The sequence below is a fragment of the Falco cherrug genome, chromosome 12, assembly GCF_023634085.1.
Source record: "Falco cherrug isolate bFalChe1 chromosome 12, bFalChe1.pri, whole genome shotgun sequence".
In the NCBI taxonomy this organism is placed as follows: Eukaryota; Metazoa; Chordata; class Aves; order Falconiformes; family Falconidae; genus Falco; species Falco cherrug.
In genome coordinates this window covers 6,700,997-6,840,806 of record NC_073708.1, presented here as the reverse complement: position 1 = coordinate 6,840,806, position 139,810 = coordinate 6,700,997, and the positions used below count along the sequence as shown (strand labels likewise).

Here is a 139,810-nt window from a genome sequence, read left to right as displayed (position 1 = left end):
ATACAGAAAGCAAGTATTTCTCATTTCAACACCCTTGATCAGACCAGTTCCACCCAATGTCACAACACCTCAGCACACACAAATTTTTATGTTCATGGTGAATTATTTTTCCTAGCTCTGGCCTAAACAGAGGGATGGGGATAAAAAAAAAAAAAAAAAAAGAAAGAAAGAGGATTTCCCCTTTTATTCCAGATTTTCTTCAGTCCCTGTCCAGGCCCTGGCAACCTAAATACTCATAACATTGGCATCTCTTTTCACATAGATGTTCATGTGATCAATTGCCAGAAGTAATCACTCATCTCCTGTTGCCTGATGCAAGAGGACAAGATTTGGTCCTAGCCCAAAGATTCAGATGAAAATCCGGTGTCACCAGGTGCAGTGACTGCTGGATGCCAAAACCAGGCTGCTTTTTCAGTTTTGCACATGAATTCAAAAGCAAGTCCAAAGAAAGTAGCTGAGCAAGCTCCAAGAGTGTCTCTAGGCAGAAGGGTGCACGGTGGTTTCTCCCTAGATGATGTGGTCATCATGATCTGCGCTGGCAAATAGCATCATCATGCTTGTACCTGCTCCAAAAATCAGGCTGAACTGAGAGTGGGAGTGGTGCTTGCTGTTGAAGAGAAGCAGGGAAACCAAGTCCAGAGGCTGCTCAGCAGTGACTGCACCTCTCCGTTAAAACTTTGGGGCTATATCTGCAGCCCGTTCAAATTAAAGATCTTTAATACATACCAATCAAGAGCCTCCTGTGAGTCCCCTAAATGGCTGAGCAGTGCCTCCCCAAAAGGGAGAGACGCCAGCGCAGAGGTGCAAGGCCAACCTTCCCACCCACCGTGCCAAGCTGCAGCATCTCCACACTGTCCCCTTCCTCCCGCACCCCAGCTGGCTGGCCCTGGGGTCACTTCAGGCAGGACAACTGGACCCCCAGCGAGGTTTCTCCCAGCCAGGGATTCAGGTTCCCTTCTTCCTAGGCTGTGAGTTAATTCAGAAATGCTGTGCTCTGGCATGGGGCATGGGTGCAGTGGCTGCAGAGCCCCCGGTGAGGGACACTGCTGGGTGACACAGAGGACGTGGGGCACAGCCAAGAGCGGATACACCCACGGCAGCTCCGGAGGAGCCAAAGCTCCCCCTTTCCATCAGCTCTCCGACGGCTGTGACAGGTCAGCACAAGACCAGGATGGAGCAGGACATGGTCCAGCACAGCAGCATCACAGGTAAATGATTCCTCCCAAGCACCCATCAGCTGTCCCCCCACCCCTGGTTCATGATCTCTCCGGGAGCGTCTCTTTCTGCGCGTGCACATGTCACCCAAGCACGGCAAGGCCATGGATTTGGCAGGAGCTTATCAGTTGCCTGCCATTACGTCAATGCTACAGCTAAATCATTTTTCAATTCCTCAACTACAAACCAATAAATAAATGATTCTTATTCTACTTGACTTATTGAACAATGTGCCCCCCTCCCTTTTTTTTTTCCAGTCCCGCTCTCTGCAGCAGTAGTTCTGCAGGGAAGGATATGCTGCCACAGGGTGCTCAGCAACCCTAAAAATTACCTTGAAAATTACATAGCAACTCGACCAAGGGGCAAAACCAGTTCTGGAAGGCCAGTCTGGACTGCTCCACCACCAAATTAGCGCTGATTATACATGTGAGTGTGCACTGCGCAGGCTTGGCATGCCACCCTGCTCTGCCTGCAGCATCCCTGTCCCTGTGACAGGCACATCGTGCCACATCTCTTTTCACCCCTTTGCACCAGCATGTGCTAAGCTGGAAGGAGGCAGGATGCAAAGAGACAGGTAGAGAACCCAGCTGAGCCTCATCTCTCCTGTTAAGCTTTAACCTCTGGGAGCTCGTCTACAGCTTAACCCTCCCGCAGCTCTATGCATGGGCAGGCTCCGCCACAGGGCTGGTCCCCTGGGGGTCACTTTTAGGCCTGCAAAACCTCCGTTGTAAAAGAGATTTGCAGACACTGGGAGCTTAAAACTGTTTTTATTTCCCCCTTTCGCCTCTTCAGGGGACGCAGCCGTACAATGAGCTGAACAAAGGAGCTTGGCCTCAGCCTGTGGGATGCAGACCCAAGAGCCTGCAATGAAAAAGCTTGAAGAATACAGCTTGCAAGTGTGTTCCCTGCACAGGGAGGGGGCTAAGCCCTAAGCAGACCTCCTGCTGGGCTCTGCCTGCTTTGGCTGGGCTGCCTGGTTATGCTCAGGCTGAGGAGAGGGCTTTGCAGATCCCTCGTGAGGCCACTCAAGAGTTGAGGATCCTCTTGGAGCCAGAGCAAAGGCAGCAGCATGGTTTGACACAAGGGATGGAAACAGCTTCCCCAGATCACATTGAGGTCTGCTCCATCCTCTGCCCCAGCAGCCCAGGGACCACTCAGGCATCTCTGGGAAGCAGTTTTGGGTTATGGTGATCTCCGCAAAGGAGCCTCTTCCCACAATTACAGCTCGAGCTGAATGAAGCCACTGTTCTCTTTATGTTAACACAGCTGAGCTCCTGCTCAGAGCAGCAGAAAGGAAGCCAAGCCATTTCCCTGGTCAGAGCCTGTGTCTGCAGAGGGGAGCCATGGAGCACACAGGTTCCTCCTCAGAGGGAGAGTAAAGTCCAGTTGTTGTTTCTGCTCCTGGGGCCAGGGAGGGGCACCTGTGCTGGGGCAAGCACCAGGTAAAGCCAGACAAGTTACTGGGACTGTTTGGCCAGAGGGATGGACTGAAAACCCAGTGCAACACCCTGAAAGACAGGCTCCCTCCAGCAGCTTGGTCAACGGGAGAAAAGCACATGCACACAGAGAGAGAAATGAAGAGCTGTGCAGGGACCTTTAGCTCCAGGCCAGTCTCTCACATGTGTTTTTCTAAACTCTCAACCTCTATAATTATGATCCCAGGACTTTCTCCATGGGAAGACGGCTGCCATCTGTGACATCTGCAAGTTGTGAGAAGAATAAAGCCCTTCAGGTCATGTGCATGCCAGTGGCATCCTGGCTTGTACCAGAAACAGCGTGGCCAGCAGGAGCGGGGCTGTGACTGGCCCCCCACACCCGGCACTGGGGAGGCGGCACCTCGAACCCTGGGGTCAGTGTCGGGCCCCTCACGACAAGAGGGACATTGAGGGGCTGGAGCGTGTCCAGAACCGGGCAGGGGCTGGGGAAGGGGCCAGGGCACCAGGCTGGGGGGGGCGGCTGGGGGAGCTGGGGGGGTTCAGCCTGGAGAGGAGGGGGCTCAGGGGGGACCTGATCGCTCCCTACAGCTGCCTGACAGGAGGGTGTAGCCAGGTGGGGGTCGGTCTCTTCTCCCATTTAACGAGTACCAGGACAACAGAAAACAGCCTCAAGCTGTGCCAGAGCAGGTTTAGATGGGGTATTAGGAAAAATGTCTGCACTGAAAGGGTGGTCAGGCACTGGAACAGGCTGCCCAGGGAGGTGGCAGAGTCACCACCCCTGGAGATATCTAAAAGATGTGCAGATGTGGCACCTGGGGACATGGGTTAGTGGTAGGCTTGGCAGTCCTGGGTTAACAATTGGACTTGATGATCTTAAAGGTCTTTTCCAATCTAAACAATCCTGTTTCTGTGTTAGAGAGTGGTCTACTCCAGTCCTGCAGGAGCTGCTGCAACAGCAGCCATAAACACCAGTCCTCCCTTCCAGAGGCAATATGTTTTGATTTCTCTCCCGATTGTGTTTGGAAGCTTTTCAGAGAAACAGCTGGCTGATGAAACCCAATCCAATGGAATAAGAAGTTGAAATAATCCCAGGCAGCTTCCAGAAGGCAAGGGATGAGTACGAAATCAGTCCCGTGTGAGCAGCCCATGTGTTTGAATGTGGCCGGCACCTACAACGATACACACTGGCTGGCCCCAGCTCAGTTCTGGTTATGAAAAGACTGTTAGGATGAAACAATGTAGCTCTGCTCTTGGGTGCTAATAAGGGGGAGATCCTCAACCTTGTGAATCCTATAATACAGACCTACTTTCTGTTAACAGGGCATATGAAACTGGGAAGCAACTGGGAAAAAGCCTTTTGTAATGGTAGGGCTGAATGCAAAACCACAAAGGGCTGCTGCACATGCAGAACTCAGCCTGCCCATGCACATCATACAGTCCACAGCAGAACCAGCTGGCCCAGTTAGAAAGTGGCAACTTTATGGTCTAAATAAAGACAGTAGGAAAAAAAACCAAACAAACAACAAATTGGAAAAGGCAGATTAGAAATTATTATAAAACTGGAAGCTGTTTGCAGTGGCTAGTGATGGGTTTATTAGCAAGGTTTTAAATGTATTAGTCAGTTCAATAGCAGTATCAAACCCTTCCATACACTGGTTACCAGGATATACTGGGGGTGGGGGGTTATGAGTCCTCAAGACTACAAGGGAACCTTTACCTTGCATACCCTTATGCCCACACTGACTGAGAGTATTCAAAATCTCCTCTAAAGGAAAACAGCCACACTGCTTAAACTCAGGATGTAAGATGGCAAGCAGCATTTTACCATTGCCTTGCTGCCTTCCACGCCGCACTTGCACCACCTCTGCGAGCAAAAGAGGCTCAGAAGTTGCGCCTGTGGGATGAGAGCAGGACTAGCACGAAAGGTCAGGAGAGAGGGGGCACGGAGGGGCCCTGGAGGGGAAAGCATCACAGGCCACCTGGATTTACCCCGTCACGCTCCCTTAGTGCCTCACATGCCGATCCCCCTCCCCAAATTATCTCTGCACCAAGCGGCGCTCAACAGCCAGCTGGCACCTCCCAGGGCTCCTGCCCAGACACTGGCTTTGAGAGGCGCTGAAGATGATCAGACGCACTGAAACTCACGTCAAACCCGCACTGCTGCTGACTGCCTCGCTCAGTCGGAGCCAGCCACCCTTTTCTTCTTAGGCACAGCCTCTGCCCCATCTCTGTGCCTCTCCACAGCTTTCCTTATCTGCCAGGCTGGAGCTGGCTCCAGAGGGACATTACACAGGGCTGCAGCAGGGCAGGAAAGTCAAGAATTGACTTTGAAGCTCTCCCCACCCCCCACCTTTGTAGAAGGCAGCTCATGGCACAGCCATGTTATTTGTCAGTGCTCCTCACGCTCATTGTCTCTTGACAGGTCAGAAGCACATCGCCTCCCTCCTCCCCTCGCCCCCCCGCCTGCTGGCAAACAGCTTTGATCAGGGGTGCCTGGTTGCTCCCCCCGCTGACATCCCTCCATCATTCCTCTCCCCTCCATTGCTCCCCCCTGCTGACATCCCTCCATCATTCCTCTCCCCTCCCTCCACCTTGAGGCTGAAACCCTCGCTGTGGGAGAGGTGCAGAGGGCTCAGATCCCCTTCCCATATCTGGCAGGCAGAAGACGCCGCTCCCCAGAGGCCCGCCATGGGCTGGGGGCACCTGGTGCCATTTTTGCACAGTCTCTGTCCATGGCTCACAGCAGCCAGCTCCCGGCAGGGCCAAGGCATGCCGGCACAGAGGCTCACAGCACAGCATCATAGAGCCTTCTAGGTTAGAAAAGACCTTTAGGATCATCAAATCCAGCCATCCAAGAGCTGCCTTCTGATCACAAGTGTGGCAAGGGGGGATCCTGAAAGGAGCAGGGAGGGTGCCAGGCATGCAGATTCATTCCCCTGACATTGCACAGCTGGGTATCACAGCGTGCCAGCCTGCAGGCAGTGCCTGGAGATGGGAATTGCCAGGTCTCTTTAGCCTGGAATGTTTCCGGGAGCTCATGGGGGCTGCTGAGGTGCCACTAGGTTTTTGGAGAAGGCCTTGAACAGAGTACCAGCTGCTGCGAAGAAGTTCAAGCAAAATCAAGGTGATTCACAACGTGCATTTTTTGCAATTACTGCCCAAAGACAGGGCGCACAGACTGAGCCGGCCGAGAACAACATTCCCAGGCGGCTCGGGCTTTGGTGCGTGACCTAAGGAAGCATGGCCTCTGCGCAAACATGTCCTCCACCAGGACGGGCCAGGCCAGGCCAGGCCATGGGGCTTGCTCATGGTGCCAGCCGGAGCAGCTCTCCCAGCGCCAGCTGCCCCCCGTCCCGGAGCCCCTCTGCCCCAAAGGTGTGCACCGAGACACAGAGCTCGCCCGGGAATGGCAGGGAAGATGGCAGCAAGCGGCCTTTGTGCAGCAGGGAGCAGCCGGAGGGCCTGGCGGGGCAGCCCGGGGTTTGCGGGTGTGGGAGTGGGGCAGCCCGCGGGCCCGCTCGCCGCCTCCCGCCGCCGCCCCCTGGGGGGCTCCGTAAGAGCCGCTTAAGGTGGCGAGAGCGGCTGGGGAAGGGCCGGGCGGCGGCGGCCGCAGGCAGGGCGGTGCGAGGGGGCAGGCGCAGCCCGCCCGGCCCCACACAGCTCGCGGGCGGGACGCGGGGCCGAGCCCCGGGGCGGCGGGGCCTGAGACGCGCCCGCCCGCCCCCTCCCCGCCCCAGCCCCCGCCGAACGGCCGCGCCGCGGGTCGCCGCCCGCCACCCGGCAGGTTGTAAAGTCATTAACTCCCTCAGCCATGCCGGGCCGCGCTCCGGCGGCGGCTGCTCCTGCTACCGCCGCTGGTGGGCCGCCGCGCCGCCTCGCCGCCTCCTCCGCGGCGGCTGCAGCAGCAGCGCGGCATGGCCGCCGCTCCCCGCTGCCTCCGCCTCCTCCTCCTGCTCCTCAGCGCCGCCGCCGCCCCCCTCGGCGCTAAGGTAAGCGGCGGCGGGTGGGCCCGCGGCGGCGGAGCCTCCCCTCTCCCCCCCCTTCCCTCCCTTCAGGGCGCCGCGGTGGGGCCGGGGCCAGAAGGGGCGCCCCGAGCCGGCGGGGCCGGTCGCTGCCCCCCCGGGCCTGCACCGGGGCAGGGCGGCCCGGCCCAGGGAGCGGGTGGTCGCCTCAGGGGAGTGGCGGCCCCTCGCCCCCCTGGCCCTGCAGGGTTCTGGTTCCTGCAGGGGGTAGCCAGGACGTGGGGGTCCCCCCGCTGTCGCCCCCCCCCCCCCTTCAGTCGTGAGGTGCTGGAGTGGGGGGTTTTGCCCAGCGTCCCACACGTGTGCCCCGAGGACCAGGCGCTGTGCCCGCTCCCCGGCGGCCTGGCACGACAAAAGGCCGGGGGGTGGGGGGTGAGGGTGCCTGGGGGGGCTGCCCGGCATCACCAGAAGGGCCGTGGGGGAGCAGGGCCTTTCCTGGCTGGGGGTTCGCCCCAGTGTGCCCCCCACGTCCATCCCTACCAGAGGGCTGACCCCAGTTTAGGACTGAAAACAAACAGATTTCCTTCTTCCCTCTCCCTCCCGCCACCCCAGGCGTGGGTTTGGGCAGCTGCTTTCTCCACGAGCTGTGGGGTGCCCCACACTCCCCTCATCTCTGCTTGAAGAGATGAAGATATCTCCACAAAGGCCCTCCACAGCCTGGCCCTCCTCACGGCACTTGTTCCGCAGCAGCACCAAAGCCCCTCCGCCAGCCCCCTTTCCTTTCCCAAGGCCTGGAATGGGAGAATCACCCCCCATATTGTGGCAGGGGAGGCAGAAATCCCAGCTCGCAGGGCACCGGCTGTGCCCCTGCCTTCACGGGTCACTGTGTGCTTTGTGGCTCCGTGCTCTGTTTCCCCGAGGGGAACCCAGCCGGATTTCTTTGAGGCTAAAGAGATTCTGCCCTGCTAAAGGAAGAGGGGTTTGGGTTGTGTTTCCCACCCCAGATTCCCCGTGGCTGGGGTGAAGAAATCTCACATGAGCCATCTTAAACACTGAGAAGACCAGACACCACAGATTTATGGCAGATGACCCAGGTTTGAGGAGCAGCAGCAGCTCCTGTTCTGGGGTTGTCTTAAGTTTAAAGCTCAAGTGTCCCATTTTCACTTGGTTTTTACCTTCACGTGCTTCTGCTGCCTGTTCTGTTTACCCCTTAACTGTAGGGATAAGTCGGAGAGAAGCTTCAGGTAGAGCAAGCCAGGTCAGGCTAAACGGATGTGAAGTCCTTTGCATAGGGCTGACCTGGATGGACTCCTTCATCAACATGTGTACACAAGCCCTGGCTGCTGGCGGTTCTCCCTACCCCTAGCAACTGTGTTTATACAGTGCCTAAGTCGAGGGCATCCGGGGCTGGGAGGAGGGCTGCTCAGCCCTCCCCAGGACAAAGCTACACCAGCACTGTTGCCAGGTCTGCCCTGAGGACTCCCGCGCTCCAGGAGATCCCTGCAGAGCACTCTGATCAAGGATTGAGTAGTGCAAGTTGTGTTGCTCCTATTGATTGGTATCTCTGGTGTAAGACAGTGCACAGAATGGTCATTGGGGGATTAACCTGCAGTTCCTCTTACTGTCCCGTTTTCTATATACAACACGATTATACAAAGTGTCATAGAAAGCCTCAGTACTTAGAAGGGGTAAGCAAATACCTTCCTACGTGGGACTAACTGCATTCAGTGCCTCTGAAAAACCTGATGGTAGACACGCCTGTCATGCACACTGCCTGTTACTCCCTTCTACCCCTTCACAGATTTCCATCCTTTCAACCAGCTTGCCTTCAAGTGTTAATCCCACTTGAAGGGAATGACCTAACTGGCTTGGATGAAGTGTTTTGTAATGACATACAGCACTTGCCTGTGAGCTTTCTGTCACAGCAGGATGATGAACAGTGCTTGATAGTTCTCCACTGGCTTCTGTTCACTGGTTTTCTAATTTGCTTCTCATCTGCACCTCATTATATATTCAGATTTCTGTTACTTATCTGCTGCAATATCACATATTTAGCAAACTACCACTTCTCCTCAGATTAATGTTCTTCCTGATCCCATAAAAATTATTCTGCATTGCTCATTTTACCTCAGGATACCTTCCCCTCACAGAAAACTCCTCAAATACCTTGTTTTGACTTTTCCAAGGAAAATTTGGGGGTTTGTCTGCTTCCAGCATTGAATCTGTCATACAAACTATCTAGACTACCCAAACAGGATAAAACAATGACAGGGTGAGAAATAGCTTTACACAAACACCAATTCTTTTGTAAAACATCGGGACATCATTGCAAATGCTACTGTTTTTTTTCAGGGCTGTGGTAAAGTCTGTCACCACAGCTTTAGTTAGAGAATGACATGGGGTGTCCAAACCAGGGGAGCTGAGCATGGTCATTCATTTCCAGATAACAATCTGACATCCATTCCAGGCATTAAGACATCTGAACCTACTTAGTATTTCAGTAAGTAGTATGGAAAGAAGCCCTTAAGCAAAGGGATTGTGGAAATTTTTGGTAGAGGACATGCAGTTAATGGCCTCGGAAAAGATCTGTAAAGAATTTATTTCATTTTCAGCTGCCATTTCTAGTAGTCTTACAAGCTCAGAGAGGGTCGAGCAGAACAGTTTATAACAGCTACTGTGCCCTTCAGTGGTGGGCCAGCCCTTAAGGCATGCCAGGCTGCAACAAGAGCCTCCCCTACCCCCAACCCCCACAAGCTCCTCTATTAAGGGAACTAGACAGGCATGTTTGTGGTCTCTCTTCCCAGACAGCTTTTTTCCAGAACCCAGGCTCTAATGAATCTCAAGATTAGGCACAACAATAAGCAACGCAGGAGGCTGAGCCACTGACACGGTAATTGCAGTTATTCCCAGGTTTCTGGGAAACCCAGCATAGCTCAGAGCTGATCCAGAGCATGACAGCGAGTCAGCGGAGAATTTATTTTATCCCTTTCAGCTCTTCAGAAAGACCGCCTGGAAATCCGATAGGATGTCAGTCCAGGCCCCCCCCTTCTTCGCAGGGCTGAAGCATTTTGTTTGTGGCAGCCTTTGTTTGGCAGGGGGGAGAGGGGAGGCAGCTGCTGGGTCTTGGGTTAGACAGAAAAAGCTTTCAGTGATGCTGGCTTAGAGACTGATTTTTCTGTCATTCATATTGACAGATCTGGAGACAGATATTTTATCCTTGAAAAGTTCCCTGCAGGTTGGGGTTCAAAGCTCTGGCCCCTCCAACGAGGGGAGGGCAACCCTCACCTACTCAGTGGTAGAGGCACAGGAATAACCTGGTTAGCTTCAGAGAGGAAGAGCTGCAGCTACATAATCACCCTGTGCCAAGCCACAGATGCCTCGGGGGAGATTCTTGTGGAGAGCACCTGGCTGAACTGGAGTATGGTCTATTCTAAGGATGTAAATTTTAGGCCTCATATTCCTCATCACCTAAGGAATTGTGCCTGATCCTCTTACCTCCTTTAAGTAGAGCCCTCATCCAAGCCCAGGCAGAACCAGCATTATAAAGTCTGGGCCTATGTGCATTTCTAGCCTGCCCTGTTTCTGTGATTCTGCAGCAGAGCACAAATAAGAGCAGCTCCAGCAGCGCCTATAACCAGGAAAGTGTAAAATAGTTTTTGTAAAGCCCCTTTGATTTCCTCTGCAAGGAGGGGGCAGGGAAGATTCACTCGGTCAGAAGATAACTCTTGAGATTTGCAGAGGGGCTTGGTAAAAACTAGGAGCTAATCTAATCTGGAGCCTTTCCTACAGTCCTTATTATCTGGAAAATGCAAGTATCTCAAATTAAAAACAAGAACCATTTGTATGTCATGGTTAATGCAGATTTATTTCTGACAATATAATAAATTCAGCACAGATTGGAATCAGATGCCCCAGCTCTAGATACCTGAAGTTCCCCCTCCACGTCGCCAGGCCTAGGACTTGGATGCAGTCATGCTTTAAGTCTCACTGGCCAAGGGGACGGCTCAGCGTTGTCCTTGCTTACACAAGAAAATAAATGCTCCTAGGCAAGGACTGGCAAGGGAGCTTGGTCATGGAAAACCTGAGCGCCAAATCAATCTACTTAAAAAGTGATTGATTCCTTCAGTGCAGAGAGGAAGCAGGAACAGGGCTTATGGATATAGGGGAACACATTTTATGTTTTTTAAAAAAAAGTCTCTTTGACTAGCACCCTTCAATAAATCCTCATTTGGGCTCCTGTCATTCCTGAAAGTCACAGTGCAGAGAGGCACGGATCCTGTTCTAATCATAAGAAAGAGACGCACAAAGGCAGAGATGCTGATCTTCCCCAGACCTCAGCTCTGCCATCACATGCCAAGTCTCCTTACGTCCAGGCAAAACTCCCTAGAGCAGTAACCCTGAAAAGGAGCCTGCAACTTTCTACCATTCCAAACACACACAGTCTTTTCCATGTCCAGGGGTAGGTCGGTAGAACAGGCTATTTCACTCCCCTTCACCCGTTTCCCTTCTGCCCAGTCTCAGCTATTTGAATTGTAAGATCTCTGGAGCAGAACTATCTTGTGGGTTACATATACACAGATTTTTATTGCTACCTGGGGAAAAAGCTATGTAAATACTGCAGCTTTTGGTCCACATGCCTTCCCTCCAGGCAGTCCATGTGCCTGGTGTAACTAATTACTCTGTCTGATAAGACACCAGCTTTGATTATTACCCCAGCCATGCAAGAATCTGCATTGTGCTGAGCTCTCCGAACAGGCACTGGATAAATCATTGTCATGCCCCTTCCCCACAGTTGTGAAGAGCTCTGTCTCCACAGGCCTTGAGATGCTTATCACAGAGAAGCACAGAAGGGGTCACAGAAGATTTTAGTGGAAAATACGTACAATAAGAGGCCTTTGGTTTCTTTCCTTTGTAAATGCAGAAGCTGCATAGCCAGCATTTCCATTTACAGTCTGATAATTATACAGGCAGACAAAAATTCTAACAAGAAATAGGATGATCTTGGAAGAAGAGGAGGAGGTATTTTTGAAAACATGTCTGTTTATTTTAAATTTTGTTTTTCACTTGAGCAACTGAGCTGCTGGCTGCAGCATTTTCTCCCTGTCAGGCAAGTCAGCTCCAGCCAGAACCTAAAGTACAACAAAAAGTTTTGTTGTATTGTTTTCAAAATTAACTACTGTAATCACTAGAGAGTAAAGCACCAGGTAACATGGTGCTTTTTTGCAGCAGGGTAGGTTACTTTCAACATGGCCTGGCTATCACCAAGAAGAGGCATTATGTGCATTTCAACCACACTGATTTACAAGTTAAAAACATTTGCATAAAACCAGCTGCATCTCCTTTGCCCAGTGGATGTTCTTTTGGCAGATGCTGTAGAAACAACAAGTTCTCAGGCAGGAATTACACAAGATTAAGAACGCTTTGGCTTTATTACACCACCGTGAAAAAGCATAAAGCCAAGGGACAGTCAACCAAAAAAGTGAACAGAGCACATTTAGTGATGAGCAATCCCTGCTGAGTTTTCTCTCAGATCCATCAGTTAGGCTTTGCAGACCAGTTCTTTGCAACAGGACTATCAGCCACTGCCACAAACTAGCATGTTTTGCTAATAATAGCACGGATAAAACTTCCCTGAGCCCTTACTTTAACATAGCAGACTTCACACACATAAAAATTACTTATTTTCTTCTACTAGAACTGAAGCGCTGTCAGCATATCTAGCTTCTAGTCACTGTCCTGTGTTAAACTCATTGCTGCATTCAATGCTACTCACAGCTGTATTTCAGTAAACAGCAAGTTAGTTCCTGCACTGGCTAGTTTGCCAAAGTCCCTGGGAGCTTTCAGGCCATTGGACACTAAATGGGAAAATATTGAAAGAAAAAACCCAACAACCCAGCTAAAACACAGAATCCCTTACCTGCTGGGAATTGTGGAGGCACAGCCGACAGCAGCCTGCTGCAGTGACCACATTGGGGCCAGAAGAGCTCAGGTTTGTCAAATTTAAAGGCTCAGCCCCAGCAAGGCATGCTGGGAGAGGGAGCAATCCTCCTTGGAGCATAGTGGGATGCATGGGGAGAGGGGACAACAACAACTGCAGGAGGCTCTGGTTCTGAAGCACCCTTGAAAATTACTTTTGTGAGGATTGGAGAGTGAGGAGCTTGGATCTGAGCTGATCTGGTCACAAAGAAAAGTTTATTCGTTGAAATGCAGTTCCAGTGAAGTGACAGATGTGTACCCCCAGCTTCCCTGCAGGCAGGCCTCCGAACGGCCAAGCGCTGCAGCTTTTCCTCTTCTCTCCTCACCGTGTGTCCGTCCCAGGCAGGGATGGCAATGAGCTGTGAGCTGCTGCCCTGTCCGACCCAGGCTGGGAGCAATGCTGTGGGGTCAGGCTGCAGCCGGCGCTACTGTCACACATGTCCAACCCAACAGCCCTTCTCTGTCATGAGATCCCAGAGGCACCCTTCTTCCCATGCATAACCCAGTCTTGGAGAGAATTTTGAATTTTGAGTCATAGGGGCCTTATCCTGCCACAGTTGTCCTAGAGCTGCCCATTTAGAAGGCATCCAGGTGACATGGTCCTTGGGGGAGCTGCCTTTGGAAGGCCTTTCTCTGCCTGGGGTGGGGAGGAGCCAGGTTCTCCAGCTAACCATGCTCTGTTTCTGTCAGGACAGTAGTGAGGCAGCAGATGGAGCTGGCCCCTGGGATGAAGAAGTCACCAAGTGGTGGGGAGAGTGGAGCTCCTGGTCCACCTGCTCCCGGTCCTGCGGGGGAGGTGTGATGTCCCGGGAGAGGCACTGTTTGCGACAGAGGTGAGTTGTGTCCCAGCCTGAGCCCTTGGCCAGATCTTAAGTGGCAGAGGGCAAACGAGGTGTCCCCAGCCTGCGTTTTGGGGCCGAACCTTCAGGGTTTGCAGGGTCAGCGGTTCCCTTTTCTGTGGCCCTTTGGAAAGGAAGGTGGCTGTTGCCCACAGGTTTGGCGGTGAGCAAGCGGTGGTGGTGGTGGTGAGGGCTGACGAGGGAGGAGCATGCTGCAGGGGGCAGGCGACAGGGCCCCTCAACATGTCACCCACTCAGCCGGGCTCATCTGATGGGGAGCAAGGGGTTGGTCCTCTCTTGGGGTCTGTAGGAGTCTTGAAGGTGACAGGGTCATGGGCTGGAGAAGGCTAGCTCTGCTCCTCTTCCCCTTTCCTTCACAAACCCTCACTTAACTGTCGCTGCTCTGACCAACCTAACCCTGATTTGTAGCCAGTTCCTGTGCTACGGATGTGGGTACCTATTCCCAGACACCTTACGGGGACTTGATTTACGCCTGGCAGCAGCCAGCTCAGCTACGTCTCAGCAATTTCTCCTCTTTATTCCCTGCAGAGCTTGCAAGTTTTTTTCCCTCTGTCATTTATTTGGCTGTCACCTGACAGCATCTCCATTTGTCCCCTACAGCTACATTTGTCCCCTACAGCTGCTACAGTCCTGGTATCAGTTGGACTGGCTTTGTGGGCGTGGGGAGAGCTGGGGAACTTCAGCTGCCTGAACTCCCACTGTCCCCTCCAGGTCACCTTGCCACCAAGCCCTCCTCCTCCTCCTCTAGCACCTCACTAACCAGCTACTCCAGGCTCCTGAAATGTTAATGAGAGCCGGCATCCTGCAGCACAGCAAGCCCACGGGGGCTGCCCACCCCACACTGCCCCCCACACTTGGCCTCTTTCTCTTCTGCGTGAATGCACTCCTGAGCGGAGGAGGCTCAAGCCAGGGCCCCCAACCTGCTCTCTTTCCTGCAGAAGAAAAACTTCTTTTATGTGGGCTGGTTGACAGCGTGGTGAGGGTTCAGATGTGCAGTGGTACCTTCCGTCTGGATGTGGCCTCCCTGCTAACTGGGCTTGCCAATGTCTCTGCTACTCCTCCTCCCCAGCATCCTGTGGCCATCATGGGAAAGCAGTGGGAAATGGAGGGTGGGAGGGAGCCCTTTTTCTCTCCATCTGGCATCTGCTGTACCCTTGACTCCACAGCCGGAGAGGGGAGGGCTTTGCTGTGGCGTTTTACTCCAGGGATCAAGTCTGAATTTTTTAAAAAAAGTCCAATGTAAAATCCAGCCAAAAGGGTTTGGAGCTTTAAGGAGAACAGCTTAAGTGTGAGCCAGGTATGCCCATGAAACAACTTCTGCCTGAGTCTGCTGGCAGCCACTGCTTCAGCTGAAAGAGGTGGCAGTTTTCAAGCCTTTTGGTGAAAATTTAGGCTTTGCCTCCATCATGTAGAGCATTGCTCTGGACGGGAGCTGCAGTACCTATAGCCAGTCCAGACTGAATATGTCTGCGGGGTTCTTCATTACACAGTGCATCCTAAGTTCCCAATACTGTTAACACATTGTCTGTTGCTCATCATTACACAGGCCACATTCCCTTAATCTATGGTCTTGGCCATTCTCCCTCTGTCTATGGCCAGAGCTAAAGCATCAAGTGTTGAGAAATTCCCATGGTTTTGGTCCATTGTCTGCAGCAAGCCTTTCCTGCTAATCTGTTAAGGTGGCCAGTCTCCTCCATGTCTCCTCCATGAGAGGTGCCATCTGTCTGCCTACTGCACAGTGAATCCCAAAGTCAACTCCCCTGGTCACTGCAAATCCTGGGCGCTTCCATGGGAGTGATGGATCATCAGTGTCTGTTGTCCTTTTGTCACATCAACCCTTTTGGAGCTCAGAAATGAAGGGGGACAGAGGTGGTGATGCTGGAATTGGTCCCTGCCTGCTCAACCTGCCCTGAAATGAGAACGGCCTGAAATCACAGTCCACCTAAAAGCACTGAAAATGCGTTTCAGAGATGTTGGCTAGTGTAGATTCAGAAAGTTCTGCTCTGATAAAATGCCTGCCCTGCTTCTCCCCCTTAAGGCAGGCCTGGCTTCTTGGTCATCTCAGTACCTTAGTACTTCACCGACCTCCAACTCATTCTTTCTGCTTTGCAGGCTCCATATGCCCCAGGGAACAAACACCACCATGTGTGTTGGTCAAGCCAGACACTACCAACTGTGCCAGCAGCAGGTGAGAACCACTTCCAGTACTGACTGCTCCTCACTGGGTGATGTGGGACTCAGGGGGTCACACCTGGAGCTGCAAGAGCACCAGCACTCAGGGCGTGACTGGTCCATAGGAGTGCAGACAAGGGGTATGATCTGCTCCTGGCATGGTTGATGGTGTGCCTTTGAAGACATGGGAGATGGGCTCTACTCTCTGAGACTGAGAGGTGGGGGAAAAGGATATAAAAATGTTTTTTTTCTGGGGTGGAACCAGGGACAAAGTTTTTCCAGTACGCTTTTCCCTTTGCTGGAAGGAATTTTTGTGGGACTGTTAAATACAGCTGTCTGAGAGGCCCCCGACAATGGAGGCCTGGCCTTTCTACCTGTGTTACAGCACCTCAGAGTCCATCACCGATTCCTTCCAGGGTGGGCAATGCATTTTCATTCTCCAAGGATGCAGCAGGGACAAGCAGCTGTCACAGTCATGGCTGTGACACAGGGAGCTTTTGATCACATTTATTCCCTCCATAGCCCTGCCCAGCCAACACAGCAAGCTTCAAACAGCAGCAGTGCTCCAGTTTCAATGCCAAAGCCTTTGGGAAGCGCTACTACCACTGGATGCCTCTCTATCCAGGTGGGTTTTCACAGCTTCACACAAGGGATCAGGGTGAGAAAACACCCACAGGATCTTCTCAGACACAGGAGAAGGGGAAGGTCCCAGGGGACAAGGGATGGATGCTCCTGGCTGGTCTGGAAGTGCTTCCCTATGCTCCCTGCTTTGGAGAAATCGTTCCCTGTCTCTTCACAGAACTGCTCCACCCAGCCAGGCCTCCTCTCTCACCACATTGCTCCTGTTTTGGATCCTACATCAGCAAGCATTGGTGGGCAGACAGGACACAGGCTTCTCTGAGTTGTCTTGGCTAACCAGCAGTCATCTTGGCAGAGTGGGTGTTCACGCTCTTTGTGCCTTCTACCATTTTGGCTGCCTCTCTCACCCAGCATGCTTCCCACTGGGTTGGTGGTGGGTTGTTCTGAACAGGATGCCCATCCATTTCCTGCACAGGCGAGACAGATTATTGCTTCACTTGGGTTGCCAGTTGTCCCTTGAGGCCCAGATTGAGCTCACCTAATATACTACCCTCTTTCTGGACCCATCTGGTTTTATCTTTCCATTAGCTGCCAAGGGGACATAGAGCATCTGCACCTCTAGCTTCAGTTGCTCAGCTGAATGGGGTGTAGCTGGCCACAGCCCCACGCAGTCAGTGCCTCTCTTACAGGTCTTGCTTGCTCTTGTACGTTTATGTGTGGCCTGGGATCTGCTGACACAGATTCCCATGTCTGGCTCAGGGGATGGCATCGCAAAGGGGAGAGGGTACGGCAAGGAAGAGGGTTTGCCAGCAGGAAGTATTTCTGCTAGGCATGGTCCCCAGCTGCAGCCTCATACCATGACCCCTTTACTACTACAAACTAGCCTTGGGGGTCTCACATCAAGCAACAAGAGCATCCAATGTGACATCAAACCATCAGTATGGATAAGAGGAAAGTCCCCTTCCTCGCTGTCCTTCTCTGAGCACTTTGATCTGCCTGGTGACTTTCCGCCTCTGTCCATTTAGATGACTACACCAGTATCTCCAACAAGCCATGTGACCTCCAATGCACCACCCGGAGTGGAGAGAGGCAGCTGATGGCCCGAGCACAGGATGGTACCTCCTGCAAGGACAGGACCTATCAAGGGGTCTGCATCAATGGGAAGTGTGAGGTGAGGCTGTGGGAGGAAGCAGTACAGAAACTGGGAGCGTAAGTGCGTGACTGGACCTCCTGGGCATTACAAGGCCAGGAGTCCCAGCAAGGAATTGAAACTGAGGCCTGGCATGGGGTGATTACATTCAGTCTTGAATGCCTGTAGGCTAGAGGAGAGCAGAGAGGTTCACACAGAGGGAATTGTATACATCCACATGTTCCCACTGAGTGGCAGCAGTTTCCTCCCAGCACAGAGAAGACTAGGATTCCACATTTGTTTATGGTCATCCAATTTAAAGAAAAAATTAAGAAATCTTAGATCTCATTTTTCACCTCATATGGCAGGATGAAGGGTGGGTGTATCTAGTTTTACAAAGAGGTGCCTTACAGCCTCAGAAAGGCCTGCCTTTGATGCAGCATCTCCTGGAGAGTGATGTTGTATGTCATCGTTTCAGTGAGAACGATTGGCCCAAATACGGAGACAGGAGGAACCAAAACATCTTACCTGAGTCTTACTCCATTCACCTACACGCCCAAGCTCCTGCCCCAGGTTCAGGGGCACAGTGTAGGTGGTCACAAGTCACACAGGTGGATTTCTGCTGCTGTTGAATTCATTTCTTACTCTACTCCAAGCTAACCTACATTCCCCTCCCCAGCCTCATCAAGAGAGCATGGTAGCATTTCCTTGAAAAGACCCTGACCTGTGGAGATAAGCTGGTCTCAGAAAACACTCTCTTGTTTTATTCTTTGCAGCCGGTTGGGTGCGATGGGAGCCTGTACTCACCCCGGACGATGGACAGATGCAGGGTGTGTGGAGGGGACGGCAGCACTTGCCACCGTGTCTCGGGCAGCTTCCGAAAGGCACTCTCACAGATAGGTACTCCCTGCTACCACAGTCTGGAGACTTCACCTGCTACTTCTTACCACCAGCTGGCATGAAGGGTGACTGGCTTGAATGCGGGTAGGAGTTTCCCAGCTGCTTGGTGGAAAAGACTGAAGAGTGCCACCCCTGCTTAAATGCCTGTATTTTGCCCTTTTCACTTAATCATCACAGGAGATTGGTTTGATGTGCTGTATATTAGGCTGGTAAGGTTTCCCTTCACGGTTTTATGATGGGAAGCAGCTGGGGATCTATTTGTTCCTATTGATTTTGGCATCTTGCTCACCTCAGATAATGTGAAGAGATCAATGAATCTTCTTTTATTTGTGCTATGTGGTCATTTGAAACTTAAGCTCCTGTGATGAGGGTCACAGTGTTTGTTTCAGCCTGCACTTAGTCTCCTGCTTTCCCCAGTCCTGTGGTTGGCGCAGCTGAGGGACAGTGCCTCTGAAACTGGGCTTAAGTTCATCCCTTGCAACCTCATGGCCCATTTTTCCACCCACAGAAGGCATAGACTGTGGTATGCTCATTAGTAATTAATTAACCGTGGTTTGAGGGTGTTTTAGAACATCATTTTACACTGTTGTTGTTTCACTAGTCTGCCTCACTCTCTGCAGACACCAGACTAGAAAAGTACTCAGGTCCTTTTCCAGAGCAGGTCTAATGGTGCTAGCTCCTCTAGCAGTACAGGTACAGTTTTGGCCTCCCGTTTCAGTCCTAAAATCTAACAGAACAGACAAGACCTGCATTTCTCGCAGGAAAGACTAGCTGCCAAACCACACAACTTCAAGAGCCTGCTTATTTTCTCTCCCTTTAAAGGTCAATTTTTATGCTACCTGAGACCAATTCTGTTGAGTCCAGAGCTGAGGGGACCAGTGGTACACAAATCATAGAATGGTTTGGGTTGGAAGGGACCTTAAAGATGACCTAGTTCCAGCCCCCTGCCGTGGGCAGGGACACCTTCCACTAGACCATGTTGCTCCAAGCCCCGTCCAACCTGGCCTTGAGCACTTCCAGGGATGGGGCACCCACAGCTGCTCTGGGCAGCCCCTTCCAGTGTCTTGCCACCCTCGCAGTAAAGAATTTCTTACTAGTATCTAGTCTACATCTACCCTCCTTCATCTTGAAACCATTACCCTTTGTCCTATCACTCCATGCCCGTGTAAAAGCCCGTCCCCAGCTGCCCCGCCGGCCCCACCAGGCACTGGTGCTGCTGGAAGGTCTCCCCAGAGCCTTCGCTTCCCCAGGCCGAGCAACCCCAGCTCTCCCAGCCCGTCTCCGTAGCAGGGGGGCTCCAGCCCCCTGAGCATCTTCGTGGCCTCCCCTGGACCTGCCTCAACAGGTCCATGTCCTTCTCATGTTAGGGGCCCCAGAGGTGAATGCAGCGCTGCAGGTGGTCTCTCCCATCCTCTGTTCAACGTCAGCCCTGATCACTATTAAGCTTTTTGTGTGCTCTTGCCAGAAAGAGCACATTCATCCACACATCTAAAGCCAGACGGTTACACTAGTGCAGTTCCTTCCTGACTCCAAACCCAGCAGTGCTCACTGAGCCTTAGAGACCTGTCATGGTGATCTGTAATGGGACTTCAGAGGGCAGCTGGGATTAGAGCTCACAGAGTGGTGCAACGTACTTTTATGTCCTTGGTGTCCTGCCCCTGAAGGGCAGCACTGCCCTCCTACATACGCACTCGTCCCACGAACTGCTTTTCCTACCCAGATGTTTTAATTCTGCCTCAGGGTGTCCTCACCCTCTGTTCTGTTCCTCAGGTTACGTGTTCATCACCAACATCCCTGCTGGTGCCACGGACATCCTCATCATTGAGCGCAGGAAAACAGAAAACATCCTAGGTAAGCAGAGGGACCAGCTGGATGTGGACATCCCAGTTCAGCTGTCTGGGAGGTGGGAGGAGAGCTCTGTGCTGCGAGAGATCTGTCTGTGAATGTTTCCTTCAGGGTAGCACAGGGGCACTTAATCTCTCCATAAACCAAGGCTACTGCATCTCCAGCAGCAGGAGGGACATTTGGAAACCAAGCTCACTATGGGCAGTCCTTGTTGTAAAGACATTTATTCTCTTGTTGGCAAGGGAAATGAAAGCAGCAGGCATTGAACATCGCTGTTCTGACCTGACGCAGAAGACGAATGCTGGAGGGCCTGCAGTTCTTTTTCTACTGGGCTTTTCTCAGTCATGAGCTGTTTCCTCTCGGTGCCGGTGCAGCCCCGGTATTTTGCACAAGCATCACATTAATCAGTTTTCTTTCTCTTTTAAGCACTTGCAGATGAATCTGGGCATTTCTTCTTCAACGGCAACTCAGCCATTGACAACCCCCAGAACTTCAGGGTAGCTGGCACGATCTTCAAGTACCGGCGGCCCTCGAGCCTGAACTCGGATGGACTGGAGTATATCATAGCTCACGGGCCCACTAACCAGTCTCTGAATGCCATGGTATGCGAGGAGCTAGTTTTAGGCTTTCCTGTCTTGCCTGTCCCAAAATTGTTGTGAGCCTCCCTCAGACAAAGGGAATATTAACTTGATTCCCAAGCCAAACCTGAGTCTGTAGGTGGCTGAGGAATCCAGATATTGACTTGGGGGGGGGGGGGTGGGGGTGTTTCCTCTTGGATTCATGAAGATGTCACCTTAACATCCATCACAAAATGAATGTGGCTAGAAGAGGTCTCTGGGAGACACATGTCCTTAAAATAAAAACAGTTTTCTTTTCTTTCTCTGTTTTCTCCAGTACTATAACTTCAATGGGAAAATGCCACACATAACTTATGACTATACTGTACCACGGACACCATCTCTCCGAACAGTAGCCCCTGCTGTAGGCAGACCTCTCTATCATCAGCTACCAGAGACCAGCCAGAACCATCCCGTTCCAGCCAACTCCAGAGCTGCCCAGGACTTCAATGCCACGTGGCTCTCCCTGTCACCAGATGACACCAGTGAACAGCTTCCTCTAAGAGAAGGGCATGATGATTTAGGCTTTGGTCACCCGCACTTCTTCCAGACCAACTCCACCAGCCAAACTCGGGACTGGGGCTGGGAACAAGGTGAAGAGAAGAAGTATGACTTCCAGATAAGACAGGTCTACGATGCAAACACAGCAGGAGAGGAAGAAGAGGTGGAAGCAGCAGCAGTTGGTAGAGAAACAGAGCTGGGTTGGTTGCTTTGTTTTTCCTTCTGTCCCGTTTTATTCATTGAAAGCGGACATCCCATGCTGGTCTTGAAATGTAAAGTGGCTATACCATCAGGGTGGGTGAGAGGGAGTTAAATAGTGGGGTAGAGGCTGTCAGGGAGCAGCAAGGGCCAGAAGCTCCGTCAGAGAAAGGGAGCTGGGAGAGAGTGGCCACAATACAGATCAGGCAGGGTGGTGCCACAGCACCCGAGCTTGGCAAGCAGGCCAGTGACAGCAGCAGGTTCTCGCAACAGTCCTGTGGCCATCAGGTGAAAGCAAGGTGACAAGATAGATCTGAGGTCTGTTTGGAAAAGCCAAACAATTCAGGAGCAAAGTACCCCTGCAACATCGCTCAGGCCAGGACTGAAAGCCCAGGCCTGAGCTTAAATGGAGCTCCTGAGCAATGGACAGCGTGTGTGAGGTTGGTCAGGATGGTTAAGGTCTGTTGGTTGGTGCACCCTGGTGGCAATTTATGATTTTGAGGCCAAATGCTGAATGGTTTTTGCTTTGATAAATACCACAAGCTGAAGTATAAGCCACCCGGTATAATTAAAGCATCCCTGTATTTTCCTTCCAGCTCTCAGGTTCAATCAGATTTCCATCAGCACAGCTGTACCCTACAGCATGAGGAGATCTGAGCTCTCGGAGAACAGCCGCATAGCATCCTCCAGGCTTCGTCTTTTCAGGCGACTGTGCCACCGAGACCCGCACAACACTGCCTTCTGTAGGGAGCTGCAGCACCTGGCAGCTAGGCTGGCCCCGAGGAACTCCACAGCAGGACCATGGACCACAGCTGCCTGGTGGCCACAGGGTCTCCACAAAGCGCCGGCCCGTAAGAACTCACTGGAGGACTTGAAGGTGGAGGCATTTGCTGGGAGTCAGGGGGAAGCAGCCAACTACAGCATGATGGCATCTGTGGAGAGCCCTCTGCTAGGTGCCAGCCCAACCGCGGACATCAGCCAGGCAGAGCCTCTGCAAGCCCCTGGCACTGAAAGGTGGCACTTGATTTCCTGGGCAAAACAGGAGCATTGGTTAGCTGGGGAGGGGGGGGGTCAAGCCAGTCCTCTGGTAGCCTCACTGCTGTTCTTGATGTCCCCATTCACCAGTGTCTATCCATGGCAGATGCTTGACCAGTGGTTTCTACTCCAAAGACTGATTGTCACAGCTGGCCTGACACTGAGCTCCCAGAACGTATTTCAGGTCCCCCTGCCTCTAAGGGTTCCTTTTAAATGGGGGCTGAAGGACCCGTGAGGTCAACACCGATGTGATTGTAAAGGTCAGGAGTCCATAGCATGTCATAAACACACATTTACCACCACATCATGCCCCTTCTGTCCTATTCCTGTGGGCACATAAGCTTCTGAGGCTGCTGTAACTTGAGTAAACATTTGGCAGGAGACTGAAGGCCAACTTTTAAACATTTCTGGCAAGCCACATGTGAAGTCTCCCCACGACATTATATGATACTAAGAGGGACCTTGCTTGAGCTCCCCTTTCCAACCTAACATCGTATGTCTCAAGGTGATAGTATGAACTGAGGCTGAGGTCACCCGTGATGGTTGAGAGACCATAATATACACAAGACTCACTATGAATGATGCCTCCTCTCAGAGGGATGCTGATCCATAGCTATCAAGGTCTTGCTAGTTGAATTCAGGAGGCGGATCAAGGCTTTACACTCTGTTTGTCAGTGATCTATCTTGCCCAAGGTAGAGGAGATAGACAAATGCTGGGTTTCTTCCTATCTTCAAAGTCAGCAAGGAGGAATTTCACTGTATGTTACGTCTGCAGCAGTTTTTCATATGTAGCTCATGCCACCTTCTTTTTCCACAGCAATGAGTTTGATGTGAGCCCCGTGGGCCATGACGACATCAGCTTGGCTGACATGTATCGGTGGAAAGTCTCAGCTTATGCCCCATGCAGCTCCACGTGCACTTCAGGTAGGTTTGGCTTCAAGTGACTGACCATGTGAGGTCCTTTTTGGCGGTTGATAGAGAGAATAGTGGTATTTTTTTTTAAATGGCAGGTAGAGTTTCAGATGTAGTGAACACTCCAGTAATTTAATCATGGTGGGAGGAGGCTTTTGGATTGGATGGAGCCTGACCAAGAGAGGGTCTTGATTGCCCAGCAGGTATCAGTACCTCCTATGCGATGTGTGTCCGGTACGATGGGGTGGAAGTGGATGAAACTTACTGCGATGCCCTAACCCGACCAGAACCTACTCACGAATTTTGCACAGGGAGAGATTGCCAGCCTAGGTGAGTGGAAACGACATCAGCTGTCCACAGGGACAACATATTTCTGGGCTGGAAGATACACTTAAACAGCTAAGCCCCTGTATTGCCTTGTAAGCAAAACAGTGGAAGGAATTTGCTGTCTGAATTGCCTGCTAAGGGCAAAGCTGCTTTCGAGACCAGCATCGCCTTAACAGACATATACACGATGAGCAGATTCATAGCAGCAGCTACTGGATGAGGGACTCCCAGGCATGCATGCACTCCCCAGCCACCCCGTGTCCCTTGTCCCCCTTACCTGGGTTTTCCTTTGTGCTTTCTCTCTCCTGGGGACCGCTCGTGGAGGTGGGAGACCAGCCGGTGGAGCGAATGCTCCAGAACCTGTGGTGAGGGCTATCAGTACCGCACTGTGCGCTGCTGGAAGATGCTGGCTCCAGGCTTTGACAGCTCCGTTTACGATGACCTCTGTGAGGCAGCTGGGTTGGCCAGGCCCATGGAGAAGAAAGCCTGCAAGAACAAGGCCTGTGGGCCCCAGTGGGAGCTCTCCGAGTGGTCTGAGGTAGGCAGCAGGGGAGCTTTGCTCATGCAGGTAAGCAGCTAGGGCTGGGCTGGGGCCTGGGGGAAGGTGGCTGGCAGATGTTGGGCGCCAAGAAAGGCCCTGGCCAACTGCATCCTGGTGAAACAGGGACCGCCTTTACCCACGGTTCCCCCGTTCTGGCACTGCTCAGCAGACAAAGGCCATTGCAAAACGTTTTCTCTAAGGTCACCTCCCAAGCAGGACATTGACCAAATGAAAGCCCTGCCAGTGAGAGGCTTTGCCTCCTTCCAGAGGATCTAGATGGCTGTGTGGTGCTAACAAAGGGTGAATGGGAAAACAGTGGCGTGGAGATAGAGAACCTAAACCCCAGTCTGAATCCCTTTTATTGACTTTCCACAGCCTGCTTGGGACTAGGCTAGTGGCCCAGTGACTTTGAACAGTAGTCCAGGCATCAGCATCTTAGAGCACTGGAGCTCTAGGACCCAAAGTAAATAAGCAGCAGAGACAGACCCGCCTATTTCTGTCCCTGCTGGGGCCTTTCCCCTTTTCCCTAGTGCAGCAGGAGGAAAACAGGAGGAGGCATAGCTGCCTCCCTCGTCTTTGCTTGTCCCCGTTGTTCTCGGCTTCCGAGCCCCAGCGCTGACTCTGGATGCCCATTGCAGTGCTCGGCCCGGTGTGGCACGCAAGGGACGATGAAGCGGGAGGTGCGCTGCTCGGTGGAAGCACCGCTCTGTGATGAGTCGCAGAAGCCCAGCGGTGAGAAGGCGTGCACAGGCCCACCCTGCGACCGCCGCTGGACTGCTTCAGACTGGGGCCCGGTGAGTCCAGGGGGTCTGCTGCTCCTTGCGCCCAGTGCCAGGGTGCAAGGCTGGCCCGAGGGAGCAGATGAGCGGTCATGTTGGTGCTCTCTTTTGATTTTCTTCTGGCAGAGGCTAAGCTAAAGAAACTGGAATAATCTCTATTTTTGCTTCTCTGTACTGTAAATTTTGGTTAGCTGTGAGCTGAGCTCCATTCAACAACCTGGGAAGCTCAGGGCACCTGCAAGTCCCTGACCAAATGTATCTCTAAAGACCCCTGGGGTCCAGTATCGGTCCCACTGGCAGATTTAGGCTCTGGATTCAGGTCTTCGAGCACCACTGATTCCGAGTCCTCTGCCTTCCTCCTTTCTGATTGTCTAAAAGCCCTTTATTCCTCCAAGTGCTCAGGTTCGTGTGGTGAAGGACGCATGAGCCGCTTCATCGCGTGTCGCAACCTGGAGGGCAAGGTGATCTCCAACTCGCAGTGTGACCCAGCCACCAAGCCCCTGGCTGTCCATCCCTGTGGAGACAAGAACTGCCCCGCACACTGGGTGGAGCAAGAGTGGGACCAGGTAAAGCCAAGCCCAGCGCTGTGTTCTCAGCCCTCCTTCCTACCCTACATCCCACTGGAGATGGTGGGAGCCTCGCTGTCCTGACAGAGCAAGGTTGTATGGTGCAGCCTCCAGCCACGGAGCTGTACCCCGGTCCTAGCTCCTTTTAGAAAGGGGGATGGAGTAACGAATACCCACACTTGTCTGCCCATACCCTGGAGGTCACCTCGAAGTTTGTGGCATTTGCTGCCTTCCCAGGGACGTCCGTGGGAGGGCACCAATGTCCCAAGGAAACCATCCTCCTGTCCCACCTCTGGCTCCCAGCTGGCAGCTACAGACACCTCAGCAGAGCTCTTTGTCCAGAACCTGCACTCACCCCTTGCAAGGTTTCGGTCCCACTGTTAAAGGGAAAGACTCAGCAAAACCAGCTTAATTTCTAATAAATAATAGCTGGAGGTAAACCTGAACCAACAGCCCAGATCCCTGCCCTGGAAGTCACATCCAGCCCATAACTGTATACTTGCCTCAGGACTTGGAGTCCAGCGAACGTGGTCCAGGTACCCTGCTCTACCAAACAGTCTCTGCCAGCCTGCTTACTCTCCTTCCGCTGCTCAAGGCCTAGAGGCTTTAGGCTTCCAGATAGAAGCTGATCCAAATCCCAGAGCACCCAGAAGAAAGCATCCAGTCAGTTGTGGGGCTTGGGCTTTGTCTTCAAAGTCTTCAGCAAACTATGGATTCACAAAGCGCTAAGGAAGAAGGTTCCTTAGAAAACCAGCCAAGCCCTCTCCTCTCTAACCATAGCTAAACCTCTGTTTTCAGTGTACTACCCTTTATAGCTGTTGACTACATTCAGCTGAGTCTCCTTCCAGCACTGGGGTTAAACCTGGGGACCTATGGCAGTTCCATAAACTTCTCCTGCTCTGGCCTGTGGTGTGGGTCACACACAACACTGCAGTGCAGTTTTTCAGCTGTGTGCAGGCTATTAAACTCACCTGAACTCTGAAAGAGCAGCTGAGCTCTCCACCTTTACGTGTGCCAGCTTCTTTGCCTTGGCTGTGTTCTCTCAGCTGATCAGCTCTGAGTTCACAGGATGACTAAGGGTGGATGCAAGCCAGCTGTGCCGGCCCTGCCGTGGTGAAGAAGGGTACAAAGCAGTGAAATCTCAAACTGTCAATTGCCTTTGTGGACATTAGGAAGCAGAGCTGAGCTAGAATCAGATCCTGCCTCCTGCTGCTTCTCTTGGTGGTGTCCTGAGAGACTGGGTCCTCCCAGCTAAGCCCACGTAGCTCTGAGCTCAGCAGTGCTCGTCCATGCAAATCACCTGCAGTGCACCAGTTTGGTCCCCTTGGGCCCACCAGTTTGTCAGTACTCCGAGATGTAGGTTGCTACGTAGATATACTACGTAGTTTTTGAGAACATAGATAACACATAAAATAAGACAGAAACAGCTTCTTGTAGTCTTACTTTGGCTGCTCCAGGTCCCTTGTGGTAGCTGCTCTCAAGGCCAGCCAAGGTGAATTCAGCATCCTTGGTGCTGGCTAAACACTAATTACCATCTTCTGTCCCTGCTCCCGAAGAACTTCAGCTCCTTTGCAGACACTCATTGCTCCTGTAACCTGGGCAGCACTGCCTCTGTTAGGCTGATGCTAGCACAGGCATTAAGCAGCTTGCTTGTGAGCAGGATGCCATCTTACTTGAAGCTCTGCAGCTGATGAGCATCGTTTGTTACCTGGCTGTTATGTTCTCTTTCCAGTGTGATGCCAGCTGTGGGCGAGGGATGAAGACCCGGGTCGTCTTGTGTGCGGGCCTGGAGAATGGTGTGTACAGGGAGTACCCCGAGAAGCGCTGTGAAGCCTCTCAGAAACCTGAGGAACAAGCTGCCTGTTTCAGGAGGCCATGTTCAACATGGTTCACTACCTCCTGGTCTCAGGTAGGGCTTGGAGTGGTGGGGAATGGAGAGAGGAGGTCTCATAATCCTGCTTGGTAGAGTTGGTGGACCTGAGGCTTTCTAGCAGCCTGTTCTGCTGAGGGCTTTGTTAGGTCTGGATGGGACCACGAGCTCTGCTCTTCTGCAGACCAGGCAGCAGGTGGAGGAACTGGCACACACAAGCTAGAAAAATCCTTATAGCATGTGGATTAGTGCTTCAAGCGAGAGCACCCACCACACTGCAGGCCTACAGGATACAGCCCTGTCCCCTCCTCTGCCAGGAGTCAATGTTCTGTCTTTCCCTGCTTTCCTTTGGTTTTAACCGGAGAGCATTTAGGGAGTGGGAGGACAGGGGAAGCTGGGCCTGGCTCGCAGCAGCCATTTTTTGCATCTTCTGTCACAGCATCAGCACTCAAAGCAAAAACAATTCCGAGTTGCACTGAAGAGATGAAATGCTCCCTTGCTCTGCCCCAACCCCCAGCTCGTGGAGGCTCTGCTCCAGCAATAAAAAGACCACAAGTTTGAGATCAGTGTGCGATTTGACCCAGACCTTCTCAAGAATCTCCAAAGCAGGGACTGGGAGGCCTCACTGGAGGAAAGAACTTGGGAACTATAGAAGAATTTTTAAAAAAGCTTCTCATGATCCCTTTCTCTCTCTCTCTCGATGCTGATAGTGCAGCAAGACGTGTGGCACTGGCGTGCGGCTGCGTGAGGTGAAGTGTTACCAGGGGGAAGCGCTGGCTCAGGGCTGTGACCCCACTTCCAAGCCAGAAGCCAGGCAGACGTGCCAGCTCCAGCCGTGCCCCACAGAGGCACCAGGTGAGCCTGGACGGGCAGGGAGGGAGAGGAGCCCTTGGGAGCCCTTTGCTCTGCCCAGCTACCTGCTGGGGAAGCACGTGTCCTTTTTAACCCCTTCCATGGATGCTTCTGTTCCCCAGAAGAAGACTGTGAAGACAAAGCGACGGCCAACTGCGTGCTGGTGCTAAAAGTAAAGCTGTGCTCTCACTGGTACTACAGGAAGGCTTGCTGCTGGTCATGTCGGCTCAAGTCACCCTGACTGCTGCCGTGCCGTAATTCCCTCCCAAGTTCAGGGGCAAGAGCCTTCTCGAGCCAGACTTTACCACTTGAAGCCACCCCACTTGGCTTGGCTGTGGAGCCAGTCCCTGTAGACCAGCCTGCTCAGCGAGGAAGGAGTCCTAGGACTTGGTCATCACTGTTCCCTCTTCACCAAGAGGATTTTACACAAGACAAACCATCAGTTCCTAGAAAGCTACTGAGAAGTGAGTTGGGAAAGCCTGTTTCTGCTGCCATCATCTCTGAAGAGCTCTAGTTGGAGGTGGTGGTGTGCAGACGACAGCAGCTGTCTCTCTGCCCTGCCCTGCAGATTTTGCTACTACAAGGGCGATTTCCAAAACACCAAAAAATTCTGTGTCGCAATAAAGAACTAAACTATAAAATTGGGGTTTGGGGATGCATGTACCTAGGCCAGAGGCAAAGGAGGAGGGACACAAGAGGAACAGAAGTAGGAGCAGGGGGGTTGGGGAGGAAAAGTCCTTGTGCCAGTACAGCTTCCAGGCAGCGCCGGATAAACCCCATTTTGTGTTGCCTGCCAAAGAACAGAAACCACTCCTGTTTTGTATTTCAAAGTCCTCATTTATTTCTGACATTGAATTTGGACCCACAGCTGAGCAACAAAGACAGAGAATAGTAACAGGAGAAACCTGAAGTGGAAAAAATCTGGGATCCCTGCCCCTACCGCGTCCTGTTCCACCGCCATCCCCCAAGCCTTCTAACCCATGCTTGCACGTCCCGTGTTTCCAGCCCTCTCAGACTCTGCCGTTTCTCTGTAGCCGTGCCAGACCCAGGGCATTGTGTTGGCCATGAGGCAAACCCTTGTCCTGGCCAGCCAGCTACTCTGGAACTGCCTGGCCAGCCTTGGCACCTCATTAGCCAGCGACAGGTCACACGTAATTTGCACGTGATGAAGATGACGATACCGTGGCCTTCCTTTCACCAGAAGGGTGAGCCACAGAAGCAAAAGCCCCCTGTGTTATTCCCACCCTCCGGAGGTCATGGCCTGGCATGTGCTGCCGTTGTGGTGGGAAGCCTTGCTACGTGCCAAGAGGTAGAGCTGGATGCCGGGAGCCGCGGTGCCCGTGAGCTGGCTCTGTGCCCTTTGAGGGGATGGCATCGCAGGGCCGTCTGGCAGAGCAGTGCGGGCAGCAGCCTGCAGATCGCGCCGAGGCATTAACTTCTCGTGGCTCCCAGCAGGATGAGACCTAGCTGAGCAGATGTTCTAGTGGGAAAGGACGGGATTTACTGAGTTAGACAAGATTTTTGTTCCAGTTACAATATTTTCAGGGAGGAGTAAGGGCTGGATGGGAAGCAGTAGGAGCTACGGACTGTCGGCCAGTGGGATCCAGAGAGCTTTGCTGCTGCTAACTGTCATCTTCCCTCCTGCCTGCCCTTAATGTGAGAGGACATTTAAAAGCTGCAATCACTATTTGGAGAATGGAAGGAGACTCTCAAAGTGATGCAGCTAGACTAAGTCTCAGGATAATGGAAATACAATGTCTTTCTGGGCCAGAGGTGGGGTAGATGGTGCGTAATGTTTGCTCAAAAGGCTGTGTAAAATGCAGGCTGGGGCAAGGTGTTTGGTTACAAGGACCATCACCACGTTTGGCGTTTGTCTGGCTCCTTTTCTTTGCGTAGTTTCAGCAGAGGTGCCAAGGCATGAGCAGGTCCGAAGTGTACATTAGCCTTTTGCCCGATAACGTAGATGCTTGAGGCTCGTGCGCCTCTATGCTGAAACCTACTTTTTCTGTGCGTGAATGGGGGAGGTTAAGTCCAGATCCTTCCGTGAGCAGCAGGATGATTTCTAAATAGCAGTGGTGATAAAACAAAACCCCACCACTCGCATTTCTGAGCAGTCATACCCTACATCGCAAAGGCATGGCAAACGTCACCTGCCATTGCCTCCAACAGCATCCACAGGGCTGCGGGGATGGGTGCTGGCCGGGTCCCTCTTCCCTGCCATGAATGGGAAGCACTCAGCTGAGCGGTCCTGCACCGGTTGCTATGGAAGTGCCTGTGAATGATGATGTCCTTTTAGTAATTTTTCACCTAATTTGATTTATGGAGGAAGAAGGAACTTTCCCACATTCATTTTTGCAGAAGGCAGAGTCACTGGCTGTCATTAGCAGCTGCAGAGCCGGTCAACCCAGGTTTGGGTCTTGCACCCTTGTCTTCCAAAAGGCAAAGAGGGGGGGACCCCAACCACCTGAGCATCATTCTCCCATGGGAGGTCACGGGCCCTGCCGAGGAGGAGACAGGACCCGGTGGTCTCTGCTGTTGCTGTTGAAAGCAAAAGCCGTCCTAAAGCCAACCTTCCTCTGGCTGCCCGGGTAGGGCTTTGCAAGCTGAAGGTGACCCAAACTGCAGTTCTTTAGGGATGTCGTTCTTCCCGTAGGTGAAATCTTGCCATTTTTACGGGTCCAAGTTAAAATCGCTCCTAAGAAAGCTTGTGAAGAGTAGAAGAGGTGGGGGCTTCGGCTGCAGAAGGATCAGCCTGTGCCTGTTTGCGTGGGTGAGCGGTTTTGGGAGCAGCTTTGCCTCCCCCAGAAGTGATCTAAACTCACGTCCTGAACTTCTTCAGCATGTGCGAAGGCCGAAGCAGGTGGCAGACGGTGTCCTAGCTTAAACAGAACAGCTAACGGCTAGCGGCTACGAACACGGTACGAGGGGAACAGGACGATCCGCATCTTCCCTTCTTTGCTTTCCCATGGCTGAGGAGCGCTGCCGGTCCCAGCTCAGCAGCGGGATTTGCCAGGGCAGCGGCTGGTGGGTGGTCACGCATCGCCCGTGTGCCGGAGGCGCGGGCATCGCCTCAGGTGGCCGCGTGGGGACCCCAAAGGCCTCCCTCTGGGCTCGGGAAGCTGGGGGTAATTAAATTAGGTTGTACTGTACATAGCCCTCGTTAGACAAGTCCCTTCAGGAGATAGAGTAGAATAATAATGACACTTACGATGGGTTCGGAGGTGGCCGGTTTAACGTCGCCCTTTGAGGTCTCTCTCATCTTCTCGCCCGTACAGCTTAGCCGTGCCGGGCAGTTCAGCAGGAGGACCGTGCTGGTCTCAGGCTGGGCTTATGGGGTCCTCTCTGCAGGAGCCCCCCCCCCCAAAAAAAAGACAAGTGAAAAGCCCTGTCCCTCGAGCATGCGCCGGCTGGGGACACCCTGTGCTAGTGGCAATGGTGACTACACCTCCGTGCTGATAGCCCGCGGGTTCGGGAAGCTCTCGCGGAGGAGGCCGTGGCGGCTCACCGGGTAGCTTTGCAGGGTGGCCATGTTGATGGGCGGCCCCATCTCCTTGTAGCACGCGGGGGCGTAGGTGACCCTCTCGCCCCCGTTGCGCACCATGTCAGGAGTCTGGATGTAAAAGGGGGAGCCGTAGGGGGAGCAGGTCGGGCAGTAGTTGTGAGCCCCGTGGTGGTTGAGCTCGCTGAGGGGGGGCGCGGGGCTGCCCTGGCCGTCCACCATGCGGGAGCTGCAGGCGTTGCACATGCCGAGGTGCGAGTGTGTGGGAAGGTCGGGCTCTTCCTCTTCCTCCTCCTCCTCCTCCTCTTCCTCAGCGGAGTCATCTTTCTTGCAGCAGTAGTACTGCAGGGAAGGGACGGGGCTGTGTGAGGGGAAGCGGAGCAGCTGGCGGGCAGATTTGCCTTCACAGCCAGCCCTGCCCCCTCCCCGCTCCCCTCGTCCCCCTGCCAGAGAAGCCCTCCGCCAGCTCCTGGCTGCTCTGCTCCATCAGAACCCAGGTCCTGCAAAGCACCAGAAGCCAGACAAAGCCTGGATCCCAGCGTGCTGCTGGGGAACCCACCTTCCCCTTGCAAACCTCGCTGGGAGTGGAGAGGAGGTTTTCCCGTGCCAGTTAGAGACTCCTCCGAGTAACCGCTGTGCTTTTCATCACACAGGCACTGCTGCATGGCACAGACTTCACATTAACTTTTAAAAAGCAGGAGGTTGTAGCTAGCTGTTGTTGAAAGCCTCCTCGTTTAATTTACAGGGTGGGGGTGGTGGTGGTGGTGGTGGTGGTGGAATAAAACATAAAAATCTCCATCTGGTATCGCAAAGCCAGCCAAGCCTACACCTCAATTACCAAGCACTGCAGAGACTCAGAAGCCTTAGGGGAACACCCTGGGCCCGGAGGAGGAAAGGACATAACTGCAGCACCTTGGGGGAAAGGGGGTTTCAACTCCCTGCCCACCACAGACAGACAAGAACTCCCCTTCGAGACCCCTCCTGCAGCAGGAGCCTGAGGAGCTGCCACGCTGCTGGGGTCCGTGGCCAGACAGGGGACAGACAGCTGCGGCGCTCACCTGTAGCCTACAGTAGCAGAGCACGGCAATGATGCACAGTAGGATCACCGTCGCTAGGATTCCCCCGGTGATAACAACAGTTCCCGCTGTCATCCGACCGATTCTCCATCAAACTCTGAAAGGCAGGGCCACACACGTCACCCCAGGACGTCAAAAGCACCTGGCGTGGCTTCGTCATCGTATCACAGGCAAGATGCTCATGAAGCATCTCAAAATACTGCATCCCTGTTCCTCCCTCCCCAATTGGAAAACTAGCACCCAGCATCATTCTTCTCCTCTTAGTGCAAGGACACCTGTGACGCAGCATCACGTCCCCTCGCCGCCATCGTTGTCTCTGGCTTGGGGTCTTTGGGAACCACCCTGCAGTGTCCCCCTCAGCCCTCCCCCCTGCTGAGCAAAAAGGGCCGACTTCCACCATCCCAGCGGAAAATACAGCCTCTGCTTCAAAACGCAGAAGCAAACCTGGGTTCCCACCAGGAAAAGCCAAAGGGGAGCCTTTGAACTCCACAACTCTGGCAGTCTGAGCCCCAAACATGCACCCTGCTGGGCGCCTGCTGGGCACCGACGCATCTAACGTCAGCTTGGCACAAGCCGAGCATCCCCCACCGCTCCCCCGCTGCCATGGGACTGGGGGGCTACTTACGTTCAGTGACGGAGGCGTTGGACCTGGAAGAAGCGGAGGGAGAGGTCAGCTGTGGCCCGACAGCACCCCTTGCACCCACCCGCGTTTCCCTGCTTCCCGAGAATCTGCCTCCATTCGGGACCGGCGGGAAGCCCTGCTTCGTGTCCTGTGGGGATGGGGCTCAGCGTGTGCCTGCGCCCCTGGCAGCCTGCACAGTGCAAAAAGCATTTTAGGTCCTGCAGATGCTGACGCTGATGTGATGATGATGGCAATTAGTATTATTGTTATAATTACGATTATTTTCTTTAATTTGGAGCAGGGAAGGGAGAAGTTTTCCAAGCTCAGAGGAACGCTCTGCTGGCCAAGGCTGTGCTACCAACAGCAGCTCGTGAATCACGCAGCTTCACAGGGCGAAGGCCTGGCTTAGTCAGCACTTGGACTTTTCCTCTTTAAGATTAATTATGGGGGAGGCGGATGCATCATCGCGCAAGCAGCCAGTGTTTGAGGTGCCGCTGGGAAAGGAGCTCTGGCCCTCCATCCCTTCTGGGGCAGGCAAGCCCTAGGGACCCCCCCAGGCACCCCCGCCACCCCCAGGCACCTACCCAGAAAAGGACAGGCAGGGTGTCAAGGTCACGCTGGCCCTGGGGTGGCCAGGCAGGACAGGCAGCACTGCATGGCCACAGGGAGATGCCGGCGGCCCTGAGAGGGAAGACAAGGAGAAAAATCCATCACTGTCAGCTTGTCTCCCCTGCCCAAGGGGGCCACCCAGTGTCCCCATCCCTGCCGATGACACCTCTGTCCCTACAGCGGGGGTAAATAAATCACTTTTTTAGGGAGACTGGCAGGAAAGGTGGGTGCTGCAAAGGTGGGTAAAGCCAGACCGCCAGGAAAGGATGATCCCACGCCTGAAACCTGCAATTTCAGCAAAAGCAAGAGACCTGCACCCAAGAAGTGGGGGCACCCATCACCCTCACCCTCCAGCAATGCCTGGCACAACCACATTTCATTACTGGCCCCCGCGTCCCTCTGTGCCTCGTCCAGAGCAAGGCTAATTGATAGGGCCGAAGTGCCAGCCGGTTGCAGCCGAGGAGATCTAATTACCTGCTTGCCACGTGGCCCTAATTGACAGAGAGAGGTGGCAGCTTCCAGACGAGACCTGCCCAACTCTGCCCCGGCCCCTCGCTGCCGGCAGGCACCGTGGGGGTTCCCCCCAAACCCACCCCCCCTCCTCACTCCGCTGCGGTGATCTGCAGGACCCTGCCTGCTGAAAATTGATTTTCAGCTCTTGGAAAGTTCCTGTACGAAGCCAAAAGGCAGGCACGCATTGGATTTCTTCCTCGAGCCTCCCTCGCCCACGAAACAAAGGGGAAAAAAAAAAACCCTGCCTGAGAAATCAATAGGACCATAACCCAGCTAATATCTCCATCCATCAGGGGACCCGACACAAAGCTAATAACAGAGACCGACACGCTCGGCTCCTGTGCCCGCCACCCAACTGCACTGAAACACTGCCAGGAGCGAGGGGCGCTGGGGGTGGGGTGGGGGGGCACACGAGGCAGCCTTTGGTGGGGTTCTCACCCCCCCAGCTGCCACCCTTAATGGGGAGAGGCTGACCGTGGGTGGCTGGAGAAAGCAAATGTTGATCTTCCCCGACCCCCCGAGAGGGACGTGCCGTGAGCTGGGCAGTGATGGATGATGCAGGCGGCCGTTCGCATCCAGAAAACTTCATTTCATGGGAGCCGTGATTTGATTTAGAGCTCGGAGAGCAGCATCCAATTAGCCAGAGGTTTGGAGCGAGCAGGCGGCCTCAGAAAACGACCCTGGGCAGGGAGGGACCGGCCCTGGGGACCCTTTGGTCACCTCCAAGAGCCACGTGTCTGGCTGGTGCTGCCTGGTGGGCGGCTGCGCTTGCACGTGCCCCATCTCCGGTATTCCCATCCCTGGGGCTGCTGGGACCAGTCTTTCACCGGCTCTGCTCAGGAGCCGCGCTCTTCCTTATTAAAACAGTGAATGTTAAAATGAAAAAAAAAAAAAAAAAAAAAATTAAAACAAACCAGAAGTGAAGCGCTGCCTTTCCCTACCTCTTTGGAGGTGATGCTTTCAGAGAGAAGGAACTTTCTACCCTTCCCCTCCCTGAATCCTGCTCACCAGCAGCCTAGCAGCTCATTTGTGCCTATAAAACAGCCCTCTCTAACCCACAGCTCCCTTCTGTAGGCACACAGAAGGGAATGGAACACCTCCCTGGGAAGGACCAAGAGCCCCAGACTCAGGACTAATTGTGGACTTGGCAACTAGAAGGTAAATGTGCCCAGAAATGGGCAGGACAACTGCAACAGCCTTTTACAGCCCTCGCACGGGCCGTGCAATGGCCCCAGCAGCCACACCGCTGCTGCTGGGGGTCTGTCCGCATCCATTTTCCAGCTGCCCTCCCCAAGCACATCCAAACCTGCCGGGAAATGGGCATTTTGGGCTCCCCTGGCTCAGCTCCCCCAGGCTCGGGCACCGCACGGTCCCACCACCCCATCCCGCACTGTGAGCCTTGCCCCGCGGCTCCTGCAGCGGGACGGGGTGGATGCAGGGGCATCGTGGGGGGGACGCACAAGCTGAACTCCCCGGGGCACAGCCCCGTGTCTCCTTCTAGCTTAAAAAGGGAGTTGAGAGATGTTTAAATATTTAGATACCCCACGCTGAGCAGATGCCTCGGCGCTCACCTGCTCCTGGGCGGCTCGGGAGAGGGGGCTACAGCCCAAGGGTGGGCGTGGGGACACTCTGGCACATAAACTGTTGCTGAATAAAATCAGGATTTATAAGAGTGGGGCTGTATTGCCCTCCCTGCCCCTCCCTGGCTTTCGGGAAGCGATCCGAGATGCTAGGCAGCGGTGTCACGCTGTCCCCAATGGAGGGAGGGTCCCCAGCTGTATCGAACTCCTCCGGGCAGGCGTGCAAAACTGCTTGCTGCAGAGATACATTTTCTTTAATTGATGTTGCCTCCCAGCGCAAAGTTACGGCCTGAAAAGTGACTCTGGGAACGGGTAGCATCTCAGGCTTCTATATTTATTCTCCTCCAATGACGTCCATAGCAGATTTGCACGGTTTGCAAGTCGGCGGTGAGGATTTTGCCAGCTGCCAGCACTCTCAGCCCAGCTGAGAAACTCCCGTCCTTCCTCACCCTGCGCGTCCCACCAGCCCCCAGCTCAGCCCCACCATCCGACCAGGGCCAGGCACCAACACCAGAGCTGGGGAGCGGGTTCTAGGCTGGGCACAGCACGGCTCTTTGCCGTCAGCATCACGCCGAACCTCGCTGGTGAGTCCTGCCCCAGCCAGGGCTCTGCTCTCCTGGTTTTGCTCTGCAGCTCACGGGCTAATTCAATGAAATGTCTGCCTGGTAAATTAGCCCAGCCGCTGCCTCACCAGAATCATCTCCCAGGGCCTAATTGGAAAAAAACAGCATCAGGGGCTGCCTTTGCAAAACAGATTACAGCAGCAAACAACAGGGCAGCTCCCGGGCGGCTGTGGCCTGCCCGGCACGGGCTCAGCCCAGCAGGATTTGGGTGGATTAACCCACAGTCACAAACCTCAGCGAGGGACGAGGACATGAGCAGCACAACTCCCCCAGCCATGGGGCAGGATGGGTGCATAGGGAGGCTGAGGCCTTGCAAACTCCTTGCATGTCAGATGCTCTGCACTGCAAGGCGTAAGGGGACCGGCCAAGCTGTGGAGGAGGAGAAACAAGGAGAGCCCCCCGGCTCCGAAATGTGCCAAGCCCAGCTGAATTTTCACCCAAAGAACGATGGCAACACGGGATGTAAGAGGATGTGGAGGGCTGCACCCAGCCCTCGCCCGCGGGCTTCTTGCCCAGCTCCCAAACCACTGAGGCACCTGGAAGCCTTTAAACTCTTAATTAACGAATCCATGGGGGTCAGCAGGGGGCAGAACCCGTGCCCACCCTAGGCTCTGTAAACATTATTTTTTGGAGTTACAAATTGTTGCTTTCATTTGCCCTCAAACATAAGCTTGCTTAAGCCCCATCATTTCAGGGAGGGGGGTGGGGGCAGGATGGGGCCAGCCCTGATTTTTGATAAGCTAATAATAGGATATTAATATGTTAATACATAGATTGAGGAAAAAGCATCTTTAAGGCATAAAAATTGACCTTGACACCGGGTGACTGGAGCAAGCCCGTTCCCCCCCCGCAGCAATCCCACCGCCAGGAGTGGTGCTGAGCTCCGAGGCTGGCTCTGCCTGGTTACATTTGAGACTGGACCAGCCCAGGGACAGGAACCCCAGCAGCTGTTGGGAAAACGCTGGTTTCAGCCTGCTGCAGCGAACACCACACAAGGCTCTTACCAGCAGAAAGGGCGTTTTGTGTGACCCGTTTCCTACTCGAGGCTTTTTCACGCCACGATCCCTTTGGTGCCTTGAGACACCCGGGGTTTGGCGAGGGAGTTTTGCAGGGGAAAGCGCCGCCAGCACCCTGCTCCTGGCCACTGCAAGGACAGCCAGGTCGCAGAGGTGACACCATCCCCCAGCTGAGGCTCTGGCAATTTGCAGTCAGTCATCAAAACCGAAAACCCCGTGCCCTGCCGCAAGCCTGCCCTTGCTTTCCCTCCACCACCCGCACCAGCTCGCTGGGGCTCCCTGCCTCGCTCCTGCCCAGCTGAGAGATGGGAAGGAAGAAATACCAACAAGGTTTGGAAACCAGCTCTTGCAAAAGCTTTGTGGAAAAGGCAAGATGTTAATTGCCGTTAACAAAAAATCAAACCGCTTCAAGGGTGGAAGCTGCCAGCCAGACCCCAGCTCCTGGGCGGGCTCGAAGGGCACCGCTAACACTGTGCTCCCGACCTACCGAGCCCAGGACATTACCTCTCCCGGCCGTCAGAGTCTGCCAAAAACCAGCTTCTTGCCAACCTAGCTTCGCTCCCTCCCATGCCGGGCCTCATCCTGCCCTGCATGAGCCCAGGAGACCTTCCCTGCCAGCAGCAGTTGCCTTTACAGCCGCATAGGACCAGGCATCCCCCTCCGACCTCTGGCCGTGGCAGCGCCGGGTGTGTGAAGCCCTGGCACATCCTGGGACCCACAGCACATCCACATCCCTGTCCCAGCGAGACTTCCCGGCACTTCACAGACTTTGGGAGGAAGGGCAGCCTTGCAGCTTGGGACATCTCGCGTACAGATTACACCAGTATCTCGTTACTTGGGCACTTCATCTGCTCTTTATCTCCTTAAGCGACTATTCAGATCCTGTCTCGCCTGCCTGCGTGGATTAACTGGAGCCACGCGGAGGCACGGAGGGACACAGAAGGGACCGTCACCCCATCCTGTCCCTGCCAAGCACACACATCAAGGCGATATTGCAAAGCCCACGGCACGGCCAGGGCTACACCTGGATCTAGGCAAGTCCTTCTATAATTTACACCCCCTTGCCACCCCTCCTCATCACAGGAGGGCTTAAAACACAGGGCAGGAACATGAAAATGACACCTCCCTCCTCATCCTCCCACGTGTCTCCTACCCCCTGCATTTGCTCAGCTGGCTCCCCGACCAGCCCAGCTGGGAGCCACGGCACCCACCACGGGGAAGGCATCGGACACGGGCAGCCCACGGTGGAATGCAGGAGGGAAACGTCCCTGGTCTGACCCACATGGCTCATCGCCTGCCACTGCGCCCAGGGTCCCTCCCGAGGCTGCTCCTGCCAAAAGCCGCAGCCAAGCCCCAGGTATACGTGCCAGGGAGCTGCTCCGCTCCGGTCCCAAAATAACCAGGGACAAAACTGGCGGCATCAAGCCAAGTTGCACAGAGAAGGGCTTTTGAGATTATCCTGCACGTCAGATCCCCGCGGGCTCTCCAGAGCCAGCCAGGACCTGGCCAGCATCCCTGCTGCGGGCACCATCCCTCCCAGCACCCAAATAGCCCCTCTGACGAGCAGCTGCAGCAGCAGCCACCGCGCCGGGAGCGCAGCGAGGCTGTGGAGAGCCAGAATGCTGGGTGTGCCCTGGGCGACACCGACCCTCGCCAAAAAGCCAGACCGTTTTGTGACACACACGTGCTCGGGACCAAGCCTATGGCCACAGCCAGCGGAGAGCCAGAGCCCAGGCGGGATCCTGCTGTACCACGGATCCCTGGGGGACACGGCCCCAGACAGCAAGGACTTGGGTCTGATTTGCACCCAAATCCCTCTGCCACTGCAGCGCCTGGGTGTTTACAGCGTACAGCACAGGACAGGGATCCTTGTGAGCATGGAAAGGAGCAGGAAAGGTTGTTTGCTTCCAGCCCAGTGTCACCCTTGGTGTCTGCATAAGCTCATCGCACCAGCGCAGGTACACCACAGCTGGTTGAACCCTGTGCTAAAAGCACCACCACGGCACAAGTATTTCCCCTGCATCCACCAGCGGCTCCCAGCAGTGGCCCAGGGAAAGGCAAAGCAAAATGCGGCAGCAGGGACCTCTTCAAAAGTGCTCAGCCTCCAGCCATTCCACACCAAGGCCTCAGGGCAGGGGAAGGTCCAGGGGATGGATCAGGATCCTGCAGATCCCGCAGCCTGGAGACCCTCCCTGGCAGCATGATGGAGCCAGCCTCCCTTCAAGGATCTCCTGCTCTTCATTCTCCAGCACCCTCGTTGCTCCAGGATGAAACCTTTACCTCCTCGGCACCCATTTATTTTCACACCAGCAGGCTCCTCCCATCAGGGCAAGGAAATGATGACCTCGGCCGGATCCTTCCGTCCTCCCGGGGCTGCAAACACACCCTGTGGAGATACAATCTTCCCAGTTTGATTTTCTTGCTGCTCCATCACAGGAAGGTGCGTGCTTCTGCTCTCAGTGGGGCTAATCCCACCGGGGGACTTGGTGACATCAAATGCATCTTCGTCCCGGGTGCATATTGAAAGAGGAGGATCAATCCCAGCGGAAGCATTGTGCAACACAGTTCAGAGCATCCCCGACAAGATCCAACCGAGCACGGCAGTGAGTTTCTCACTACAGATTTTTTTTCATTTAGCCAGCTTCTCACTGGCTTTCTTTGAAACAACCCCCAGGCCAGCTTCTCCTACAAGGCACCACTTTGTTATCTACATCCTTGCCCTGGACATTGGCGCCATCTCACCCTTTCCACCTCAGTTCCATCACGCCCGTGAAGATTCTCTGCCCGGTTTCCCAATTCCCACCCGGAACTGTACTTGCTGCCCTGTCCCAGTTCCTCCCAGCCTGATGTATGAAACACGACTTGTGCAAAACCTTTCCCTGCAGCAGCCAGCTCTGCTCCCAAAAGCAAAGTGCAGAGGAAAAGCTCTGGCTGAGGTAGAGCCTCTGTAATCCCATCAGCTTCAGCCCCCCCAGCATGGGACGCTTGGGCAATGCCACCCAAATTGTGCCAGGGTGGCTCTGTCATGCCTCAGCGTTACCCAATATATTTTATTTTAGTAAAGCAAATAAAAAATAAATTCTCCTGCTCAACCCCTGGTTGTAACTCGTGCCCTCCCGCAGCCTGGATAACGCGATGGGGCCGGTGGCTGAAACAGTGACTGTGTGTTTGAGGGATGCTGCTCCCTGGGGACACACAGGGGACGTCCCCCTGTGTCCTGCCGGCATCTGCCCTTCCGCCCGCTAGCGTGCCAGCAAGGCAGCCACTGTGGAGGGATTAAATTAGCAAAGACATCGTTAGGGGTAACTGGACCATCTACCAGTTAGGTGGAATGAAGGAAGATAAACCTTGCCTCTGCCCACGAGTTGAGGAGCCACCAGCATTCCTCTTGGCTCCTATTTACAGCCAGGAAAACCCTATGGATGTCTGGCAGTGATGCACCATACTTTCCCTTCCATGTTGTGGTGCTCGCCTCACGTCCATCTCCCTCCAGCCACAGGGCCAGCTGAGATCTCCCCCAGCTGCCCATCAGATCCAGATCTGGGTTAAAAAGGACACGGCCAACAGCTGTCGGCATCTTTAACAACCCAGGAACCAAGAACCGGGGCTAGTTACATCTCTGCCCACTTCCAGCCGGGCTGGTGCCCTCCAGCATCAGGGAGCAGACCACCCTCAGACCACCCCTTCTCCAAAAAAACCCCAAACCAACCAAAAAAACCAACCCTCGGGCTGGCTGTAATTTAACCCCACTCCCACCTGGTTGGGTTGGGAAATGTCCTTTTTTCAGTGGGAAAGGGAGATGGAGGGTGTGGTGGCCCAGCCCTGGGGAGGAGGGCACGGGGAAGCGCAGCCTCTTGCTCTGCATGATGCAAGACCTGCTGCTCCGACTGTCAGCATCCCCCCAGCATGTTCGCTTGGAGTAGAAACAGAGATTTATTTTAATGACTCATTAAAGCCTAATTGCATTCAGGCAGCAATACAGAGAGAGGAGCCTCCCACGTGCGGCAGTACTACAGGCAGGAGGGCTCTCAAAGCCTCCCCGAAAGCACAAGGCAGACAGACTGTCTCTTTTCGGTGGGGCCAGACAGCAGAGCCAGGTGCTGGCTCTGGAGCGGCATGGCTTTGTGGTCGGGATCCAAAAAACAACCCGGAAAAGTCTCTGTTCTTGTCTTCATTTGCCTCTGTCTGCCCAATGCTACGGCTGCCACCAGCTGCTCATCCCTGAGCTCCAGGGAGGAGATGTGACCTATCCCTGAGCCTGATGCCCATCTGCAGGGCCTCAGGCCGGCAGCTATTTTGGGGCAGGGGGCAATCTCCCAGCCTTAAGGACATGTGTTTTTAACTCCCCTGTGCTTTTAAAGACCCCACAGTGGGATCATCGCAGGTTGCCCCAGCAGAGAGCGGGACATGGCACAGGGAAGGGACAAGCTGCTCCTGCTGCAGGGCCAGCCAGGGTGGGGGAGAACTACAAACCAGCCAGCTTGGAGGCAAACCAGCTAAAATCCCACCACCTGCCCTGCAGGTAAACCCCTGCTCCTGCCACCACCCACTAGGAGCTCCGGGCTCTGCCTCTTCTGCTTTTTGGGGTGCCCCAGCTGGTTCTGCCCACGTACCCCCTCCTTGCCGCTGGGATGCAGACCCAGTGACAGCCACGTCACCCATGGGGACGGAAGCTTACAGCTGCCCTGACCCCCAGGGATCCCCATCCCTGGGGCGCACGCTGGAGAGCCCATCCCACCCTTCTCACCCCCCCAGCCAGAGCAGCTCAGTGGCTATCGGCCTGCAGCCTTCTCCCCCCGGAAAGCTGCCCCACACTGCGGGGGGGAAGCCATGGGCCCCCTTTCCCACTCCGCGATTCGGATACCCGCGGTACCTGCAAGGATCCTGACCCCATGTTGTGGCAGAACAGCCTGCCTGGGGACAGCCACCCCGTGGGACAGGCGTGGGTCCCCACCGCAGCTCTGCTTTCCAAGCCAACGGCAAATCATCCCTGCGGGACGGCCCGTCCGGCAGGATCCCGGACCGCAGCCCACGGGCTGTGCAGATCCAGGGAAAGCTGGAGCTGCACATCGCTCCCAACCCAGGGACACAGCGCCTGACCCCTACCCTGCCACCTGGGGTAAATCCAAGCGGAGTCACTCCAGCATCAGGTCCAGGAGCGACTTTTCCATAAAGCCACGGGAAAATCTCACTCATGGTTGCTTTATGGGACCACTCACACTCCTTTCGCCCACTGCATCCCAGCCGGGGCGAGGAGGTGCAGCGCAGCCAGGCACGGATGGGTCAGCTCTGCAGACCTGAACTCTTCACTGGATTTCAGAGCAGCTATTTCATCCCTGGCTGGTTTATCACACGGTGGGGACACAGACTCTGCCGTTGTTCGAGATGCTCCACCTCACCCAGCCTGTGCTGCCCGACCAGGCAGGAGCGGGGCCGGTTGGGATGGTCACGCACACACCATTGCATGCGCCCAGCGAGAAGGAAAACCCGCTGTGAAATCTCTTAATGTCTCCTGCAAATGAAGTGTGAAACTCGCTTTCAAGAAAACAAGGGTAACGGAGCCTCAATAAATATTTCATCCTGGTGGGAAAGCAGCGATGGGGAAGGTCAGGCAGGCAGAGATGCCAGGAGGGATGGGGGGCGGCAGGGACGGGGGCTGGAGGGGGAGAAGGGGGAGGAAACCGAGGCAGGGAACACCGGGAACACCACGGCCTGACCTTATTTCTGTTCACAACTTGCCCTAGGGGCTACTGGATTTGAGGCATGACCACAAAGCGGCCCCCAGAAAGGGGAGCAGCTCTTGTTTCCCATTCTTGCCTGTGGTTAAGGTGGGTGATCCTGCTCCAGCCGGGAGCTGAGCTCCTCCGAACGCCCCATCCCAACGCTTCCCGGCAGACAGGCAGCTGCCTGCATCTCCCGTCAGTCCGTGCACCCGAATGCTCCCACGTAAAATGGCTGGAGGATGCTCGGCGCTTCTCCGGAGAGGAAGGTTTGACAAGTGGAATATCCCGTGTGCCTGATTCCCACCCTGTTAAGGGTCTTCCCAGCTGGAGCAGAGTGGGGCCGGGCCACCTCGCCTAAGCAGGGCTCTGGAGCCGGCTGTCCTCAGGCCTGCAGCTGGGCTGAAATCCAGTTCTTTGGAAAGAGATGGGAGAAGATCTCACATCCCAGCGCAGACAGTGCTGGAATGGGATCAGACTCACTGATCTGATGTCCAGCATAACAGGGAGAATGCCAGCCTGCTGCTGCTTTCCCCTCTTGGCTTTTCAACAGGTGAAAAAACCCTTCCTAGGAAAATCCTTTTATCCCCAACCCTGGCAAAGCCCAAGTTAGAGCCCGTTGCATCCCATGGGGACAACACCGAATGCCAACCAGCAGCCCCAGTACACCCAGTACCCCACAAACAGCATCACGGGGAAACTCGACGAGGGGGTAGGCAAGGAAAGGCACAAACCCCTAAAGGGCCGGTAATACAAACCGTGGTCGGGGTGGAATATTCCACCACACCTCAGAAAATTTCTCTGCTGGAGAGACAATCGATAGCACACAACCGAAATCCAGCTGAAAACACTAGATGTTTCCACATGCCCTTTTGGAGGGAATAAAATCCTCCAGGATAACCTTAGGAGCCAACAAAAGCCAGGCAAACCACTCGAGCACAGGTCTCCTTTAATTACCGCAGCATGGCCAGAGATAAAACAGAGATCCTTCGGAAGAAACAAAAGGATTTGATTTCCTCCACTCCAGCAAAGGCAGCCACCATTCCCGCGGGGAGGTTTGCTGGCCAGGTTGGGGCTTTCTCGGGCCACCAGCGAGGGACCAGAGGCAGCGCCGCGGGCGCGGGACTCGCCGAACTTGGCCGCGGGCTTTGGTGACAGCAAACTCAGCGCGACCCACCCGCCGGCCACCAGAGTTACCGGTGACTTGAGAGCCCAGCTCAGCGCGGAGCTGGACCACGTAACCCAGGGACCCGCCGTCAGGGCCCCGCAGGGACCCCCAGCCCCGGGGCTTCGGCCGGGCGAGGCTGCGGCGCGGGGCTCGGCGCAGCCCCGGGATGTGAGCGCATCCCACGGGCACCCCGGCCCGCAGCCCCCACCGCCCGGGACCCTTCCCTCCGCGGCCCCCAAGTCAGGCGGGCGCCTTCCTCTTCCCCGACCCCCTGCAGAGCCGCGGTGCCGGGGGGGGCGGGGGGCGCCCCGGCCCTACCTGGGTGCCCGGGCCGGGCGGCAGCGGGCAGCGGCGGAGCCGGGTCCGGCGGCAGCGGCTGGCGGGCGGGGGGCGCGGGGGGGGCCGGGGGCGGTACCGGTGGCCACGACGGCGGCGAGCATACAGAGCGGGAGAGGGACCGCCACCGGAGCGGGGAGCCGAGGCGGGTCCGGCCGGCCGGGGGGGAGGCGAGCGGGGGAGGAGTTTGCCCGGGGCCGGGGCTGCCGCCCCCAGCACCGCCCCCGGCCCGCACCGCCCCCAGCTCGCACCGAACCCGACCCCCGGCCCCCAGCCCCCGCCCCCAGCCCGCACCGCCCCCGGCCCCCGCCGCTCGCTGCAGGGGGGCGCAGACGCGTCTTTGCTCCCGAAACTCCCCCGCCGAGCAGCCAGGCTGGGGGCGCCGGGCCACGGCCCCCCCCGACTCCCCAGAAGCCTGCCCCACGGTGGGGAGCACAGGGGGGCAGCCCCCCAGCGTACACCGGGGGGGGGGGGGAGGGCACACATCGGCAGCATTCCCTGCGCAACCCCAAACTCCCGGGTACTCCCAGGGCACCCCCAAAGCGAAGTCCTGCAGCACCCCAGGCACTATCAAACCTGCAGCATCCCCAAATCCAGCCCTGCAGCCCCCCCCCCCCCCAAGCCCCCCAGCCCCATCGGTGTCCCCGCCTCAGCCCCATGCTGGGGTCCGGAGGCTGTGGCTCCTGCTGGATCCATCCCACCGTGTCCCAGGTAATGACAGCTCCTGGCCGCCAGCACAGGCAGGGGTCTGGCACTGCGAACAGCCAGGGGCAAAACCCATCACACCGCTGCCAGAGGGCTGAGCTGGGGCCAGGGGGGAGATGCCAAGCCGACCCGCTATTTTTCAGACAAGTTTGCCCCCCTCCCCACAACTGCTTGTAAAACAGAGCCACCTTTGTACCTACGTCGGCTTCATCGCTGCCTGGCCCCAAGCACACGCTGACACCAGGGAGGCACAAACACAAGCACACAGAAAGGTGCTGCCCCCAGTAAGTGTTTCCAGCTGCTGGGAAGCTTTGAAGCTCCAAACCAAGAATTTAAGCTGGAGAAGGTACAGCTTGCAGCTGGCATCACCTTCCCAAACAAGAGAGCTGCTCTCGTCTGCGAGCTACGATAAAGATAATTGAATCTCATGCCTTGCACCACCAGCTGACTGCTGTGAGCTTGAGGGTTACTGTGCAAGGAGAAATGTGTGTTCACCTATTTTTGCCTGATTTTGGTCTCTACAGGGCACAAGAGCCGCTGCGAGGCAGCGCAGCTGGGCAGGATTAATGCAAGACCTCTGCTACAGTGACTCAGTTGAAGCCTCCTGTGCCTCAGTTTCTCCATTTCTAAGCAAGGGACACCACCGACACTTTTCCTCCCTGTAGAGCAAGCTCCAAAGCTGGGGAGAAAACACCCTCCACCTTCTCCTCCATCACCCTTGCCATCAGCCAGGGCATCCCGTTGGGCACGGATTGCTCTCCCCAGTGTTCCAGCCCAGCCCTTGCAGCTGCTTGCTGCCGGTGCCAGGAGCCCGACCCGCTTTCTCCCCAGGATCCGGTGGCAGAGCTGAGCCAGGAGGAAATAAACACTCGTTTGGATGCTAACAGCTTTGTGCCTTTTGCAAAAGGGCGGGACGAATTATGAAATGCAAAGGCGAGATAAGTGGCTCCTGTCACAGCACTTACCCTCTGTGCCGCAGGATCCGAGCGCCTGCCGGCTGCGCGGCGCACATGTACGGCCGCTTGCAGCCTGGGCCGGCGGGGGAAGCCTCCCTATTCCCCTGCCGATACAGAAATCCGCATTACCGACTCCAGCACATCAGAGGGCTGGTAAACATGGAGAAGCACTGAGCAAGAAAAGCGAGCACGCGGAGTATTTCTGTGGCGGCTAGTAGAGATGCGTTTTTCCTTAGGTGGGCTCCAGAGCTGCTGAAGGGATGTGAATTAGAGACATCCAGGTGAGGACGGAGGAGGAGGAGGCCAGGAGAAGTGAGAAGGTCATTTCTTGGGCTGCTCTGGGCAGGATGCGAGGAGGTGATGACAGCCCAGGATGCAGGGATTGCTGCTTCTCCCCTTGGAAAGCACTGCCAGGGCCACAGGAGGCATTATTATGGCTAATTCAGGAACTGGCATTTCACCGTTTCCATGAATGGATGTGGAAAAGAGTTTCTGTGGGATTAAGGAGTCACTTGGTAATGCTGGGCTGAGGTTGCCCAGATCCAGACTGCGCTCCCCCATCACCCCCGTGGCTCTGGCCCAAAGCAGGCAAGTGCTGCGGAAAATCCGAACAAAACAAACGTGAAGCAGCATCGCTCCGGCGAGCAGGGTTATCAGCTCATGTGATTTTGCTGCCCGTCTCATTTTTTGCCCCGAAGCCATGTTTCCTATCGTCATTGCATTAGTTTTTAAAGCAGTGCATGGGTGACCAAACAGAACACAAAAGGTGGGATTCCCGCCTTCATGGTGGCTGGGAAAAACTCAGAAATGGGAGCGCCAGATGCTCCGCAGCAGGGAAGAAAATTAAACCCAAAGTTGTTCTTTTCAGTCAATGTGGTTTTAAATAAAATTCAGGGTTTGAGAAGCCCAGCTGGCACATTTGGAATGCTTGGGGTTAGCGCTGCTGACACATTGAGGAGCAGTTTGATCCAAAACACTTTTCCAAGTTCTTGTTTCAGTTTCTTTTGGGGCAAGGGGGACACAAAGCCCCTGCAAAGCACCCCTGCCTCACTGGCACCTCGGTGTCTGCTCTCCCTGGGGCATCACATGCAGCTCAGCCTGCTCACGCCCTGGCTGCACACCCACCCTGGCCATTCGGGATCATAAACCTGCCAGCTTCTCACCCTCCGCTGCCCCCAGACACTGCGGTACCCATGCGTACAACTGACTTGAAAGCTTTTAAGTATTGCAGCTAAACTCCTATCAGCCTGGGAAGCTCGTGTGGGTTTTAGGAGATTCCTTCTTCCCAGCACTGGAAAGGATTTTACTGACTAGTTTTAAAACAAAACCATAAAATTCTTTTATCCCCTTCTGGTTTTCCTCTCTTGCAAAAAATCTAAGCCCGCAGACTTTGCCACTGCACACTGATACTCCGCTCTCTTAGCTGTTAGGGTGAACGTTCAGCTAAATAATGCAGTGAATCCTCGTTCAGGTCCTGCAGCAATATCTGCACATGCAAACCCTGCCAGCCTTCCACGTGCGCGCACACACAGACACAGCCATGCTGCAGAGATGTGGACAGTGCATGAAGCCTGGTGCTGACGGCTGCCCTTGTGTTATTAAACCTTACACCCCTGCACTTTGGCACATCAATAATTTCCTTCCTGTTCAGGCAATCGTTTCCATCCGCCCAAAACGCTGATGCCGGAGGATGCTCAGAGGCTGAACCCACGGCTGCTGGCATGGGGATTTATTTTGCTGTATGCTGGATCTTGCTTTTATTTTCATTTTTAGCAGAGCCTGAGGCGACTGTATCAATCAGGAAAAGCCTGACAGTGCAGAATGCCATCCTCGCCAGCATCCAGCCTGCTCCTCATGGGTTTGAAGCTATCTAGTTGCCTTGTGCACTCAAGAACAGGCTTCCTGGGCTGTAAACGGGGGCATTAGCGCATGGAAAAGACCTTGGGAGTTAGCCAGAGCAACCTTCAGCCCTCCTGAGTTTCTGGTTGCAGGGGTAGAAGCATGCACGGAGCTGGTTACAGCATCTCAGAGTGACGCTGTGATGCCTTCATTGCACTTTCTTCCCCCAAAACGTGGCCCTGGGAACAGATCACCGCAGCCTCCCAAGCCTGCCCGCTCCCTGGGGAGGGCTCTGGGGAGCACAGGGTTAATGTGCAGCTTTCCCCTCCGCAGCACACTCCCGACAGATGTGGATTAGTCATTATACACCTCGGTAGGTTCGATTTTGCCTGCACAAGCACTGGAAAACGAGCCCATCCCCACAAGGAACACTCAGCAGGAGCTGCCCAGTAGCCCTGACCTCTCCCCATTACCAAAGGGATGCAGCCAGGGATGCGCCCATCCTGCAACCCATGCATCAGTGTCACAGGAGGTCTCTGCACAGCTGTGCACCCCCAAATCTGATATGTTTAGGGGACTGCACGGACCCCCCTCATCTCAGCAAGCTGGAGGAGAGACCTGCTGCGGTGCCTGCGCGCCCATTTAACAGGGTGAATGGTTGCTCTCCCGAGAGCTGGTCAAGGGAGGTTGCGCTCCCTCAAATAAAAATAAAAATAATCCTTCCTCATCACATGTGGCCACCTAGAAGCTCCCAGCTGGGAGGATGCCCTCAGTGCACAGGAGACACACAGGGCTGCCTTCCGCAATGGCATCTGTTTCTGCTCAGCCCTTGCGTATTTTACATCCAGAGATGCAACGACGTTCCCCCTCTCCCTTTTTGGGGGCAGGACGGGGGGCCGTTTGCAGCCTGGGGTGCAATTAGGCAGCAGGATAGCACTCACCTGCCACGCTCCCCAAGCACCAGCCTGGGAGCCAGAGCCATTCCAGCTTCCCTCCTCCAGCCAGCTCAGTACCCCCATCCCGGCGGCACGGGACGCAGCGCCAGGACCCAGGGGGATCAAGAGGCAGCACATGAAGCTACGGCGGGGAAACGCGTGCAGCCCACGAGATGCCCGAGTCTTGCACATCCCCAGTGCCAAGGGGCCCTCGCGATGTCGGCAGCATGAGCAGCGGCACGTGCAGAGCGAGGCACCCGGGAAGCATCACGGTGCCTGGGATTGGCGCAGCAGGCGTGAGCAGCCCCGGGCCAGGGATGCTTTTACAGATTTATGAGCCACTTAAAAGTCACATATGGAGCAGTCAGGAAAGATCTTTTTTTTCACCCCGTGCTGTGATTTTTAAGTGCCCAGTTAAGGCAGTTAAGGAGCCGTTTGCTGCTCACCATCTGTCTTTGTTATTTTCCTTGTTTAGCGGCAAACGTGCAACATGGAGCTTTATCCATGTGCTCCTAAGCCCTGCCAAGGGCTGTGGGTGCCCTTTACTTACCCTGAGATAGTTGAGATGTGGGGAAAACGTCCCATGTCACATTTTGGACTGTTCAGCCAAAAAGTGGGATGTTTTCCCTGAGCTGGGTAAACACATCCCTCCAGGTTCATCCTCCCCAGGAGACACAGCATGAGCCATACAAAGGGAGCAGGCTTCCTTGCAGGGGGGCTGGGAAGTTTGGGATAAAAAGTGGGAAAGGGGGCGACACTGGAAGGAAGAACATCCGCTGTACCCACTGGGATGGCCCTGAGAATGGCAGCATCCGTGGAAAACTTGGAGAAATTAAAAAAACACTGTTGATTTTCACCCCCCTTTGCCCAGCGCCCGTGGGGAGGCAGGATTCTACCTGACCAACACTGGGGTCCCACGGGGAAAGAGCTGCTGCTCTCCCCATCACTAGTGGTGCAGCAACAAACCACATCATTCCCTTCTGCCCTCCCACAAACATGAAGCCTGAATATCTGATGGAGCCAAGCAGGTTTTGCCAGCACTGGGAAGGAAACGCTGCACCGTGCGAGCAAGCTGGGGCTCTCCAGCAAGGAGAAGCTGCCCTCGTGGGTTTCACCCTGTCCCAGTGCCCAGGGAAGAGCCCCTGGTTAGGGGAGAGGGGCTGCGGGGAGGTGATGCCCGTCGGCTCTCAGGCAAGCCCGGGACTTCCTCGGGCAGCCCGGCACATCGATCGGCAGAGGGGTCTCTGCGCCTGCCAAGCCACAGCCCTGCTTGGCAAAGGCTCATCGCTCGCTGCGGGCACAGCCGTGGCGTTGGGTTTGTAGGGAAAACATGCCCTGTGGGACCTGCGGTTCAGCCGGCTCTGAGCGGGGCCAACGCTGGGCATGGGGACAAGCCCACCCCAGTCTGTTGGTCCCAGGGTGAGTTTGGGTGATGCTCAGAGGAGTGGGAATGAAGAACAGAGCAGAAAGTTAACTCTTTCCAGCCAAGTGTGACCTTACCACGCGCACACAGATCGCTTCTCTGGGCTCATGGTAACACAAGCTCCACGGCTGGTTGGAGGATCCTCCCGGAGATCAGCCAGGGGCCATCCATGCCACACAGCAGTGGCAAACCCACGGGGACAAAGCCAGGCTCGTGTGCTGGCCAGAAAAAAGCTCAGGAGCCAGCAGCAAGGGGCAGGGGGTGCAGAGGTGCTGCTCTGACCCAACCTGCATCAGCACCCCTACACTCCAGCACAACACAGCAATGAAGACCCCACTGTGGTGGCAGCCCCTGGCAGGTTTTCTCCTCCCTGGCTGCCCAGAAGCCTCTCAGAGTCACCCTCCAGCCACCCTCCAGTCACACTCGACACAGCAGAGCCTGCCGAGCCTCGGGCAGGCCAGCCCAGCTCTCCCCTCCTCAGGCACAGCTGGCAGGGAGGTCGGGAACACCGAGATGTTACTCTGACAACCACCCGGCCGGTCCCCAGGCACCTTTAGGGCTCCGGCTCTCTGTATTCACATCTTCCCTGCCCTTCATCGTGCTCTTGTCATACATCAACTCCTTCCCACATAGCTGCAAGCCCACAGGCAGACGGGGCTGCAAAACTGTTGAGCAAGCTCAGAAGAGCGACGATGAGCTGGCTGGTCCTCGGGGAGCCCCCAGCCTCCCCGCAGCCTGGAGCTCTGGCACCCTGGAAACCCCCAGAGGTGCTCACAGACCATCAGTGGCCAACAGGGGGGATGAGCGACAGCACCTTCACCTCCCACTGCCGAGCTGCGCAGCCCATTTTGCGAGACTGGAGACTGGGAAGGATGCTCAGCCCCAGTTTCTGGCCCATTAGCTCCCCATCCCGCAAGTGCCTTCTCCGGCTGTTTTACCTCCCAGGGAGGCGCTGGGAGCTGCATGCGGCAGCACGGGAAGGGATGCCCGGCTGCATGCAGCGTGAACAGCCACATGTGCTGCGATGGGAGCAGGGGGAGGTCGCCAGCAGGTTACTGAAACGCAGCCACGCTCCTTGCGTGGAGAAAAGCACATGCTGAGGCTGCAGTGCCCGAAAGGTTTTCGAACACCCTCAATGCCCGGGGAATGCCACTTGCTGCCATCCCAACTTCTCTGCATCCCACTCCCAAAGCGACCAGGCCACCAAGATGAGCTGGTCTCACACCAGCTTGCAGCCCCCCCAGCAGCTGGAAGCTTTGGGGAGAGCAGCGCAGACAGCCATGGCCCCTAGACCATCCCTGCCTCCTCGGCCCCTGCCTGCTCCAGTGTAGCCCAGGCTTGTCCTCATTTCAGGCTGGGCGAGCGGCGGCCCAGCCCCAGAGGTAGCAAGATGATGCCAAACCTCCTAATGGAGCTTGACAGCAGTGGGATTAAAAGCACAAGTGAGATCGCAACCCCTCTGCAATCAGCTTCTGCTTTGGAAGAGCTGAACCAGAAAAGAATCCTCCTGGCAGTGGGGAGGGGATGAAGAACCCACACGCAGGCAGGGTGAGGGCAGCAGGGGCTGGGGGAGTGCTGCTCGCCCCAAGTCCTCCTCGCTGGCCCTGCCAACCCATCACCAGTGGAAAGGAGCCAGTCTCTCCCCACCAGCAGCAAGGGTTTCACCAGCAACAGCCCCAGTTCCAACTGGTCCCTGTGGGCTGGTACTTCTATTGCCCTAAACGTTGGATGCAGAGCAGCCCACGCCATGCGCTGCTCGCCCCTTCCTCTTGCTGCCTGTGAGCTCAAGGCACCAAACAGCACCTGCAAGCCCCGCCCCCCCCCTTCTCCCTCTCCTTTGGGTCACTGCACTTGGAGCGGTGCCACTGGTGCTGGAAACCACCCAAGCAGGCAGGTCCAAGGCGGGCAGGAGACGGGAGTCCTCACTTGGATGCGAGTGGGTGCTTAGGTGGACACCCACAGCCCCTGTTTCTGTGGGAGGGGGTGTGCACAGACCCTTGCGGCCAGCACCGAGCCCCGTCCACCCCAGAGCACAGCCCCTGGTTATACTAAAAGGCAGCACTGACCCATTGCCCACCCGAGGGATGCTCCAGCAGCATTGCTGCCCCAGGTCTCCTTCCACCCTCCTTCCTGCAAGCAGGAATATCTCAGCATCTCCCCCAAACGGGCTTTTGCAGAGATGAAGTGGCAGTTAGCTTGCCTGAACCATCATTGGGGTGGCTGCTTAGTCACCCTCCAAAAAGCCAGCAACACACAAGCACCATCCTCATCTCCACTCATCTGAAACCCAGAGGCTGTTCTCCTGCCTGGTAGTTGTTTGCTCCCAGCAAAGTGCAGAGCAAAGTGGGACTTTTTACTGCAAGAAAAAGGGAGCCACTCCAGGGACCGGTGCATGTGCTCAGGAGTGGTGGGAAGAGCTGATGGGTTTTGGCACAGTGCTCAGGCTGAAAAGCTAGCTCCAGCTCCAGACCTTGTTTTGCAGTGACCCGTACCGAGAATTGGCTTTTTCCTTTTTCTTGCCAAATGGAAAGAAAAATAAATCCTTCCAGGTCAGAGGAAAGAAAAGCATTTACTTGTGGGTCAAGTGAAGCAATCTGATGCAGGGTTGAGTGCACTTTTATCCTCCCCAAACCAGGAAAAGATTCAATTTCCATCTGAAAAAAACATCTAAAAATAAAAAGACAAAGGTTTTTGGGGTCAGAAGCGCTCGATTTGGGTTTTTAAGACCAAATGAATTACTGAATTGAACCCCACTTTGCAAAGCATGGGTCAACCCAAAAGCACAGCGGGACGGGAAGGGGACAGGCTGATGCAACGATCTGGAAAATTTCAACCACGCTGAGACAGCACCAGCCGCAGCGACAGCAGCCACCACAGGGGCCAGCCTGGGACCCCGTGTGTCCCGGCACACAGCCCGGGTACCCCACCCCAGCTCCTGCCAAGCCCGGCCGCACGCCGCAGGGAGGCGTTGGGCCGCTTCCACGGCGCTTTGCTCATCCAAAGCGAGCTGTCACCCTCTGGCCCCCTCCCCGCCAGCCGAACGCTTTCTGACAGCCCGCTTGCAACTCGGAGCACCTGGTTACAGCCACGGCCAGGCAGCTGCTCAGACACCCTGCTAAACTCTTCCAGAAACCACCTCCCTCTCCCAAAACAAAATCCTTGCCCAGGGCATCACTCCCTACCCTTTCCAGTCCCTCCCGCACCCTGGGGGCACCAGGGTCCTTCAAGTTGGTCCAGTCTGGCTCCATTCTCATGTGCATGGCCCCAGCCAAGGGGACCCCACGTTCCCACCACTGAAATGCCAGCACCCACTTCCCACCATCCCAGCAGCGGGGAGAGCCGGCTGCCCAGGCTCCATCCACCCGGCAGGGCTGACCCCAGACCCCTCACATCACCCAAGTCCATTAGCAAGTCCCCGGAGCACACACCTTGCTCTTTTTTTGCTTAACCTCAGCTTTTAGGGAGAGCTGCAGAGCTGCGTTGCCTTTCAATTTTTAATTTGCTCTAAACATTTTGGTCTTCTCTCACGGGGACTCCCAGTCGATAACCTCTGCTGGCAGCGCCGCTGCCCCATAGCTATGGGGAGGGTGGAAACTGGGGGCAATGGAGAGGAAAGCGGCTCCACCCCACGCTGCTGCTCTCCTGCGGAGGAGCGGGATGCTGTTGCACACCCACCCAGGGCCGAGGGGCACCCACACTGGGCACTCCAGTGAAAGGGCTCCCAGTGCCCCAAGGAAATGTTTCTCGAGGAGGACTGGGGGGACCCCCAGCCGCTCCAGGAGGGATTCAATGCCTGCAGAGACAAGACTGTCACAGGGCGGAACATCTTCCTCCTCTTCATCAGACACCTCTGTGGGGTTGGACCCCTCCAAACGTCACAGTTCGCTCAGGTTTACCCTGCTGCCTGGCGCAGCCACCTCTCCTCCCCTCCTGCTCAGCACCGGCGCGCAGACAGGAACACGGCATCACTTTCCAGTCCCTGAGGTGCCTGTCTCTTTTTCCACTGCCTTAAGCAACAAAAATCTACAAACAGGGACCTGCTGGGCATGAAAAATGTGATCCAAGCTGCTCTGGGAAGGGAGATGCCACCATGCAGCTGGGAAGATCAGCCCAGGTCACCCCAGAGCAGGGGAGCAAATGGCAAAAATTCATAAGAAAAAAAAATTATCCTGACCAGTTAAGCATCAGAAAAGGTACATGGGATGGCAGAAAAGCCCTGTGCCCCACCTCCGGCAGGTACCCAGGGAGAGCGTGCAGAAACGGCGACGCGCAGTGCTGACAGCCCAGAATACGCTCCCTCCCTTCAGAAACCGGCAGATTAGGGAGCTCCGAAGTCACAGTGGATGCCTTGATACCGCTCACCCTTGCTGGCTCCCTCCCACGAATTTGCCCGCTCCCCTTCTGCACACGTGTAAGCTCCTGGTGTCCACACACCCCCACTTCCAGACCCCCCAGCATCTCCCCGTCCCCAGTTTCTTGGGACGGCCCACACCAAGAGCAGCGGTGGGGCCCATCCCCAAAAGCCCGCCCACCCCCGTTACACCTCCCTGCAGCCGTGGGATCTGTCGTGCCCCAGGCAGGGAGCAGGGGGCGGCCCCAGCCGAGCAGGAGGGTGCTGCCCACCCAGCAGGGTCTTCTTCAGCTCCTCACCTCCCCCACCCTCCCCCAAAGAGGATTTTTAGGCTGAAGGGAGCCAAGCCGGCGAGAGCTGGCCTCGGCTGCCACCTAGCAGTGACCCGGCAGCAGCAGGGACAGGGTGACTGCTCCTCCAGCCCATCGGCCCCCACCGCAGCCGGGGACAGGCAGGGAGGACGTGGGGGGGGGTGTCTCCTCGGGACACCCCACCCCAGCCCCAGTTCTCACCTCCCCAAACCCAAAAGGGGATGGCGTCAGGGAGAAGCGCTGCCTCACCCAGACAGCTCTGAGCAGCCACAGTTCTGTTCCAGTTGACCCCGACGTGAGGTGACAAACGCGTGCGGTGCCACCCCCGGCCTGCACATGGGACCAGAGAAGTCAGGCACCCTCTGAGCCTCCCCGCGGGTTGTACAGCCCCTGCTCGAGCCACAGCTCCGTATCTCTGTGCCTCTGCAACGTGTAGTCATTTCCTAACGAGCCCAAGATTTTCTTCCTCCCTCTCTCTCTCTGTTTTTTAGTCCTTTCACATCCAAACCCACTCCTAACTGCTGAAATTAAAATAGTCGTAGAATCACTGAAAGGTTTGGGTTGGAAGAGAGCTTTAACGACCTAGTCCAATCACACTTCTTATGGTGGGCTTTTATTCAGTCCAGTATTAATGTTAAATGCTATCTTGAGCTTTTCTTGGTGGCCTGCAGCGAAGCATACCTCTGGCATGTTTGCAGGTGGGCACAGGGCGGCCCTCGAAGCCCCCAAAGATCTGAGGGAACAGTCTAGGCACCAGCAAGCCAGCAGAACGCCAGCACTCACAACCAGGACACTTGTACTTTCACAGCTCTTCTCTGCGTTAGACTTAAGCCCAAGAGGATTTCTTGCCACAGCAAGGAGCTACATAAACAAGGCCAGCATCACGCTTCAAGCTTCCTCTCACTGGGTTCTTTACAGATTTATTTAATTCAGTGCCTGTAACATGGGATTCCTGACACTTCATACATGTGGCATCCTAATTCACCAACAAATCAGAGCACCTTCTTGGGGAAGGAGGTTTCATTTTGCAAGTTACCAGCGCTTCCAGGGATTGAGGCCTGAGCTGGGATACAACCAGCTCTCTCTCCTAACAGCAGCGTGTGTAGAGCATCCACTGTGTTAAAAACCAAAACCATCTCCCCCACCCAATACCAAAACTTACCGAGTACTGAAGGAGGGAGGGACAGGTAGCCAGTTTCCCTCTCCTAAACTTAGAAGATATATAACACAATGTGACACTCAGGTGTTTTCCTGAAACATTACATTAAAGAGCAATAAATCAGTACAACAAAACAAAATATTTTCCTGAAAGTAAAAGTAACATCCCATGTACTGGGCACATCTATAGAAGATGTCAGACTAGGTTTTTCAAGGGATTAAATGTTCCTGAACAAAGAAAATGACAGCATGGTCATACAGAAGGCCTTTGCTGCTCGAGGCAACCTTCCCTGGCAGCTGCTTCATCTTCTCCCCTCTTTTCACACCTTCTTTCTCAGGCTGGGGAGCCATTGGAAGTAGTCACTGGAAGTGGCTAAGCGTGCAGCTGCCACCACTGCAGACAGTGTGGTAGGAGGGACATACAGTTTCCAAGACGGCCCTTGGTCATACAGCCCACGGGCAGCACACAGGCCAACTGCAAGACTCCCGGGAAGGTCTTTATTCTTCATTTTCTCTTCATCTGCATAAGGAGGGAACACAGAAAAGAAAGACGGTATCTACACTGGCAATTCTAAGAGCTCCAGTTTAAAAACCCTTTTGCCTAGGCTTCACGAGGTCATGGCAAGAGGACTTTCTACTGCACACCTATCTGATGAGCCTGGCATGGTATAATCCAAGAAAGAGCCTCTCTCTCTCCTCCCAGTGCTCACCACCATTTCCCCAGAGGCAGGCAAATCAGACATGAATTGAGTAGCCCCTGCCTGGAGAACTGGGCCTCCACTCCAGACAGACGGCAGACAGCTCTGTTCCAAGGCACAAACTGGCACTGCCTTTGGCAAGTCACTTGATCTACTTCGTAAATCAAGCAGCTCTCGAATGGGTGTTGTAAATACTTTCACCATTGGAAAGATGGAAGACTGACACCCACGCAGGGACCTTATGAGATTTAAAAAAATGCTTTTGCCCCTTTCAGTTGGGAGATGGAGAGACTCTCAGTATGAAATAAACACAGGCTAACTTATGGAGCAGAGAAACAAAGACTTCTGCATGAAAGCAGCAGCAGTCTTGAAAAGACAAAAAGAAATAATCTTCAATTCATTTGTTCCCATTAAGCATTTAGAAACCCATTTTGCTGCACAAAGGTCAAACCAATGTACTGCATCCAGCTATTTGTTATTGTTGCATCTCCATCCCAAGAAACACCAACATTTTCATCTGTTCTAGCAAAGTAGCAGCACCGGTCTTAGGACAGCCAACAGTGACTGCAAGACTCATAGCACAGTAACAGACTGCTCAGCCTGCTGCTGTGTTAACTTTTACTGACAAATCTATTCGTACCGTTACGGTTGTCCAGTATAAATGGCATTGCCATAAGCAGAACAGAGGGATGTACAGCTTCACGAAGTTGGGCCTTGTTGGAAAATCTTTCTATCTGATCTGTGTCATCTTGGCTCTTTTCTGCTGGTTGTCTGGCGCAGATAAAGGCCGTATAGAAGTCTTCCACTGACTTGAATAAGACAGCAGGCAGTGAAGACTCTCCAAGAACATGAGGTGCCTGCAAATGTATTCAAAAAACTCAGGAGAGGGTATGATTAGTGCACACTCCCTCTGTTCATTAGCTGCCTTAATCTTTATTATCTCTTAAAGTTCACAAAGAACTGAAATGTCAGCAACTGGATGATTTAAAAAACAATATAAGAAAAAAACCCCAAACAACCAAAAACTAGTTATTCACAACCTTGGCCAAAGGGCAGCTTTTCCTGCACAGCAAGCTGAAAAGTGACATTATTACAAGATACAAATCACCATGTCTTAGGAAAGAATAACAGCTGGCTCATCTCTCAGCAGCCCCACGCTGAACAAATGATGAGAGGGACAGAGGGAGTTTCTGCAAGGGAGCAGGAACAGAGTCAGAGGAAGTCCCTCTGCATTTTTCCTTAAAAATACAAATGAAACTTAAGTTTCAGGGATGATCACCCATGTCTCAGCCACAGACAGGCTATGTTTGTACTAAAGCCAATGTTTGTATTTGTTAACTCAGTATGGAGGAGAAAAATTGTGAAACTACAGACAAGCAGCAATTCACCTTGCCCAACTGTAGCTGTTAAAAAATTAGGTGCTTGCTCTCTAGGTTTCTTCTGTTGTCCAGGCAGCAGAAGAAAGGCATCCATCTTTAGAAGGAGTGAATCATCATCCAGAAGTGCTTCACCCATTTGTGAGAGTGTTTAGAGGATTAGCCCAGAACAAACCAATTGGTTTTACACAAGCAGATTTAAGCAGTTTAAATTGTCCCTCACAAGTGAACCATGAGGCACTTCTGAAGCAGCGAGGACAGCTACGTGGCTGGGCAGCAGGAAGTCAGTGCTGACAGGATGCCAAGACAGAATTTGACAGGCATCACTGGAGTCTAATTAACCAGCTACTCAGCTTGATACCACCATTCCACTGAAAACCTCTGCCTCACAAGTATTAAAAAAAATACTGTGTTAGGTATGTTAGGACAAGAACAAGATTGGAAGAGGATTATCTCCTCTTGCCACCCACGCTATCCTTGTTGGCAGACAGGCAGTGTCACTGCCACTCCAGAACAAAGCAGAAACAGACAGCGTGCAAGGGTGGACATAAAAACGTCTGCTGGCACTGGGAAAAGCTGGGATGGAAAGAATTATAACAGGAGACTGTTCAGTTTACAGAAGAAGCAAATGAGAACAGATATCCAGTATCAACTCTTCCTTCTGATTTACACAATTAAGAACACCACCACTGAAAAGGTAATCATGGGCAGTGAAAACTGAAAAGGAGGGAATACCATTTAGTGATGCTGCAAGTGCCACAAAACCCTGAGGTCAGGAGATGAGCAGGAATCAGAGAAAGGAAATCCTCCTGTCTGTCCTCATAACTAGCTGACTGGTGCCTTTTTTCTCGCCCTGACAGCTGTAGGCAGGATTATTTTTTCATCCCACAGTCTTCCTCAATAGAAATTCTTGTCACTTCTTCTAAAGACTGTAACAGGGATCACAGCCAGGGACACAAGACTTTTCTGATCCAGCTAGGAAACTCCGGTGCTTTGAAACTCACATAGTTTAATACTTGCAGGGGAGCATTTAAGTCATCTCACAAGGACCCTATAGCTATCTACCTACTTGCTTCCATCTCATCTAATCTCATCGTACTTTAGCCCTGCACTTGCTACCAGAATCTTTCCTCTTCGCCCACTCTCTCAAAGTCTCTTTTCCCAGCTTACTTTCTCTCCACGCCTTTCAGGTAACATCCCTCAGACACACTGATTCTTCCAGTGCTGCTCTAGACTATCTGAGAACCAACTTCCCCCTCATCCTTCTAGAAAGAGTTAACTGTATAACTCTTGTAATAAGCAAGAGAAACTGTAACTCTAGAAAGGCATACTCACATTTCCAGCTCTGCACTGCCTTCTGGGTCTCAACAAATCCTGAGTGATACTGGCTCCCTGCTGAACCCAGAGCACAGTGTTTGCAAAATGCCACGCTGCAGGCCCTGCTAGACTCATCATCAACTACTACTTAAGAAGCAATCTCACAACACCAGCACCACACAATGCCTCAAAGCACAGCCTAAAACGCAGCCCTTCCAAACACACCCTCCTAACTCGGGAAGAGGAAGACTCTGCATGGCCCAGAGCAGCCCCACAATAACTCCCAGTAACCCTCTGGACTGTGAATGCAGGGGAAATAGAGGAATGAAGAAGGGCCATGTTTGATCTATAAAGTGCTCAAACAGTCTTGTTTCCACACCACCTTGATGTGTCAGTGAAGGCCTAGTGAATCACCAATAACACCAGAAACAGGAAAGAGCAAAATGTATAGCTCTGAGTCCATGCTAACAGCCAGTTCTTTCTTTGCCAGTCACTTTTAAAAAAAACCAACCAAACATGTCAAAGCAATCAAATGGTTATTCAAATAATCTAAAACCAAGAACAACCCCTCTTCACAGCAATAGCTGAGAGAAATGCCCTTACCTTAACCACTGCCATAAGCTCTGTAGAAGTTTTGTTTGTATCCTCCTGTCCAAGTTCAGGGTCTTGGTCTGCTGTTCTTGTCATGCTCGCTTCATCCAAAAGTGGCCACACATCCCATATTTCCTTCTTAGTAGACAGGTGTAGTTGCTAAGGAGATGGACAAACCAGGAAAAAGTATAGCTAGCATGGGTAGAAGAAAGCAGGACACACTGGAGTGAATTACAGAGCCATCAGATGATAACACTTGGGAGATTAACTGAGAGAGAAATGCCAAGGAGCTTTCCTGTTCTGCTCAGAGTTTTAACATTTCTATCCGGAGAAGTCTGGGCTAAGTAGAAAGGACAGAAAGAACATGGAAGGACAGGAAATAATGTGACCAAGAAACTAACTGTGATTTTGACTCCTCTCCTCCACAGTAAAACTTATCACTTGGGAAGTACAGTTTTATTCAAACAGTATTTTCTGGTTATTGCTTGCTGCCTTTAAGAAATTTTACCATGGATAAGTGTCTTAATGTAGCAGAGCTGATACAACACAGTGTCCAGCCATTCTGCACTTAAGGGGGGGGGGGGGGGGGGGGGGAGTCGTTAATCCTGACTAGGCAAATCTAAGATTGGACAAGGCAAAGGGAGTTACCCACTGCTTAAAAGGAGTTGCCAGAAAATGCTACCTAACTGTAACAAGTGTTGTATTAGACACATTTCATTCCAGTTCAAAACACTTTGAGCCATTTCATAACAGTCACCGATGTTCATGTTAGTGATGCACTCAGGAAGAGAAGGAAACATTTTTGACAGCTAAACAGAACAGCAGAGAAGGAAACATTTAGTCTTACACAATGAGATCTAGAGGACCGTGGTTTCTGGAAAAGGATTCTAATAAGACTCTTGAAATCAGACGTAAGAAAACCTGGAAGCATTTACACTCCTCTAGTCTCCCAATCACCAGCTACATCTGACATTTACAGAAATGGATCTTGCTACAGTTAACTAGTTAGGGTACTCTCCAGATTTTTTCCATTAAAAAAAATAAATCACAGTAAACTCAGATTTGCAGTCTTCGTCACACTAATTTCTTCCACATACCTAAAGCTCCTGGTTTGCGTCCTTCAGTTCAGATGATGTATCAACAGTGCACAGACATTACTATCCAAGATATACAGCTTATTTAGAGCTTCTCTATCACAGAATTGCAGTTGGCTAAAACAAAACCTAGGTAAAATGACTGCTTTACAGGCTACGAACATTGCACTAGCTTTTATTTGAGAAATGTCAGAAAAGCAGCCTCAGAGCAGGCCCACAGCTGAACACTTCAACAGCTGACACTTACTTGAGAGGTGCTTTGGCCCCTGTAGTAAAGTGTGTCATTAAAATACTACCATTTAAATAACACAGAAAAGTAGAGCGAGAGAGTAGACAAGTGTTCCTGGCGTTTCTAACAGTACCACAGTAGTTTGCCCTTAAGACCTGGGTTTTAAGGTAACAAGCCGTAGTTGTATACGGCAGCCTAACCCCCTGCAACAACCAGGATTGCAAATCGCTTGCTTATTCTAAACTTACCTGAAAGTAAGACCTTTAATGGAAATAATATACCACTAGTTCTTCTGGTCTTTTCCCACATTGAAATGATACCCTGAGTTATTACACATCCTTTGCCAAACCCGAGATGTGAGAGGGAAAACAAACCACTTCTTGGCTCCTGGGGGTGCAAAACATGAAAGTGCTACATCAAACTGATCTAGAGCATCTGGAACTGGTCTAAGTTCTCAGAGTCCATTCTCTCTCCAGCTGAAAAATTATGGTGCATGAGGGAGGTTACAGAAATCACTGAGCACAGACTCCCTGAAGCCTGCAAAGGGATCAGAGGACAAGCAGCTAGAGATGCTTTTATGGTGCACACTTTTTATATCGTGGTTCCTCTTGCTTTTTAAAGAAGTGAAAAACAAGTCTTCAAAAAAAAAACCAACTAACTCCACAAAAAACTTGCACGGGACTAAACCATTACATGTCTACTGACCCCTGGAGCCAATTTCACTGAATGATAGCTACACCACAGCTGAACTCCCACCTGGTCACACAGTTCATCCTCACCCAGCGCTGAGGTTGCTATTTCACTATCTGCAGCTAGAGATTCCTGCTGCAAGCAAATGTCTGGGTCCACTGGTTCAGCATTCTCCTGCTTTCCACTGGGCTGAACGTACAAGGCTGAAGGATTCAGTTCCTCGAATTCCTAGGAACAAACAAAAAACCCACCCAGTATAGTCAAGAAAACCATGTTGTAACTACCACAAAGAATAAAAAGGATTCAGGAAATTCCTAATAAGGTTTATGAGGAAGCACACCACCCACAAGTTAGGTGCAAATGCTGGCGGGAATTGTCTTAACCATAAAAACCAACTCCTCTCCCTCCAGCAATAAGTAACTCAGCAATACCCTCCCTCCTCCCAAAATTGGACACACCCAAAAATACAATCCTAGGGTCTAATCCTGCCAAAACATGCATTCTGCATCTATTGAATAAAACAAGATACAAGCTCCAGGCTGTAAAGCCTGACTTTCTGCTGAGATACAATATCATGGCAGTACCTTTCTAAGGGTTTTCGTATCCACGTGGTTCTTACTGAAACTGAGCCGAGACATTCAGATAATAACACAGGTGGGCCTAAATCGTAAATGCTCTCTGCGCTGGCTTACAACTTGAATGTCTGTCCAAGGCACAATGTGCAATCTATCATGGTTACGTTGTACTTTTCACTGGCAAAGTAAGAGACTTTTTAAACCAAGACCATTTCCATAATTCAGTTTGTTAACGGCAAAACCAATCCTCAATGCCTAGGGTAGACAAGGCCAAAATAATTTATTCAACTATCCTGTTCCTCACTCAACTGACTTAAAGTAGTGCTACATAGCGGCAGGGGCAGACAATAAAACCTAATCAACTTGCTCTCATTAATTGTTTGGATGAATCTGGGGCCTCAACTTATGACTAACAAAACTGGCTGAATTAACAATGGGTAGTGAAGTAACTGACACATCTCTTAACAGCCTCTCAATTCCAGCTCAGTTTGGCCTTATGCTCAGAACATCCATAGCTATTTTACTTTTTCATGTTATTTATACAAGCTGTGTGTCAGCTCCCGATGAATCTGTAATACTAGCAAGCTAAGGATGAAAATAATTCATTCTACTGAACCAGAACATCTCTGCTGCATCGTCAGATTCCACCTTACAAAAAAGCCAGCTCTCACCATAGAGTCAGACACTGTGGGATGCAGTCACAAAACAGTAAGTTACAGGAAAGCAGGGAATACTAGTATTGCTTTTCACAAAACTACTTGCTTCAAGCTAAAGATCTTCCTATTACACGTGCCCAATCGATCCTTTCCCTGCCCTCCCTTTCAGCAGCACACTCCTTCCTCCTCACCTGCGAAGGGAGGTTCTCTCTGCAGACACGAGCGCATCCCCCATCCTGCAAGACACAGTGGAAGTAGACATCCTCTTCGGTGGACGTGTCACACAGGAAGAGATACAAAATGCCATTCACATACTCATCCACGATGCCCACAAGAAGCTTGGAGCTACACAGCTCCTTGAATAGCAGAGTTGCTGCACTGGACCATGTACCCTGGAGAAGAAACAGGAAGGTAAAGTTCCTATGAACAGACCAACATCCACTGCCTGCGACTTTCCCTTGTGGGCATTTGTCAGAAAGGCAATTAAGCTATGTCTATTAGGCTAGGGAGACAAATACAGCAGTTAGGCAGACAGGCTTCGCAGCACAGAATGAAATCTAGCTACCCAAAGCCCAAAAAGCCCCCCTTTCACCCTAAATACCTTTTTCCAAACATGGTTCGATGGCATTCACCAGTGATTTTATCACAATTGCCTAAAATACAGTTATTTGGGTTTTGTTTTTAATTCCTGGAATCATATGATTATAAATGTTAAAAGTGTCAGAAGTTTTTAAGGAGCTGCTAAGCCTCATTGCAATGAAAACTGATTCTTTAAGCCTCAAAAAACTGCGGAAATAACTTTTAAAATAATATCTTTAAAACACAGAAGCAGCAACTCTGCTCACATGCCTTACTTCAGAGACTGTATTTCTCAGGCTTCTTGACCAAGAGGTTTCCCAGCACAGAGGAACTTTCTTACGACTTCTATAATTCTTTGTCTACACTGTTGCATCAAACCATCTCACTTAAAGCTCTGTCACTGAAGAATTTTTTTAGATCAGAGAGCTGGAGCTACCAAGGCTTCAGAAGGACTCTGGAAAACTACTGGCAGGGGAAGAAACAAGTTTGTGCAGCAATACAAGCAAGAATACTCCGATCACAAGGAAAACAGTAGAAGGGAAATCATTTGCAGAGATAGTCTTAAGCAGTCATCCTCTGCTGAACATTAACAGCAGCAATTCTGCTGTAAACATCAATAGAACCTGAATTAATCCAAATGTTTGCTCTTTATCAGGAGAAAAAAACAACCTCTACTTTATAGCTCTCATATATATGTCAATAAATGAAACTGCATGTGAACACATACCTCCACGGGCTTTACCCATGCCAAGGAACATGGGATTGCCTGAGCAGGGAACTTCAGGTAGCACCACCTACAATACAAAACAAAGCCATCACCATTAAAGAAAGAAAAAGAAAATTAAAAAAGGCAAAACCAGGCAGAAGAGCAGAACTTCCTCCTCTTCTGGGTTTTAAAATCAGCTTAGAATACAGGCACACATATTGGATTTTGTACTTACTACTGAAACCCAACAGCAGCTTTTGAAAACACTCCATAGCCAGAGATTGGGCACAGCAAAACCAGCAGCAACAACTTAAGCCTTCCTTTGCCCAAGCACCTTCCCATCAAAACCCCTCATGATTACAAAGTTATGGACAGAGTACAGTGACTTTTGAACCAAAGAATGCAAATGGCCAGGCATAAAAAGAGGCAAATGAGGGGGAAGAAGCAAATATGGAAAAGGTACTGAATTGCAGAGAACAGCTACCTTTGACACTGCAAACACATCCCACCTGGACTAATGTTTATTCAGGATGCCTACATCCATTCACAGAACCCTGGAAGGGTCATGGAGCTTGCCCCAAAGTAGCAGAAAGAGGAAACACTGAGGAGCGACGGCAGCAATAAGAAAGGATTTAGACCAGAGTCCCTGTGAGGGAATGATAGACAAGGCTGATGAGCAAAGGGCCCAGAGCGATCAGCAAAGCAGGTCTTAAATGTCACCTCAAGCATTAGCATGTAAGCAAGGAAATGCCTGCAAGGCACCATTACGAAATAAAACCCAAGATCCTTTCTGGGAAACTACATGCCGAGATATCTTTCTGAAGAAAGACAGGCCAGCCAGCCTCATCTTGATCGCTGGGAAGGAGAATTAATCCTGGGAACCGTTTCCAGGCCCACGAAGGACAAGAAGGTGACTGGGAGTAGCCAGCACGGATTCACCAAGGTGAAGTCATGCTTAACCAGCCTGACTACCTTCTACAATGACACAACTGGCTTGGTAGGTGAGGGGAGAGCAGTGGCTATTGTTTACCCTGACTTCTGTCAGGCTTTTGGCACCGTGTCCTGCAAGATACTCACAGAGAAGCTAATGAAGTATGGGCTGGATGAATAAACAGGGAGGTAGATAGAGAACTGACTGAAGGGCCAGGCCCAGAGAGTGATCAGTGGTTGTGATCAGTCTAGTTGGAGGCCACAAACTAGTGGTGTACCCCACCCAGTCAATGCTGCATCCAATATTGTTCAACATCTTCATTAACAATCTGGATGATGGAGGAAAAGTCTACCCTCAGCAACACTGCTGATGATACAAAACTGGGAGGAGTGACCGATACACCAGAGGGTCACACCACCATTCAGAGGGACCTCAACAGGACAGAGAAATGGGCAGACAGGAGCCTCATGAAGTTCAACAAAGACTCGCACTTGGGGAGGAACACCACCATGCACCATGATATGCTAGGGGCTGACCAGCTGGAAAGCAGAGTTTTTACCATGAGGGTGACCAAGCAGTGGGACAGGTTGGCCAGAGAGGCTGCAGAGTCTCCACCCTTGGAGACATTCAAAACCTGTCTCGACATGGTCCTGGGCAGTCTGCTCTGGGAGGGAGGTTGGACAGGATGACCTCCAGAGGTCTCTTCCACCCTCACCCATTCTGCAATTGTCACCTATGTGTAATTTACTTACTTGAGGAATCTCAGCCGAGACTTTTGGACAATTTTGAGGTTTCCATAATCTGGGTAGAACACCTCTACTTCTTTATCATTGACTACACAGTGGATGACAACACGGTACCACCATTCTGAGTCAGTTACGCAGCAAAGCTGTCCAGGTTGTACTGAAGATTCAGGCATGATATAACGATCAGAAACAAGTTTATTTGAGTAACACTGTCTGCAAAAGACCATAAAGAGAAACTGTGCTTGGTAGGATGCAGGAGATGAACACAAAATAAACAGGGCTTCGTATAGTTCCTGATTTCTCAAAGTTCCCATGGTATTGTTACTCAGGAATTGTTTTAATAGATTCTTTACATCTCTGTTCTGCGACACTTAAACTGAAATGACCATAAAAAATGCCAACCCAAACTTTTAAAGTTTGAATTATATTCTTGGGGTCACACAAAAAGATGATTAACGGGGATTAATCAGAGACTAAAGACAGTCTTTCTAGTCATTAATTTTTAACATTACCTTGACATGTCGGTACTTCTTTAAACCAGGTTCTGGAGTACTGACTCACAGAGGATCTGTATACAGAGTCTGCAATCACTTACATGTGCCCCACAGACATCAAGCAATTACTCTGGCACACAATTAACAGCAACTGCAGCACTGTTGTGGTGGAATAGTATCCCAAATGCATAATGTAACTGACACAGACACTGATGGGGTTTTGCTTTCAAATATAGGTATGACAAAGGCCTAGTACCTGTGCTTTTTGGAAAGCACTGGAGATGGAAGTAAAAGCCTTAACTGAGCACATTAGCAACAATAGCACAGACAATAGAGAGGTGCAGAGGAACGCTAATAAGTTCCTCTCCATAACCTTTCCAGGCTGTTAAAGTTTAGGACTGTCTAGGACACAGCCAAACTACCATGAAATGCTATTAATCGTACTTACTGCTTGCTAGTTAAAAGGAACAGGTAAGCATTATGAGTATGTGTTTCAGTACAGCACTGGCATCTCCATTTCAAGTAATCAAGCCAGCAGTGCCCATCACTAACAGCTGGGTGCCCTGCTCCCTCGGCACAAACACACACACAGTGCATAGTAATTGTGAATCAGCACAGCACGTCCGCACCTCATCTCAAACATCATATCCTGCAGTTTATCAGATGTTTCCCTGCTGCAGATGTGGATGTAGAATTGGCTAGGAGAGATGATGAATTCCACAGAGACTCCCACCAGGCACCTTCTCTCCAGTGGTGGTAAACTGCAAAGGCTTTTGTCCTGAACAGCATCTGGAGGGATTTCTGGAGTCATTATCAACTTGTCTAGCAGGGACTGCTCCAAATCTTGAAGCTACAAAGGGATAAGAGGAAGGTGGCACTCACATGTCTTGTCATGCACTGAATACACATAACTGGCCTTTCCATTAAGGTAAAAAAACGTTCTGCTCTCCTGGGGACCTGTGAATTACTGATTATCAGAGAATCCCAACAAACTGGCAAACTTGGATTAAAACTTTCCCTGTGATAGCAGCCTTCATTTTCATGCTCTCTCTTCCTTCCCTCCAGTGTGAAGAGGGGTACAACAAAAATACCTTGCTCGTATTCTTGCAAGGAATAAAGGAGAGGAATTGAAGTCTTGTCACACATTTAGACAAACGTATTGAATGGCTATGGCTAAAACAAAACAAAAACCCGCACCATAAAAACCCAAACCAAACACAACCCACCTGTTTGTTGGATTTTACCCAAAAGATGCTATTTCTATATTCCACGACCATGAAAGGGTACATGACTGAACCAACAAAACTCTTAATCTGAAAATGTTTCAAAAGTGACAGAAGGCACAAATACATCTCACTTTCACACTAGAGCTATTTCCCCAAGGATAAACACAAACAAAACCTACAAATTGTGTATTTTCTCACTCTAGACAAATTATACAAAAGAATAATTTTGCATTATTCTTTAACTACTAAAACCATTATTTCTCTTGAACTAGTGTGGATGGGAACCTTAATCAGACATCAGCTACCTTCACTGCCTCAAGAGCTTTCTTTTGTGCCAAACCCCAGCACTCCTTCAATGATCAGAACTCAAAACTGTTTCAGTTTTACTCATCATGAATATGCTACAAGTTATCACTGTATTAGACACCAGGCAATGTATGGGAAGTTTGTCTGCCAGCACACCCCTGTTGTTTATATGGCTAAATTCAACCACAAACAATGGGGTTTTGCAATACTGGCTCTTTTAACTGTGTTTAAAACCAGCACATAAGAGTCTCTCCTTCCACAGACTGAGCAAGGGCTAATGCCCTTGGATTTTTTTTTCCTGAGTTAAAAATTTTGACTAAAATATTGAGTTAAACAGTGGAGTTAATATTTTTGAGTTAAAAAGCAACCGAGGGAGTTCTTGCCTGAGCAGCAGCATCACCTCTAAAACCCCCTTGTGTTTCATGGATTTCCTCTAAGAATTGCCTGTGAATAGCAGCATTTCTAAGGGCCAGTTTTGCCCTGAGAATGCTCTTCGTATCAGACTGTTAAGGGCACAAATGATCTGTATCATATAGCTCAAACACTGGTGGTGACAACTGACATTTCTTTGAAAGACATAGAAGACATCTACTTAAAAACGTGTTCACAAAAGCAGCAACAAAAGGATAAACCAAGAGAACACACTACAAAACTAGGCTTACAAGAGGTATGGCTTACAAGACTGGCTAACTCCTCGCCCTAAGCTGAACTGGCAGCCGTCAGATGGTGTGGATGACATCCTTTCCTCTGCTCAGGGCAATGAGAAAAAGCTGCTGAGAGCAGCAGCTCTATATACTTCAGCCTTCTCAGGGCTGAGCAGATTGACTCAGCCCTTTTCCCTCATAACAATTCCACTATTAGTCTCTTGTAACCGGATACTTGGATACCTTGCAGCAGAGTAACTATCAGTTTGCATCTTTCCCCTCCACCTTGCGGCATCCTTATGAAAAAGTGTTCACCGTATACCCAAACTAACACATTCCAACCTGCCTTCCTCCTCTTTAGAGCATTTTTTAAATAAAATGGCAAACTTGGTGTTTCATGACAAACACTAGTTGTACAAACACCCTCCAAGACTTACCCTGCAAGGACCTTTAAACAGGCTTCCTCTGTAATAAGCAAGAACAAGTATCTGGGGCTACCTGGACCATATTCCCCCTTTCTCATCCTTCCCACAAGTTTAATCTAGGGGAATTCCCTGTGGACTTCATCACACCAAAACCAATTTTTTTCTTTCAAGGATCAGAACAGCCTGCCCAAAATCTCTAAAGGGTATGTTTTATGAAGTGCCATGCAAAGCCCAGGCTTCCAAGTTCATTAGTACACAAAACACCAAAGTCAGGAAGAATTCCTAGGACCCTTTCCCTACCTATGTGCTCCAACTGTGCAGTTGCATACAGCCACAAGACAAGCTTGGCAGAGGGAATAACTCTCAGTAGGAGGATTTTCCCAAGAAGGCCTAAAGATGCTCAAAAGAAAAAAAAAAAAAGGAGGGGGGACAAAAAATTCTCCCAATCCAGTTTGGCAGTTCAGAGCCTCTGTACTGTTCTTCTCCATCCCTTTCTAAAAATACAGTGCTAAACAAACAAAATCAAAATTTTCAAAGTCCAACCAAATAGCAGAGCTGAGACTGCAGGAATTAAGGTTTCTGAGAACCACTGCCCAGCTCTGCTAGACACTCAAGCCCTGACTACTGCAGCAGGGGAAATTTCCACACAGCTGGCCTCAGATTAAGTTATTTAAGTCCAGTTTCAAGAAAGCACACCAAAATGTATCACCACTCTTATCAGGGAGCAAGCTTATACCTAACTGACCTCAGATGATGTGCAACATAGTTCTCAAGACCAGCAAGAAACCAGAAAAAGACCTAGTTTGGATGGCATATAAAGCTACATACCAGGTCAGTATGAGTCTGTCACCTCCAGACTCATCTGAAAACAGCTACAAAAATTTTTGGAAGCAGCAGTTCATCAACACCACAAATAAAAGCAGTAAAAAAGAAAAAAAAATTATTAACCCCTGGATTAAGACATGAAAAAGCTACAGATTGCTTGTCCAGCCGCTTACTTGTTTGAGGCCATCACCCAAATCTACCGCTTGTGTTTCCACTGGCTCAGACTTCTCTTCTGCTGTCAGGCAGAAGTTCTCTGTCCCCTGGCTGGGGGGCTTCTCAACTGCAGGTACTGCTGCAAAGACATTAATCTGGCTGTTAATTCTTTGTTGGACTAATGCAGTGTTACATATTAAGTACAAAGAGAAGACATCTGAAAATGAAAGTCTGAAAGCACTGGTGCTGTTTTCCTCATCTCTTGGAGCATTCAGAGTCACCACAGGCACACAGCTTCACTTGAGAGGCTTCCTTCACTGTATTAGTAAAAGAAACCAAACCAAAACACACTTGCTCTTGTAAGCATGCTAAGGGTTAATTGCTAGAATGATGCTAAAATGAACTCCCAGGAAAGTCAGGAATTTGGCAGGAACTGTATGTGATTTTCTGCTTTCTCTCATAGCTCCCGTTAAGGGAGCACTGAGGAGTTCCACAAAACAAAACAGAAGAGGCTGTGGACAATCGTAGCTGTGCTGTTCAGACGAGGACTAAACCTTCAGTCTCAAAAAGTGCATTAGAAAGGCTTTACCAGCCTGCAGAACCGACATTTTTCTAGAATTACTAGAAATTCCAGTCACACACACACACATTCAAGAAGTCCATACTCTGAACAAGCTAAACGTCCCTTCTTTCACCTCACACCAAAAAATGGCGGCAACCTGCAGAAAACTTCCAGTTAAGCTCTCTGTTACCAACACAACTGCCTTGTGACAGCTGCTTCCGCAGCACCCCACCACCCTTCTGTGTCAAAACCTAGGGGAACTGGGGCTACTACAGCAGCTGGAAGCACAGTGACATTCACTTGAAACACAGCTGCTTGGCCATCGTGCTTGCGAGAGCTACATGCTTAACAACACACTCAGGAACACAGTTAAATAACACACGCCTCACCTTGTGGTACCTCTTTCTCTTTCTCACTTGCCAGGTACTTCTTCAGGGTCAGCAAGGAACCTGCTCTTGTCTGTTCAACCACAATGATATCAGACACACTTCTGAGGACATCAAACATGGATAAAAATCCATATTTTGTGTACTGGAATGCCCGGCCAAAGCGTCTGAAGAAGGCCTTATCAAAGTCCAAGAGCAAAAGCGGTGAGGAACTCAGCAGATCCTGCAGCTCAGCCTTCACTCTTGCTGGCAGGACAGGAGCTCTGCCCCTCCGAGGGAAACTCTGTGGTTTATTACAGGGAGAAGCAGCATGTGCCCTCGCAGCAACACTCTTCCGTGCCCTAGCACTTTTCCTCTGTCTGGCAACCAGTCTGGCAATCGCTTTGGTGGTCTCATCTGCAATGGCTAGAACAAAAAGAAATAAAGCTGTTAGACTACTGAAACAACGAATCATTAAAAGCTCTACACAGGCAAGTCTCCTTCCCTTTCTTTCTGCTTCCCTCCCTCATCCCTTTTCAGAAGCAGGTGTCTCCTTCAAAAGCAATCACATTAAATCGTGGCTGATTTCCAGCAGGGCAACAAGTTTTCCTCTCCTTTTGCAAACTGGCCTGAACCATTTTTAACAGCCAACAATCAATTTCCACCCTCATACCTATAAATCCAGATCCAAGTAGGAAGGTAGGTCAAATTCTTGGATACAGGACAACAAGAGGAAACCCAGCTGCTGCACATTTTGTTGGTAAAACAATAAACGGCACATTGCTCCCCTCAGCTGGAATCACAGTAAACACTCACTATAGGGCACCCACCTGCCCAGGCAAGGTCTCTCTGGAGAGCAGCCCAGGTCTTTTCCTCACTTTTAAACAACTTTTTCTTGTCCTACTGTAGCACTCAATTTCACCCCTCCTAATCAACTCTTCGCACCTGTCATTTGTTTCCACAGCTCCTCCCCAAAGAAAAGGAAAGCGTTAGGTTTTTTGATACAGACTGAACCTCCCATGGGGTCAGGTATGGAAACATTTACAGCCTTTCCTGAGGCGCCCCTTCCCTGTTTTTGGCTCCTGCAGCAGTCTGTTTACAGGAAAGGTGATGCTTACCATTTCTAGTGTACACGTAAGAAACGTTACTGTAGTTTCTGAACTAAGTGCAGAATGCAAAACATCAAAAAATAACTAGAAGCCTGTGTGCTTCTTCAGGACAAAAGAGCAGAAAAGCATTAAAAGGCAGATCAAAATACAAGAAGAAACATCAAAGACAAGAAATTAAACAGAGCTATAAGGAGAAAAAGAATAACGAGATATGTGACCAACTGCTCTGGGAATTCATCCTGCACATCCTGTTTTGGGGCATCACTTCATACCAGTATGTGGTTGCAAACAACTCCTCCATCTATAAGGAAACAAAACCTCACCTTTGAGGATAAAAGTGCCTTTCTCATAAGGACAGACTCTGACAACTTCAGGCATATTTGACACCAGCTCCAAGGTGGATTGGAAGCCCAGGTCACGTAGAGGGAGAGGTCTGCCAATCATGGCTATGTACTCCTGCTCCAGCTGCCTCGGGGTTAAGCCCTCTTTGGCAGCCACTAGCAGTGATCTCACCTCCTTCTTCAGCAACTCCATAAGCTGCACCTGCTTCGAAGTGTCCGCACTACAGGGGAGACAAAAGCAAGCAAAAGACAATTTAAAAATCTTTTAAAAATTTCAGCTCATCATTAATTTTGACTTAACCTTTATCAGATGTTTCTGCAGCTGAGGGCTGCACAAGGGTCCAACCACTGCTTGTCAGATACTCCTGCTGCAGTATCAGCAGGCTGGGGCTTCAGTCCTCTTTTTTAAAAACAAATCGTGAGTCCATTCACTTCCAAATTTCAGTACCACAGCTACTCAAATACAGGCAAAAGCCTTTTTACCACTTAGCTGCTGAAAGCTCTTGGGGGGAGAGGGCTGCAAGCCACACTCACCACAGCTACTGCCTACCAGCCCCTGTATTTCCTTGCCTGCACCCCTCGAGCTGCCACCCCCCAGCACCCCTGGTCCCCAGCCGACTCAGCCTGCATTTGCTGCCTGTCCCCGTGAGGTGACAGCCCTTCCAAGCACCGCACCCCCAAAGCCCAGCGCGCCTCCAGACCCCTGCCCCAGGGAGGGCTCTCCACACACCCTGCCGCCCCACGGAGATCCCTGCTGTCTGAGGGTCCCCCCCAGGCTCACTGCTCCTCACAGGGATCCCTGCGTCCCTAGAAACCCAGACCTCTGCCTCAGCAGGGTCACCACCCCCTGAGGAGACTCCCGTACCCCTCACCCCCAGCCCGGGACCCCGGCGGGCCGCCGCCCTCACGCACCCCGCCATCCCGCCCCGGCAGCCCCACCGCGCCTGCGCGCCGCCTTTCCCGCCTTTCCCGAGCGCGAGGGCGGGGCCGCTCCACCCCCCCTCCCCCCTCCCCTCCCGCCGCGGCCGCGGGGCCACTGTGGCGGCGGCGGCCGCGGGTCTCCCAGCGCCCTCCGCCGGGGCGGGCCGGGCCGGGCCGGGCCGCTGAGGGGGCCCCGGGGCTGCCGCCTCTGCCTTCTCCTCAGTAAGAGTGTCAGGGGTGTTTTCCCTTCCAGCAGCCAAAGTTAGAGCGTCGTGGAAGAGCCGTGGGACAAAAAAAAGAAAGGACCGATTTGAGGTAGCAATGTTTGAACCCAAATGCCAACGTTATTAAGAATAGTCTTGTGTTTTTGAGTTCCATCTGAGAGGAAAATCCACAGTGGAGACACCGAGTGACTTTCCCAAGGCCAAAGCATGTGGTAAACTGGGTTGTGATGGCCATTTCCTAAGGGTTCACAGACACTGGAGAAACCTGCTCAGCCGTGTGGGTGATTTCCACACGTTTCAGTGTGACAAGGGGGGCAAGGCGGTGGATTTTGGGATGGTAAAGATTGCAAACCATCAGCACGTGCTTTCAAAGTATTGCTCTTGTCCTGAGGTAGTGGCCAAAAACATCCCCTGGGGACAGAGGAGTTGGGATCTGCTGGTCAAATTAATTGTCAGACAAACTAAGAGAGCTGCAGGTTTGTGGGTGTTAAATATGCCATGGTGCTTTTGACAAGAAATCCACCAGCATCCGTGCTGCCCGGCCAAAACCAGATCCGAGCTGCTGCTTACAATGCCACAGGCCCTTTGGCAGCTGGAGACCAGCTTCCCCTGCTTCACCTTGACCAAGTGATAAACACAAAGCGAAAAAGGGTTCTGGAGCACTTCCAACGCAAATACAAACACTGTATGACTGTTAAATACACCTCATCTTCACCCAGCTTTTCTCTGCCATTAGCCTCTCCATCCCTCCCTTCTGCAGTGACCTGCTGACAAGGCACTCAGCATGACAGAGCAGAGAAAGCAGGGAGCTGGTGCTCCTGCCCTCCCTGCCTGCAATATCCTGACTGCGGGCAGGCCACAAGTCTCCAATAAAACAGGAATCCATGAAAAAACAAGAGCAGCACCTCCCCAGGGAGCTTCCTGGCTCCCTCAGTCGCTCCTCCACACCAGAGACCAGGCATCCCTGAGCTCAGCACTGTCCCATTGACAGGGAAGTCACTGGTTTATGTTCCAGCCTTGTATTGCTGTAGTTCGATTTCTAGCCAGGTGCTGGTTTCCTTAGTATAGTCAGTTACTTTAAAAGACTTAAAAAGTGTCTTTTTGCAGATGTTTCTGCAAATGTCACCACAGGCTGAATGGCATGAGAAGGAAAAGCTCCTATGTTTGCTCTGCCATGCTCCTGCTGCAGAAAACTAGGGAGGCATTCAGACACAAACACTGACAATTTAGATGCAAGAGCTCTAACCCTGCAATGGCCTCCACACTTTGCACCCATTCAGGAAAGTTCATGGCTGAACTGAGACTAGCTAATCTCCCTCCCTGATAAAATGTGAAGTAACCCTAGAGAGCGGGTTTGCTGCCAATGTCCCTCTGCTGTGCCAGCCAGAGGGTGTCTAGAGAGCAGACCAGTGTGAGATGCTATGCACCCAGTCATTCTCTGCAACACCCCCTCCAAACACTCCTGAGTAAGCCACTGGTCTCCCCAGTAAAAGTTTTTCACCCTCGTGTTTATTGTTCTGGGCCACTTTCACCATTGGAGATCTTTGGAGCCACATGTGTGGCAGTAACTTTTAGGTTGCTTTTCAACAGCTTTGCTGAAACCATCTACATGATTTTTATCATCTGAGGGCTTCTGATGGTATTTTATTTCTAAAGGCAGGAAGATGCACACAGAATGTCCTCCTGGAGTCCACCCTGTCCAGGTCCACCCTTCCTTCCCATCTCCACAGCAGTGTGTAATGAGAGCAGAGCAGCTGGGAAACAGCTTGCTCACTTCACTGTCCATTATGTCTGACAAGCCTGTGGTAAACTTGAAACAAGTCTCATTGATCTGACACCTCCCCTTCTCTCCTCCTCTGCCTGGTTTTCCTGCCTGCAGCAATAAATTCAAGCGCGAATTCATCCTACTCCCACAGGCAGCTGCAAGCTCCTCGACATAGATGAGGATGGATAAGAGGTCTCGGAGCTCTTCCAGGGAGTCTCATAGGAGACGGAGAGAGTCCTCCGCTACACCAAGCAAACGAGAGAAGAGGGAGAGCAGCAGAGAAGCTGGCAAAGGAAGGGGAGACATAAAGCAGGAGAAAGCAAAGGAGATCAAGAGCACCACAGGGACCGATGGTAGGGTGCACACGTCCACAGTGGTGGACGTGGATGATGTGATATCTGATGAAGAAATGGAAGCAATGGCGTTGCTGGACAGCGAGCAGCAACAGGAAGGTATGGCTTATAGAAGGGAAGGGGACGGAAAGCTATGGACTTTTTGACCCTGTGTGGGTCACAGTATAACTCCGCTTTCTGCGTGGTGTCATCACACCTACCTTGCACAGTCATGGTTTTCCTTAGGACAGGATATGGGAGACTCCAGCCAGCCTCCCAGCCAGCTGCTGCAGTCAGTACTGCAGGCTGAGCAGCACTGTTTAGCACAGCAATGAACTTTGCAATACCCAGTTACATCCCCAGTATCCTTCACGCTTCAGCTTGCTACTCCCCAGTTCTATTCATGTTCTATTCTCTTCCTTTTCTCGCTTGCCCTTCTGTAGGTGGATGGAGTTAGCCCTCATGCCAGTTCATAGCCCAAAGGACTGCAGTGCAGTGTATCTATTTTGATCTATCTATTTGCATGCCATACCTGAAGATTTTCCCTCAGGCAGGAGCACAACAAAGGGCACCCAGAGCAAGATGACCCACACTCACTTTGGGGGAGATGTAGCAGGTAATATTCACCTGGGGCTGACCACCTCAGTCGGCCTCTGGCACTTTGGTGTGACCGCTGTAGAGCACAGGGAGATTTCAGCAGCACCGGTGGCTTGGTCTCACTGCGTTGGGGGGCTGGGATGTGACTAAAATCCTATTCCAAAACGACCTGAGATACTCTGACAGGGAAGGGCACTTCAGACTGTGCATGCTGAAAGCTACCTCTTATTTAGAATCTTTCTCTTTGCCATTAGCTTATCTTTCCAGATAAGCTTCTGGGATCCCAGCTCAGCCAAGCAAGCTGGTCATTCCAAGCCTTTCAACATGGCTTGGTAGCCACAGGCCTTCAAGCTAAAGGCTGCTCTCTAGTCAAAGCACTATGGAGAAGCATGGCTCAGTTTCTGCCAGTAAAGCAGAGACAGACACTATCGGTCTATCCTAGCACCTCCTGGTCACCTGGGGCAGGGAGGTGTTCTTTAACCCAGCTCCAGAGAGAGCCAAATGGGTCATACACCGGGTCTATGCAAAGGACAACAATGAAGCTTATCTGTGCAGGCACTTGTCAGGCCATCGGTATTTTGGGAGCAGTCCTCTCCTAACACAGTCATGTTGGATTTTTCCCTAGGTGCAAAGTCTCCTGGTCTGGGCATCTGTGAGTGGCTTCTGACCATCTTGTCTTTCCTGTTCATCATAATGACCTTCCCCATTTCTGTCTGGTTCTGCCTGAAGGTGAGAATAGTCGTGGGCCCTCTCTAGATTTAATATTTGCTGTCTGATGTGGATGTAACTCACTGGTTCAGCCTGCGTCAGACATGAGCATAAAGCTGTTTTGGTCTAAGGTCCTGTTTACACTTTTTCAGCTCATCATTAATTTTGACTTATCCTTTATCAAGTTGCTGCAGCTGAGGGCTGCACAAGGGTCCAGCCACTGCTTGTCAGATACTCCTGCTGCAGTATCAACAGGCTGGGGCTTCAGTTCCTCTTTTTTTTAAAACAAATTGTGAATCCATTCACTTTCAAACACAACCCTTAGCCTACTCAGCCCAGAGATGGCTGCATTGCAGCAGCAGGGTAAATAGGTTTTGAATTAAAAATGTTACGAGAGATCGATCTCTCAGTTAATAGTGCATTTTCCCTCTTCCTCCCCTTTTCTCAGATTTATAGCATGGCTACAAGTAGGCATATTTTGATTTCCACTTCTCAGGAAATTTCATGTACATATTGTTATCAACAAAAGCATCAGTATTATGGCCCAGATCTTACACATGTGTGCGTATACATACAAGGTTCCCTTGCAGGAAAACAACCAACATGGAAAATTTTAGCTCAGGGTGTTCACATCTGGCCAGGCTATAAGGAAGCAGGCTGCTGGCTGGCTTCATCCCAGGAAACCCTGGGCAGCTCTCACACAGGCTGCTCTTGACAAATCTCGGGCCGTCGCAGGGCTGCTTGTGGGCTGCTCACACACTAGGCCAGCCAGTAGTTCTGGGCAGGTTCTTTGCTAGGGTAAAGGGACTCAGTAAGAGGTGATGCCACCAGCTCATACCTGCTGAAATCCTCACTTTGCAGGGCTTTCCCAGAACAGACTTCCTCCATGCTGGAGAGTCCCCCTTTCCCCAGCCCTACACCTTCCTCTCCAGCCTAGCTTTTGTTTCCCTCTGCAGGTAGTGCGGGAGTATGAAAGAGCCATCGTTTTCCGACTTGGGCATCTCCTTCCCGGCAGAGCCAAAGGGCCTGGTAAGGTGTTTACTGAGCTCCCCACAACCATGTTGCTCCTTTTCCTCATGCTCTACCAGAGCTTGCATGCCAATGCCCTTCAAGCAGGCATGGCCAGATAGCAGATGGGATGTCTTTGCTCCCTTCCTCTTAAGGGCCTAATGGCTTTTCCCATCACAGAAGCAGACTCAGAATTTGAGCCCATGTATTACTGTTCCTTTGTAGTTCTGCATGCCAAACCCTCCCCTGTTCTCCAAAGCAGGAGAGGCAATTTCTGTGGTTCTGATGATCACTAGCTGCCTTTCTCTTCCTCCCACAGGCCTTTTCTTTTTCCTTCCCTGTCTGGATACATACCACAAGATAGACCTCCGCCTCAAAACCCTGGAGATCCCCTTCCATCAGGTATGGCTGACACCCCCTCTCTCTATTAATTTTTTGGATGTCTCTAACATTATTATACCTTATGCTTCTAGCCTTCATTTCTAGGTAGAAAAGTCTGAAAAAACATCTCAAACACCTCAGAAAGGGAAGGCTAAAAATTCACCAGAGTGAATTTTCTTCTCTTTTAAAACTACTGCTTTTAATCCCATTCAGTTTGACATGCTGTAGTGGTAATACAGACCAACAGAGAGTTGCTGGGCCAGAGATACGGGACCTGATTCTTTTACTTACCACACTGAGGAGTGTCTGCAGCAGGGACAGAAGCTCAGACTAAGATCTTACAACAATATAAGGGTGGTACTCTGCTCCTGTATAAGCCTGGGAGGAAGAAAGGGCTGAACCCTTGTTTCTAACCCTTGCACCTGCAATGTCCCTAGCCACAGCCCCTCCTCTCCTTTTGGGATATGTTGTTTGTTCTGCTGTGTTGCCAGTGGGACAGTCCTTGTGGGATAGCATCTCCAGGCTCACCCCCGTGGTGTGCAGCAAATCCTTCTGGAGATACAATAACCGAGCACACACCTCAGGACACAGCCTATGCTCTCAGAACAGGAATGGACCAGGCAGCTGTGTGCAGGGAAACGCAGTGTTATGACCTACTCACAGTCTCTAGCTCAGCAGCTGTACTGAGGAGACAGACACAAAGATGCTGCTCAGGAAACTGAGATCTAGAGGTTATATCCTTTGCCCAAGGTCAGTCAGTAGCAGAGGTGGAAACTACAAAGACTTAACTGTCTGGATAGGCTTCACTGTCTTGTGTGCTTTCCGTGCTACCTTAGAGTTGTCAGAACCAGCTCCATCTCCCCTAATGTCTTCTGCTTAGGTGGTGACCAAAGACATGGTTACCTTGGAGATAGATGCTGTCTGCTACTACCGGTTGGAGAATGCCTCTCTTCTCCTCACCACCCTGACCAGCATCTCCAGTGCCATCCAGCTGCTGGTGCAGACAACCACAAAACGCCTCCTGGCACATCGAGCTTTTTCTGAACTTCTCTTGGAGAGGAAAAGCATCAGCCAGGAGATAAAGGTGCTTCTGCAGGGGGGAGGCATCAGAGCAAGGGGTGAAATGAGGCTCCACAAAGCAGCTCAGGTCATCAGCCCCTCAAAATCACAGACACCGGTTTGCAGAAGGGTGCAGTAACAACATGTGTTTCCTTCACAGAAAAATGGGAAATTTTCCTTCTGTTTATTTTTTTGACACTGATCGCTTTAGGTGAAGGATATACAGTGTGGGCCCCCACATGTGGCTATGGTGAGCAGCAGACAGAATATATTCTGCAGCCCGAGTGAGTTGCCATAAACCCAGTACACATGGGATATCCAGTAGCAGTTCTTTGTGGCCATGACACACATACAAGATGACACCAGTCAGGAACTGAATGATTCCTATGGAGCTGAATTGGTTCCACACTTGAACCTATATGGGCTAGTTAAATTGTGCTAAATCCCTGAGGCAAACACAAATCAGAAGTAAGGGAAGTAATTTTATTTCTGAGGACCTCACATAATAGCACACAAAAACTAATAAATCTGCCTTACAGTCCTGCAGTTAAATTCCTTAAATTAATGTCCCTGCACTGTCTTACTCCCTGTAAGGGGCCTAGGCCAGGGCTGGTGTTCTCCCCATGCTCTAAAATTATTCCTCTTCACAGGTGGCTTTGGATGCGGTCACAGGCTGCTGGGGGATCAAAGTGGAGAGAACAGAAATGTAGGTAGGAACTGCTGGTAGAGGGGACTTCCCTGGCCCTTTGCAAGTACCTGTTCTGCTGCCTGCTCCTCTTCCTGCTTTGCCTCTGGCTCTCTCCCTGCAGCTATTCTGCAGAAGGCAGAGCCTCACCTCTCGCCTTCCTATTTTCCCTGTCCTATATTTCCCTTTCAGCCTCTGCCTCACGTAGAACTTCCACATGAGGGCTGTGCTTGCTCCTGCACTAACAGCCAGGGCAGGATCCTTAGCCGGGATCTCATCACGATTTCACTGCTGCTGCAGGCAGAGTTTGCACCCAGTTCTGCCAGCCCAAGAGGTGCAGCAGGCACCAAACTCTCTGTGCCCCACCCTAGATCAAAGGCCTCGGGGTGCTAGCACTGGTAGGGATGGGCTCATCATTCGGAAGCCCATGCAGAAAGGTGGGACTGGCTCGTCCCATAGAGGGCCATGGAAGAGAGAGCCAAGCAGTGCATGAGTAAATCTATGAACAGAAGGAAATTCCTGTGCCTGTCTCGAGAGCAGTCTACCCAGCGGATTCTCTGCTGTCTCACAAAGAGTGAGCTTAGACTTCAGGCCTCAGAGGCACAAAGAGATGTCTCTGCTGCCTAGTGTTCATGCAAGCATGATCATTAGAACACGAGGCTGGAAAAGAAGAATGGGAATGGTAGTACAAGGCTAAAATGAGATGCATGGAGAGGGACACCCAGGGAACAAAGAGCATGTGTGAACTGCTCTGCAGAGAGTGACTGATGAGCCCATTCCAAGCCCGATTGACCATCCAGTGCTGCCAGGAGAACCTAGAGCCCAGCTAATCCCTGTCCTTTACTACCACAGCAACAACGTGCAGCTGCCTGCTGAAGTCCGGCAATCCCTGGCTGTGGAAGAGGAGGCCCAGAGACAGGCCAAAGTGCGGGTATGCCAACTCTGAATACTTCTCATCTCCTTCTAAAGCCCCCCTCTTTCCTTTCACACCTCTGGTTTGAGGTCCCTGGGGCATGCCCCACAAGGATACAGCTCTGGTGAGATATGTTTCCTTTAATTCCTGTTCAAGAGCTGTGTCTAGCAAAGGGAGATGCAGCAAGAGCCTGGGCCAGCCCAGTGGAATTCCAGATCTGGTATCTGGTCTCCAGGTAGGACACAGACACACACAGAGGTCTGGAGTTATCCCCAGGCCCACTGTGACTCCCATAGGGATCTCTTCCTCAGGGTTTCACTCTTCCCTAGAAGCCCAGTGCCGGGCTGTCACCACTGTCATGTTCCCTGCACCCTGCTCAGCCCAGGCTGGTCTCCATCCCTTGGCACTGAGCTGTGCAAAAGCCTGGATAAGGTTGGTGTCCAGCACCCCTCCCACAATGCTAGCCCAGGGGCTGCCCTCTCCCATGCTTTTGCAGCAAAGGTATGCCCAACTATGAGCCCTGATGGGCCTAGTAAAAAACAAGTTAGACATGAATTCCCAAACTTTTGGGGGTACCAAGACGTCTAGTACATACCATGGTCTTCAGAGAGCAGAACTGTTATAATCACACCGTCTCTGGGAATTTCATGCCCCTTAAGTCCATGCTCCTTACTCCCAGCCTCACAGAAACCCTTATTCTCCTGCTTGGCAGGTGATTGCTGCTGAGGGGGAAAAGGCTGCTTCTGAGTCCCTGCGGATGGCAGCTGAGATCCTGTCCAGCACCCCTGCGGCTGCTCAGCTCCGTTACCTCCATGCACTGCACTCCCTTACTGCAGAGAAACCTGCTGCTTTCATCTTGCCCTTGCCTTTGGATGCCATGAACCTGGTCTCTCCGGCTACCCACAGTCCTCCGGCAGCGAGCAGCCACCTCACAGGCACCATAAAGCTCCCAGAAAGCCCCAAAGACAAGAAGGACTCACCCATGCTCTAAGAGCTGTCCCAGAAATGGTTGCCACACTGCCCCTGGTCAGTCCTGCTCAGAGAGGCGCAAGAAGGGTGGACTATTGGCAGCCCACCAGCAGGTCCTGGTCTGGAGGCAGGAGGGAAGACAGCCCAGGCCTGTAATATAAAGTGGGATGTACATGGAAGAAGCCTCTTCTTGTTTTGGAAAGGGAAAAATATGGAGTAAAAGGAGCAGGGCTGGCATGTGTGTGAGCAGGGGGTTGAAGGAAGTGGGGTATCATCCCTTCCCCTTCACAGGGCCAGAGGCACTTGGGGCCTGGGCCCTGCGCTCTGATCACCTTGCCCCATCACCTCGGCAGGAAGGACAGGCTAGCCCCTAGGTACTTAAATGCTCCCCTGTCCCCCCGAAGAGCCAGGCAGGCGAGGGTGGGAGCCCGACAGTCGGTGGGGGAACAGGAAGCGGCTCAGCACGCAGGCGGGTTGGTGGGTGCTGCCAGCCTAGTGGCTCTGCAACAAGGGAGAGAGCTGAGTCCCGTGGACTAAGTCCTGGATGTGGGGTTTCAGTCACCACCCGTGCGCGCCTACGTGCACACACAGGCAGCCAAGGTATTTAGCCCTAGTTCTAAATTAGGAGGAAAAGGAAGAGGAGGACAAGCCAGCCTTTAAGTCTTGGCACTTCCCTGCAAGGCACGTCAGCTGAGCTGAGGAAAGGCAGGCTGTGCTGCTGCTCAGTTCCACTGGGGGGTGAGGCAGGACAAGGTCTGAACTTGTGGGCATTTAAACATTTTAGCGGTGATCCCTTTAACCAACTCCCACTGAGCTGACAAGGGGGAATCCAGCAGCACTGGGGAAAAGCCAGCCAAGAGCCTCGAGAACAGTAATACTTTTGCCTGCTGCAGCTGCCTTGGTAATCTCCGTACCCAGGGAAGGAACAGAGAAAGTCCTCCAAACTCCTATGTATCTTTCCTGCCAAAAGCTATTTGAAATGGCCGGGAACCTACAGATACTGCAATCCTTTCCCTTAGCAAAGATACAGAGCACTGTCAAAGGAACTACCGCTGCACTCGGTTTCTCTGATGCTGCTGCCCTTTGGCTGGCTGTCAGCTCTGCTCCTGCCCTTTTACTTGACCTGCAGCATTTCCTCGCACTTCAGCACAGACCTCCCCTGCACAGCCATTCCCAGGACATACCTTCTGCCGGTGGTGGCCTGTAGAGGCCAAGATAGAGGGCACTTGGTGGCCCTTCTCTTAACTGCCTACACAGTAGTTGGCCATCATGCACAAGCCTAGCAGGGGTTACCCAGCCAGTTGCTCACTCTTGTGTTTTCACTCATTTGTTCAGTCCCTCTTTGCCTGCTGGCAAACACTCATGCACATTGGCATATATCAGTAGCATTTCTGTTAAATGCCGCTGTGTCACGAGGATGGCCTGTACGTACAGGCTTAATGCTGCTACAAAAGACAAGGATCCCACTTCTAGTAAGTACCACGTATTCTGTATTTAATCGGCCCCTTCAGCTCCCTGGAGTCCCCTCCTCAACACTCAGTGCTCCCATAATACTTGCTCTACAAGTATTTGCTGGTCTTTTTACAGCAAGGACACCCAGCAAACCAGTCCTCTTACAAGTGGCTGGGGAGTGGGAACAACCCACCTGTGAACTTCTCAGTGATCACACAAGAATCCGAGGCGTACCCTCCCATCTGAGTCATTCTGCCACTGCAGGAAGGGTGGCACAATGGCCGTGGCTCCTGCCCGTGTGTCTGTAATAGGTCTCAGCAGCGATCCACTCAGGGAAAACTAGCTCTGGGAGGTGGAACAGCTCTAATCTTCCACTGGCGAACATGAGCTGTGTAGTTACTTCTCTAAAGCTGGTCCTGGTTATTTCTCATGCTGCTGGAACAGGCCCCTGTTTCCCAACCTAGGGCAAAAGGATGTAATGCTACACAGACTGAGCTGCAGATGATTCTTTCTCTGAACACTTCTCTGGCTGCATTTCTAACTCAGTGTAAAACGATCCATATTTATATGGATCAAGATTCCTTGGCACATCGAGGACCAACATCTCCACAGATAATGTCTCAAAGGAGCGACACTTAATCTGAGAAATGAGTGTCAAGAGACATACAGTGCAAATTATAGCTAAGAGCATCAGTTCTAAAGAACACGCCTTGTTCCAGCAGGATCTTCTCTCTCTTACATATACAGAGCTGGCAGAAACTTGTCATTTTACCTACATGCAAAAACCTTGCAGAAGGAAAACATCATTTAAAAATGTACTTCACGATTAGTGATATATGGTGTTTCCAAAATAGAATTTACTCTGAGGGAGTTGGCAGGGGTTGTCTGAACTGATGTAATTCCTGACAGTTTCACTGCCTGCTCTTCCAAGCTGAGACTGGGTCAAATTGCAGAGCCCTGCCGAACCCAGGCAGCTCTGCTGGCCTTGCAGAGGTTTAGGACTATACAGACTGCCCCGGGCTGGGGACGTGACAGAGGTAGAAGTCCTGGGTGGCCACCTCACTGGGCAGTTTGGCCTGTTGAGGCTGTAGGGGTACTGTGGATGGGCAGCCAGGGGGCTCAGATGCCAAACACAGAAACCACAAGTAGATGAAGTGTATAAATGCCATCCCAGTGCACTAAGCAGGTAAACTGGCATCATCTGAAGTCTGGTTTTGTGACCCTGGTTAGAGGCACTTCTCCTGTAGCAGCAATTTAAGAAAAGCCTTTAGGATCATGCACAGCTTCAGGCTTTCTGAAAAAGGACAAAACCTCCAAAAGAAGATTCAAAGACTAACAAAAATCTGTCCATACACTTCTGTACAATTTCTTCTTGACCATTCAGCTGGTAACTGGATCACCTGAAGCCGAGAGGATGAAGGAAGTACCCATTATCAGACACACAACCAGGCCATGCTGGCACTGAGAAAAACAAGCCTTGATAACCAGAGGAAAGAGGTGCAAATGACTGACTTGCATGATCCAAGAGGGGTGAGGCAGAATGAGATACAGCAGCAAGAAGAGACTGACGAACACAGGAGGCAAGCACCAGGGAAGGGGAGGGCAGGAGGATGCACAGGCAGGAGAGATGTGGGTAGAGAAAGCTGAGGCAGCAATGGTATTACAAGGAAGACATGCTGTAAAGAGCTGTGGGAGGAGGTAAAGGACAAGCAAGACAGATCTGGAAGCAGTAAAAGCCAGCTAGAAGAACAGCATAAATGCTGGGATGGCACGGAAATGCTGGGGTAGTAGGTAAGGAGTAACAGCAGTGGATCGGGGTGAAATGTTACTATGAATGGGCACTAAGAAACTACTAAAGCATTGCTGTTCTTTAATGCTTGCTTTTTCTGGATGTCTCAGACTGGCCAGAGGTAGAAACTTTGGGACTTGAGCAGGCCCTGACTTCTAAGACACTTTCTTGGAAACATTTTTCTGAAAGAAAAACAAAACAACAAACCATAGCTAATAAAAACACCAGAGTTAAAATCTTCCCAGGGCATCACATCCTTAACAAACAAATTAGCCTCTCCTCTAGCTTCGATGTCAAAGAGACAGGACACAATGAAGGACTAAGGAAAGAAGTTTTAATTCCAATTCTTTCTCCTTCTTCGTATCTTATATCTGTGTGGATCCAGTTGAGAAAGGACACAAGGAAATGCTTTCATCCAAAACAAACACGCAACCTAAGGAACTCACTGCCACATCATAAGGGCGAGATCAGTAGGTCAGCAGTATTCACATACCTCCTGGAGACAGCAAGAGTGTCTGGTGCTATAAACACAAAAGATTTGTGGCCTCTGAGAGTGAAGGGACCTCAAACATTATTTCTTTTCTACCCCAAAATCAGTGATCCTAAACACAGGGAACACTCACAAGGAAGATGAAGTCAATTACAGTGATCTCCTAGATATAGACCCTGTGTCATATGTCAAAATCAAACAAAATTACTTCCTCTCAAAAAACTGACCATGTTCAGCAGTTCTTTCTGCCCTGATCTAGAACCATGTTAAAAGCCTCCTTGCTTGACAACAATCCTAGGATGTGCCCAGGAGGAGAGGGCCCTGTACTAAACAGGAGACGAATGAGGTGTCCTCAAAGACTGCTTCCCTCTCTGAGCCTGGGAGAGTGTTCAGAATATTGATTCTCCTGACCTTGTCCTTCTTGGTGTGCTGCTTCTGGGATGACTTTCCCCTCTTTCTCCAGCTCACACTCTAGCTCTTTGATTCTCTGCAGAGCTTCTTCCAGCTTTTCTTCAAGACCTTCAGATCTCTCCTCTGCATTCTGAGCACGGATCTCTGTTTCTCTGAAACACAGAAGCATAGATAATGCTGAAACCTGAAATCTAAGCAGCTGCAGGCAGGATACCTAAAAAAAGATTTAGATATCTGAAGCACTCAGTGGGGTTGACTGACTCTGTAAAACACATTTATGGTTTCAGAGAAGGACATTGTTAAAAGATCTATAAAGGACTTCATGGCACATCTATGTAAATCCTGCAAAGTGAATTAATTTTAAAACTCAGTGTTTGCCAGCAAAGGGTGAGATGCTGATCTTTACTGTGCAAGGTTATATACAGAACACAGTCAAATCTACTAGCAAGGCTAATGAGATGGGGTTACCCTGGATAATGCAAGCTCACAGACGAAAAAAGAAGCGTAAGGGAATGTAATTCAGAGCGTCCGAGCCTGCTTAGGCATGGAAGAAGTCATTACCAGAGACAAACCTCGATGTGATTCTGCATGGAGACACTTGGATGTCCCTTCATTGGGTTCCCCACATGTAGGCACAACATTGCATGGCTCTACCTGCCAAGCTCCTGGACACTAGCAGGCCCTGGAAGGCCTAACTGCATTCGCATAACACTCTGCAAGTGCTAACAGGACCCGAAGTATTAACAAGTCTTGCAGAAAACCATCATGAGTACCTCTGCAATGGACCTCGTGTACACAAAACTGAAAATCTGCACACAGATGAAGGAGAGCTGATGTGGGTCATGCCTTCAGCTAATGTAAAACACACTCAATGGCCTGAGACAATCAGAATGGAAGGAATCACAGAACGAAGCCAATAGATATTGGATGAAGCAGAACCTTATCAGAGAGCAGAACAGGCACTTGCCTGGGATGAAACCTTGCCTGCCCATACCTCTAGCACAGGCCCAGTACTCACAGGAGCTGCACTTGCAGATGTTCCAGCACTGCCAGGGCCTCAAACTCTTTCTGAGAAAAGGGAGTCGATGACCTGGTGGCAGCTATCTCTGTCTAGTTGGGAACAGCAAAACCTTCTATAAGTGAATGTGAAACCAACAATGCCACATTTCATCTGCAGCATGTGCCTGGTTTGGTGCTGGTGTCTTAGTGCACAACATAGACAAGAGCTCTCTATCAGCAAAACACATAAAACTTGAGGCTACTTCAGGCACTGAACTGATCTTGGCATTAAAAATAGACTAAAATTCTTTTCTGGCTCTGACACAAAACTCTCACTGGTTCATAGTCTTGAGTTGGCTGGTGTATTCACTAGCTTACAGAGGTTGGAGATGGCTGTGGCCTGACCAGGAGCAAAAAACCCCCCAAAATGATGTTCAGAAAACAGAAAGAGGTAGCTCCTCACAGGGTCCAACAGGCATAAGTCAGTTTTCTTCATCTGAAGAATACAAACAGGGTTTTTCGGTAAAAGTAACCATGGAAAAGCTCCTTCTCTAAGCTTTGGAACATAATCGTGATTTCCAGTGATTCATTTCTGTAAGACAAATCAAAGTTCATAAAGAAATGCTCCTGCATCTCCCACTGGCACTCTGAACTAAAGCATGAAGGGCAAGGCACATGCAGCAATGCAGCACACTTAAGGAGTAGGACCATCCAGTGACAGTTTGCTAAAGATCCACAATTCCTGTACCTCTGGGCTTCACTCTGGATGACTGACTGGCCAGGGGATGACTGCAGAAGGCAGGCCCTATGACTTCTGATGAGCAACTTTATCAAAGAGCACCATCCCACAGGCAAATGGAGAAAATAAGGACCTAGGAGGCCAACACAACCTGAATTTCTTGCTTCCCTGTTGTTGTGAGATCTCCCTGAATCACTGAAGCCTCTCCAGGTTCTCCCACGTGCTTAGCACCAAAACATTTTCACCATCCCAGTTTCTGCAGATAGTCCTGGTTCAGACTACACACATCACCTGTTACTGGTCTCATGAAAGTCCTGGGGCCATGGCAGTAATGTCATGAGGACAAATTTCAGCTGTGCTAACTGTGCTAATGATTATTTAAAAGTTGCAAGAATAGAGGAATCTGAGAGAACACAGCACCTTGCACGGCCCCAGCAGGTCTGACAAGTGTTAAACGGGGTCTCATTAACAGAGTCTGAGTAGACAGGTAAAACCCAGCTCCAAATCTCTGCCAACAGGCTAAAGCCATTGCTGTGGTGGAGACTCCTACCCCTGTAACTGAAATGATGTCCGATTTCAGAGATTTCAGGTGGATGTTGGAGTCACGCCCCATGTATCATGTCTGCAGTGGCTTCATTGTCTTCAATCAGACACTCCATACCAGCACCTGGCTGCTGCTGAGAGAAAAGAAACAAGAAATAGGAGATCCTGCTAGCCTAGTGGCATGCAAGGCAGCTGTAAGGCCATGTTTCACATTGCATACACTGAGCAATAAATAAAAAGGCCCTGCTAGAAAGTAGTGTATTGCAGCTACTACAGTCACCTGCATAATAGCAATCTCCTCCTTTACTTCTAATGGTTCTTCCTCTGTTACGGGTTTCCTATTGCTGTTGGCATCGTCAGCTTCAAGCTCACTCTTAGTTGAAGAAATGACAGTGTCCTTATGCTTCAACTGCAATTCCTGCAAGGCACCCTAAGGATCGGGTTAGTAGCATGCTCCCTTTAACCATCCAAATAACCTAGGCAAAGCCAGCTGGTCTGTGACTTTCTCTTGCATGTATTTAGACTTGGAGTCCAGCCACCCAGGAGGTCCTGAGTATGAATATAATTCAAATCACAAGTGAATATGCTAATTACTGAACATTACATAAGCAGGATCCCCTGTGGCATATCTGCTTTCCATAGGCCGCGGCAGGGAGAAAAAGAGGAGCAGCACATGAGCTACAGCACTGGCTGTACACAAGTCACGAACAGCATTGCTTTCCTTGGAGGTTGAGCTCAGAACTGATGCAAACAAATTGCTCGAGACAATAATTCTAAAGCCCTTTCCTCGTCATCCGAATTCAACCTGTTTTGTATGAAAGCAGACCAATGCCAGGCCAACGGTAACACAACACATGTAATTGTCACAGGCAGTCTCAGACATCCATCTAGTCACTAAAAGTTCAGCCTGATCTCCTGGACAATGCAACCACCAAGATTCTAGCCAAAATTCACCCTAATGGGAGAAACAAAAGCAATTATGCACCATTGGGAACTGATCTACCAGTGGGGTAAAATCTCTTAGCTCCACTGAAGCTCTGGTTTTGCCTTACACCTGCCCTCACAAGCAGCACTGTCATTTTTGACCAGTTTACAGTCATAACACCTCACAGTTCTAACTACAGCTTTGCGTGTATGCAGGTCTCCATGTGAAACCTTCCCTCAAACGAAACTGTAGCTCCTTCCTTAAGGAAAAGTTTTGAAGCAGACCTTCATCCAAACAGGTCCGACCTAGAGCAGCAAATGCAGTCTGCATATACCTCTGATCCAAAGAGGTTTCTCAGTTCTTCTAAATCCAGAAAGGAGACTGGAAAGCCTTTAACTTCTGAAAGGAGGAGACTACATGCTTCAATCCAATTACAGCACTCAGTCTGGGAAAACATAACAGAAAATGATTATCCAGGGATTATTTAGCACAAAAAAATAGCTGTTACCCTATTCATTCAGTCAGTTAAATAATTCCACCTTTCTGTCTATTTAAGGGAAGGGGCCTACCTGGACCGTTCCATCCTCACCATACAAAGGAAAAGGAAGACACATTTCACCAAGCTTTCAGATACGGCATCTGTCACCAGCTAATCACTCCCATCAACTATGTCCTTCAACAAGCTCCTCCTCAGGCCAGTGTAGAACATGTCTATCATAGCCATCGCCCCAGCCCACGTGGGGAGAAATGAGTGTAAATCCCAGGGGTCAACTTTTCCGCTCACTAAGGTAACACAGAACAGAAACACAAGTATTTTCAATCCCTGCAGAGAGGCTTCTTAAATTCCTTGAAGTAACACCACTTGCCCTGTGCTCAGGGAAGCCTTGGGCTTCAGGAAGGGTCTACCTTTCACATTCCTAAAGCGCATGTGAAGCTCAGCTAAACACTGGTGACAACAGTGGTAGCGATTAAGAGCTTTACATGCAAGTGTAGAATAAGGAGATGGCAGGTAGGTCAGTTGACTGCAAAAATTTTCAGCCATGTCTGTATAAAAGTATATTGCACCAAGCACCTCCAGGAGCTCCTAAGCACCACTCAAGTCTGGATGTACATGGCTCTGACAAGCTTTGAACCAGAGGTGAATCTACTGCCACTCATATGGAATAAATCTCGCAGGAGAGCCTTTACATATGTACCCTGAAACAGGGCAACAAAAATATTAAAGCTGAACATGACCTGACCCAGGTTTATCTGCTTTCCGGGACTGTGGAGTCAGTAGGGAACTTGGGGGAGCAGGGTAATCCACTGGAGTAGCAGGAGTCTTCCTCCTCTTTAAAACCCTGACGTACGTTTTTCTCTACCTCTTACAAAGTAAATACAGTTTAATCTACCCCCAGACCTAGACAGCTGGAGACACAGGCACCTTTCACCTTGATCTTATTCAGCTCCTCCAGCTCAAAATCAGCTTCTAAATCTGCCTCTGACCGTTTCTTTCGAACAATTGCATTGACAATCTCGTGACAGCAGCTGCAAAGATGCAGAATGTCATCAGCTCTGCAGGAGTGCCCTCAAACGCTTAGAATCCTAGAATCATTTATGCTGGAGAAGATCCTTCAGTCAGGAGCCCATTGCCGTCAGCAAGGCACAGGAGCTATCTGTAGACCTGTGCACTAGAGAAGCCTTCAGAAGAGCAATCCTCACCTGCCCCACTCACACAGTGACAGCTTGTCCACACCAGTGCTGTTTTAACCCACAGAGGATGTGTGAGCACAGATCCTGCATCAGGTGGAGGCTTTGCTCCAGGTGACCTGGGCTGCAGACTCTGCCTGCACTGCCTGTGCATCCTCCGCCGGGCAGCCTCAGAGGCATGGGCAGAGTCCATGCAGTCACTGATGCTAGTGTATTTTATAGCAGTACTAGGTATAAAGCAGGAACTGCCGTTGTCTTTAGGTGTTCCTATCTTACTAGGCTCCCTACAAATTCCACTAAGGCCATTTAAGACCTAGGATGATCCAAGGACAACCAAATTGATGGGATCTGTTGCCGTGATCAATCTCTCGGCACACTACACATTTTTTCTTGAGAAAACTCTGTCTGGGTTTCAGCTGGGATAGAGTTAATTTTCTTCTCAGTAGCTGGTACGATGCTGTGTTTTGGATTTGGTATGAAAATAATGTTGATAACACACTGATGTTTTAGTTGTTGCCAAGTAGTGCTTACTGTAAATCAAGGACTGTTCAAGTTTCCCATGCTCTGCCAGGGAGACACAGGGCACAAGAAGCCGAGAAGGAGCAGAGCCAGCCCAGCTGACCTGCACTAGCCAAAGGGCTATTCCATACCACAGAACATCACGCTCGGTATATAAACCGGGGGGAGCTGGCTGGGGGCCACTGATTGCTGATCAGGGACTGGCTGGGCATCAGTCAGCAGGTGGTGAGCAACTGTATTGTGCATCACTTGGGGTTTTTTTCCTTTGGGTTTTATTCCTTTCCCTTTCTCCCTCCTTTTCATTACAATTTTTACATATTTCATTTTATTTCAACTATTAAATTGTTCTTAACCCACAACTTTTACCCGATTCTCCTCACCATCCTGCTGAGGGGGGGAGAAGTGAGCGAGCAGCTGTGTGGTACTTAGTTGCCAGCTGGGGTTAAACCACGACAAAACCCCTTAGATTAAATTGAAAATGTCTGTTGCTACCTGATTATAGAACCAGCCAGTCTGCCATGTCCACAACCAGCTCTTCAGCTCGATGCTGAAGCTTATGAGCCCTCAGAAGTCTGAGCTTCTCATCTGTCTCAGTGTCTGAGTCTTCTGGCTGGGGACGCTCACGGGACAAGCATTCTGCTGTCATGTGTCTCAGCCAATCCACCAGCCACAGGGTCAGGTTTCTGTGCAGTTCGATCACCTGCACAAAATATCAGAGCAAATGTAATAAATGACTGGTCTTGCCAAGCAGTCTGAAGTCAGTGTATTTCATGTAAGTCAATGTCCTCCCTAATTCAATTTGCAAACTGACCTAAAGACAGAAACACTTATTTGTACCATTTTTTCTCTCATATTGATTCCCGTTATGAACACATCTTTTTCTACTATGGATCTATCCTTCTCCCAGTTCTTGTTTAGGATCATATGCTGCGTGGCACACTCTCGTGTCTGGAATTCAGTGACAAACCACAAATCGCACACCACGCTTAAGGAACATATAAAAAAAAACGCATAGTGAGAGCTTCTAGTCTACAGTCCTGGGAGAAAGAACTAAAACCCGAGAGCCAGCAGCCACAGCCAGCTCTCTGAACAGGAAATATCACTGTTATTCCAGAGGAAATGCTTGCTAAAGATGAAACAACAAAATGGTGTTCATAGACTGTATGGAGACCTTACAGCTATATTTAGAGGAGTTCTCCTCTGCTCTGTTGGCTAGAAGACAAAAGCCACAACTCAAACAGGAAAGAAGGTGTCAAAAGAGAAAGAAGCGTTCCTCACAACCGTGTTTTGGTGAGGTGGAAATTAAAGGGAAAGACTGAATACTAGATATAGTGCTTTTATCCCCAGCAGTTTCAGGCTTGTGCTTACGTTTTCATTAAGATGCATGATGTTCTTCTCAACCACATTATTCATGGACAGAACCCATTGCTGAATCATCTGAAAAAGTCCTCCAGGTACCACCCTGAAAAGAAAAACAAATCCAGAAACAGTGATCTCTAGTGCATCAGACCCGAGGATCTCCTGTCTCAAAGACATCTTTTGCTTCCCAGCTCGAGGAAAACAATATATTTTGGTACACCGTATGCTGGAAACCTGACGCAGGCTTGTTTGTTAATGCTGCAATTGTGGGCAAATTTGGCATTTGCAAGTCATCTCTTACTTATACGTTATGCATGTGCTCTGCAAATGATTTATGTCTTGATGATATTTACCAAAGACAATGGAGCACCATGAAAAGGAACACACCCCCACAAATCTGACTGTAAATGAATCACATATTTTGGGTTTTCTTCAAATGTCAAGATTTCCCAAGCAGGTGGCAGTTCTGAGGGAGACAGTGATGTTCCAGGAGCGATACTGAAGCCACCAACTGTTTCCACAGATATTGCCAAATCAAAGCAAATGAAAGGCAGTCACCAAGCATTTTTACACTTCAGATGATCGTATTTATCCCACTGCCAGTTTCCCATGCCAGAGTCCCCACAAAAGGACGTTTCTCTTTTTTTATGAGTGTAGTTTAATGTACAAGGCCAGCCCAGACACAATTAACACCTCTGTCCTTACAAGAAATGCAATTTCTTATCACACTGAGCTTCACGCACCTGGCTGGAGCCTATACAGCTCATCACTGCATCCACCTGGGCCAGCCACGCAGGGATCTTGTGATAAAATGCCTGCAGCTCAGCTTCGTGCGTGCCAGAACCTCGCTTCAGCTTTTGCACCTTGAATAACCAATCTTCCATACTTCTCACCAAAGCTGTCAAAAACCTAGCTGTGCCTGCAGGGAAAGAAAATACAAACCTTTAATTATCATTCTTTCAGCCAACTAAAACAGAGCTGGATCCAAAGAGGGATGCCAAGAGGGATGAACAGCCTACATGGGAAGTGGCTACACTTGGGACTAAGAATGAGCTGTTTAGTAAGCACTGAATTCAAAGCAAGCTGAAAGAAAATGAGTTTGATTTGAAGCCCTGATTTTCCTTCTTGTCTCTGCAGATTTGGATCTCTCGTTGCGTAAAGGCTTAATATAACTCTTTTTAAAATGGCTTTGCAGTTACAATCCTGTCCTTCAAAGACGCAGGTGGTGCAGTATGCACAGATGTGCCAGGTGCCTGGACAAGGTAGTAAATTACTTGTTCATTCACTCCTCTGGCACATGCTGATGGATATTCTCCATTTGTTGGGGAATATGCTTGAAATGTAACAATGCTTGCTCTTGATATCCAATGTTTAAATTTTCTTTAAATCCTGCTGAGGTCCTGGCCTCCATGACATCTTCTAGCAAGGATGGCATGTTAAGACCATGGTGGTGGTGATGATTTTTTTACTATTTCAATGATTTTGATGCATGGCTCCGTTTGAAGTGCAATGAAGCAGTGTTGGATTGTCCAGCCTGGTAAGAAGAGGAGGAGGTTACCCTCTGCAGGGTGAAGTCTTTTAGGGCACACGATGGGAGCTCCACAACCAGGCATTTGTTTTTAGCAACCAGGAGGGCAAGGACAAGTGACAGGAATGATATTAAATTTTCCTGCCATGTAGCATCAGCTTCAGAGGAAAGAAGAGGCCTCAGGAGGGCATGGGATGAAGGAGAACAGCCACTTCTCATCACTTATATGTCGTTTGGCTGTGTTAGCCTTTAGAGTATTCTGGATCATTATTAAATGGCAGCTTGCTTTGGGAAGGTTGGCTGTGTCATTGCCTTTATCTTACAAACATCATCAAATCCCCAGCAAAAGAGAAGACCTAACTGGAGCTCACTGGAGAAGTTGCTCTAGTCTCAAGTGCGAATTCCAGAGTCAAAACCATCTTGCTCTCACAAAAAAGTGAGTGCTTCACACTGTGAAGGCTTTAAGAAGTGATCAAGAAAGACTGAATAGCAAAGGCTTAAGCCAGACCTTATAAATCGCATGTAAGTCCTTTCTTTTACCTCCTATCTAAAACAATCTCACATATCGTTCTCTCTCCATCTCTAATCCTTGTCATCAAATACCAAACCCTTTGTATTTCTGGCATACGCTTCTTGAGACCAGGTAATCAGATCTTAGAAGATAATAAATACTTCAGGTAACTGAATGCCATTGCCTTACAGGATAAAATTACCATGTTCTCAGTATTGTCTCTTACCTATTCATTATAATCTCTTTTATTTCCACTGTTTCTAACCAAAGATGCAATGTAAAGAGAATGTCTTTTCTACTGAAAGGCCATTACATTACAATACAAAAATGAATCCAAGCCATTCAAAATACGCTGCCTTGTATGGATCAAGGGAATACTTTTCCCATGCTCCAGTTCCCAAAGCCTTTGTTAAAATAATCTAAAATTGCTTTTTCTGGACTTTACTGGCTGAAGCAATTCTGGATGAGATGTCTGCTGTGCTGCCTAGCCCTCTGTTCTGATCACGATTATTGAGGCTTCTGACATCTGCTGTGAACTTTTTGCCATGCTGATGTCTGGCCAGTTATGGCCCCGCTCCTCCTTTCTCTCACTTCCTAATGAGAGCTACTGGGAATATTAATTTCCTTTAGCTGTCTTTTAAGGATGAACAGACTTATCATTCTATCTCAGCTGCTTCAGTAGGCTGAAATACAATATGTAGCATAAGAAAAGGTAGGGAAAAGCACAGAATAACCCCAAGTGAAAGAATAAAATGACAGTGTGAGAAGAAGCTTAGCAAACATGAGTAGCAGTTCTGGACAGCACGTTTGGCTTAGTTTTAGTCTGCTAAAAGGAAATAAGCTGATCAAAAAAAATCAGAGATGAAACAATTCTGAAATCAGAAATTAGTTAAGGTCTTGCAGAGGCAAAGGTTGAGAAGGCTAGTTGCAAATTACCCAACAATTATTTGTTATCTTACACAGGACATGGTAACTTTATATCAGCACAGAAAACACTTGTTTACATATTTCATTATCAGAATAATGCGATATCTAGATTAAGATAACTTTGCATTAGTGATAAGGTAATAAAAACAAGTATTACCCTCTGAGACAGTGTTATCTGGTTAATGATCTTCGAAATGGTTTTACGTTACATTTTCAACACCCATTCTTTCCTTTTACATTTATTTTCTTTTCCATAAATTATCCACATAATCACAAACTGCCCACACTCCCTCTGAACATAACATATGACTTCCCTGTGCCATATCTGCATTGTGTGATCTTTGCACTGTATTACATTTAAAATTTCAGATATTCTTTTTATGTGTGACTGTGAGTTGAGTTGCTTGGAGTTTATCCCTTGAACGCTCTTGATTCCCAGCACATATCTAGGGGTCAGACTTTAGCTTTGGAAAAGCCCAGTACAGATTATGTCAACTGGTCCTTTACTACCTGCTACTTTCCTGGCATCCCCAAGGAAAGACTGAACTGCAAAATCAGTGATTCCTTACCATTATCCCCATTTATCCTTATCTTGTACTGCTGGTAGTTCACATGCCCTTTGGTTTATTTCTTGCAGGGCAGTGTGCTGTGGAGGCAGTGCTCCAGCCAAGTCCCGGTGGCGATTCCGCATTGTCTGTCCCAGCTCCGTCCAGTGTTCCTGCAGGCTGGCAGCGCTCCTCAGACTTTCAGTCTTTCTTAGCTACGCCTCCCCTCCTTACTGCTCTAGGTCTCCTTTGAGCATCTGAAAGAAAAGGAGCAAACTTGCCCTGCCCCCAGAAGTTGGACCACCCCTTGGCTGTGACAGAAAGGTGATGGAAATCAAGTAAGTGAGGAATCCATAAGCACAGAGATATCACAGCGAGTAGAGAGCACAATAAATTGGAAACTTACTGGTGACAATTCTGAGCATTTCTATGGATTAATATGATTTATCAGTCACCAGAGCTGCTGGGCAGATGGTGCTCAAATGCACGACTATGTTTAATGCACTGGCTGAACGATGGTATCAGTCAACAATAACTTCTCATGTGTAGACTCATAGCTTAAGCTTCAGCACAAATAATTTGAGCTCTTGTGTTTTCGTTCACATTTGAGATGGGCATAGCTGCCCACTGGGGCTCAGCTAACACATGGTAATCTGCTAAGCAGATACCACTCAATAATATGTCCAACACCCCAAAATCTTACATTTATCAAGTTCTTTATGTCTTGTAGGATTTCATCCAGTAGCTTTTCATTCATGAGAGAGGAGCTAAAGCAGAGGGAAAGAAGGGATGAGAGCTGAGAGAAAAAACTCCTTTAGTAGCCAAGGTAAAACTAAGAGTCAAGATACATACTCTAGGCATACCAAGTTTGTGATACAAATTGTAACTTGAAAAAGGAGTAAAAACCACAAGGCCCTATTCAGCCAGGGAGTCTTGTTCTCTCATGCAATGTAACATAAACACTGGGCATCAGTTAAGAAAATACGTTACTTCTAGCAAAGATGAAAATCAAATTCAAGCACATATACAAAATTCAGACTTTATTAACTCTATGACTGAAATCTATAAAGTGATGTCTTCTGTTAATGCACACACTGTATATTTCTGCATTTTGTGTTTGTATTTATGCTTCGTTTTATTTAACATATCACAACGAACCAACAAAAACACCTTAACACGGAGAAAGGCGGAGTCTGAGCCTCATGTGCCTCAGAGTCTTGTATCTGTACATAAAAGAAACTGTGTAACACTCAAGTTTAACTTGAAGGCTCTGTGCCTGTGCACTCAAGTTAAAAGGAACCAAACTAAACAGAGGAATTCTGTTATGGCAATGACAGCTGCAAAAAGGACACTCTGGTTTGCAGCAGGAGGGGGCAATCCCTGCTCCACTGAATTCAACCACAAAGCCACAGCATCACTTTAGAGTTGCCGTTGGGGACCTGATTACCAAAATAAACACGTCAAGCAGAAAAGTAGAGCAGTGAGGGGCATGCGAATTGCAGATCCTACCAAAACTCACTACACTTGGGAGCCAATGCGCACTTTGCATTGGTCCAGTGAGACCTACTGTCACAAGGCAAAGGTTGAGGGTATTAACTGCTCCCTTTGGAGCCACTCACATGTCACTGCTATGGAAGTATTGAAGCTGCCTGTTGAAGCTACTGCAGACAATTTGCAGTTTTCCCTGGCTGGACTTCTCTGAACACTCTGTCTCTGCTCTGACGTGACCCAACCTCTCCCTGAACTGCTCGGTCTCTTCCTACAGATCAGCCAGGTCTCCCGTGTCCTGCAGGCGTTGGGCAAGAGGGTGGGAAAAGGGAACTGTTGTTGTGATTCTTTTGATCTGAGTCGGAGGAATTCTCCCTTTGCCCCAGCTATTTTGAGATACGTACATATCGGAGATCTGGGAAACATCTGTAGTTCCACAGCACAGCCCTCACAAACCCTTTGAGACAGGACCAGGGTGGCTCAGTGCCCCTGTGGACATGCCAGAACTGAGCACTCGACTCCTTGTTGCTTGTTTGCTACTGAGAGACCACGCAGGCAGCCCCATACCTATGAGGCCAAAATTACACTAGCCTGGACCTGTTTTGGTTTTGTGGGCATGGAATGGGGAGAGGGAAGAAAGCCACAGACAAAAAAAGGGAAACACAGGGAAAAAAAAGAGTAGTTTGAGGTAAAGGGGACATGGAGTAAAGAGCGAAAAGCAGAGAGAGAATGAAGTCATTCCAATTTTAATGCTCATTTGAAGCTAGACCAAAATTCAAGAGTTCAAATAACAGCCAAAGTACCGAATGCTTTACTGAGAAGCTCAGAGCTACATAAAAGACACATACACGCACTTTGAACAGGCACCCATCACAGGCAGGTCCTTACCTTTGAGGCCAAGAGGACTATGAAATGCTTGAAAATGTTGGTCAGTGTCTTTCCACTAATATGGAGCCTGCAAACCAATGTAAGCTGGTTTCTGTCTATTATCTGGGGAAAAAACCCACCCCATTATTATTATTATTTGTTGCCCTGTTTTCTTCTGAGAGGAGAGGCACCTGACAGTAACACAGGAGTTTTGCCACCAATGAAATGGAGCTCAAGCAGCTGAGTCCACTTTCTTTACAATTAAATCCCTGATCTCTCAGTCCCAGAAGTTCTTGCTAACAGATTTTAAATTGAATGAGATAAAGTAAGAGATCCCAAACAAGGGGGACTCACAAACAAGGAAGCACACAATTAACCAAGAATGATATTTCGTGAGGAATTGTAAGGAATCTGGGTACAATATTCTAAATTATGGGGAAATAGGAAACTCTTTCGTCAAACCCATTTCCCAATGAAAATATTAATTTCACAGAAGTTCTTCCTGCACAGAACTTGGAGATCTGTACCAAAATTGCTATGTGAATCAACTGGTTTCCATTAAAACAAACCCACATGTGAAATAAAGCAGATCTCAGGAATGAGGTCAGGGCAGTATGAGATGTGCTACTGCCCAACTGTATTAAATAAAAATGCTCTTTGGGATGAAATCTGCCCTTGAAACAAGACCGCTAGCTGCGATGTTTCACGCGTTTCTGCGTATCACTGATCTCCCACACCTACCTTCAGAGCCAGGTCATACGCAGCTGAGCTCCATGTCTCTCTTGAGCAAGCAGCAGAACCTGCTCTTTCAGTCGTCTTCTCTGTAACTCGTATAACTCCCGATGCTCTTCCACAAGGCTAGAAGAAAAGAAGGACAATGACATATGCACACCTGTGTTTCTCATCCATATTCACTGTCCTTCTCCCAGTTCCTAAAGGTTTTCTTAGATATTTCCTCTTCCTCCCTCGCACACCTCCCGCACAGCCGGCAAATCCACAGGCCCTTTTCCCGAGCCTCTACACACCTTTCTGTTGGCACTCCCGTTGCCAGTTTCCAATCAGTATGAACACAGATCCCTGCTGGGACTAGACTAGCCGTTTTCTTCATGACATGGGATTCTTGGAAGTAAATCTGTGCGCCTACTCACTCACCACAACTCTGATACCACCCACCTACATCTGTGATTTGTTAGGTATCTGAAGATGTCCACAGCCCCGTCAGCAGTTCACAAAAGCAGCTCTGCTGGACTATGCAGGGCTCACTGGCTGTGAATGTGGGGGGAAGAAAAGGGAGTGCCAGCCCTGAGCAATAAATGCAACTTTCATGACTTAAGACTAGAAACGGTTTCTATCATTTTTAAGACTAGAAAGCTTTCTATCCCTTTGAGGCATTTAGGACTTACAGCAAAATAACGGCATCTGTCATAAACAGCAAAGCACTCTTTCCCCAGAAGGAAACCTGTCCTCATCTCTGCTTCCAGCAGCGCCGTGAGAATGATACCAGCACACTGCAGAGATCTCCCAACCTCAGCCTTGAAAGCAACTTACTTTGCATTTGTCTTAGCCTCCTGCATGGCTGCAGCTAGCTCCTCTTGAGCTGCTTCTGCTTCTTTGGTCACTTTCTGGTCATGTTCCTGTACCTCACACAGCTCGCTGAAACAGCAGGGAACAGCCTTAATGCAACTTACCCCAACCCAAAGGTCTCTGCTCTGGCAAGTGGTGGTGGTGGGCTCCACGCTATCATGCAGAGCGGCGTTCTTCCTCCAACACAGTCACCTCACACAGGGGTGCAAGGCACCCTGAAGACCTCCTCCTCCCATGCACACATGTTACGTCAACAACTCCTTTCTGTGGTCCCCCACCAGCAGCACACCTTCAGCGTGCTGAGGAAAGGAGGTGGCTTTGACGTTATCCGGCACTAAGAGGGTGCAGTGAGAGCATGAGGAGGCTCAAGTATGGTCATTGTAGCTCTGCTTCAAATCATAACACTGCCTTCCTGGCCCTGTGGGAGGAAGACTAGAAAACTGAACAAAATCAGTGGACTAAGCTTAGGGCATAGAGGTAATTTCTTAGGGTCAGGCAGAATTCAGACCTGGCCAGCTGTCCAACAGATTCTTTAAAACAATGTAGTTCTTCTCTAATACGTCTGTCCATCATCTGCTGTGCCATCATTTTTTGTAGAGGGTCTTCATCTGTTCAGGAATCCGCTCTAGGAGGCTCACCTACCTCTGCCTACAGTAAAATGAGTCAAAAAAGGTATTTACCTGAGAGTACAGATCTCTCTTATGCCAGCTGGAGACCTTTTCCTTTCAGTGCACAGGAAGCTATTTAGGAGGTAATTTTTGAGTGTTTGGAGATCTTAAACACTCTGGAACAATTTAATTGCTACAAATTGCGGTAATCTGAGCATGGGAACCCTGGCTGTGAGGGAAGTACCAGCTATTCTACATGTGAAAACTTCCCCTGAATGTCACACCCAGAAGATGCCCACAACATCAAGTGCCACCAGCTCCAAGCTCCAGGTTACCTGACAGAGGTTCGTTAGCCCCAGTCATTAACCAGGCAGGGGGATTCTATTTCAGTCCTGGCATCAGAGGCCACGCCAATTCCATTGCGACGGGCCAGCTTTGCTGGGCGAGGACATCAGGAACGACGGGCAATGGCTAATGCTGCTCCCGAGGGGACACTGCCGTGAATCAATAGGGGCTTTAGGGTTGGCTATCGATGACCCGAGCTTCGAAAGCAGCTGTCGTCTCTCCATGCGGTCCACACTGACCTGCTGAATCAGCTCATGGGAAATGATGTTGTAGATGTTCTGCTCTGCCTTCAACAGCTCCAGCACGTTGTACAGCTGGCAAAAGAGGTGAGAAACACCACAGCCTTGCAGAGCCTGGCCAGCCTGCTCCTTTAACAGCAGATCAGCACAGATCTCTCATTTCTCCTGAAGCAGGTTTTCCTTTGAGGGCAAAACACTGCTAAAGGTAGGAAGGGGAAGGGAAAGAGCCACCCTGCATGCATTTACAGGTTGGTTTTCAAGCATGTTATGTCCTGTCCTGACTACCCTCCCATCAACATCCCTGGGATCTTCTCCACTAATTCCAGCTGGAGCTCCTGTGGAGGCAATGCTCTACATTTTTCAAAAATCCTTCTCCATCACCGTGCAAGAATAACAGAAAATAAGGCAAGGCAAGGCCCAGATCTTCTTTGACATCTGCTTTTTAGGTGTATGAAGGTTTCCAATGGCCCGTATCGTAACACAGCGGCCTGCCTCCCAATGAAGGGATGAGACAGCTACTGCCTTCATTCCTCCACAGTAATAATGCCAAATGCATTCCTTGCTGGCATTTTTGCCAGAAATGTAACTTCCTAGACCAGCAAGCTAACTGTTTATTCTGCATGGATCAGATGAAGGTGAAGAGAAGCTCAGGAAAGGAACCCCCTGGTTATGACAAGACCTACAGACAGCTGGCTTGGGCAGAAACTAGTGCCTGGCAGGCACCTTAAACACAACAGGGATAAACACCAGGGAAAACAAGATGTTATTTTTCTGGGTACAAGAAAGTTCTCTGGGTACAAGTGAGTTATCCACCTCTGAAGGTCTCGTCACTCTGATTAGCTTGTCTGCTCCAGCTTTTTCCAACATGCTGTCCATCGCCTCCATCAGCTGGATGACCTCCAACCTCCCAGAAGGTTTCCTGACAGACCAGAGAGAGACACATCATTGTTCTATATAACACGTTATGATATTTTCCCCAACAAATTAAATTCAAACAGCCATTTTCTCCCAACAACAGCTCCAAGCAGGGTGGTACTTACATGGATTGTAACAGCTGCAGTTTCTTTTCATGGTCCTCAAGCAGTGTTGTGTATTTACTGAAAAACACAAACGCTAGAACTCTGTTCCCAAGCAATCCTCCCAGCACTAGCTAAGGGATCCCGCTCTCTCCTTCAGTCTCTTTGGCCCATGTACAAGCTGATGAAGGTTGAAGAGGTAGAGAAGAGTCTACAGGGCTGCTCTTCAGTGGGAGCATCCAGAGCCTAAGGTGAGAATCGGAGCTCCTGCAGCTCTTCTCCCAGCTGGAACTCCTTCTTCTTGCCACTAACAACAGAAATCTTGTAGGAACCTTCTCCCTCTCATGGTACTTGGCCAAGAAGTGACCAGAAAATCACCACATATCCAGTTCACACCCAGCCAGAGGAGACCATTGAAATAATATGATGTTCTCTTACATCATGTTGGCAAAGAAGCTGTGAGGATTTCACTCCTAATCTTAGTATTTTAATCCTTGAACAATGAGAAATAACCTCTTTTAAATTTATTAAGTTACTCAAGGGGAGTCTCGAGTAGCTTTTTTTTGGGCAAGGCTGAGTAAAGTCAATTCAAAACTCATAGTCTGAAAAACTGGGACACACACCCACACGACACGGACACCATCCTTGCTCTGCAGGATGAACTACAGCCTGGTCGTTAGCATGGGATTTGCACAACCACCCCTTTTATACACTCCCCACCAGCAAGGGGAGTATCTGGGCAGCATCCTCAGCCTCTTGTCACTTTATCTCTCCACTCTGAACAGCTGAGGAGAAACCCTTCTATGCCAGAAATCACTCACCCATCGAAGTACTTCAGGGGCAAAACTCCCCTGTTCTTCACGATGCAAAATTCCTCAGGAACCAGCCTACCTGCTAAGGTTGCTCATTGGGGGTGGAAAAGAGGGAGAGCACCAAACACCAACATGAAAGATGTGCGCAGACTCTTGGTTCCTTCCCACAGAGGACACAGGTTTGGCAGCCAGGAGAGCGAAGCTCACGTAGCAGCTTTTCATGTTGCTCTTCCCTTTCCCGCTCCATGCATCCAGAGCCCGATGGAAACAATTTACATCCAAAAGCAGACTGAAACAACTAACACCAAACTGGGGCGGCGGGCTGGAGCCACAAGGAGAGCTGATGAGTTTGAGGGTCAGGGTAACACCGGGACACGTGTATGAGGACCTCCCTTCTCCAAACCAGTGATACACAGAGAAACACCTGAATGGCAGCACTCACAGGAGCATGTGGGACTCTACCGCGGCTGCTCCTCTGGTCCTGATGACCCTCAGAAAAAGAGCTTCTGCCAGTCATTGCTGTCTTAGCTTCTTGGCCAACTGCAATGTCACACAGGTAAGAGACATCTCTGAAACGGAGAGGAGCTCGTTCACCGACCCACCGCGCAGGCAACCTGCTGTTCCCTTACTGCCAACTAAACTACACGTGGGTTTGCTCTGCTCAGCCTGCGGCCAGGCTCACGGCCAGGCCTCGTGCCTCTGGGCCAAAACAGACAGAGCAGATCATGCGTTTTAGGCAGATCAACCTTGTGTTGCCTGTCCCTGGCCAAAGATCATTTTTCACGTCTGCTGCCAACACCCTATCACGTACGTATCCAACGTCCGATAAAGAACAAAACATGTTTTGCTTCCTAGTGCCATTAAATGTTGTTTATTTACAACGAAGCATAAGTCTATTCCCTGCTAAGTCCATTAAAGCCAGAAGAGCTTCTTTTCTTAATCGTGGATCACAGAGCATCCCTGCGAGCCTGGCATCCTTTGGAAGGATGGCTCCAAGCACTGCTCATTTAGCAACTCTTCTATTTGTTATTCCCAAAATGTCTTTCCCTTGAACCTCTCCATCCCGAACTTGGACGGGACAGCCTGTCCATCCATCCAGCCGCATTATGCAGCACAGGGAGAGATCTCGCTCTATGTTCCCAGCTCTAACATCTTTCCATCACCCTGGGCTCCTTATCCCTCCTTTGCTTACCTTCCAGCACCCGTCAAACTGACAGGGTGGTCTGTCAGGTGTCAGAACTTGCTCTGACGATTAGGATAATGCCAAAGCCGATCTGGGGTTTGCAGGCAGCCCTGAAGACAAGGCACACGTGGCCATCACCGCTTAATGAGAAATGTGCCAGGAGTGGGAGAGGTCAGGGTGGCTGCCTAAACAAGCTCCGTGTCATTATTTTTGTCTGGAGGCTAAAGAAACCGGTGTGGACAAAGCAGCCTGGGCGAGGGCTCCGCAGCAGCCCCAGGGTGCAGGCACGTTTTGTTGGGACTGCGACGCAGCACTTTGGATCTGCACCAAATGGCGTGGTCAAAAAGGTGATGCAATATAAGATTAAATTTATCTCAGCAGGCTAGCAAACTTCCCTTTTGCCCAGGGAATGAGCACGTGCCTCCAATGAAGAGATGATTCTGGACGGAAAAAGGCAGGAGATGGAAACACACTCACCCTGCAGCCCATTGAGGTTTTGGTGGTTTGTGGGGACCGTAAGCGCTCTGGGCTGTAGAGAGAACTGCTGGTACAGGTCAGGCTTTGGAAAACCTCTTCTGGAACAAAACTATGCTCCAGGGAGGAAGAACCAGGCCTGATGGGGCCAAGCATCCTCGAGGTGCCCCTCACTTGGGGATCCCTGGAAAAGAGCCTGACACAACCATTTCAACAGCATTTAGTCTGTTGGTGAAGGAGAAAGCAAACCTGAGGATGAAATACAGGGTGAGAAAACCTGTGACTAGGTTGTCTGCTCCCCTACCTGACCACCGGATCTAAACCACGGGCAGCTAATCCCACTTTGAGCCGCTGTTAGATCTGCGGCGAAGGCCAGGACACGTCACTTTCCACTGATGGGAGATAAAGCACCGGCTGCACGACCGCGCCAAGCTGCCAGGCACAGACACCGAGGGATGCTGTGAACAACTGCAGTCTGCCTGTTTCTGTGAAGCCATTTCCCTTCCCGCGGGTCGCTAGCAGTCTGCTTCCTGCAACGATGTGAACGCCCTAAAATACCCGCCACCACTAAATAAAGGCAAAACGTAACCAGAGAAGCATCCCGGTGTTAGGGGGAAGCTGGAAGGACAGACAGTGAGAGGTTCAGCCCCCCAGCCCCCAGCCCAGCCCCACCTGCCAGGCACCGCTCCGCTTCCTTCCACCAGCTTTTGGTCCAGGAACCTGCACTCCGGTCGTGGGCACGGTGAACGCTTATTTTATTGTAACGGTCAGCCAAGGAAGTCTGCAGTAATGATCTAGAAACAGAATTAAACCTGCATTTGTACTTCACAGGGTTAACAGGGTTTTTTGTTATTATTTATAGGGAAAAACCCCTTGCACCTGGCAGCAGGTACATCTGTGAGGAAGAAGCCCCCAGCGCTTTGCTCACCCTCCATAGGGTGCTCTGTTTTCCGCCTACAAACTGCATTAGGAACAATTGCTTCTTTTATACATCTAACTGGGCCAGGGATTTATTTGTATCGGTCTCCAATTATTAATCTTCCTGCTTTTCCTTCTTCGTAATATCTTACCAATAATAAAAAAAAAAATCCTATTTCCATTAGTTTCGTAATCTCCATGAATCCTCTTCTGAAGCCTTCCCCCCTGCCCAAGCCTTGCCAATATCTATCGTCCTTTATAAATGCTTTTGTTATTAAACCTCCTTATCAGCCATACCCTTGTGTACTGCGGTTCCTAATTAGTTTATCTACATTTCTTTGCCTCGAGACACACGTTTGTGGGTGTAGGTATAACGCAGGAGTAGTCTTGCCAGGTAGCTTCTTGCCTTGCTGTGCAAAATGGTTTCTTGGAAAGAAAATATAAAAAAAGTTTGCTAAAAATTTCTGACAGAAGAAAACTGTTTTTTGGGTTTTTTTTTCCTCTTTAACAGCTCTGTTTGGCAGTACATGCTATTCCCACCAGAAAGGATGGGAAGATTAATGGCACCGTTCTGCAGCAGCTACAGTTTAAGGACACAGTCAAGACTTGACTTTAGAGCGTGTGGTACACAGCTGGAAAGTATCACATTCAGTTCTTGGCAGGCAACGACTTTTCAGGCCCAAAATAAAGGCAGAAATCATTGACGTGATACGCATTTGTCAGTTGCTGCAATTTAACGTGCATTAAGGAGGGAGAGGTTAGACACTCTGGTCTGTTCCAAAAGCCACCAACTCCCTCCCCGTGCTCCTCGCCAGCACTTCCAAGGACATCCTTTCCTCTTGCTGGGTTGCCACAGCCGACAGCAGGTTATAAAACCCCAACTACCCCTCTCAGCTGGCATTTCACACCGGCATCTTCTGCTGCTTTTTAGGACCTGAAGAAGGGCTTGCGTAGGAGCTCCTGGGGAAGGGTTCCTTCCTACGCACCCAGCCAAGGAGACGCCCTCCCTGCCCACCGCCTCCAGGCTCGGGCCCTCCCTCCCTCCCTCTGCCCTCCCCCCGAGCCTCACGGCCCCTGCCCAGGGGTGGCTCTGCCACCTTCGGGCCGCTCCACGCGTGCTGGCAGGCGGCCCCAGCCCCCCAAGGCAGGCCAGCTCCCCCCTCCCCAGAGCAGAGGAGGTGGCCCCCATACCTGCCAGCGCCCCCAGCTCCATCGCCATGGAAACACAGGGCTCTCCACACACACGCACACCCCCCCAACCCCCATCCCCCCCCCCCACCACCCCCCCCCCCCCCGATCTGGAAGAAGCCCCCCCTCCCCAGCCGTACAAGGCTCTGACCCACATCATCTCCCCACAGCCGCCACCTTCCCCCGAGGGCAACCCCACAGATCTTGCTCTGCCCCCAGCCCCGCTCCCCTCCGCCCTCTTGCAACTCCCCCCAAAATCAGGAGCCTCAGAGAAGAAACAGGCCAAGGCGATTTTTTTTTCTTCCCCTAATAGCAAAATATATTTCAACTGCTGTAATACAGTAGATTATGAACAGCTCTTCTGCCTGACAGAACACTGTAGAGGTTGCGTATACGGGACTGCTGGTGCCAGGGCACATATGGCCCCATCCTCCCCCCTGCCACCACTGGTGAGGGGCAGCAATGGCTTCTTGGCCCTGCTCAAGCGCGGGGAGGAGAGGAGGGGAGGCTGAACGCGCCGGCTCCGAGGTGCCGCGGGCAGCCAGCTCGTAACCCTGGTGCCGCAGAGCGTGTGGGCTCGCTCAGGCCCGCGCTGCTGTTCTTCCAGCCCATCGACACTGAAGGTGGGAGCTCAAAGCGTTGGGTTTGCCTTTAGCGGGTGGGCCAATGCGTGTAACCCGTGCTGTTCCTTATTAAGAAAAAACATCAGGATTTCCGCCCCCTCCCACCACAGCACTTAGCACGTGCCTTACTGGGATGGCTGTCCCGGGACAGGAGACGGCAGCTCAGGTGCAGGACTGCTTCGCCTCTGAAGGCTGCAAGCAAAATTCCCCAACAGAAAGGACACACTGGGCACAGAGACTCTGCGGAGGTTCAGTCTTCCTGAGACCAAACCGTCACCAGCCTGACAAGTGGGACACACGCCGTATTAACACCGATTCTTGTGATGTTACCGAGCAAGGAGCTGCAGCTGTACTGGCTACCACTCCCAAGCTGGAGGCTTCCTGCCACAAAAATCAAGGGAGCTACCCTGGAAGCAAGCCGCACAAACCTCACGTAGGAGAGCGCCACAGAAACCAGTACAGATCATTATTAAGAACTTGGAAAGGGCAGGCGGTGAACCTTAGCGCCCTCACGATTGCTCAGACCACCATACTGCTAGCTCCGGCCCTCACAACCTAAGGAAACTCCAACAAACCTGGTATAATTGACTAATTAAACAAGCAATGTGCAAAAGACTTAGCATTTCCCCTCCAGTCCTCTTGAGAAAAAAAACTGAAATAAGCCCACATTCAAAAGCAATTTTAAACCCCCGTGAAATCAGAAGTAATCCCAATTGTCAATGCCCTGACAGCACGGTTGCCAGATGCCTTGATCTACAAGGCTAAAAACCTCAACCTGTCAAAAACTAAGACTAATTCCAACAGTCGAGTGTCCCTTTCTGGTTGCGTTTTGCTCGCCAGATGCTCAAGCCCTCAGGCTTCAAACAGCGGGGACGCTGACACAGTAAACACAGATACTCTTTATTAGGAATAGGCCAGCGCCAGCTGCGAGGGGAACACCAAAACTTGGCACGAAGCACCATGATTTTAGCTCCTTTGTTTTTTAATCTCCTTTTGAGAACACTGAGACAGTGGCAAGACCCAACACAGGCACTGAAGTGACAAACCCATCATACCCTATTTGAGTGCAGTTACATCCGTACGTAAGTTTTGAGCACCACAACCGAGAAGTACTGGGCTGAATTGCATCCTACACTAAGGAGGTGACAAAGCTGTTTGGCCAAAGGGTGGGAGGTTTTGTTTGTTTTTCTTCAAAAAGGAAGCTTAGTCGCTCCAGCACTACTGTCCCTTCCTCCTACAAAAGGTATGGCTAAAGATTTAGGATTAAATCAAACTGAATGAGGATAAGGTAATCTATTCTCGGGATTTTATACACGAACACTGCCGCGTTTGAGTACATATGTGAGCCCCTTCCGCTGCAGTTACCCCAACTGCTTCAGCAGACAAGTTCCAATAGCAGGTCTGTTAAGAGGAGAGCCACACACGCAAACACTGGCTTTGGCAAATCTGACCTGACACAATGTCCTTTCTGAGGGGCGGGATTCCTTCCTACAGAAAACTGAAAGCCTGCAAGAGTTTCCGTATCACCTACCTTTCCTGAAATTACTTTTCACTCAGGTTAGTAAAAACAAAAGCTCAAAAGTCACCTTAAGTGGGTTGGGAGGCAAGTCAATAGACAGTCCCAACACTGCTGGTATCAAATACCCAGCCTGCAGGTCAGCAAGGAAAAGCTGTTACCAGAAAGTGCCAATGAAGAACGTCTGAGTAACTCAGAAATCCCTGTGACCAAAGTTAAGGTACCTCCACCAGGTTTCTCTCTCTCCCCAGTACCAGGAGGTGCAGTTCCAGTAAAACTGGAGAGAGATGTACCCAGCTACCATGGAAATTCACTTTTGTGCTTAGCATCTGACAGAACAAGGAAACCGACGGGGCTCTGCCCAAATGGTAGATGTTGGAACACCAGATTCACGTAACGCTTCTGCCTTTATCACTGGCCATGGGAGGACGTCGTACCTCTTCAGAAAGGAGGGGGCAACACCCAGGAAACCGACCTTCCCCCGAAGCCCCCACTGACGGAAGAGCAGGCACAGGCAGATGGAAAAGCAGCTCCAACTCCAGATGCTGGCCAGCCCTCACCACCCACCGCCACGGCAGAAGCTGCTGCAGCACACGTTGGCAAGCGGCACCAAGGCGCGCTGGCGTACTGAAATGGACGAGCCGTTTCAAATGGGAACGCGCTACATACCTGTAAAGTTGCTTGTGTTTTCTTACAGCTGGGTCATAGTATTTCAAATTTTCCCTCACTAAAGAAAGCCTTAACTTGTATACCTTAAAGCACCTGCCAAATTACAGCAAAAGCTCTTTTACAAGTTAATTGTGTTAAAAGAATTGATTATCTGGAGCAAGAGAAAGGAAGAGCTAGAAGAAAAACTATTCCTCAAGTCGCGAGGGCCTTCAAAGAACAAAAATGCTGTAAGTCAGCTAAACTAAATGAATACAGAGGAAACATAAATTTTCAGTCTAAAAAGACATATAAAGACTGCAAACACTGCCCTGCGTTTGAACCTGATTCTTCAATGCAGCCACAAGTAAACCGACAATCCCCTCTTCCTCTGCCCATTTTAAATCTGCAGGCAGCCAACATCCACAGAATGCGGTTCAGAGCCATCCAGGAATACTTTGGCTATCTTCAGAGCAAGGAGGCAGATATCCTGGTGCTCCGCTGCTTGTCCACATCATAGCAGCAGCCAGGATCACAAAGAACAGAAGTTTTGCAGACATCCCATTACCGAAAGGGAGAAAAAACGCTGCAAAGGGATGGCTAAGGAAGATGGACGGATGCCAGCAACGAGCTAATAGCAAATCTGACTAGCCTATCTATCATCCAGAAGAGCAGCAACTTGGGGGAACCCCTGGATGAGTAGGATTCCAGTAGACTCCACCTTCAGCTCAATGTTTTGCCAGCATGGAAATGGCTCAAAGTGGGACAGCACCTGGTAGATGCTGCCTATGAAGCCTGTTGCAATCCAGGTCAACTGGTTTGCCTCAGTAATGTTTAAAAAAATTACAGTTTCTCCCCAATAACCTGGAGGCACAACTTCCCTTAGAAAAAGTCCATAGCAAGCTAGGTCATTGATCCAAATACTTGGAGGACAGCTCTGATTTTCTGCGAGGACAGGGCCAGAATGTACCATTTTCACATCTTCATATGACATGACCATGAGCGTGGTTTTAAGTAGTCCAGGAACGTAAGCTGCAAAACAAGGAGGGGCAGTAAGTTAGTTACAGGCCAACAGTACCAGCTGTGGTGTGGTCTCCTGAAGTCAAATTGTCCCTCACAGAAAAGAATGGGCAAACCACATTCCTACACCCTGCAACCCTAGTCTCATCCTCACTAAACACTTTGTGGAAGTGTAGCTACAGCCGCAACAAGCCGTTTGCCTCCCACCCACCTTACATTCAGGTCTTATACATCAGGTGAATGCCGCACCTAGTAGCATATTGTATCAAGAAGCCAGTCATTTACAACGTAAACTCTTAACTAAGGAGGATCAAACTTAGAGTTTGTCTGAGAATACCTTTGGTTAAAGCTGAAATCAACTAGGACAGCAACAAGTTTTGTATCGAACAGAATCTGCTGCCAAGAAAATAAGTTACAAGTCACAGAAAGTAACACCAACAAAACTCCAAACTGGCCATTTACAGCAACCAGTTCTCACTGCCACGCGACCTAGCCTGGGAGAGGCACAACGGGCTCAGTTTTTGCGAGCCTCATCGAAGTTTCTCCTGACCTCGCTGGCCAAGGGCTGCGGTTCCATGCACGCAGCCTGAATGGCCTAGCGTACTCTTAAGTCGCGGCTTATGGCTGCAGAAGTGTGGGAAGAACACCCTCGGCTTCCAGTCATGAAATACTATCAGCATAGTAAGCACTAATGAAAGCAGTTTTGTTAAGCAGTTTCTAAGCCTAACTCCTAATGAATGAGGCTCAGGCCATTGAACTTCTGCGCTGTCCCCAAAGCGAGAAAGGACAAGCTGCCCGCAGGGTCCGTTACCCCCTAGGAAAGGCCAGTCACTCACATTTTCCATAGGACAATACTGGCGGGCATACCACTCCTGGCTATAGAGGCAAATGATGACACCTTGGCCCAGGAAGAGGGAAGTCCACATGATCACATTCCAGATGGGCCCTTTCCGACTGTCATTAAGGATGAAGTTGAAGACCACTGGGGAAGAGGTGAAATGAGAAGCATCGTTCAGAAATGAGAGTCAGGATTCAAGAATCAAAGATCAACTGATTTCACTGGCTCCTTCCCTCCCTTCACTTCATCTCTGGAGCAAGAAGACTGCTCTGTGAGTTCAATATAGTGCAAGAAAATCTGATTGTGCTTGGCAGCAGAGCAAATACTATGAGCCAGTGCTGACATTTACCTCCAGTAAGTGTGCCGACAAGCTGGCCCGGCTGTATGCCTCTGGGGATCAATATTGTTTGTGTTACACTGTTGACCAAGACGTGCTGCCAGAGGAGGCTTAGTTTATTAGAGCTTTCTAACTCAAAATCCAAAATGAAACAATAGAGCTCTGCCTTCTAAATAGGCTCTCTTCTTCACTGCAGTAGCAAAGCCATACTTGCCTTACACTATGACTTTAAAGAAGACTTCCAAACTGCTGACATACAGCAATTCAACTAAGGCTCAGCAAAGAAGAAGCAGTGCTATTAAAGCATGTACCATGTCACATAAACAGCAGTGTATCATATACAGCTCTCTTCCTCTCCATCAATACCTTGCTTGCCTAAGTCCTAAGCCTGCAAACCCAGTGTGCATGTATATATACATATATACGTAACTACTTGGCTGCAAAAAATCCATTCATAAATTTTGGACTCACAGCTGCAACTCTTGGACAAAAAACAGTTCTGTGTGTTAGTGCCTAAAGAATAACTGGCATCATTAACAAAAGGGCAAAAGCATGCTTGTTTAAAAAAAAAAAAAAAAAAAGCCATAAAACCCACAAGCCACTCACATACTCTCTCCCTGGAACTTACTTCCAAAGCACATAAACAGGCAGAAGAGAACCGGATAGAAGTAGCCAAAGCAGACGCTCAGAACATATTCATGCACAGCAGCTGATACTGCAAAGACAGACAGCATAGCTGCTGCTTTGAACTTCTTACCAAAAAACTGGAAGAGAGAAGAATACCGAGTATTATAACCTGCTCTGCTGTGGGTTTAGTTCAGTTTTCTCATTTATTTTATTATTATTTTTTTTTAACCTTAGCTAGAAAGGGCTTCCTCCAGCCAAGAAACATATGTGAAATGTTAAGTGCTTTACAGAGCAGCTTGGATTTTTGGTGGTTTTCTTCAGGCATATTTCTGGTCTCCTGTGTAAGTACTCAGGTTGGACCTACTCATGAAATATCTACCATAACTCATCCAAATAGTGCAACATGAGTTCACTGTTGAGTCAACCTTTACACTCAGACCCACATTTTGTACACATTAAGGTCTTGGAAATGAGCAACAAATCTCTAAAAAGCACAGTTTTCTACCCGCAACAGCTGAGGCAAGACATTTTTGTGCTTCTCAACACACAGTGATGCCGCATCTTTACAAACGTACTGTCTTGCCCAGCAGTTAAATGTTTAATTAACAAAACAGAAGAATATATCTGCTTGTTACTCACCCAAAGGAAGTCCCTGTAGGCATAGTAATAAAGCCAGTCGTGTACTACCACATTCCAGGTTCGGTAGTAGTTTGCATAGGAAGTGGAATTCCACCAGTCCTGAAAGCACAAGTGAAAGACTGTAAATCTAATTAAGCATAAAACGTTCTGTAGGCCTTTCCTGGGATATCAAGTTGAAAAATATCGATCAGAATAATAACCAAGCTAACATAAGTTATAACAAGCTGCACCATGAAATAATGCTTCCCATTGTATTTTCAACGTTCTACTCTGTATACCAAAGTTTGGTTTTGACCCAAACTGCAGTGACTGAGATGACAGAGGAACTAAATAGAGTGTTAACAGAGCTATTGGGTAGCTCTGGTGGCTAGTTCTCTTTGTGCACAGGGTATACTACTTTAAAACAATTCAGACTGCCAAGTAGAACAGATCCAATTTCTACAGCACAGCGACAATCTTAAACCCTAACAGCGTAACACAAACAAAACCCTGTGGATGCTTTATTTGATAAGAACCTTCAGTTTCCTTCTCTTTCCTTTTCATTATATATAACTTTATATATATATTCCTTTATAAACTATAATTCCCGCTTCTTACCTTGTAGAACATCCTGTCTGCAAAGCGCAGCATCTCAGCAAATGCGTTGAGCCAACAGTGAAGGAACGCAAAGAAAACCAGGAATAGAATCAGTACACCTAGAAATAAGGTAGATTCAGACCAGTTTTGTAGCATTTGGTCTCAGCTATAGGCAAGAGCCTGTAACGCAGTCAAGACTGTTCTTATAGGCATGGACACAGATGAGCTTTGTCCTACCTACACGAAAATGTCAAAGTATTTCAGTTTCTCACCACACCAGGTCATGCTTACCCCAGAAGGCAGCAGCAAGGCTGTCACACAGCCTAGGACTTGATTTTGAATACTGTTACATTTAAACCCAGGCTTTTTTGTGCTGCCGATTCTAAAGTTTAACACCATAATGCTGAAGACTGCCCACAAGACCTCCTTGGCTGGTACTTGCCTGTCATGAATGCTTCTCATATGAAGCACTTCCCCTCCCTCCTCCCTCTTCCATGAGGATAACAGTTACTCATGAATCCAGGTCTTACCTGGCAGAATGGAGTTGAAGATGCAGAGGACCAGCCCTCGAAGATTGAAGGTTTCTTGACTGCTGTTGTGAAACAGAGGAATGCAGAGTCTCACGAAAATGTAGTAGGCATAGAAAAGTGAACCAAGCACCTGGAAAAAAAAAAAAGAAAAGTCTGACTCCATATGAGAAATGCACAATTAACACATCACCACTTGACAGCTCTAGGAGAGCAATAGCAGCTGCCAACACTAGTCAAAATTTATTTTACATTGCTGCCAATAAACTTCCCTAAGGGTCCAGGCAAAAAGTAAGCTACAGCCATCTGTGTAGCATGTTGACATTGAGGAGCAAAATCAACTTGTCTTTTCTACTACAGCAGCTCTAAGTTTCTCCTAGTCCTATCAACTCAGAAGTTATGACAAATGATTTGTGCCAATGCCAAAGTGAGTGGGGAAAGTACCCTCTGATCTAGGTCCAAGACAAGGGCAGAAATAATTAAGAAATACTTACTGTAGTTAAAGCTAGTATTAAAGCTTAAGTTTCTTTTATCCCAAAAAAGAGCTATTTACAGGCCAAATCGCCTCAGGCCTTCTCTGGCTCATGAACCCACATTCTGGAAGTTGTCAAAATGCAGGTCACTGCTTTACTGCAGTCACTCCAACTGCTGTAAGCCAGGTGTGGGCTTTGTCACCCTCTTTTGTCAGAGAGCAAGCAGCCAAAGGTCTTTTCATGCTTCATTTTTAATTTGGTTGGGTTTTTGGTTTGTTTTGTTGTTTTGTTTTGTTTTTTTTTTAATTGGCTGGTTTTTAAACCATGCACTGTGTGACAGTATAAATTTCAATCATGCAAAGCCACTACTCAGAAACAAAGCCATAAGAAGCTACTGAAGCTCACATCCAGAGACACAAAGATCAGGTCAACTTTCAGCTCAAATAAGCACTGAAGAGCCGGACTTCAGGCCTCACTATTTCAAAATCAGTCTGAATATCTGAAGACAGGTAGCTGTGCCAGTGCATAACAGAGCATCAGTGTAAAGAAAAATGTCAGAGCATGGATATTGCTCTCCCCATGCACACATGCAGCTTTTGTACAGAATAGAGTCTAAAGGCTTCTTTAAGCAAGGATTTATTTTTTTTATTTTGACACAGTCATCAGTGCAGCAAGATCACTGTTTCTTTTTTTTTAGTTCACTGAAAAGCATTCTTCACTTGGTGTAGGCTTACCAGGAAAAGAGTGATTTAACGCCAAAGGGAGAACTGTTCAGCAACACAGATCCCTGAAAGCATGTTCTTCAGAAAGCTGCACTACTCACCTGTGCAAATTTGGTAGCCACATAGCCCCATCTTATCATGGGATTCCTAGGAAAAAGAACACATGATGTCATATCCAAATAGGACCTCCAAGCGGCAAAACCCTCCCTTCAATTATTGATTTTATTGACCTATACTCTGAAAAAAATGGGTTTTTAATTCCAGAGTTCTTAATCTCCTGACATCCAAGAGACATCTGCCCAAATTGCTGTTCCTCACTTTCAACTGCAGCAGGGCAACTACAGCAATTCCATAAATGGAAAAGTATCTGGAGAGCAGCATTATGCAATTACGTAGGAGGTGGTGATCTGCCCGATAGTCACGTAAAGGACTGCTGACTTGACACTGTCAAAGTGCAACCCAGTAAAGTATAGAAAAGTTTGGCAGTTCCCAGTTTTAAAGGCTTCAGCCTGCCTCCTCAAACTCAAGAGACAGGGCTGCTTATTAGCACCACATAAACCACCACACAAGCCTACTGCAGGAGCTGCGTACCACTAGATATTCAGTAGCAAGTTCTTTATTTGTTTCACTTCCAAAGAAATAAAATCAGAACTGTAAAATCAAAATACTACTAGCATTAGAGTGAGTTTTCATGATCAAGTCCTGCCTTTTTTATCAACCAAGTTTCTGATTTAACCAGATCTTTACAACAGCTCTAACTCATGAATTGAACAGAACACATCTAGGGATGCTTAACATTGGCTTCAGCTTTTAGACTCATGTTCTATTGGTGTTGCTCACATTACCTGGGATAGTTGTCTCTGTAGATGAGGGTGGGAGCAAAGAGGAAGTACAGGTACTGAGAAATTCTGGGAATAGGTACTGTGCCTGGAAGAAGCAGGGAGGGGGGAAAAAAAAAACCACTCTGAAATCTCTTTGCTTACTGATGGTTCAGTTTCCCCAGTACCCTTTCACAACACAGAACACAGCAAAAAACCTCACTTGAACTAAAAAGTATGGGATTTGCAGAGAATTACATAAACTAGACCCATCATATGCAATTGCCCCACCACGAAGCGTAGTTAACAAGTGAGGGTGACTAACAGGTAGCGCAGTGCTAACACCCTGATAGCACATTCCCTTTTCTCCCAGGGAAGATGAAGCTGTAAGGCCTGTATCAACATGTGGGCTCATGTTCAGCTCTGGCATGCCTTGCTGAAATGGCTTCTATGCTTTTATGATTGCTGTCATTTCAGCTAGAGCACTGGAGGCATGCAGGCAGATTCTGAACACCTTTTGCTCTTAAAAGCAGAAATAAGGAGTCCTGTTGAAGAAAGATCTAAGATACAGAGATGACTTAGACCTGAATAACAGTCTAGCTCATTGCTAATACCAGATGAAAAGGTTCAGGCTGAAATTATGATGCAGAAGGCCAGCCTAAGAGCCTCGTGACCTCCCCATCAAAAAACATCTATTCAAATCCTACCTCTCCAATTCATGAGGGCAGCTGAAAGCAATGGAGGGAAAACAAGAGTTGGTTACGCACTGCTTTCAAAATAGGCAAGTTACTCACTGGACTTGTCCTTTACAGAGGACAGGACTCTGGGTACGTTCTCCCGGATGAAGGAATAAGCCTTCATAACAAGACGAACCTGTAAAACCATGAGAATGTCAGTTTAACATTCTCAGTTTCCCAACTTTCCAGCAAAGACTGGATCAAGCATTTTAAGGCAACACCTTCAACATCTTGGGCTCTCTCCAATTTATCCCTTTTACAAGGAAAGGGCTGCTTCTGCCCACAAGCCTGTTTAATGGACATGAATTTAAGACACTGCAGGGTGAAACATACCATAACAATCATGGCTCAGGAGTGCCATAACACATCTCATTCACATTCACAGGACCACAGCACACACGAGGACTCCAAATAACACCAGCAAGCCACTAACCAATTAACATTAACTTAAAATTGAAGGTAAAAACCCCTATTCAATAGGCCAGTATGTTTCAAAGCCTTGAAACTGACTCCTTGAAGTTAGGCATGTTGACAGCAAGTATCACTACTTTGGAATAAGGTGGTGACCCACAAATAGTCCACAGCTACCCAGCAGGGTTTTTTGGGTTTTAATACTGAAAGACCAAAAGGAAGGCTAGCCCAAAGTTAATTCTTCAGGCTCACACTCATCTCTGACCATCCTTGTTTTAATTTGATGGTCTGACCAGTCCCCTACACTCTTGCACTTTTCTCCCTCTACCCCCAAAAAAGAAAATTCCACTCTCACTAAAGACTACAGGACAAAGATGGTTGCTTCTTAGGGACAAAAAGGGAAACAGGAACCACTTGTTGACTACCTACTTTCTCCTTTTTTAAAAAAAAAGCATGTTACAGCTTCCTTGTGAAGTATGGCACAACAGCTTCTTAAAACTGGTTTTAACCATTTAACATCCACAAGACAACTAGAAGTAAATGGAATTTCAGCCTTGAAGTACGTTCAGAAAAAACCCACAGTAAAATCTTAAAAAGGCAAAAAACCCCAAGTGGTTTCCAGGTCAAACTGAAGTTTACCATCTACTTTTTCTCATTAGAGTTGCTGCATATAAGTCTGTCTTCAAGTCAAAAGACAAACTCCATTCACAGCCCCGACTTAATGAATAAAAGCAACACATGACTCCTTATGAAAAAGGACCCTTTCCATTTTGAAAACAAGATTCAATATATCCAAAGATACCAAGTAGGGACCTACCTGTTCCAGTATTACAATAAAACGGGAAGCCGGGGGCAGGGCATATGATACAGCAACATAGGTTGGTCCAAATCCAAGCCCAGCTGTTTGGAACAGTGTGAACAACATCCCATAGAAGAGAGTGTGGATTACGCGATGAGAAGAACTGCAATAGCCTTGGGCCCACCAGACAAAAAGGTTGTAGGGAATGATAACTGTGGCACAGAACATGCACAGCCAAGTACAGAAGACAACCGGGAACTTTCCAAAAACAAAGACCAAGAGATCAAATCCCAGGACCAGCCTAGAAGGCACAAGGAAAGAGACAATACTCAGCGTCCATTGTTTCATTAGAAATACTTCTACTCCACTAAGTGGATACAAAATGCAAAGCTTCCAGATTATAACTGACAGCCCAGCTAGAAGCGACTGTGGCAATTTTCAGCTCAGAAACAGAGGGCTGTCTGTGGCAGATTTAAGTGACCACCCACAAACACATCAGAAAATAAAGAGATTAAGGACTCATGCCACCAACGCTGTCAGGCACAGCTTACCTTCAAATCCCAAAGGGCTTAAGCACATCTTTAAGATCAGCATGTGCTTTAAGAGCACGCTCAAGATCATCCCTGCTAAGAACAAGCATGTGACTAAATGATCTACTGCTGAACCAGGGTCCAAAAGAGCTTTTGGAGAACACTCCCAAGACATCACCACTATCACATTAAGAATCAGTTCTTTCCAGGAGTTTAACACCTAAAGAGGCTTTTTCCCTACCTCTATAGTCATGAGGTATTTTAATATCTGACACTCAAACCTAATTTAATTTCTGCTTTCTGAAATCTATAGGCATTCCACATAGATTCAGTTTAGAAGTCACCCAAAAGGCTTCGGGTCATTGCATGGTCAGTCCAAGTATGTCCAACTGGTGTGCGCCAGGTACTTAGTTCACTAATCAAGCTTAAAACGTAACGACATAAATAAAAGGATGTTCAGCCTTACCGGCTATCAAAGTCACCAAAGCTTACTCCTACACATAAGCAGCTCTTCTGAACTAAGGTCAGAAGAAGGTGGTACAGAGTATACCAATTTATTTGTTCTCATGTGGAGGCTCACTTGTAAACTGCATCCAAGTTATCAGATCTAGCTCAGAACACAGCAATGATTTTTTTTTTTTAAGTAATCTGATAATTCTGCTCCTATTAGTTAATTTTAGGGGTAAATGCCTATTCTCCTTCAATTTCCATACACTATTAAGTCAGGATCAGCTAAACAATATTCAATAGCGCACGAGCCTCTTATACTCTTGGACAAGAAGGACAATGATTATCATCAAGATACAGCTCCAGTTTTGCACACTGAAAATCAGATAATTGGCAAGATAAACATGTAATCCTACTTGTGTACATGGGATACAGCTTGCCAAGATACTATATATAGCAACAAGCAAGTGTGAGGAAAGCAGTCTTTCACAATCTTGTTCACAACTGGCTACCTGCAAAGCACAACCTTAACAGAGGCTGTGCCAATCCCCTTGACATTTTTTCCCCCAGGAAAACCAAAAAGTTCTATTTTTATTTAAGCACGAGTACAGCGTTCCAGGACTGTCATTTTTAAACAGCGGAAGTACTGCTCAAGTATTTAAAGTTTTTCTAAACACAGTTCCCCTTCAAACAACGCAAGCAGCTGAAAGCCACCATTTCATTAAAGGTATTCAACTAAAGCAGTCTACATTCAATGATGACCCCTCCCTTTTGCCAGCCTTGTGATGAACTAAGCACGTGCTGGCCATAATTCTCACAGAACACACCAATCTGTATTTTTTTCCTAATATCTAGCTATCAGATTTGAAGGGACCATATCCCCCCTCAAGGGATCTGACGGGATCATTTCCCCCCCCTTCAATGGACTTCATCACATATTTTAAGTATGCCCAATTGAAAACCCTCGCTTCCAACAACATCCCAAGGAAGGATTCCCCCTCCTTTCCGCACCATTCTGCGGTTTCATGTACCTCTGGTGCTTTGGAAGCGAGTATTTCCCAGCCCTGATCCCTGCCTTTCCAAAGCATTCTTACCTTCCTTCATCAATGAAGTCTACTAAAAGTGTGCTGAGGATGAAGACAATGAGAAGAGCGATGAACATGTGGTAGATCGTCCTGATGTGACTCACTTCAAACAGCTCACTGAGGGAGAGATCCAAATGCTATCAGGCCATTCACACAGCACATCACACCCCCAGTACTTGGCTTTCAACGTGTTTCACAGTAAGGCAAGATGACATCACTGCCACCCCAATTCAAGAGGCTGAAGTTAAGGTACAGTCTAGGTGCCAGTGTACACAAGACATTTCCCCCATTTATCTTCAGACAAAGGATAATTAGCCATTATCTCAGTGGTACTGAGAAGACTGTAATTAAGGTTTACATTTGGGGAAGCCTGCAAACTGCACTAGAAAAAACAGAGAAGCTTAAACAGATTAGCCCACATGGGTTTGAACATAAGACCACAGGTGGTGGTGGGGAGAGTACCTCAAAGCAAAGGCTAGTTAGTATTTTCAATCAATTTAATGGAAAATCTGAAGTTAACTCACTCCAAGAGGGACCTGCGGGCAGTAAAGATCTTCCCATGTTCTGGAGGAGCCCTCAAGGTCCTGCAAACACAGATGAGAACATTTGAGACAAGAACGGAAAAAAGGCTTCCAGGAAACATAACCTTGTTATACGAACAGCTTAAAACTGACTTACTTGGCTTTGTGCAGTTCCTTCTCTGCACAGGAAGCTGGGAAGAGGGAGGCTGAAGATGAGGAGTCCAGGAGTGCTGATTTAGCCACTAAACTGTTCACAAACTCTGTGAAGTGACTGTCCACTTCCTTCATGAAAGCTGGCTTCAATTGCTGACAGTAAAAACAGTAGAAGATTGTTTAATTCCCTGGATACATTTTCATAAAATATTTATATTCCCTTTTATTCCAGAGCAGAACAGTGCAACGCATCAAGAAGACATCCCTGTACCATCTGCCTACAGTTGGCACCAACTTGGGCAAGATGAGGGGCTTATCCTGGCCTGTTCATGTACCTCAGGCCAGAGGACTTTGAATAACATTCATCATCTCCATCAGACAAAACACTGAGGAGCAAAGTAAACATACTGCTCTTGGTATGCTTTTGGTCTGGAGTGGCAGGTATTTCACATTTTTCATGGTGCCAAGAAGGTTCAACTAAATTTAATACATGAGCCCCAGAAAAATTTCTCAATTTTAACTGGTTACATCCTTAGCATACGAAACAAGCATGAACAAGATTTACTTTTTAGTCCATATAGTATTATTAAGGGGAAAACAGATCTTTTCAGGCTTGTGGCTAAACAATCATCCTTGATGTTCTTATGCATTAATGCAGAAGTGATCTCAATGACATGACTGCAGGAAGAAGGACCAAATTTATCCTTCCACTGCTACCACTGTTTGGATGAAAACTTTCACATACGACTGAAGTTACAGAATGTACAGAAAATTTTCATGAAAGCAAAATACTAGGTAACTGTTAAGTGTTAAGACTGAGCAGTGAGAGACACAAAACTGGTAGGCAGCAAGACTGAAGTTCAAGAACTCATGGGGTCAAATATCCCACTTGAATCTCCTACACTCCCTTTTCTTCGGATAACTTTATACAAGTTATCTTCTCCATTAACAGCCAGTTGTGACAAAATTTCACCATTTTTAGCCTATTCATATTTTTCTTCTCTCATTTTAATAGACAAAGGCAACTTCTGAAGCATCTGGTTTACTAAAGACCTTGACGTCTAGAGGGTTCATGAAAAATCAGAGATGAGCATTCCCCTCTACCATATTTTTGGAAAAATGCATTGATAGGGTGCAAAAAAGGAGATAATGAGTTGTGGATAAAGCATAGGTGACCCTAGTCAAAGACTGCTTGTTTCATCTGATAAAGAGTTTCTTTTCTAGAAAGGAAAACGTTGCTTAACCCTCCCAATAATAAGTTATCCAGACAAGGGCTATAATTCACCTGCAAAAGGCAGACTAAAATGCTATGATGTTTCCACATCCTTTTTGTCTTGCCTTAAGACTAGCATGTGTAATTCATTCCTGTATTTTCCTGTCTGCAATACAGTTGGATCTGCTATTCAGTCTCATAACATGAAATTTCAAAAACTTGATTTCCCACCCCCCAGGCAGTTTTAAAAAGTAGATACATTTAGAAGAAACTTGATGATAAAATGTTTCAAGTTACTTGTTTCTGCAGAAAGTGCTACACTGAGCTCTGGATAGCATTATGTTGTGGTGCAATTTCTCTTACTCTTTATATGCAGAGAGGATCCTGAGATTTGCACAGTGGCTTTTTATTCTTATGACTAGAAAAAAAGCATTCAAAATTAATTCCCTCAAGCAAAGAAAAATGCATCATGCATTCACTGTATTTCAGTGAGAACTTTGGGAATCTAAAGATCCGAAGACCTCTTAAGATCTCTACCGAAGACAGTGATTTATGATACTTCTAAGAATTCAGTTCCTTAATGTCAGGTCCTCAGACACCAAATGGTTTCCCCAACACTTGAGCCTAGTGATGAAGCATGGGTAAGGGCTAACCCCTCAGTTCCTAAACGATAAACCTTTTGAGAATGCTCTGCCAGATAGCCACCATCTTCAGCACAGGAGACAGGCAAGTTTCCAGAAACTACTTCAGATCTAATTGCATACTGTGCTAACAACATTTGTCTGACCATCCTTTTGCCTGGGACTTTTCGTCTGCCTCCGGATTCAAGGTTCAAGTTTTCCTCCATAATATCTACATATTTCACTAGTCTTCCTACTGATACCTGCTTAAGAAGCATTTCTGTTTCCCCAATAACCTTCAGAATTCCTGACTGCTACCTACTTTCTAATCTTTAAGGCTTAATTACTTAAGACAAGTAACAAAACCAATAAATCAGTTTTTGAGGAGGGAAGGAAAGAGTCGGGAAGTTAGGCACAAAAATGATGCTTCCTCAAAAAGGCATTTGTGACACTTGAGCTTATTTGTTAGTACATGTTTAAGTTTCAGTGCCTAACTATCATACCACAGCAAGCTGCAGCAGCATTGGTTTTGCTAAAAAAGAATAGGTACAAGGTATAAGAAGGAAAAGCCAGATAACCAAAAGAAAATGTTAGCTAAAAGCTGCAGCAGTGATATATTTGCCTCTTACATAGATCTCCTTCCACAGCTATGTTTTAAGGAGTCTGTTTCCACTGATGGACACTTGCCATCCATGGTTATCTCCTTCATTTTCCAAGCATGCTTGAATTGATTTTATACGACAGATCACCCAAAAAACTAAGCTAAAAAGTCTTCTCTAGAAGCAAGACTTGTAGACTAACAAAATATATTAATAGAGGATATATTCTTAGAAAATGCTACTGTCTCGTGTGACAACAGCCAAGTAAGCAAGTTTAACTCTCTGGCAGAACATACAAGACAATGTGAAATGAGATCACATAAAACCAGAAGACCCTGAAGTCAAGGTGCCTCAGAACTTTACATTCCTCCTGTTTTGTAGCGGTCAGATCCAGAGAGATCTCTTGAAACAGAAGTTGCACTAGGAGGAGCAGATTAATATTTAACTTAAAAATTTTTCCCCCCTATTTAGCAGTGGTCAGTGCAGAATAAACAAACTTCAACAGTGCTTAATGAAACAGAAGCTCTTAGGAGCTGGCTACTTTTCAATAGTGCTTTTCTGGGAGGCAGAGAAGATTGCCTCTGCAAGAAATGGAGACTTGTTAATTCAAGAACAGGATTAAAAAAACACCCCACTGAGTGCTTTAGAACTAGAACCTGTAACAGAAGACACTGGTGCTCTCTGGCATGCACGTATCGCTACTAAAAAAGTCAAGCAGAAATTCCTGCTCCTCTTGGAGCACTCAAATTTCCATGCCAAACAAAGCACTATTCATTCCTACCAAAACTCTTCTTTGATTGTGGTTTGGTTTTGTATTTTTTTAAGTTTCTCCCCTTTTTTCAACCTAATCTCTCAGCATGAGTTCAACAGAAATTATTTCCTTAAACTACCTTTTCTCTGTAGTTAGCACTCTGCTGAGATTGCCTCACCCTCATACAACCCCCCAAGGCTGATAGAAACATATGCATGTGTTTGGATTGGAAGAGCAGGGCATGAGTTCTCATTAGATTAAGTAAAATACAACCAGAGCATAGACCTTACAGTAACTGTAATTCTGTACAACAAAACTGCACAATATATCGCACTGTATTATCAACTATTACTACGACCATTCAAAGAGCAATCTAGTTGAGCAATTGACAGAGTAACTGTTAGTGCTTAGCAAGCCAAGCACCCTCCACCCAGTCACCAGAGAAATAAAAGTTATTAAAAGAAGCACCTCCCACCAGCCTTCACTATGACAGGGCATGGATACACAAACAGCCTCATTGTAGCTTCCCCCAATGGAGAGCACTTAACCAAGAGCTTCCTAAAGCATGCTTGGAGCCTCAGACAAGGAACTGGACAGATGCACTCAGCTGTCACCATTCAGTTTAAAAAAAAGAATCAGGTCATTACAAAACCACGAAGGGGGGCAAGTATGAAAAGAATGCTATGCTGTAAAAGGCAGAAGCTGACCAATAATTGATGAGAAGTCAGAGAAAGTTGAGGGAAGTAACCCTGTAGCTTGCTTATAAAGAGATAGTTGCAAAAGTTCTCCAGCATTTTACTCATTAAAACAGATCAGCTAATTGCAGTCACTGAAACATGACAAAATCCAGCCCTGACCAAGTGACTTAACAAACCATTCTCAACTGAGTTTAGGATGAACAAAAGGACTAGATTTTCAGACTGGACTGCAGATGCACAAAGGCGGCCTACGCATGACTTAACACCTTGCACCTACAAACCCCTTTTAATCAGTTTAAATCAGTGGGAAGTGTCAGTGACCAGCACTCTGCAGAAGTCAAACTACTGCCTAGACCTCAGATACCTATCACCTAAAACATAAAACTGCAATCCAAGCTTTGTTCAGTGGTTCACACAACAAAAGGGTCAAGTATCCAGGAATTCTCAGGAGCTTTGCAGTAGATTGAGGTTTTTACTTAGCTTTATAGCTATTACTGTAGCTTTGAGGCACCTTAAACAAACTTGCCAGCTGCCTAACTTAAGGTTTAAAACCTGAACTCCCCATGGTTTGGGAGAAACTTCAGTAATTGAAGTGCCACTGACCTTGCTGGTTTTCTTCAATTCTCTTTGCAGATAAGATATTACTTTGTCTACAGACTAGCATGTCTCAAAGCCGGTGGCCAGGAAAACAAAATAAATTAGAAACAAGAGACATTCCTGAAGAAACAAATCCAAGATGAAGCTGTTCCCTTGAAACCAACTAGCATTCCCTGGAACTTACAAAGCTCCATGTGCTTAATAGTCAGAGTGTTCTCCTGCAAGCATTTATTGCCAACACAGTGATTTGCAGTAGCTGTTTTGTTTGGAGAGTAAAGATAACAGGCTTGTTCTATCATGTCCCCACTAAGAATTATTCAGAGAAGGCAATGTATGAAAAAATTCAGAGCTGAATTTTAGGAGTTTCAGCACAAAAAGCAGTATGCCCTTTGCAAAAGACATTTAAATACACTTTAGTTACATCTGTTGTAAGTTACACACCACCTATAGAGGTAAAAAAAAAAAAAAGAGACTTGAACAGGAAAACATCTCAAAGGTGCAAGATATTTTTCTCTACCTTGTAAGTATATACTCCCTAATATTCACATAAGGCTGGCACAATTAGATTACTTCATCTTTACTATGGAATTAATTTTCTGCAATAAAATGAAGCAAGAGAGCAGAACGATTTGCCCTGAAGAACATGCACACTACAAAACAATGGTTAACGAGGAGGGTGCAGTTCATTGTTAGCTAACTTCATTTAATTTAGGCATAAATCACCTTAACATAATTCAAAACAATGGCAGCTCAGACAGAGATTACATTAAAAATACTCAGTGCTGTTTTCTTTGAGGATATTGCTCACTGACAGAAAGAATGGGTCAAAGGCTCAGGAAGGTCATCTCTACAGCCAGAGCGACAGAAGCTGTGGGATACAGGCTACACACTACCCTTTATTCAATGGATAGCAGGACGCAGAGCATTTTAAAAACCAAATATGCCAGCATGCTAGCTGATAATCACACTGCCAAAAGTTAGGTAAGGGAAGTTCCATTTTATTTACAGGCCTCAAAGTTCATTCTTATCTTTGGACTTCAACCTATTGGGGTCAAGTGCAACAGAACGTATTTGATAATACTACCCCTCTCGTGCAAAGTAGAAGAGAAGGCAAGGAGAGAAAGAGGGCCGTATAAGAGTCACTGCACTCAAGCTATAATTGAATAGGGATTTGTGCTCCAAATACACGACTCTCCAAAAGACGTTCAGGGTCAATTATCCCACTCCCCCCCACAAGCAAGCATTAGAGTGTACTTACCTCAGCTTCTGCTATTAGCTGCATTTTCCTTGTTATCACATGGTCAACATCAACCCGGCCTAAGGAAAGAAAGCAAATATGTTAACACTTGCATTTTCAGTAATGTGAGCTGCATATCTGGAAACACAGAGAGCATAACATACAGTAGCTCAGTCACTGATTTTTCATTAGTGCTTCTGGCTTCTAATAAGGGAGGTTCAAAACAAAGAAAGAAATTCATAAGCTATGATGAAGTATTTTCAACAGACATTTAGGATCCCAGCATAAGGCAGTCAACAGCTGATAACATGTTGGATTTTCAAAAGCTTTGTTTTCCATCAGCAACTCTGCAAATCTTCCCAAGGTCCCTAAACATATTCAGCCTTGAAACAGCAATTAGAACAACCCTTAGAAGGTCATATCCAAGTGTGCTGATCTTTTATCAGAGCTTTATCTTATGCACAGTGAACTAGATGTTGTCTGTAGGTCTCTGCATTGCCAATAGATGAGGCAGTCAAGTCACAACTACCTGTAAAATACCATAACCAGCTCTGAAGAAACACTAAATGGCAAGTTGGAAGGTTCAAACCTGGCTATTCCCACTCCTTTCATCCCCCAGGAGAAGCACTAGATATCAGTCTGACTGTATTCTTCAATGTGTTTCATTGCTTAAGCAGTCAGGTATAACCATGCTGTGAACATCATCTAACTTTTACCATTACTAATACCACTGGCTAATATGTAAAGCCTCAAATATCACCTTTCTTTTGCATAAAGAACTACATACATCTGAGATGCCTCTGACATCAAGGGAAACAACATATACAAGTCAGACTTCAGACTAGTTGAGTTTTAAGACAAGGTTTGTCTGCAATGGTTACAGAGTGCTCGCAAGCCAGCTGGTGTTTCACTTCTTCAATAAGAACACCCCAAGATACTTAAAACAGACCCTTGCATGTGAAGGAAAAGCAAGATTAAAGCAGCAGTATCCACCCCCCAAAATACTAGTCAGGTTTAAAGATAGCAACAAACCTTGTGCTTGTTGTTTGGCAACTACAGCTACAACAGTACCTTACACATGAACACATGGTTAGCATTACAACTTGCACGCTCAGTTTCTAAGACAACATTACCACTTTTAGAAAAAGAAGGTTCTGAACTGATTCCCTAGTAACATTTCCAGGGAAGCATGAGCTAATGGATTTGCCATAGAAGTGCCAGTGTTGTGCTGCTGTGTGACAAGAAAAACAGATTCATAGCAATATCACAGTTTATAATACAGCCTCCTTGTCTCGTCCTCCTTTTATGTGCACAGCCTATGTACACAAAATGTAGTGTGTTGCTCTAATAGAAGCAAGTGCTTCTATGATGAACACTGGTCTGAAGGTGCTCTCATGAGCAATTAGTTATAAGAAGTTTGGGTAGATCTGCTTCAGAGATGACTCCAATTCCAATATTGGAGAATAGTTAAATGAAACAAGAAAACAAGAGACTATCTTCAATGAAACTACACTCAGTTGTTCAAATTCCTCCCCCCGCCCCACCCAAGGAAGAAGATGGGGGTTTTGTCCATAAAAACTGCTACACAAGCTATAGACTTAAGAACAGGCCAGCAACAACAGCCTATTACTTAGCAGCCTTGCAATGCAACAACAAACAAGGAAACTGCTTAACACTATGAATTTTTGGCTGCATGCAAAGATCCATTTTTACAAAAATAGAATTCCTGGTTGCTAAGCATCTCACCTCCAAGACAAATAAATTACCTCAGCATTTAAATTCATCATGCTGTTACACTTGCTGAACAGCAGCAGTTTGGAAAACAATTTGAGTGTAAAATACTGCTAGAGGGTCCCTCGTCCCGCTCAGTCCCACTCAGCTCGTCTCAAACAGATTCTCCCCCAATAAATTAAAAAAAAAATTTCAAATCAGGTTTTTCCAGAAGCAGCAGAACTGTATCCTGTTCGTATCATCTCAATGGCTCTAATCCCTCACTGTGCCACTCCACAACTGTATTCACAGCTCCCTCTCCTACACCGAGAACCACTTTGCACTTACCTGTTAGAAAGCAGACCAGACAGAGCTACTGAGCTCAAAGCACAACCAACCTTTTCCTGTAGAAAGGTAAGAATTTGTGTCTCTTATCCAGCTGTGAGCCTTCAAGACACTATCAAGTTTGCTTGAAGCTGTTCAACATGGCCAAAGAGGACAGACAGGACACAAACTTAAGGGGTTACACTATTTCCTTTGTAAGCTAAGCTAAAAATAAATAACCACTGCTTTGACCATTTATTTCCTGCCAGATCTTGCATTCAAAGCCTCAGTTATAATAACTACCCAGGAGTGGCTCACTTTGGAAATGAAACAACCTTTTTGATTTACAATGCCTTAATGATGGATATACCAGTTTTACAGATACCTAATGCACAGCCCTAATGGTTGGAGGAAATGAGACCAGTCTCTGACCTGCTGACACTGCAATTGCTAAATGGTAGGCAGTGTCCCTCCTATCACTTTATTCACCCACACACCAGTGTGTAGGCACAGCATCTTTCAAAAGGCTTTAAAATCAAGATATCTCCGTGTCTTCAGTATACACATCACCTATAACAAAATAAAAGCACCTGCAAGCTTGTTGCTTCTTTCCCAGAACAGAGTCCTGTGTAGAAGAAAATCCACCCCAAAACAACAACTCATTCTGCTGTGTTGCATTGCCCCATAAACTCAAGCTGCTTCACAAGGCAGATGCCAGAGAACACAAACTCATCATCTTCTTGCATCACTCATCTTCTGTTGTGCAAGCTGCTACTAATGTTCTGTGAGGTCATTCACGAAAAGAACCATCATGTGATTTTGAGTCTAAAAGGAATTATGCACTGCTGAGAAGTCCAAATCCTCATTTTTCTTTGACGCTGAAAATGAAGTCTGGATCCCTCTGTGTCACTTTGGGATTGCAAAGGCAACACCATTACAAAAATGGACTCAAGGCTTCACAACACAAGCAATATTATTAAAATACACATCTTAGCATTTAAAACAAGATGGGATACACCTTAAGAAAATGGGAAATATATTTAAAGTGATAAGGAAGAAAATCTTCTTTGAAGACTAGTATGAAATACTAGCAAGTTTCACAGGCTTTGCTTTGGAAGAGCTTTACTCACAGGGAGAAGTTCTAGCTTAATGGGAGTCATGCTCCTTTCCCAAAGACATTGATAAGATCTTTCGCTGACCACTTGTTTTGGGCTTGTAGACATTGATCTTGTAGGATGCAATAGCCCTGCACAGCCCAAATCCCAAGCAGGTTCAACAGGCAGAAGGGGGGTGGGGGGAGCGGGGGGAGAAAAGAAAAGAAAAAGAGCAATTTAAGTGTAAGCTTTGTTTCCATAGGAAACCAGGATAACAAAAGATCACTTGAAGATTGAGAACCAACACTTATTGCTGAAAACTTGAGCATCTTAGGTTTCACAGAAGACTTACACACTATCTTTCTTAAAGGATCCCATTGTCCTTTTTTCAGCCTACTCTAGCATATGTTACAGATAAGTGACATTTGAGATGACTAGAGAAGTGTCCCATTCGTATGATCTGTTAGTGCTGCAGCTGGGGATCCAACAAAAACAGCTTCTACGTGAGACACTAACCAGCACTCTACTAAGCAAGCTCTCAAAAATTAACTGTGTTTAAAAGCATTCATTTTATTTAACCGCTACACTCTGCAATTACCACTGAGGGCACAAGTGGGAATAAGTCATTTGAGTAATGCTGTGGCTTGCGTGCAGTGTTATCCAGCCTGCAGCCCAGCACTCAAACCTGTTGCCACTCAAACTGTTCCTGCATTGTGGCAGTAAGCACATTACTGAGCAGTCAGAACAACCCAGGGAGACTACTGCTATCTAAATCCCTGCACAGCATTCAAGACAAAAATGCCCTTCACAGAGAGGCTAGGAAAAGCACACAAACAGGCTTTAGTTTATTGACACTTTAAAAAAAACTAACAAACAAAAAAAAATCCAAAAAAAGACATGCTTCTCAAAACAACCAAGCACACCACCCAGTTCAGAAGCATTTTCCCCTAAGGATGTCAGGATCTGTTTAGCTTCAGGATCTTCATGGAAAATCACAGATACAAACTGTACCAACACTGTCCTTCTCTACAACAGTTTGAAAATACTATCTTCAGTTTGAAAATACTATCTTCATTATTTCTTGATCAGACAACTTGCCATTCAAGATGTTAAATCAACATAGGCAGAAAGATTTCATTACTGTCAGATACCTGGATTGAACGGCTCCCTCCAAAAACACTGAAGATGTTATCTGAAGGAAAGCAATGCTAAAGCCAACCTAGTGTGTGGCTACAGCACGAAGAGGGAGTCTTCCATATACAACATATGCTAATAATTTAATGCTTATAAGCCTTATTCTTACTTACAGTTATTTATTTGGCCATTCAGCAGATAAGATGCAAGTTATGACTAGATTGCTTCCAGAGCTCAGCTGATCTGCCTCAAGAATGCACAGGCCATAGGTCACTGCACCACAGTTGGGCAACAAATTCAGTTTAAAGTCATTTCTGCAGGGACATGGGACCCAAACAGCCTCTTCACTAGCAGGAAGAAACACCAGCGTTGTCTTAGGTCATGCCACCACGTCCACAGGCACTTCAGAAGTAACTGCTCAGCCTTCACCAAACCCCCAGGTTGCAAAACATGAGATCACCTAGAATTACCAGAACCTAGCTAGTCTCAGACAAGACAGCTCTGTTTGATCCATCAGCCAGAAACACATCCAAGATACTCAATTCAAGTGGCTTCATGCCAAATTCACTAATCTGTAAGAAATAGCCCGTTGATACAATGAACAATTACTGCTGTGAGTCAGACTGCAAACCCTAAAGCTTTCCAAATTGCTCCCTGTTTCAGGGCTCCCTCCTCCTCCATCTATCACCAGGCGCACACACAATTCATGCAGCGACATGAACTTTTGCACTGCGAATGATCAAAAGTAACCTCTTCACTGGAAGATAACAACCCCTTTCTAAGATCAGCATTACCAAACAGGCTTACTCACACCAAAGATGCCACACAGACTGTTTGCAGATTACTCTTCAGAGACACTTTTAATCCTTTTCTGATTTCTGAGGAAACAAGGGCAGACTCCAAAGGCAACAGTTCACTGTTTTGGATAGTCTCACCTTAGCATTTTGGAGGCACTCAGAAGCACACTCAAGAGCCACATCCTCTCTAACTTTAAAAGGTCTGCCCATGCAGTTTCTATTATGCTCGTTCCAGGTACTTTTTCCTGAAACTGGTACTGCCCGATACCAACATCCCATTAAGCAGAAAAGTCTTATATTTTTTATGTATCTCCAGCTGAAAACGTATAAGCCTGATTTTTTTTTTGACAGGGGATTATTGCTGCCTAGATCACCTGTTGACTCTATGCCAGGACCAAATTAGTTGTTTAATTATGACACTGGAGACAATTCAAGAAGTGATATATGAGACCTGTCAAAGTGAAATTACAGAGTGAATAATTAGAAGATAGAAACACACCAAGAGACAGAATTCTTCTGGCAATCTCAAAGCTATGAATATTTCCACATCGCTATAAAATTTGGGGGTACCAGAGTACAAACTATTCAGTCATAGAACTCAAGAAATGAGACAGCTTTCAGAAGCACTGATGAGGCAAGAAAAACAATAACCTAACCTATACAAGAGTCAGACCTAATGTAGCTCTGAAGCCAATACATGCATTAAAATTACTCCTCTAAGCAGATCAGCCAATGCACTTGAGTTTTAATGAAGAAAGGATTAATGGCCTAGAAGTTTCTGTAGAAAGTTCACACTTCTGGAAACAATTGGCCCTTGACACATTAACTCTTAAGTTAAAAAGCAGATTGCATTTGCTAATCGGGGAGGATTAAGGATGGGAAATCACATTAGTCATTTAGTTTTCCTGCAGAAATAATACTTGCATACAGGAGACAGTCTTGACCTGGTTAGAGTCCCTTGACTGCAATACACATGCATCTTGTCTAAAATTCTACACAACACCCAGTGTTAAGATGCTATGGTATAAAAAGGAAGTTGCCAGACAGCAGATCATTAGCCTTATGCGGCCTTTGTACACATCAGGAGTAATGCCTTAGAAAGAGCTATTCAGAAGTGAATAACTAGGACAAAAGAAAGTGAGGAAAGTCTATGGCTACTGATTTTGAGAAATTCTTCCACCTCAGCTGTGCTTTCACAGAAAGCCCTACCAAGTTATGCAAGCACACTGGACTACATCAAAAGGCCACTATCTGGAACATGGGAACACTTCAACTTTATAAGGCTTCAACCTTTGTTTCACAGAGGTCCTGATCTAACCCCCCTATACGGAGGAATTCCTGACCATCTTCCTCCTGGGCCTATAATGTGGTCAGGCAGGCTCATGCCTCCCACCTCCCTGCAGTATTCCTGTTGTGCCCATCACTGTGCTGAGCAAAAAGTCTGCAAGAACTTAACGCTTCAGTCCTTCTGACACTTCTGTTGAATTGGCAGCAACCCTGGAAGATAAGAGGGTACCTCACCTTCATTAATCAGGATTCCTCCCCACTGTCCTTGCTGTCCTTCACTGTAGTTTGTACTGTATTAAAACAAGACTGCACTGATCTGAGCCAACCCACCAGGCACGTGTACATGCATGAAAGCCCGGTACACTTTCAAGAGATGTTTACTTGCTGTGCACGCACAGTATCTTACCTGCAGTGACATTATGCCACATCTGAGGTATTACAATGAAAGGCTCTTAAAGACAAGCACACCCACCTATCAAGTCCTAATTAGCACAGCTATATTTGCTCTTTACCCACGAGCCTGAAAGAACTCAAACTCATGCAGAAAAGTTAAAGTGTTTCAATATGTAGAAAGGTAGAAGTCTGCTTCAAAACTCATCATAACTGTTTCCCAGTAGCCCTCAACTCCATGCAATTTTCTAAAAACAGCAGTAATGGAACAGTCCCATTTGATTCAATTAAAATGATCATACCACCAACAGCTTAAAATCCCCGTTCTCTAAACAGTTTGTGGGATGGCTTTCTCTCCAACGTGTTTTTTTGCAAGAAGAAATCTGACTTGTACCAAACTTAAATTTGCCCCAACTCCCATTTCAGCTGAAGGAAGTACTATGAAATAGCGACAGTATTCTGAAGCATACCAGTAAGAGTTACCTCCCTGAGTCACTGGCACTTTGGAACTTATACTGGGTTTGGAACTTATACTCATGTGGCACATTGCGATAAACCAGTTAAGCTTTTTACTTATTCTGTCTCCCAAAGAGAAAGGAAACAAGCTGTATTTCATCACCAACCTCCTTATCACTGGCTGGAATGTGGTATAGCATAACCCAGGAATTAGAGACAGTCACAATGTCCACAGGCAAACCCACGCATACTGCCACAACCATCCCTGCAGCTCAAGGGACAGGACAGAGGCAGCAGTGACCCGTCCACAAAGCCAACTATAAGCCACATATTTTTTTAAGGTAACCACAACAGACATGAATACAAACCTAAATGTTTTATTGTTCTATTTTATGGCATCCAACATTGAGACTGGATAGAAGGGAGCTGTTCTGACATTAACAGGGCCCACAGGAGCACAGAATCATCCTTTGTGCCATTCTACCTCCATCTGTCTGCCAGGACAGATACACCAGCTTAGCCTGGTATGTTAAAGACCATTTTATTCAATCTTGAAGGAGCCACATACTTTAAGCTTGTAAAGGAAGCAAGATGAACTCCCCAGAAAAAGTGTTTGTCAGGATGACTCAGAATTGTTTTCAAGATGCATTTGCACCATTTACAGCATTAAAGCATCTCCTCCTCATGACACACATTTGTCCTGTGACAATTAATCACTTTCTTTACTCTAGATCCCTGTAAGCACTGCAGTGTGCAGCCCTGAGGGGAAGTTCTGCAGGACAGCACTCCAAACAACCTAAACCTGCTGAAGAGGTGCAGCTGGTACACAGGGAGCTCCACCTTGGCAGCCTTTCTATGAGCAGAAAAGCTGAAATGAAAGAGCAAAGAGGCAAGAGCCATAAGCTAGAGAGCACACCTTAGAGGAGATCACATGCCAGAGATGCAACTAATCCTGAGCAAAAAAGTCTCACCATTGCTTGAGCTTTGAAATGATCTCTCAGTCTCAGGTCTCCTCTGTGTTTCTTCATTCTCAGGGGTCTTGCAGGTTGTATTGGAGCCAGACTGGCGTTTTCTTACACAGTCTTCACCTGCCATTGTTGCCTAGCTAGACCAGAAAAGGACAGCAAATAATTAATGAAAAAAAAAAAATATTTACTCTTTACATTGTTCAAGAGTAAATTTACACAGCCTTCTAACACTGAAGTCAGACTTTCTTCCCTCCACATGACTTCAGAGCAAGTGTAAGGGAAATAAAGCACTTGTATTAGTCACTTACTGTAGATCACACTTCCTCTCCCTTACTACAAGCAGTAAAGGAACAAAGTAACCAGGCAAGATCCCCCACCACTACCAAAGTGACTCTCCACAGCTCCCTCTGTTACCTACAGACCCTCCAAGTATTTAAAATAACGTAAGTCTTTGTGAAATCTTTAAAAGGCCCTCACAAATCCTTTCTGACAGTCAGCTAGACAGCAAAATTTGTCTTTGGAGAGATCTGGTAGGATGCAGAATCACCCGCATTATTTTGTCTGAGCCAAGCCCCTTCCTGTCAAGTTTTCAATTCTTACTGAAAGAGCAGCTTCCTCGTACTCTGCTTGGCCAGACAACAATTGCATTGCAAACCATGGAAAAACAGGAAGAGAATCAGGTTTGAACTACGCCTGATTCAATGACAAAGGTCACTGCTGGGGACAGAGCTGCTAGTAGGGAACACCTGAAGCACCACAGCCAGGCTGAAAGAAAAAAATTCTCCATTAATGGAAAGGGGAGAAGACCAGAACTTGGTCACAAAGTGACATTCCAACATGCTCTCCATGAAGTTCAATAAGCTCTCAGAGATGTAGCTACAACCAGGGACAATTTTCAGAACCAGACTTCCAGAAAATCACACAGGCATGTATGTAACCACATTTGCAAACTAACACTTTTCCTTTTTGATATATTTTTTCACCTTAGCACAAACTCTTAAATACACGTTTTGTGCTAGTGAACAGAATACATGCACCAGCACAGATAAACTATTAGAGTAGGCAAGGAAAATTCATGCACTTTTAGAGAAACTAAGAAAGCAGAACAATTATTTAAGGATGGATTTCCGCAGAATACTGAGACTGGCACTTCTGCAAAAGGGAAGTAAGACTATGATCAAGCATTTTCCTGAGTCTTCTTGTGTTTGTCTTTCTAGTAGAACAGTCTCCCATTCTCCTTTCAGGCACCACAGCACATAGGTGGGGAAAAACCTTCTGCAACACCAAACAACAAATCACCAATTCAATCACCAACACCATTTCTTGCAGCATTGCCTCTTGGCTCTGTCTCAAGAGATCACAGCAGGTCTACAATCTATTGAACAAAAAGACCACAAGTCACAAAGTTCTCAGCTGGCCTTGTGCAATACCTGATAGCTCATACTGTCAGAGTTTACATAATGCAAAAAGCATTCACGTGAATAAGAGAAAGAACCAGGGAAGAATATGGTAAATCTTCCTACAGTAACTACACGCAGCAGCACAGAAAGGTAGCTGGTGGGACATAGCTACTTCCTACCAGCTCTGTATACAGTTATTGCTGCAACCCTCTTGCCTTTAAACACAAATCAGTCACTGTCATGGAGACATTACTCCTTCCACCTCTCAGCCTTCCCACAAGGTTCTAGGTACAGACACAGCTGCATCATGCTAGAGCAAAGTATCATTTTGCCCACCTGGGTCTTACAACTACATAGAGATCCTGGACAGGCAAACATTTCAATCTTTCTGCTCTTACACAAGAGAGATGCCCAAAACCCTATCAAAGGATAAGAATGGATCGCACTGATCACACAGTATGGTTTATGGAACAGTGGAGGGGGAAACTGAGCGGCCTTATAAAATCATGCACTAACAAGCTATTCCTCAGGTCACTAGTGAGCCTCTCCACTGCCTCCTGATCCAAGTTAAGCTGTTCTTGTGGGCCACATCTGTCCTTAAAGGTGCAGTTTTTCCAACTCTTAACGGAGTTTAACTCTTTTCTTAGTACACTTTTCAACTTCTTCGCGAGGTGAAGGCGGCACTCCTTCCTCTCCAGTGCAGAGTGGTTAAGCGTATCTCACTGAAGGGCTAACAGAAAGGAGTTAAAAATAAAGTTTCAGGATGAGGGAAAGAAAAAGCATGTGTGTGAGAAAAAAAAAGTTAAAAGCAATTAACTTAAAGACTTACTCAATTCAGATAGGCTAAATGATCACAACAAAGCATTTTCCACACTGAAACCAGAACTGTGCTAGGGGAAATCTTATGAAAACAAGCATTTTCCTAGTCTACTTCCCATATGAAGAGAGGTATGTTACAGTACCTAAGCAACTATCAGCACATCAGTGCACAGAAGGCATTAGACCCTCCCTCTAATCTCTGTTAGAACTAAACCAATCATGACACAATGCCAGGGTAACTCCAAAATGCTCATCATCCCCTTCAAAAAAAGGAAATCGCTCCTTAAAATTAATGAACAGTCATTCTGCTCACCCCACTCCAAGCACTTGGAGGACACCTGGAACCATAAACACATCCTGTTATCAGATTTCCCAGCAGAAACGCCCTGGTCCTATAGGCATGACTGCATTACGGTACTCATAAAATGTCTCAGAAACCTTGAATTTCTCTATCTTCACTTTTGAAACATCGGTAATTATTAGCATGCCTTAGGAGAAAAGCAATATCCTATAGGAAGTACACCGCATTTCAAAAGGCTTGGAAGCACCGTGAGGGCACACTTTCTACCTCCAATACCGCTTACGCTAAATAATAACTTATCCCAAACACCCTTCCCATCTCCAAGGTTTTTCTTCAGCTCTTGGGGGTAACATTAAATAGCAAACTCTGCGGGCTACATCCTCGGTATCAGCAGAGCTCTTCACGAGCTAGGCTGGTACCAAAACAAAGTTAAGGTCATTGCACAGCTCACCCGCAACGCGCCAAACACTCCGCAGGAAAAAAAAAAAAAAAAGAGAAAAAAAAGACGGAAAGCTGCAGATAACAATGGAAGCTGCTTAAAGCACTGCCGAGGCTCCAGCACACCCGAGACCACGAAGTCGGTTCCCCTCCTCACTAACTCCCTGGAAACAAGCACGGAAGTGTTACGCGGTGGTGGCCGCTGTCAGCAGAGAGACACCCCCCCTCCCCCCCAGCCCAGGCCCTGAGGGCGGCCGGTGGCCTGCGGAGCGCTGCCCGCCCCCCTCCAGCCGCCCGGCCCTCCGAAGGGCGCCGGCCACAGCCGCCCCCCCGCAGCCTCCCCGCGCCGGGGGGACGCCGGTGCCGCTGGGGGCGGGCCGGGCCTAAAGCCGGCGGCGGGACGGAGCGGAGCCGCTGCCGCGGAGCCGGGCAGACCGGTGCCGGCGCCGTAGGGGGGGGTGGCGGCCGCCCTCGCCCCGCGGGAGCGTCACCTCAGGGCGACCGAGCCGCTGCCTCCGCGCGCGCCAGCTCCCCGCGACCGCTTCCCGCCTCCGCCGCGCGCCCGCGCGCCAGGGCCTCTTCCCGGGGCTCGCGCACGTCACCGCGCAGGGGGGAGGGGGGAGGGGGGGGGGGGAGAAAGCGGCGCCGCCGCCGCCTATTGGCTGGGAGGCGTTCCGCGGGGGAGGGGGCGCGCGGTGCGGGGGCGGCGGGAAGCCGGGTGGGAGGGCGCACGTGAGGCGCACGTGGGGCGCGCACCCCACCCTCCCTTCCGCCACCCTCAGTGTCCCCCCTCCTTCCCCCCCTCCCCACTTTCCTGTCAGGCGGCCGCCTCCTTATCCTGCTCCTCCAGAGGCGGAAGGTAAAGCGGCGGGA

General features: G+C 49.2%; 6 protein-coding genes across 15 annotated transcripts; 2 read left to right on the top strand and 4 right to left on the bottom strand.

Annotated features, from left to right (window-relative positions):
- Nucleotides 1–6,430: 6,430 nt before the first annotated feature.
- LOC102051747 (ADAMTS-like protein 2) lies at nucleotides 6,431–28,907 on the top strand. 6 transcript variants are annotated; one of them, XR_008734776.1, is made up of 18 exons: nucleotides 6,431–6,640; nucleotides 13,280–13,422; nucleotides 15,562–15,637; nucleotides 16,144–16,246; nucleotides 17,226–17,371; nucleotides 18,106–18,229; nucleotides 20,000–20,080; nucleotides 20,501–20,676; nucleotides 20,969–21,392; nucleotides 21,987–22,404; nucleotides 23,243–23,349; nucleotides 23,538–23,667; nucleotides 23,989–24,202; nucleotides 24,844–24,999; nucleotides 25,380–25,550; nucleotides 27,283–27,459; nucleotides 28,136–28,275; nucleotides 28,395–28,530. XR_008734776.1 is itself a non-coding variant. In XM_055725082.1 (18 exons), the coding sequence occupies exons 1-18, from the start codon at nucleotides 6,566–6,568 to the stop codon at nucleotides 28,511–28,513; spliced, it is 2,877 nt and encodes a 958-aa protein (XP_055581057.1). In that variant the 5' UTR covers nucleotides 6,431–6,565; the 3' UTR covers nucleotides 28,514–28,907. The 6 variants fall into 6 exon arrangements, 5 of the variants coding, with proteins under 5 accessions (XP_055581057.1, XP_055581056.1, XP_055581055.1 ...); XM_055725082.1 differs by having other exon boundaries at nucleotides 20,969–21,284; nucleotides 28,131–28,275; nucleotides 28,395–28,907; XM_055725081.1 differs by having other exon boundaries at nucleotides 23,541–23,667; nucleotides 28,131–28,275; nucleotides 28,395–28,907.
- A 142-nt stretch (nucleotides 28,908–29,049) lies between these two features.
- FAM163A (family with sequence similarity 163 member A) lies at nucleotides 29,050–45,190 on the bottom strand. 2 transcript variants are annotated; one of them, XM_055724188.1, is made up of 5 exons: nucleotides 45,017–45,190; nucleotides 34,054–34,150; nucleotides 33,473–33,659; nucleotides 32,830–32,944; nucleotides 29,050–32,113 (listed from the first exon to the last, which is right to left on the bottom strand). In XM_055724188.1, exons 4-5 carry the CDS (start codon nucleotides 32,920–32,922, stop codon nucleotides 31,712–31,714), a joined length of 495 nt encoding a protein of 164 aa, XP_055580163.1. In that variant the 5' UTR covers nucleotides 32,923–32,944; nucleotides 33,473–33,659; nucleotides 34,054–34,150; nucleotides 45,017–45,190; the 3' UTR covers nucleotides 29,050–31,711. The 2 variants fall into 2 exon arrangements, with proteins under 2 accessions (XP_055580163.1, XP_055580162.1); XM_055724187.1 differs by having other exon boundaries at nucleotides 33,473–33,495.
- Nucleotides 45,191–56,293: 11,103 nt separating this feature from the next.
- TDRD5 (tudor domain containing 5) lies at nucleotides 56,294–74,270 on the bottom strand. The gene is made up of 12 exons (XM_055724953.1): nucleotides 74,263–74,270; nucleotides 73,333–73,571; nucleotides 71,918–72,326; nucleotides 70,994–71,132; nucleotides 68,024–68,244; nucleotides 66,907–67,113; nucleotides 65,245–65,311; nucleotides 64,130–64,330; nucleotides 62,774–62,935; nucleotides 60,707–60,853; nucleotides 58,051–58,267; nucleotides 56,294–57,232 (listed from the first exon to the last, which is right to left on the bottom strand). Exons 1-12 carry the CDS (start codon nucleotides 74,268–74,270, stop codon nucleotides 57,033–57,035), a joined length of 2,217 nt encoding a protein of 738 aa, XP_055580928.1. The 3' UTR covers nucleotides 56,294–57,032.
- Nucleotides 74,271–76,431: 2,161 nt separating this feature from the next.
- Nucleotides 76,432–83,073, top strand: NPHS2 (NPHS2 stomatin family member, podocin). Its single transcript, XM_005435870.2, has 8 exons — nucleotides 76,432–76,712; nucleotides 77,815–77,918; nucleotides 78,854–78,926; nucleotides 79,225–79,307; nucleotides 80,167–80,370; nucleotides 80,996–81,051; nucleotides 81,883–81,961; nucleotides 82,656–83,073. The coding sequence occupies exons 1-8, from the start codon at nucleotides 76,436–76,438 to the stop codon at nucleotides 82,932–82,934; spliced, it is 1,155 nt and encodes a 384-aa protein (XP_005435927.2). The 5' UTR covers nucleotides 76,432–76,435; the 3' UTR covers nucleotides 82,935–83,073.
- A 3,467-nt stretch (nucleotides 83,074–86,540) lies between these two features.
- On the bottom strand, nucleotides 86,541–108,085 carry AXDND1 (axonemal dynein light chain domain containing 1). Its single transcript, XM_055724952.1, is given in 31 exon segments — nucleotides 86,541–87,206; nucleotides 88,073–88,164; nucleotides 89,343–89,409; nucleotides 89,411–89,466; nucleotides 89,616–89,765; nucleotides 90,383–90,389; nucleotides 90,566–90,705; nucleotides 91,691–91,787; nucleotides 92,961–92,985; nucleotides 92,988–93,168; nucleotides 93,837–93,930; nucleotides 94,533–94,746; nucleotides 97,363–97,400; nucleotides 97,402–97,595; nucleotides 98,042–98,105; nucleotides 98,958–99,124; nucleotides 99,715–99,816; nucleotides 100,435–100,469; nucleotides 100,472–100,551; nucleotides 101,242–101,346; nucleotides 101,786–101,870; nucleotides 101,873–101,925; nucleotides 102,423–102,544; nucleotides 103,283–103,388; nucleotides 103,510–103,566; nucleotides 104,307–104,388; nucleotides 104,736–104,866; nucleotides 105,490–105,590; nucleotides 105,958–106,150; nucleotides 106,631–106,703; nucleotides 108,064–108,085. Coding segments are annotated over 31 exon segments (3,144 nt in total). The 3' UTR covers nucleotides 86,541–86,995.
- Nucleotides 108,086–109,562: 1,477 nt separating this feature from the next.
- On the bottom strand, nucleotides 109,563–139,549 carry SOAT1 (sterol O-acyltransferase 1). Of its 4 annotated transcripts, none has more exons than XM_055724858.1 (16): nucleotides 139,429–139,549; nucleotides 135,983–136,116; nucleotides 127,841–127,899; nucleotides 122,109–122,257; nucleotides 121,955–122,014; nucleotides 121,440–121,547; nucleotides 119,387–119,669; nucleotides 118,216–118,294; nucleotides 117,449–117,530; nucleotides 116,705–116,750; nucleotides 115,412–115,541; nucleotides 114,903–115,000; nucleotides 114,306–114,404; nucleotides 113,668–113,803; nucleotides 112,701–112,846; nucleotides 109,563–111,876 (listed from the first exon to the last, which is right to left on the bottom strand). In XM_055724858.1, the coding sequence occupies exons 2-16, from the start codon at nucleotides 136,104–136,106 to the stop codon at nucleotides 111,820–111,822; spliced, it is 1,656 nt and encodes a 551-aa protein (XP_055580833.1). In that variant the 5' UTR covers nucleotides 136,107–136,116; nucleotides 139,429–139,549; the 3' UTR covers nucleotides 109,563–111,819. The 4 variants fall into 4 exon arrangements, 3 of the variants coding, with proteins under 3 accessions (XP_055580833.1, XP_055580835.1, XP_005435928.3); XM_055724860.1 differs by having other exon boundaries at nucleotides 135,983–136,112; nucleotides 139,429–139,540; XM_005435871.4 differs by lacking the exon at nucleotides 139,429–139,549 and adding an exon at nucleotides 138,951–139,137.
- Nucleotides 139,550–139,810: the final 261 nt, after the last annotated feature.

Excerpts from the sequence above, each read along its gene's own strand:
- TDRD5 (XM_055724953.1), bottom strand. Across the intron at positions 72,327-73,332 it reads AGGCACTTTTATCCTCAAAG|CCATTGCAGATGAGACCACC; the intron begins GTGAGGTTTTGT and ends TTTTTGTTCTAG. Across the intron at positions 62,936-64,129 it reads GAGAGAACCTCCCTTCGCAG|GAATTCGAGGAACTGAATCC; the intron begins GTGAGGAGGAAG and ends GTTTGTTCCTAG.
- NPHS2 (XM_005435870.2), top strand. The coding sequence starts at position 76,436 with ATGAGGATGGATAAGAGGTCTCGGAGCTCTTCCAGGGAGTCTCATAGG. Across the intron at positions 77,919-78,853 it reads CTGTCTGGTTCTGCCTGAAG|GTAGTGCGGGAGTATGAAAG; the intron begins GTGAGAATAGTC and ends TTCCCTCTGCAG. Across the intron at positions 80,371-80,995 it reads GCATCAGCCAGGAGATAAAG|GTGGCTTTGGATGCGGTCAC; the intron begins GTGCTTCTGCAG and ends TCCTCTTCACAG.
- SOAT1 (XM_055724858.1), bottom strand. The coding sequence starts at position 136,106 with ATGGCAGGTGAAGACTGTGTAAGAAAACGCCAGTCTGGCTCCAATACA. Across the intron at positions 121,548-121,954 it reads GCCCGCAGGTCCCTCTTGGA|TGAGCTGTTTGAAGTGAGTC; the intron begins GTGAGTTAACTT and ends TCTCTCCCTCAG. Across the intron at positions 113,804-114,305 it reads CCTACAGGGACTTCCTTTGG|TTTTTTGGTAAGAAGTTCAA; the intron begins GTGAGTAACAAG and ends TCTCTCTTCCAG.
- LOC102051747 (XM_055725080.1), top strand. The coding sequence starts at position 6,566 with ATGGCCGCCGCTCCCCGCTGCCTCCGCCTCCTCCTCCTGCTCCTCAGC. Across the intron at positions 18,230-19,999 it reads AAAGGCACTCTCACAGATAG|GTTACGTGTTCATCACCAAC; the intron begins GTACTCCCTGCT and ends TCTGTTCCTCAG. Across the intron at positions 27,460-28,130 it reads TCACTACCTCCTGGTCTCAG|TGCAGCAAGACGTGTGGCAC; the intron begins GTAGGGCTTGGA and ends CGATGCTGATAG.
- FAM163A (XM_055724188.1), bottom strand. The coding sequence starts at position 32,922 with ATGACAGCGGGAACTGTTGTTATCACCGGGGGAATCCTAGCGACGGTG. Across the intron at positions 32,114-32,829 it reads TCTGCTACTGTAGGCTACAG|TACTACTGCTGCAAGAAAGA; the intron begins GTGAGCGCCGCA and ends CCTTCCCTGCAG.